Source organism: Plodia interpunctella, chromosome 11 (genome assembly GCF_027563975.2).
Source record: "Plodia interpunctella isolate USDA-ARS_2022_Savannah chromosome 11, ilPloInte3.2, whole genome shotgun sequence".
Taxonomy (NCBI): Eukaryota; Metazoa; Arthropoda; class Insecta; order Lepidoptera; family Pyralidae; genus Plodia; species Plodia interpunctella.
Window position 1 is genome coordinate 6732875 of NC_071304.1, and position 138900 is coordinate 6871774.

General features: G+C 34.4%; 15 protein-coding genes and 1 pseudogene across 17 annotated transcripts; 5 read left to right on the forward strand and 11 right to left on the reverse strand.

Annotated features, from left to right (window-relative positions):
* Window positions 1–380: 380 nt before the first annotated feature.
* LOC128673469 (ankyrin repeat domain-containing protein 27-like) lies at window positions 381–4330 on the forward strand. The gene has a single exon (XM_053751326.1). The coding sequence runs from the start codon at window positions 596–598 to the stop codon at window positions 3326–3328; it is 2733 nt and encodes a 910-aa protein (XP_053607301.1). The 5' UTR covers window positions 381–595; the 3' UTR covers window positions 3329–4330.
* On the reverse strand, window positions 4290–18884 carry Ire1 (Inositol-requiring enzyme-1). 2 transcript variants are annotated; one of them, XM_053751324.1, is made up of 14 exons: window positions 18626–18884; window positions 18412–18529; window positions 16346–16597; window positions 15713–15907; window positions 13659–13899; window positions 12674–13232; window positions 10245–10426; window positions 9643–9792; window positions 9347–9486; window positions 8837–9027; window positions 7790–7923; window positions 7271–7418; window positions 6709–6894; window positions 4290–6105 (listed from the first exon to the last, which is right to left on the reverse strand). In XM_053751324.1, the coding sequence occupies exons 1-14, from the start codon at window positions 18707–18709 to the stop codon at window positions 5626–5628; spliced, it is 3060 nt and encodes a 1019-aa protein (XP_053607299.1). In that variant the 5' UTR covers window positions 18710–18884; the 3' UTR covers window positions 4290–5625. The 2 variants fall into 2 exon arrangements, with proteins under 2 accessions (XP_053607299.1, XP_053607300.1); XM_053751325.1 differs by having other exon boundaries at window positions 18635–18883.
* A 1754-nt stretch (window positions 18885–20638) lies between these two features.
* rtet (tetracycline resistance) lies at window positions 20639–26336 on the reverse strand. The gene is made up of 8 exons (XM_053751204.2): window positions 26047–26336; window positions 25533–25964; window positions 24322–24480; window positions 22895–23074; window positions 22485–22731; window positions 21909–22100; window positions 21412–21549; window positions 20639–21160 (listed from the first exon to the last, which is right to left on the reverse strand). Exons 1-8 carry the CDS (start codon window positions 26047–26049, stop codon window positions 21069–21071), a joined length of 1443 nt encoding a protein of 480 aa, XP_053607179.1. The 5' UTR covers window positions 26050–26336; the 3' UTR covers window positions 20639–21068.
* Window positions 26337–26475: 139 nt separating this feature from the next.
* Window positions 26476–30964, forward strand: U2af50 (U2 small nuclear riboprotein auxiliary factor 50). Of its 2 annotated transcripts, none has more exons than XM_053751205.1 (8): window positions 26476–26634; window positions 26727–27299; window positions 27507–27589; window positions 28747–28869; window positions 29017–29104; window positions 29636–29807; window positions 30342–30426; window positions 30706–30964. In XM_053751205.1, exons 1-8 carry the CDS (start codon window positions 26619–26621, stop codon window positions 30835–30837), a joined length of 1272 nt encoding a protein of 423 aa, XP_053607180.1. In that variant the 5' UTR covers window positions 26476–26618; the 3' UTR covers window positions 30838–30964. The 2 variants fall into 2 exon arrangements, with proteins under 2 accessions (XP_053607180.1, XP_053607182.1); XM_053751207.1 differs by having other exon boundaries at window positions 29654–29807.
* hoka lies at window positions 30955–32416 on the reverse strand. The gene is made up of 3 exons (XM_053751210.1): window positions 32256–32416; window positions 31558–31641; window positions 30955–31286 (listed from the first exon to the last, which is right to left on the reverse strand). The coding sequence occupies exons 1-3, from the start codon at window positions 32299–32301 to the stop codon at window positions 31129–31131; spliced, it is 288 nt and encodes a 95-aa protein (XP_053607185.1). The 5' UTR covers window positions 32302–32416; the 3' UTR covers window positions 30955–31128.
* Window positions 32417–33101: 685 nt separating this feature from the next.
* On the reverse strand, window positions 33102–35774 carry mRpS23 (mitochondrial ribosomal protein S23). The gene is made up of 3 exons (XM_053751209.1): window positions 35600–35774; window positions 33858–34022; window positions 33102–33444 (listed from the first exon to the last, which is right to left on the reverse strand). The coding sequence occupies exons 1-3, from the start codon at window positions 35641–35643 to the stop codon at window positions 33168–33170; spliced, it is 486 nt and encodes a 161-aa protein (XP_053607184.1). The 5' UTR covers window positions 35644–35774; the 3' UTR covers window positions 33102–33167.
* Window positions 34067–35587, reverse strand: LOC128673402 (synaptonemal complex protein 3-like). Its single transcript, XM_053751208.1, has 3 exons — window positions 35069–35587; window positions 34758–34958; window positions 34067–34551 (listed from the first exon to the last, which is right to left on the reverse strand). Exons 1-3 carry the CDS (start codon window positions 35350–35352, stop codon window positions 34386–34388), a joined length of 651 nt encoding a protein of 216 aa, XP_053607183.1. The 5' UTR covers window positions 35353–35587; the 3' UTR covers window positions 34067–34385.
* Window positions 35775–36234: 460 nt separating the features above from the next.
* Sap130 (Sin3A-associated protein 130) lies at window positions 36235–44393 on the reverse strand. Its single transcript, XM_053751203.2, has 12 exons — window positions 43973–44393; window positions 42428–42770; window positions 41843–42001; window positions 41221–41424; window positions 40453–40574; window positions 40114–40246; window positions 39648–39765; window positions 38920–39099; window positions 38624–38700; window positions 37743–37930; window positions 37009–37131; window positions 36235–36576 (listed from the first exon to the last, which is right to left on the reverse strand). The coding sequence occupies exons 1-12, from the start codon at window positions 44204–44206 to the stop codon at window positions 36424–36426; spliced, it is 2034 nt and encodes a 677-aa protein (XP_053607178.1). The 5' UTR covers window positions 44207–44393; the 3' UTR covers window positions 36235–36423.
* A 133-nt stretch (window positions 44394–44526) lies between these two features.
* Window positions 44527–47359, forward strand: inc (insomniac). Its single transcript, XM_053752147.1, has 2 exons — window positions 44527–44761; window positions 44847–47359. The coding sequence occupies exons 1-2, from the start codon at window positions 44561–44563 to the stop codon at window positions 45297–45299; spliced, it is 654 nt and encodes a 217-aa protein (XP_053608122.1). The 5' UTR covers window positions 44527–44560; the 3' UTR covers window positions 45300–47359.
* A 642-nt stretch (window positions 47360–48001) lies between these two features.
* Pkn (Protein kinase N) lies at window positions 48002–53064 on the reverse strand. Its single transcript, XM_053752145.2, has 2 exons — window positions 51391–53064; window positions 48002–50509 (listed from the first exon to the last, which is right to left on the reverse strand). Exons 1-2 carry the CDS (start codon window positions 52695–52697, stop codon window positions 48694–48696), a joined length of 3123 nt encoding a protein of 1040 aa, XP_053608120.1. The 5' UTR covers window positions 52698–53064; the 3' UTR covers window positions 48002–48693.
* Window positions 53065–53253: 189 nt separating this feature from the next.
* LOC128673957 (glucose-induced degradation protein 4 homolog) lies at window positions 53254–55979 on the forward strand. The gene is made up of 4 exons (XM_053752148.2): window positions 53254–53502; window positions 53710–53877; window positions 54141–54373; window positions 55280–55979. Exons 1-4 carry the CDS (start codon window positions 53356–53358, stop codon window positions 55341–55343), a joined length of 612 nt encoding a protein of 203 aa, XP_053608123.1. The 5' UTR covers window positions 53254–53355; the 3' UTR covers window positions 55344–55979.
* Window positions 55980–57772: 1793 nt separating this feature from the next.
* On the reverse strand, window positions 57773–92291 carry LOC128673955 (uncharacterized). The gene is made up of 5 exons (XM_053752146.2): window positions 92056–92291; window positions 66768–66836; window positions 59910–60332; window positions 59507–59695; window positions 57773–59254 (listed from the first exon to the last, which is right to left on the reverse strand). Exons 3-5 carry the CDS (start codon window positions 60321–60323, stop codon window positions 58151–58153), a joined length of 1707 nt encoding a protein of 568 aa, XP_053608121.1. The 5' UTR covers window positions 60324–60332; window positions 66768–66836; window positions 92056–92291; the 3' UTR covers window positions 57773–58150.
* Window positions 92292–111994: 19703 nt separating this feature from the next.
* Window positions 111995–113630, reverse strand: LOC128673588 (uncharacterized). Its single transcript, XM_053751537.1, has 2 exons — window positions 113441–113630; window positions 111995–112917 (listed from the first exon to the last, which is right to left on the reverse strand). The coding sequence occupies exons 1-2, from the start codon at window positions 113580–113582 to the stop codon at window positions 112187–112189; spliced, it is 873 nt and encodes a 290-aa protein (XP_053607512.1). The 5' UTR covers window positions 113583–113630; the 3' UTR covers window positions 111995–112186.
* Window positions 113631–123664: 10034 nt separating this feature from the next.
* Window positions 123665–125643, forward strand: LOC128673594 (pupal cuticle protein 20-like; annotated as a pseudogene).
* Window positions 125644–127833: 2190 nt separating this feature from the next.
* Window positions 127834–129565, reverse strand: LOC128673596 (pupal cuticle protein 20-like). The gene is made up of 4 exons (XM_053751547.2): window positions 129479–129565; window positions 128899–129098; window positions 128562–128807; window positions 127834–128015 (listed from the first exon to the last, which is right to left on the reverse strand). The coding sequence occupies exons 1-4, from the start codon at window positions 129491–129493 to the stop codon at window positions 127967–127969; spliced, it is 510 nt and encodes a 169-aa protein (XP_053607522.1). The 5' UTR covers window positions 129494–129565; the 3' UTR covers window positions 127834–127966.
* A 2764-nt stretch (window positions 129566–132329) lies between these two features.
* Window positions 132330–134486, reverse strand: LOC128673575 (pupal cuticle protein 20-like). The gene is made up of 4 exons (XM_053751524.1): window positions 134412–134486; window positions 133791–134035; window positions 133279–133524; window positions 132330–132955 (listed from the first exon to the last, which is right to left on the reverse strand). Exons 1-4 carry the CDS (start codon window positions 134421–134423, stop codon window positions 132892–132894), a joined length of 567 nt encoding a protein of 188 aa, XP_053607499.1. The 5' UTR covers window positions 134424–134486; the 3' UTR covers window positions 132330–132891.
* Window positions 134487–138900: the final 4414 nt, after the last annotated feature.

Consider the following 138900-nt stretch of genomic DNA (forward strand, 5'->3'; position numbering starts at 1 on the left):
TTATTTTCTGGATAATCCACTAAATCCTTCCTTTTTCCTTTAAACTCGCACCACGATTGAGTAGAAGGTATTTTTAGTCGTAAATCTGCAACAATATTGAAAATTGGCGCTTTTTGCCTCCATTTGAAATATTTGTGTACCTTAGTTGTACCAGTAGCGCCATCTGCGCTGAGCTTTGCGTATAAAGAACCCATAAATATAGAAGTGCCCCGCGCTCTGGAAGTACCTACTAATTCCATGATCAATGAGCAAGTTCTTTTGATGTATATCAATGTCACATAGTCAATATCAAATAGTCAATATATATAGATATTCAATACAAAAGACTTGGCTGTATGGGCTAGTACCCTTTGCCTCCTCAATAAAACGAGGGAATAAACCAAAAAAAAGATCAAATTGTCAAAGACAGAAATTACAAAACAAGACAAAGAAAAAATATCAAGAACAAGCTCGAAACGAATTTGGAACAAGTTTTATTGAATAATTAGTGCATTACATTAGCACTATTAGTAAGCAGCACATAATTTTGATATTGCAATAATAGCTGTTTAAATAACTTGTCTTCATTAAACAACATAATTATCATATCACAGAAATGGACGGGGGTTATGATGAGATAATATCGGAGAATCAGTTTTTTGTTGATTTGAAAAATGAATATTCAGATTTGTTTCAACATTGTATAGCGCAATGTTGGGTAATATGTGTGCCTCGAATTGGAAGTCTAACGACCCGTGTATTCACCGTGGAAGACTTTTGTGCTCACATATTAGTGCCCAGCGATGAACTACCGGAAACTCACTACAGCACCCTCACCGAAAAGCAAGTCACAGTCACCAACAAGGTGATAACTATGGAAGTAACTAAAGGTTTACCATTACAAAGTCACATATTATTTGAAGAGACATTTTACACTGAAGACTTCATTAAATATAAGGTGTGGTGTATAGAAGCTCCACTTGAACCAGCAACTCTCACAGGTAACAATTGCATCAGCTATGAGTATCTTACATCATTAAATGACTGTATTGATCTGCTCTGGACCCAAGCTGCTGGCCGTCAGGTGCTTGATCAAATTGAAAGTAGTGTCCATGTGTTTTTGAAAAAGCATTCTACTATGCCCATGGCCATAACAACATTAAAAGATGCTGTAAGTGAACTGTACACCCAGTGCCTTCAAATTACCTTGCAAAATAGAAGACTTCGAGAAAAATCAAAAGTTTGTAAACAAGTCCTTGAAAATATTAAAGTTGCTGTTGAGTGTTACATGCAGCAACTTCTTTTTAACTCTTTATTTAAGGCTATTTGTACATGTTGTGCATATGAAGACTCCCATCTCAACAAAAAAATAAGAAATATGGGTGATATCCAATTAAGGGACCTGGATATTAAAAAAGAATTGTACCATGCAGTACCAAAAGCAAAACAAATTCTCTCAAAAATCGATACATATAATACAGTTTTAGAAAAAGTACTGTGTTTGAAACAAGCTCTAAATGCAATTAATAAATTAGATGGTGCAAACAATATTGTCCTATTAACTGCAGATGATTTGCTACCAGTTTTTGTGTTCTTAGTGATCAAGTCTGGTTTACCAAACTGGTATAGCCAGCTTACTTATATGAAAGAGTTTCGATTCAGCAGTGTAGAGAAATGTGATGGGGATGAAAGTGCTTTCCTGATCACTACTCTGGAAGCTGTTATTGAGCACATACAGTCAGGAGCTCTTGCTGGCCCGCCAGATCCAGAAGCTTATTATTATGAAAGCAACCTGACAGTTGATAATGTAGATGGCAAACAACGAAAAAGTAGCTTGACAGAGTCAATTTCAACATCAGACACAAACAGTAAAGAAGAAACACTAGATTATATATTCGATCTAATCAAAGCTAATCATTGTGAGCAGGTTCAATCCATTTTACTTAAAAACCAGAAACATTTAGAAAGCATAGAACAGAATGAGAAGAATACTTTTAAAATGCCTGCAAATGATGATTACGATCAGGGGAGTGAGGATGAAATATATCACAAACTTTGTCATCCTCTATGCAGCTGTAAACAATGTTGCTTTAAAATTTCCAAGAATCTCTTGAAAATATCTCCTACAGTTACATCCAGAGATAGCCATGGGTTAACACCATTACATGTGGCCTGCATCCATGGTAAGGCCACCATTGTAGAAGCTCTTATTGAAATGGGTGCTGAAACAAATGCAACAGATCTTAATGAGTGTACACCATTGCACTATTCTGCATCTAGAGGACACCAAAATGCATTACTATTATTATTACATTCAGGAGCAAATATTAATCAAGTAAACATTGATAAGAATACTCCACTGCATTTATCTGTCAATAATGGTCACATGAATTGTGTTAAGGCCCTTATATACTTTGCTGAACATAGCAGAAAAAGAGTAAACATAAATTGCAAAAATGAAAGTGGTAACACTCCTCTGCATTTAGCTTCAAAATGGGGTTATGAAGGGATAGCTAGGCTGCTGATAGAAAATGGTGCGGAACCTTCCCTACAAAACAAGAGTCTCAAAACTGCTTTTGACTATGCTCATAATTTAAAAATATTGAATGTACTAAAATCTTGTACTCCCAATTTATATGAGTATATCCACATAACAAGTACAGATATAAAAATGCTGAAATGCAAGCCAAATAATGAAATGACAATGAAAGTAAATAAAATTAATTTAAAACATGATATAAATCCTTCTAAAGCAGTGGAAAAATTGAAATTGATTGAAAGGATATTAAAGGCTATTTCATATGGTGATATTAAGCTTGCATGCTTTTATATGGGAATCGATTATGAAGCTTATGTAAGTTGTGGTGAACAAGATGGCTCTCTTTGTCATCCTCTTTGTGAATGTCAGCAATGTAAAAAAAAATCTAATATTTGTACAGAATTTGATGTAAACTCTTCAGATTCCCATGGGTTCACACCATTGCATTTTGCTGCTCGCTATGGCTTAGTAGATTTATGCAATATACTTATATTGAACAAAGCTGATGTGAATTATGTTAATAAAAAGGGTCAAACTCCTTTGCATTTAGCTGCTTTAAATAATAAAACCTTAGTAATAAGAACACTATTAGATAATGGTGCCAAAATAAATGTCATAGATTTAACAGGGAATACACCACTGCACGACGCCAGTGAAATGGGAAACATTGGAGCTACAAAAATTTTAATTAATTACAATCCTGATATAACTCTGATGAATAGTTCTGAGAAATCGGCGTTAGCAATTGCTAAAGAAAAAGTGCATTTGACTATTATAGATTTGATAGAAAAATATGCAAGTAAATTGTAGATTGACATAATATGAATTAAGAACCCTGTGTCATTTTTGTTATAGTTCAGATATATATCCAAATAATGGTTGTAATTAAAACTTTACAAAAAAGATTTTTTGTAAAGTTTTAATTACAACCTTATAGTATATTATTTTCCAAAATAGAAGTTCCTATTTCTGTCTTATAGAACAAATTCATTCCAACAGTAATAACTTGGATTTATATTTAAATAGAGAAACATATTTTAGTAATTTACTGAAAGTAACATTCCATTTAGTATCAATAGTCATAAAATAAAACTGCCACAGTAAACACAACATTTCACTATATTACTACCGTTGTGTTTTATGAGATTAAAAGTAGTGCTATACTTAATACTTTGATAGTTGACTCAATATTTTATTTTTTTACAATTTCTATTCTAGTTTACTTCAGTTTTGACATACTTACCTATTTATTTTCCCTAATTAGATTGAAATATGTACATGGTAGGTACATATTTCAATCTACTTGTAGATTAATCTCCTAATAAGTAAAATTGAAAAGCATTGCATATACCTATTATTATGTATAATGTCTAAAATGTTTTGTTTGTGCCATAAGGAATGTAACCCACTGTGTCCTTTTTTATTTTACTATAAGACTGACGTTTTTATGTTGTTTATATCATAGAAAATAACTGTTTGAATCATGTACCTTACGTAGCAGATATTTTTATAATATTTTATAGAGAATAAACCTACATAATATTGTTAATACTTGTGACTGAATATTTTAAATTCTAATTTCAAATTATATAATCATGTAAGATGATAAGACACTAAAATTCTGACACCAAAAAGGAAAGAAACTTATCTTGCAACCTACTCAATAAAAATTATAGTATAAATATTTTAATGTAAAGAGGTATCTGTAGGGAACATTTGTCTTGTTTTCCAACGATTGAGCCCATGTGTCCTATTAACCAAAAATATAATAAATTCAACACAGTATATTTAAAAAACGTATCCCTTTACGAATTCATAGTTTTATTTTCAATAAATAATACATGACCAACATTTGAGCATACTTACATAAATCTGAATTATAAAACTTTTTAATGTTTTATGTTTCCTTTACCAATCAGTGCACTATAATTATATTATGTATATAAATTTAATTACAAATTCCAATTGCATACAATATACAAATCTGACATCATTTACAAGTTAGAAGCAATTATTAATTAATTTCATTAAAACATGAAAAGTGCACAAATAACACACATGTGACAAACATTTAGTTATACTACCTGTAAAATTTTTATCTTACGCAGTAAACATCTTCAAGGATGATCTTGTGTTATTTCTATCTTGCACGTCAATAATAACATACTTAGCACCATTCATACTGCATTAATATATTAAAATTTACTTAAAAATAGGAATGTTAAACACTTAAAACTACTTATTAATAATTTCGGATTTTTTCGTTTGGTTTGTGATTAGAATCTTTAGAATCACACCAAACACTCTATCAATTGAGTGCTACATTGTGCATACCGATTTCCGGAAAATGCTAAACTATTACTCTAGAAAACCACGCAATAAAATTGAAGTTATAAGAAAATAAAAGAAAAACGAGAGAGCTATTAATTTACATACCAATCAAAATGGTGGCATTAATGGTCCCATTTCAAATAAGTACATTAGTGTAGTCACTTCACATTGCAGAGATCTAAATTATATAAAACAATTCTTATACCAAGGTTGAATGTACTATGTATCAGTGATTCTTGCAAATTTCGACTTACATTTTTCTTCTTCGCCTTTTAGAAATTCATTAACTTAAAAATCTAATAATAATTTGAAAAATGAATAAAGATTAATCCGATTTTTGTTCGCTTTTAAAATAATGAATTCACTATACACTGGACCACGCGCTGATGATATAACAAAAAGGTGTAGTTAAAGGCTAGCTGACATATATGTAACCAGTATTGAGTCTTTAGAACTAACATATATTATGAAAACACTTAATAGGTGCACAGGTATTTTACTGTATCACTTCAGTATGCCCCATTATAAAAATTCTCATTATTATAAATATATAAGTCAGATTTTACATGTTAATATAGCATTTTTTTTCAGAATACTGGTTACCAATGGGTATTTTGCAACGTAAGCATTAATTCCGACGAATACAACAAAATAGTGGCCTTAGGCCTAATTGTGGCACGAGCACGATATGCTGACTGATCAAAAAGACCATAAAGAATATACAAAACATCACCAAAAACTATCACATTTTGTCCCATACTTACTAATTTTGTGCTCTATGTTTGGGGCGGTAAATTCCAAATTGGCATTTCTTCGCGCTTCTTCTCTTTCTTCTTATTATGATGCCGGTCTCTCAATCTGACGTCGTCTGTTCTCGTCTGATAGTTTCTCGCTTCGCTTCGCCAATCTTCGCGTTTGTATGGAGATCCTTCTTTTTTGTAATGTTTAGGAGACTCCTGGTTGTTCTCTTCGTAATATACTCTACTTTTGTTAAACAAATCGTTTTTCTCAGGTATATCTGTGGGTAATTCTTCAACATAGCCATTGTCAGCTAGTTCTATTACGTCATCTCTGTTGAATGTGAAGGAGTGGGGGTAGTAAGCTTGAAGGATATCTTCGTTGCGGTATTGTTGCATTTGGAGCCATACGTGTGGTAAGAGCAGTGGGAATCGTTGCAGCCAGTATGAGACGAAACCGTCCGGTAACTTGCCGAGTGTCTCTCTGACTTCGGCCTCTAACTCTCGATAGTGATGTTTCTAAAATGAGATTAAAAAATGTACATAACTGTCTTTGACATAATCTCTCATCTCATAAATGAGCTTGTATAAGCTTCATATAAAAATGTTTTTGACATTAGAGAAAATCATGATTTGAACTAGTTGGAGAATAGCCGTTATGTGTTTGGATCTGCTAAATAATGTTTATTTATATATAGTGAGGTTCACATTTATTTCGACCGGGTTATAATTTATATAATTCCCAAGAGAACAATGGATTTTTATACAAATTTTCAGGCCGGTTTTTGTTCGACTTCAATCACGTATTTTCACTTATAAGTTCAAACATTTAATGTGATTCTTTTAGAGCAGGAGTCGTAGCTGCGGTCTGGGGCTTTGCCCCAGTGTGAGAATTTTGGGATAAAAAGTACCCTATGTGTTATTCCAGATTATATTCTACCCGTGTACCAAATTAACAATCCGTCCAGTAAATTTTGCGTGAAAGAGTAATAGTACACATACATTCTCACGAACATTCGCATTTATAATATGTGTTCCTATTAAGCATCTATGAATGTACGCTATAATTAAGGTTATTTTATAGAAAAATAAATGTGTTTGGTGTGAAGAGTGTCTGCATACCTTGTTCCGTATGGCGCGCAGCAGATGCGCAATGCGGTCGCCGCGGTAGGAGCGGCGCGCGCGCAGGTCGGCGAGCACGACCCCGCACAGGCGCGCACGCCAGTCCGCGCGCAGCACGCGCGCCGCGCCGCGCTCCACCGCGTGCTGCGCGTTGTCGCCGCCGCTCTCCACGTGGTCGCTCACGTCCTGACACAGGCAACGGCACCTCTAGTTATCCTATATGAACCTCTATGGCGCGGTAATAGCGGCAAATTTGCATTTCGTTAATGAGCTATTCACTGTACGTTTGGCTATGTTCTTAACTATTGGAAGTATAGACCTAAACGGGTTCTACAGATTGTTAATTTCGCGCTTCATCATCTCTCCTTCCGTTCTGACGTTCTCGTGACGAGTGTGTGTGTGTGAGATATTTTATATTTTATTCATAAGTCCATCTATGCTATCCTTTCCATGCCAGTAGTATCGTCATAGATCAATTTATTCCCTTTTCCGCACTCCGCCAAATCAGATGAAATAATCATTTCTTTTTGACAGGTAAGTAAAGATATGTGCATTTATTTACCTGCAAGAAGTTGAGTATGCTCTGCTTGCCCCAGAACATGGGGTACTTGAGCACAGTCTCGCACGGCGGCCGCGCGTGCGGCCGATCTGATATCATCGCGCGGATCAGGATTTTAGTCAAAAGTATCTCCTCTACCGGGAGCACTTTGCTGGAAATTTTACGAATAACTTTAGGAGACATGTCGTAGAAAAATAAATAAATCCATATTTTAATATTATTTATTTTTATCTTAAAAATTAGGGCGATAAAAAGTCGTAGAATCTGGCTATAGTGCGTAGAAAATAAATGAGGGCTGTGGGCTGGCAACAATGGGAGCTTATAAACCAATCTTGACCATTCGATTTGATATTGCAATGGCTAAAAATGTGGTTCGTTAAAACTCCGTTTTCTATCATTTAAGATCAAGATAGACTGTAAATATTGGTTTATGGTTGTCCCATTGCTGGGCTAAGGCATCCTTCACAAAAGTATTTACACCTCTTTTTTTTAGATAATAAAATGATATTCTTATATACTTACTCAAGACGATCCAAGTTGTAATCCCCGGTGAGTATATTGGCTTGTCTTCGCAACACGTCGCCGAAGGGATGGTGGCCTTTCGATAGCACGTAGTAGAATACGCAACCCAAAGAGAATATATCTACTGATGTTGTCTGTGACAGAAAGATACTTATTTATATTTTTCAACGTACAATTATAGCAAAGAGAACAATGAGTAGTTAGTAAAAAACAAAAAATATTGAACTAGTTATCGAGTTTCACTAAATAATTTCCAGGAAATGGTTTTTTGATTTCATTAAAATATTACATAATAAAAATTCTTGACAACTGAATACAGGCCCTATGTAAATTGAGGCTATAATGTTGGCATTGTACTACTGATTATCTGAAAATATTTTCTTCGAAGAGTAGGCATCGAGCTACACCATCAAATAGAACATTACGACTGTTAATTTAAAAAGTGTAGATTAATCGTTGCTTAATGGGGTTTTTATCGGCGCCCGCCTATGAGTGCGATCACTGCGATCCAGCCATTGTGTCGCCCGGCCATAACTTTGTCGCGATCAATGATCAGTTTGTATCTGTTTACATTTACGGGATTTTAGCTAAAGTTTTGTCAACAATGTCAAATAATAGGGATGCGGCAACGCAATCGGTTGGAATTAGGGTACAAATACAAATATGTCTAAATAAACAAAAACAAAATATTTCATCCGGTGGTCTAAACTGAAAACATTCAAAAGTCAAATAGAGAATGTAATTTTCTACAAATATGTCTAAATAAACAAAAACAAAATATTTCATCCGGTGGTCTAAACTGAAAACATTCAAAAGTCAAATAGAAAATGTAATTTTCTTGTCAAATTTATTCAACAATAGTGATGCACACACCGGGTCATATTTTATTAAAACATACAAGTTTGGTCATTCCTTGCATGTCAGGTCGGGTAAAACCCGACCTGACATGCAAGGAATTTGTAATTTATTAAGTAGGCAAACAAGCAAATGACAACTGCTGATGGAAAGCGGTCACCGCAGCCTGTGCCACCATTTCTTTATACTCACCGTTCTCTCTCCATTGATCATCTCAGGTGCGATCCACCCGTCGGTACCGGTGACCCCTGACCTTCGAGAGAAGCTGACGCGGCCGATGTTCAGCTTCTTCGACAGACCGAAGTCTGATATCATGGCGCGCACCTCGCCGGTGCTAGTCGGCATCGATAGAAGAACGTTGTGAGGCTTTATGTCTCTGTGTACTGGAAACAAACATGATTTAATTGAATAAAAATATTTCGTTGTCAATTATTATTGTCCTCGACACGCAGAAAAATAATTGTTTTAAAATTAAAGAAAAGTGAACTATGGATAGTTTAGTGCAGTTAGCAATGATTCACTCGGAATTGTCGAAGCATTTTCCCATACTATATAAAAAAAAGTATAAAAGAATATGTATAGATTTTAACAGATAGACGAAAAATGTACTATGTATATCTTTTCTTTTTTGAGAGTCCTAGAGCTATATCCCAATATAAAAAAAAAAGTTTATATAAAAATGACGGAAAAGATAAAAGTTACCTATGTCCATAGAGTGCAAATGTGAAAGCCCCAAAGTGGCCTGCCTCAGCACTTCAACGCCATCTATCCTGCATTCAAAATTCAGCTTCTTCTCCACATAGTCCTGCAGTGTGGCCGAGCATAGCTCTAAAGCTATGTACCTAAAATTTTATTTAAACATGAAATCGAAACACGTGGTAGGTCACAAATTTAAAATAGATAAATAATATAAAACAGAGAAGAGTCCACATGTGTACATAGTATGAATAAAATAAATAAAACGTTTTAAAATATAGAACAAAACAAATTAATGTTACCGAAATTGCCTGTCCCGCTCGGTGCAATAGTACCGCACGACATGCGCATGCGCGTCCGATTCGCGCAAGAGCGCCACTTCGCGATCGGCGAACGTGAAACACTCAGGCAACAGTCGCTTCACGGCCACGGAGCGCTTGTCGAATGTCCCTCTGCAGATTTCAAAATTAAATAAAATTAGTGTGATGTTGTCAATATCTCGATATTGACAACATCACACTAATTTCATTGAAGAATTTATGGATTTTTTGTGTGATTGGTTAAATTAATCAATCACATAAACAATCTGGGACAAATCAATTATGATTTTTTCGACTTGGTGATAATAACTGGAGTCTTAAATCTACTGTACTGAAATAAATAAATCTATTTATGTCTTGTATATGTATTTATGTATTGAATATGTAATTTCACGACTGGAAGACGGAAAGAGAAACCAAATGGGATAGAAGATTTCAATATAACTTCCAGGCCAATCCGGCTAATCTCATAGAAAGTGATAGATGTCAGCGATATCTCATTTCTTCACATCTTGTATGAGCGAAACAGAAGATATGACAAGTATAGCTATCTCTGTTAACGGGTTTTAAAAACAAAAACTCACTTGTAAACAAAAGTCCCCTCACATCCCTTGCCCAGCACTTGGTCGGTATGGAAGCTGATTCTCCCAATTTTGACTTCTCCGTCTCCTATCTCCTCCAGCTGCCCAGTGACCTCCCCGTTGGAGGCTGTGGATGTGGTGGACCCACGGGACCCGCCCTGGGACAGTTGTTGGAACTCCCGAGCCTGAAGTACAATAGTCAATAATTTATCTCACAATTTTTCCTGAATGTTGACTGGTAGAGAATGATTTTGGCAATAAGTCGGCTTAGTGCCATCTTGGTAAATAATGTTTAAATAAATAGACATTATCGATCAAAACAAAATGTAATCTATGATGTAAATAAAATCATTGGCTCTATGTGTTTGCCATTTTACTATATCTCAAAAACAATAATTTATGTAGAACTTGTATGAGTGACGTCGGAGTGACGTCACAATTTCAGAGTCAAAACGCCTAATAAAATTTAATGAGTACTTAAAAATAGTAACATGTAATTGTTAAGTTTATCAATTAAAATGACGTCAGATTTTCGTGTTTTGTTATTTAAATAATTTTGCACATATCATTGTTTATTTTGTGAAATGCCTTGTTACTTTTAAAGTTTCCAATACGTCGATAAAGGGAAACAAAAATGAACTAGGATTGACATGTCTGACCAAGATAGTGGATCTGAGTGATAGGAGGAGAAACAACAATATTGTCACTTCCATTTGATGTCTACCTATCAAGTCTAAGAAATTCGTTGGTAATAGCAGCTTTCAGCGGCTACCACAATTACTTACAAATAAATAAATAAATCAAATATTTGTCCGGATGAGTGTTTATTACTTCTTCACGCAATTAGCTACGCTAGGTACCGGAATTTGATGAAACGAGGTAGTTTCATCAAAATCCGAAAACCTGAAATTGCTATTTGAAATACCTCTTACTTTTGAGAACAAATTGAAATAATAAGAATTATATTTAAATAAATTAATCGTAAATTTCTATTCAAACATAATAGATTTAATATCAAATCTAGGTTACTAATAAATAATTAGTGAAAACGAATTAAAAATTTTCTACTTGCGTAAGTTAATTCTGATTATACGAACGAGTAATTATAGTTTTACGGTGTAGGTATTCGATCGATAACAATTTACTACTTTCCAGAGGTCGTCAGAATTGCATTCTGGTGACTGAATGTGTGCGACAACGTGATTCAAACAACCGAAACATTCCACGCAAATTGTATGGTTTATGTCTAGACAATAAAATTGACTAAACGTGCTTTGCTAGTTTCTGAGTCATTATGTCTGTTAAAGCAATTTTTGTTTCAATATATAGTTTTAATGAATATTTCTATGCTATGATATAACCACACAATGGAAACAATTTATTTAAAATAACTATAAATATTTCTACAATAGGTATGGTACGATTTATATTTTCCTAACGTAACTATACTAATTTATAACGTGCCTAATCATAATCATAGTCTGTACAAGTAATAAAGTCATAAAACTGAAGGTTTTTGTTGTTTCAAATAAAACTAGCAGCCAGATGGGAATAATTGTTTTTGTAGGGCAAAATCTAGTTAAAGATAAATTAATTAGGACTGACAAAAAAAACGGCCTAATCGGGAAATACGACTTCGAAAAAATTAAAACAATTCAAGTTATAAAATTAGTACATTCACACATTTTATACAAATAAAATAATAATTTTCAATAAGCCATTTTGCGGCCATTTTGCGAAACCTACAATTGCGCAAACAATCGAAGGGGAATTAGCGAGAAAGTCAAAAGCGTATCTAAGTATTTCAATTAAAAACAATGCTTAAAAAGTACTTTCGATTTCATTCAAGCGTTAATTCTGACATCCAAATGTTGGAGAGAAACTGAAATTCAATCAACTGAGAATGCCTCTGACAACACATTTTGATAATTCATATCTGTGAAATATTTGTATTGCTATAGTCAAAATTATATGTCCATCGTTTTTCTTCTCCCTCTCTTTCTCTGTCCTGATGATCTTGAACAAATTATAGATTATCACGTTGTTTATAATGTGAAAATAGAAACCCGCACAATCAGGAACGAGTTTAGAAACTGCATACAGCTATCAACAACATGTGGGCCTAAAAATCGCATGATAACATTCAGAATTAATCAAAAGTTTGATAACTGCTGGTCTACTGTTGTAAATAACATCAACCCAAATCATATTTCCCAAACACACCAAATCAATTAGGCAATACATTTCTAATTTAAAGTAAATGATAAGGCATATTTTTCCATGTCGGACACTAAACAATGACCATATGTCTATCATTAATGGATATACAATCTGTAACATGGATCTCGTTACAAATGGGATGTTCCGTTTCATCAATGACAAATACATTAATTCTGAAAAAACCCATTCGATAAATAATTACGTTTATTTACCTGATAACGAAGATACCAGAACATGGTGATGACCAATCCGACCAAAATTATCAGCGCTACTTTCAATACTTTGTTTTCTTGTTGATGAAGCCAGATGTAAGCCTGTTTGTACCACAAGTCGGGCCGAAATCTGAACCCTTCGTATATCTCATCTGTCTGTACAGACACACTCACAGACGACTTGAGATTTGTCTCATTATCAACATCACTCTCTGTATCAGAATGTACTTCTATCAATTTTATAGAGACACTTTTCGGCTGTTGTGTGTTCATATTCATATTCGGTAACTGAGGCATCCAAGATGTCGTAAGCTCTGGCACTTTGTAATGTCCTAGTAATAAATATGGCGCAGATACATGAAGATTTAAGTTATTGAGTTTATAATGGATGTTGGCGAAGGGTTCGTATTTCGAATCGGTGCTGGCGATCTTATCCGAGGTCGGGCCTTCAAGTAGCAAGGGTTGTGAGAACCCTGTCGATATTGTATTAGTGTTTTTGTCGACAAGTGAAGACAGGGCATATAGGCCGTCGTTATGCTCGCCAACATACAAGGTCGGGCTGCAAATACAATAATAATTATACAATCTGAGGGCGCGACGTGGTGCTGATAACATGATAAAATTATATATCAATCTCGAGTATCCGAGAATTAAACGGATTTTGATATTCCGAATCGCTGTTTATCTGTTATTTACTATAACAATAAATAGGCTATCAGAAGTGATGGAAAATACACCAAATTTTATTTACCTAATAACTGATTGAGAGATAAAAGTAAACCAACAAATCAGGCGCAAATAATTTATAAAAGAAACTGTTAAAAAATTTTACGACCAAGTACCGTTTTTTTATTATATTAAAAAATAACACCATATATATTATCACCACCTAAGCCTTTGCATAAAATATTATGAGCATTCTATTAAGAAAACTTAGTTAAATAATTTAATAAGTACTTAATGTTTAAAATCATAAACTACTTACTACAACTCGATGTTAGAATTTTTAATCCCCTGTCCATTGCTCAAAGTTGTCGCATCCTCCATGATATGGTCAAGAGTGTCATCCCCTATAGAGTTGAAAGGGACAGAGATAAGGCCCTCTCTGTCTAGCAAGTAGGCGGCTACTACTGGAGTTTCGAAGTTGTGTGACCACACTAAGTCGCCAGTTTTTCTATCAAAGGACATCACTCGACCGCTCGATGTTGAAGTGAAATGTATGATACCTAAACATAGGTACTTGGTTAATTAATAAATTGAATATACTACAAAGTTTCTAAATAGGAGAATGTAAGAAAAAAGTTCATAAACTCTGGATGGAACGCAAAAGAAAAATGACCAGCCAATGGAATTTAAAAAAAATCTAATATATCTTAAAATATCCTCATTCATACCTCACTTAGATATATTATTCCAATACAATAAAATTAAGAATGCACACAAGTAGGTGAATTATTCTACCGGCCTCATTTAGTTTACGATTTTTGAAACACGGTCTTTTGCGTTCATATATATGTATAGTTACTGAGATGCTAGAATCAAAATATTTTTAAATACAAAAAGATCAATGAACTACGCCAAATTTAAAATCATTGACACGAGAGTGCATGAGTCATCTAACTATTATCACAATATCTCAAATTTTCCGTCACTATTGAAAACCATCTCATAGAAGACAGACGACCATAACGGCCTCACCTACGCATTAATTAAATATTACATTATTCGATATAGGTTTTTGTTTGAGCATAAACTGGTTAAACGATTATGCTCGGCGTAAAACTACCTATCTAGTTTCTTATACGTATACTTATGTAATTATTCTTTATTATAATGTGCTACTAGACAAAACTTGAATCACAAGTTTCTCAATGTAACAATAATCTTTCATTCAATTTCAATGTCGGATCCGTGAAATTTTATTTAAGCGTGACTACCTACTATTTCATCTGCAGCAATACATATTGAAATACTACATAATAAGTAAGTACTATTCATGTTGAACATCTACATAATTATAAAACAACAAGATTTGCGTCTGTCTGTTCGTGATAGGTTAAAGAACTATTGAACGGCTTTTCATACGGTTCTTACCAATAGATAGATGAAGATTAATAGAAATATGGTATCTATAATATAATAATGGAAAAGTTTACTTTAATTAATATTTATATTTAATACAAGTTTACCTTACAGGTGTAAACAGCCAAAATATAACAGTATCACAAAAATCACAGCTTATAGTAACAGATAATATTTTGGTATAAAGATAATATTGACCTAGTGACATACCAAAAGTATGGTTGTTAAATTCCATTTTTAGTGAAAAATAAACCGCATTAGTTTAGCTATGTCACTAACTGTTGTCGAATTTTGCTCAGAAAAAATACAAGACGTTTGAATGTGTGTACTACATGTACATAGGTATTTTGATAGTAAACACGTGATACACGTATCTCTCTTCTGAACATTTATACGAGTTCTTCCTTTTCTTAAAAGGTGCATAATGTTAAGGGGATTATAGCAAGAGACAAATATGAGCGCTTAATAAAAAGGACATTACAGCTCTAATGTTTTCTCCGAAGTTTTACTGTTGACTCAAGTTAACAGCGACAGTAAAACTTCGAAGAACGTGACATTAAAGCTGTAATGTCACGATCAAGTGTTTCAAAAACATTTAGTGACTACTCTTGCTGGCGATGGTGGTCCCGTAAATCTGCTTATTTAACTGACGTAATGGAAGAATTAACGTAATTAATTATGTCAGTAATTCTAAAACAAAGCTACTTAATAAACAATGAGGTGACTAGCGGTATGGCCGAGGTAAATGACTAGTTATTTTGATCTACATCAAAATGACCCTGCCTCATGAGGTAGACTACGAACAAGATGGCGGGACGAAGTTAGACCAATTTCAGCACGATTGGCAAGAAACGGTAGACAGAAACCTGTGGAAGACAATGGAGAAATTGGAGGCCTTTGCCCAACAGTGGGACTTTACTATATACTAAGCTACATATAAAATAAAATCTTGCTTACCGTAATCGTTCAACATTTCTTTGCCCATCGCGTGCGAGGTGTAGTCGAAAAATGTGACATTCCACTTGTGATTGGAGTTCTTTGAATCGTGCATCAGAATGTTATACTCGGTTCGCGCGACGTAAACACCCCTGTTGTTGTCGGAATCGCACGTATTTTCATCGTTGCTCTTAAAGATCTTTGATTTGTCGAAACCTGCGAAATAACAAATGAGTTAAGTTTCGCAATTTACGCGTTACCAGATGAAGGGAAATATGTACATATACTTAGGATACCATGACATTACGGAAACCTACCAATTCACACTAATTTATTCTAGAGAAATAGTACTTATAAGCTTTTGTAATGTTAATGAAGAAATTCTGACGTGAAGACTTGTGTTATGGGACTAACTCAACGATACTATATTTTATAACAAATACATATATAGATAAACATCCAAGACCCGGGTCAATCAGAAAAAGATCATTATCCATCATGACCCGACCGGGGATCGAACCGAAAGAACTTTACCACTGCGCCACCGAGGTCCACATTTGAATTTGTCCACACACATGTATATTCTCTGTTTATCTGCTTCACTGAAGCATATTGGTAAATGACAAAAATCTATATCTGGGACTAATCACATACCTGACACATGCTCCCTAGACCCTGTCAAAGGATCTAGTCTGAACCAAGTGTCGCTTTTCTTTCCAGTATACAAAATCCCCTCAGTGGACCGACAGGGTGCATTGGCTACCAACTCAGGTATTGTGAAGGGTAGTTTTTTTAGCATCTGCTGATCACCTCGCGGGCCGTACATGTAGAGGAAACCGTGCCTTGGATCCGGTAGAAATTGAGGCATCAAGTTTGCATGCTGGTTAGGGACTTTTACAACTGGTTCTAAAAAAGAATAATAAATGTTGGCGGATTTACACAACATTAGTTAGACACCAAATAACATTACGATAGCAAAACGGGATATTGGAATGGTTTTGATTTTACATGAAAGGCCGCATCTGCGCGCTTTTTTTGTGTGGAAATGTGTAATGCACGTGGCTACGCGTCCAGCCACAATACAAAAAGCGCGCTGTCGATGTGCAACTAGCTCAAAAATATGTCATTATTATATTGTCATATATTATGTATTAAAAAATCGTCAGAAATTTTATTCCAACAAACTATGGAGATGTAGAAAAGGTGTTTCTTTCGCAATTCAAAACAATGATTAGAATATGCCGTATCCATTTGCACAAGATGTTAGTTTGAAAATAAGCATAACAAATAATATGCTAAATAGGCAGTTTATGATGTTCAAATTTTCAAAAATGTTGAGGCAATTGACCTCTCACAGCTGAAGTCAACATACTATGTTGACAAGGTATAATCATTGATACAATCATACAACTAAGAACATAAAAAATACCCATGTTCTTCATATATATATGAGAAACTAGCTGCGCCCCGGGGCTTTGCTCCCGTAGGAATTTTGGGATAAAAAGTACCAGTAATATAAACCGGAAGAACATATACCTAGATGTTATTCCAGGTTATATTCTACCTGTGTACCAAATTTCATAACAATCTGTCCAGATTTTGCATGAAAGAGTAACAAACATACACATAAAAATCCTCACAATTTTTAGCATTTAAATATTAGTAGGATGTAATCTTATTGTAATTATATAAATAGTTATATGCATATTACATTTTCTTTGGTTCTGTAACAAAAATAATAATATGAAAAGTTACTTCTTGATTATACATATTTTCAGCAAAACAGACCCAGATGAAGATAGGTACTATACAATTATAGTCTAGATTATTCCCAACAACAGGAGATAAAAAATACAGATAAACAACAATTCAGACAGATAAAGCTACATTGTTAAATTACAAATGGCAACAGTGACATGACATGTAATTTCACTATGCATAATAGATAAGTGAGACCAACTTAGTGATATGGACTTCTCAATATTCTAATTATAATAGAGATTCTTTTTGATTAAAAAAATTATAGAATATTGAATCTGTACATCCATATATAGGTTAAGTATAAAACTTTTGTCTAAAAAAAAATATGGAAATGAGTAGCTTTTTCATTAATTACACAAAGGTAACTCTTTTTTTCTTCCAGTGATATGTACCCCAAATGTTCCCAATTTGAATAAATGATTTTATTATTTATTGATAGTTGGTGAAAAACTAATTTAAAAATTAAAAAAATAGAAATGATGAATTAGAAATTGCATGTTTAAAGTTTTTTTTTCTTTTCCCTCAAGGGCTTTTTAATGAGTTTGATGTTTGTATAGATTGAACCTGGATAACCTTGAATAAACTTTTTCCATCATCCTTTCAATTTATTATACTTCCAAAAAACCTTGACATCAACATTACAACATGATAAATCAAATTGCAACAGAATAGTCACAAATCAATCATACATATAATGTTTGCAAACAAGTTTTATATCATAACTAATTTAGTCTTATATTTTGTTCCTTATTTCTCATAAGTACTTTAACTTACACTTAAATAAACAAAAAAGATATTTAGGTATTCATTACATCCTTCTTTTGTTTATTATAATAACAAAGGCATAATAATTTGCAGTACATTAGTAGTCAGTATTCTTATAATTGATATGCAATAGTGGTCGTGGGTAATTGTAAATGTATTAAATAATAATCAATATTAAGTAAAATTGAATATACCATCTTTCAATTTCCATATAATATTTCCAGCCAAGGGCTCTACCGCGACCATACCGCCTCCAAGTGTGGCGAACAACAACGGCCGATCATCCAAAGCTCTAGACAACTCTGTACTTTCCTGCAATTATTACAGCCATATCATACACCAAACTTTGAAACACCGGTGAAAATGCTAGAACAATTTCGTCAATTGAATGCTAGGTGCAACTCTCACATCGCCTACCTCTCCGCCTTTTCCCAGCAGCGACACAAAGCCGCATGAACCCAAAATAAACAGTGTTATTAGTAACACCCTCATATTGCACTTTTCACTTGTTGTTTAGATAAAACTTAAATAAATAACCGACGTTATAACCATTATTCATAGCTTATTATTTAATGTAATGTTAAAAACACTGTCGAAATAGTACTTTCAAGCGCAAAATCATTTGGAAATGATGTTTTATCTTCTTTCTCGCTCGTCACGAAAGACAAACAAATGACATTTCACGTATTGGTGTCAGTCAAATAAATATGACATTGACAAAATTTTTTTTTTTTTTCATAGGGCATATTACGCAAAGCTCAGCACAGATGGCGCTACTGGTACAACTAGCGTTAACAAACATTGCCAATGGAGGCAAAGCGCTAATTTTCAATATTTTTGAAAATTTACAACTAAAATACCTTCTTCACAATCGTGGTGTGAGTTTAAAAAAAAAGATCTAGTGAAATAATTATTGAATAGGCTTCAAAACACAAAGTATTAAATACAAGACGAATTTGCTAAATGATTCAAGTCCATTGTAAAACACTATACCTTTATTATAATTATTGAACACTATTGATTATACATTGCACTATTTGTGGGATTGGGATATGTACCTGTATTATTTTCTACCACCACTTCTTCAACATATCAATTAACCACTTTCACCCAAAAACTATTCAAATTCAAAATATAAACACAAAAACCGTCTATTATAGGGTTCATTTCATATACGACGATACATATTTGATTTTAGCTTCACGTTTAGCAGCTCTTTGTCGCCTTTGAGTACACTTTGTGAAGACTTCAGTTTTAGACCATGAGAAAACTGAAGGGCGGTTAACTGGTCCTGAAAATAATAACAACATTCTAGGTTATGTTCTGCATTAATTGGTCAACTGTGGTGGTAAACTTAATTTTGACTGAAAGCCTTACCTGTATGAAGGCCATATTTTTATAAGTCGTCAGATGTAAAGTAAAAATTTTGCAGCGTGTGGCGGTTTCCCGTAGTTTTCGAAGTTTTCGGCATCCGAATATGAAACACTGTTGTACATTTTCACAAACGAATACGTACATAAGGAAAATATGAATAAAATACTGTAAAATAAACGCTTTCATCAACTTAGCAAAAGGCGGCAATACTTTTATTTTACGTAGTAACTAATTAGTAATCAATGTGTGAAAATTTACAACAGTGTTTCATATTCGGGTGCCGAAAACTTCGAAAACTATATTAGTAATCTGTGCTTTTGTTTACCAACCATAGAGTACTTCACTCTGGCGGGATAAATGCGCAGTAATACTCCCTATTTAGTAAGTAGGGTTTTAATCCAGAAATTTTGGGAGTATTACTGGGCATTTATCCCACCAGTAGCGCCATCTGCGCTCAGCTTTGCGTATATTCACGAAAAATTAAAACTATTGCTAAAATATCTTTTGACTATTTCTGTCATTAAGTGCTATAGTGACAAATCATTTTAGCTACTAACTCCATGAGCTACTATAAAAACAATGCACAGATATATTATCAATGTAATGTTCTTATATCTGTAGTTCTTAGAAATTTCATCCTTGTAAATTTTTCGAAAATTCTCGGGAATGTTGGACCCGCGCGCGGGGCCCTTTCTAAATCTATGTTTGTAGCATGGATTTAGTAACGGAGTACCTAGTAATTCTATGGTTTGTAGTGGTGTCCCGAACATTCGTGACAATTTTTTTAGGTCTATGCGTACTGAGGAATGATGGTAACCAAGATGGCTATAAAGCGTGAAAAATATCAGATTTTTTTATTATGTATAGCTAGAATGTACAAGATTACATTAGGTACCAGTCATTAACATTAATGGGTAATAATGCAACAGTATTGGTTGGGTATTTGGAAGAAGACAATATAAATCTTAGGAACCATTCATTATTAATTCATATTGTTACCTATTGACTGTCTTTCCTATTGATTGATTTAAATAATAAACAAAAATATATACTGATACAACTTTAATACTGTTATTATTCGAGATACAAAATGTTCGAACGAGTGTATAGGTATACTAAATAACATTAAATAAGTTTTTTGTTCATATAAATAGTAATAAATAATAATAAAATGGAATTATAAAGAACTTATTCATTAATATTATAAAATGTACTTATTGCTTGTGATAACATTATATATGAACTCAGTTAACAAGTGTCAGTTGAAGTTATTTTTAAACCTATTTTAGTTATATAACATGTTATTTCTCTTTCCAATATTTTACATTGATAAAATTAGCCAACACATTTTAACTGAAAATGGCTAAAACTGTTTATTAAATGAATAATGTTTAAAAATATTGTGATAAAATTTACTTGGCTACTGAGTTCGTGTAAAAAAGGAATTAAAGTTAGGGCAGTGTAAAGGCTGCTTGTTTCATATCTTCAATCTATATATCATCACAGCTGGAATTATTAGAATGGCGGATCCGAATGTATATGTGACCGCCGCTCCTGTACACCAGTAAACTGAAAAAAGGTAATATTAAAAAAATATCATTATAAGATTAGTTAGCTTAGTTTCACTGTGAATCAACTCGATGGTGAGATTAGAGTCCATACTACGAAAGAAGTCCCACAGACGTGGCGCTACTGTCCCTGCAAATAATAATCTGGCCTATCTGTTAATAATAGTTTCTCATACCGTCACGGGTCTTCTTTCGTGGTATGGTCTCTAAATAGTAAAGTCGGACTTGGCACACAGGAATTAAAGCAATTACCTGAAGCAGCGAGCAGCGGGCCGAGGGCGCGGGCGAGCGCGCCCAGCGCGCGCAGCACGCCGAGCACGCCGCCGCGCGCGCGCGCGGGCGCGTGTCCGCCCGCCATTGACGTCATGCACGACACCGCGAACGCTGTCGCTGTCCAACGTTCAAAAATATTGTTTTAATTTTATAATTTGAGAACGCTTTTTTTCTCATTTTGTATTAAAAAATTTTCGTGGATGCTGGATTTTTATGGGGATGCTGATGGTACCAATAGATTTAGCTCAAAAATGCCCTTTATATTTATTATAGGTATTTATACTTTTCTATTCTATATTGATATTCATTAAGAAATTTTGAAAAGATTATTTACATAATGTTTTAAAAATTACATTTATGTTATTTGACATTTTTAAAATATGTTTTACTAGCCTTTGGCGTCCCGTAGCTAAGCTCTCCTCTACGTCCCCTTCTTTAATACATTTTCTAAAATACTTTGAATAATTAATACTTACACAATGCAAATAATACTAGGCCTAACCACAGCCAAGTTATAGGCTGTAGTATCGGAGAGTTTTTGACAGCGGCGAGCGCTACACAAAGAAAAGATGTAGGAGTAAGCGCTAGGGCTCCCTTAGCGGCTCTCTGCGCGCCCTTAGGGCTCAAGCGGCGGGCCGCGCCTCCTTGTAACACGGCCATTATCACACCTGAAAAATTATTATTAGCAAATGAAAAATCAAAATGCCAAAAAAGTAACGTAATAACATTTACAACTTTTGAAGTTGGAAGATTTTAGTATTTTAATGTAAAGAAGATGTATTTTTTTAAATGTATTATATTTTCAAGTTTAGTTTAATTTGAAGCTGTCAGTTACGGTTTCATTTAATTTGTTTTCGATTGTTTTTAGTTTGTTAAGTACATCTTAAGTAAATGTAAGTATGATGACATGAGTAGACTCGTAAAAACATATTGTTAACTCGTAAAAAACATATTAAATTTCCCAAATGATCATACTTTACGTGTAGCTTCGCCTATTATTTACAGTGTCTCGTAGATTTTTTACTTATAGGTATTGATTATTAAAAACTTACCCATAACTAAAAACATTTTCCCTTGTTGCATTGTAGTATAGTTGAAGGTGTGATGAGTTAGGAATGTGAGGGTGAACTCCAGACCCGAGTATATAAAGAGGTACAAGAAGTAGATTAGTCCCAATTTCGTAAGCACTTTGTTCTGATGCAGCGACAAATCCTTCACAGCGTTGAATTTTAGTAAGTGCCATGGGGATACGAAGTCCAACGTTTTGGATAGGGTAAATGACAATGGCGCTCTTTTATCCTGAAAATATCGGACAACTCCTTAAATTTTTGAGAAAGACCACCAAACATATATAAACATATATATATATCACACAAGGCCTACTTAGGCCTTGTGTATGAAATAAATAAAATATGTACTCTATAGCAAAAGTTACTATGTACTACCTTAGTCAGCGTCTCACCTTAGACAGCGTCTCCGGCACACAAAATGCGACGAGGAAGATATTGACAAGAGAGAGACAGAGCGCATAGAACGCCGGTCGTTCACCCCACGAGCCCGCCTCGCGATTGGTCGCCGCAAACCACGCGCCAGCCAATGGGCCCACTATGAAACCCACCGAAAATGCTAATCCTATTAAAGCCTGAAATAATACAAAGTTCTTATTTTATTTATATCCATATTACCAGGCATTGGCGTGGCGTTAGAGGACCTCAGATCTCGACCTACACCTATTTTTCGACCCATCTCATATTTTCCCATAGTATTTATATCTTCTTTTAGGTATTAGCACATATATTTCAAGGCTTGTTTGGCTAGTTTGGAAACCAAGAAATAAGCGCGCTCAGCATGCTAACTGTTGATATGTATTATAAAAAACTGACAACTTTTTCTCGCTAAATGTAAACGAATGTTCTTTTACATTCGTTTACATTTAGCGAGAAAAAGTAATAGTTACAGTTAAAAAGTCATATATATGATAAAATGTAAACAGCTTTAACAGGGGCGCCAGCTAACCTGCTTCGTTTGGTACCTGCGCAGACTGCATATTACATGTCCTCAATGCTCACAGGGTACACAAAGCTTCATAATGTTAACTCAAGCCCATAACAGCATTGTAACCGATTGCTTAATTTAGAAACATTTAAATAAAGCAAATTTATCCACTTGGCTTATTAACGATTAAAAAGAAATCGCGATTGTATCCTCAATATAAACCTTGATTTCTATTGCAATGTTTACAAGTGGTGCTAGGAACCGCAACTCAATACGGTTTATAGGAAATAATTACACAATTAACATGAAGGAAAATGTTAGCCTACTTTATTGTTTTCCGTTTCTTTTTCAAGTCAAGTAAGTAGTGGAAATTCATGAGGAAAAACATATCTATACCAGAGTGAACGGAATGATAGGTAATGAAATGCTGAAATAAAAGACGTAAAACACACAACGCCTTTTAGTGCAGTTTGAAAACACACAACAAACTGCACTAAAAGGCGTAAAGATAGCAGTTATTTTTTGTATCAATTTTATAGTTCCGACTTTATCAGTCAATATTCAAGATCGATGTAAAGACATTCCATGTCGTCATAAATGCACATTGTCGCGTTACTACACATAAAATTTTTTTGATAAATGAAATACAAGCCAGCTATATTGAATTTACATTTTATATGATAATACTACAAATGCGAAAGTAAGTTTGTTAGTTACCTCTATACGCTCTACTCGACAAATCTTCTTGAAATTTTGCATATATCTATGTAGTTTGAAGTATAGAAAAGAACAAAGAACCTTTCAACCCAGAAAAATTTCTTTTCCCGTAGGAAAATCACGCGGTCGAAGATAAAATAATAGTCAAAAGCTAGTCAAAGATAAAATAATTGTCACCATTCCCCTGGCTCTAGTTTTCTCGTTGGAGGCGTCAGTGACAACCGCCATGCTGAGACTAACATTAGCCTTACTCAGGCCACCGATGAACCGCGCCAGAACGAAGACGCTGAATGTTCGCGCGTACCCCCATAGAGCATGAGACACTGCTATGCCAATCTGTACACAAAAAAAATTATTGTATCAGAAAATTTTGTGAATTTATATTTCTTTTGTTTAAAATGAATTAGGTAAATATAAAATATTACTGTTTACTAACAAAACAAATAATATTTGTACATGTTGAGATTGGTATAAAATGTTTTCATAATGAACTCTAATATTATAGCTATATTTAAAATTTGTTTTTTGTAATTACAAAAAGACATCCATCCAAGATAGAAATAACTGTCATACTACCAGATAATTTATTTTCATTAATCAGGATATATTTTTAAAGAAAGGTATCGGCTACTGTATCTGTATACATATATTTTACAGTGACATGAAAACCTTAGAAACTTGAAAGCATAATATTAAGCCACTTGAGTAAACAGAAGAGACAAGGTCATGTTATACTGAATGTTACAAAAAACTTTCTGTAATTCAGATTCATCATCATAAATTAGATAGAAAGATTTTGATAAAAGGGTAATGATTTAATTCCACATTATCTTATCACATTCATCCATAGTACTACTACCAATTTATCTATGCTAATTTATTAAGATTTCGAAATAACAACATTTTTTGTTTATTATTTGGCAATATGATATATATGAAAATCTCTTCTGTATATAGGATCATAGTATATAAGTATATAGAACAGAACATAGATGAACAAAAAGGAAATTTGACATTATTTTCCATTAAAATCTTTCTCAAACATGCACATGTTATAAGCATATGCACTATGCCATAGTGCACATATATGTATATGTATTCACCTATTCATAGACCGCCATACAGCTAAATAAATATAAAACATACTTGAACATCTTTCAATGATTTATTCACTATTTGAATTGAATGTGTTTAGTAGGTTATCAATATCAGTGATAAATAGAAAATAGATAAGATACCTAATCATTGATCTCACTGAAGCATACAGGAATTTGATAAATCAATGATGACTGTCAGTTAAACATAGGAATGATATATATATATATATATATATATATATATATATATATATATATATATATATATATATATATATAAATATTACTTACCAGGCAAATTAATAACATAGGCTTTCTTCCATATGCATCAGAAAGGCTACCAACAATAGGGCTTGTTAAAAATTGCAAAAAACTGTACATAGATCCCAGTGCACCTCCAAAAAGAACAGATGCAAAACTGTCTGGGGCTCCTGTGAATTTTTGAAATCTCTGAACTGCTCCTAGTAATGATGCATATAAATTGTTCCCTTTTCCTTCCTCCCGGTTGTAATAATCTAGAAGGGACGGCAGAAGAGGTAGAATCATTGTGAATGCTAAAAGATCCAAAAGTAATGACAGAAAAATTAATCCTATAACTATGGAATTTTGTCGATGCTTGGGGGGATCTTTCTCCACCATGTCATTTTGAAATGGCTCTTCTTTGTATTGCGCATGGTTAGCATTTATCCTCTGTCTTAATTCTCCGTTGCCTGTTTGGTGAGCCTGCAATCAAATCAAAATAGACACATGAACTTATTGAAAGTATTATTCTACGACATATGAATGGAACATTATTGTAACTCACCATTTTTATCTTACTTGATGATTATTCTGTTCGAAAAGTAAACACCGAAGTGCAAAAGATCCATTGAATTGAATAAAATCCAAATAGCAACAGCAGCAAAATACGAATAAACTTTCACTTTTATTCCGAACCACCACATTTAGTTAAAATTCCATTTATATATACTACCAATAATGTTTTACATTAAACAAAAAAAAGATTTGAAAAATTAACATTTTCTATCCTCTACGTCAAACAGTTTATAAAATAATAAAAATTACCAAAAAGTAAATCAGTGGAACAAGACTGGAACAAATTCTACTGTCCACTTGACAGTGACAACCATGGAATTATGAAGACAACCTACTCTTGACATTTAGAGTATGACTACAATGACGCTTTATTTACGGTTTTTACCGAAACAAATATTTTTTTCCTTATATGGCAACATTAGGCTACAACGCCAATCAAACGAAGTCAACAGCAACAGAAAAAAATAAGAAGACGGACGCCATTTTGCGTGTGATATTTTGCTTGTGGTCTGCACATCATCGATTGAATATTCACTCACTTTGCATTTTCAATAATAAACGATGGGTGAAGATAAAGGTAGGTACTTAAATTTAAATTCTTTTTCTTTAACATAAGGTGTAAAGCACTGGAACAGTTAATAACTAACAAAATTCTCTTTCGTATTGTAGATCGCCGACGCAGGTCTCGATCTAGAGAAAGGCGGCGTTCTCGGTCTCGTTCACGAGAACGCAGAGAGAAGAGAAAAAGCAGATCCAGGTCGCCTTCGAAACGCTCTCGCAGGCGCAAGCCTTCTCTATACTGGGATGTTCCTCCACCAGGTTTCGAACATATCACACCACTGCAGTATAAAGCTATGCAGGCAGCAGGACAAATTCCGGCGAATATTGTGGCTGATACCCCTCAAGCTGCAGTACCTGTAGTAGGATCCACAATAACACGCCAAGCTAGAAGGTTGTATGTTGGAAACATACCTTTTGGGGTAACGGAAGAAGAAACTATGGAGTTCTTCAACCAACAGATGCATCTTTCTGGTCTGGCTCAGGCTGCAGGCAATCCTGTCCTGGCTTGCCAAATTAATCTTGACAAAAACTTTGCATTCCTAGAGTTCAGATCCATTGATGAGACAACACAAGCTATGGCTTTTGATGGGATTAACTTCAAAGGTCAGAGTTTGAAAATTCGACGACCGCACGATTATCAGCCTATGCCTGGTACCGAGAATCCATCTATTAATGTGCCAGGTTTGTAATTCAAATTATGTCACTTAAAATTTTATTTCAATTGTACATGCCAAGTTTCAATTGCCAGTGTTTAATTAAACTAATACATAAATCCTATCTCAAATCCTTCTCTGTCTCCTGTACGACATCTGTGTACCAAATATGTAGATGTAATATTATTATCTAAATAACATGCCCTTATTTTTAAACAAAGTTATTTGTTTTTAGCCGGGGTCATAAGCACTGTAGTACCAGATTCGCCACATAAAATATTTATTGGTGGTCTACCTAACTACCTAAATGAGGACCAAGTAAGTCACTTGTTGATCTATATTTTATATTTATTTTTAGTAAAGTATAAATTATATGGTTATATTATTTATGTCAAAATGAGTTATTTGAGTCCACCATAATAATTTATGCCTTTACCCCATTGATATAATTCTTGTTGCCTACAAATAGTTTTAACACAAAAACAATTTTTAAGTTGAAACACAAAATACAAATAAGTTTGACATTTACAAAACATTGTTTAACTTGAAAATTTGTTTTGTAGTAAGACTATATTTTGTGCATATAGATGTTGTATCTTACACATTGAAACCTGATTGATTGGTCACTTGTAAGCATTGAGATGTTGAATGAAATTACTTGCTTAATTTATAGGAATGTGAATATCTGGATGTGATGTTACAAAATTATATTTTACAGGTCATTACCAGACTCCACATTATTGACATATTGAGTAAAAATTTATATCTATTTACTATCACTACATGTACTAATCTTTGGTTGAATTAAGTTCACTTTTGTACTCGAAAGAAAATTATGTAAATACTCTTTATCACATTTTGTATTTATTAAAAGTACAAAGGTGACACTTATAATTAATCGCATATACACAGCCTTTAAGCTCATTTGTTAGGTCGACATTCCAAACAGTAGGACGTTCCCATTAGGTAGCACTAGGTGCCGCGACCATTTCAGGGCGAGATTCAACAGTTGACAGGGCTACGGTGGCGCCAGCAGTGAGCCGCGTTATATTTTGCTCCGTTTCAGGTATTTCAGGTACCCCTAGCAGGGATGAGCGTGGCGCTTCACGCTCTAAACAAACTGAAACAACTCACTGATATCGTTTGCTTTTTGCCCCTCCCTAGCTTAGATTTGGCACATTCGCGGCCCGCGTGTCACTGTTGTCTCTCATTCTCACCTATACGTCTTGTACTTGAACGAGACGTCGGCACTACAAGGCAAGTCTCCTCCATTCACATCTAATTCTAACATGCGGCTAGACACAGGTCAGATAACATTCATATTTTTGCTGCACTTTGCTGAGCAAATATGTCTATGGGAACAATGTAAAAGTGATATATTATTGAGTAATTACATGGACTTATTGTGTACCTAAATTGTTTGTTGGCCGATTTTGCGTCCCCGGCTGAATCTAATTGTCTGCAATATGAAACAGGTTAAAGAATTGCTGATGTCTTTTGGCCAACTGCGGGCTTTCAATTTGGTGAAGGACTCCTCGACTGGGCTCAGCAAAGGTTATGCCTTTGCAGAATATGTCGACATCTCAATGACAGATCAGGTAATTGCTTAAAAATTAAAATTTCTACACTATGGAATGGCATTTTGAATCTAATGACGAGATTTAAAGTAAATTTTTATCAACATTTTTATAAGTTTTTTACTGATTATCCAAAAGTCTATTACATTATCAAGTATCTTTCTTTAGGCTATTGCTGGTCTGAATGGTATGCAGTTGGGAGACAAGAAACTGATTGTACAGAGAGCCAGTATTGGAGCAAAGAATTCTACATTGGGTAAGAATTTTAACCGAAACTAAATCTTGGACATGGATATTTGGGGTTGGGTCTATTTTATTTTCTTTGTATGTACATAACATCATAGACAAAAATTTATAAAGAATTTTTACATATTTTTATCTTGTCATCTCAGCCACAAGAAGTCCACTACTAGACAAGTCTCCCCCATAGACTTCCATATTGTTTTCACCAGATAAATTTTTCCGTTGTAATTTGTATGGTTCAGTTACAACCGAAAAACTGTCTTCTTGTATATTATTATATATGTATTTATGATTTAACTTTACTGGAAATGTACAACAGTTTGTACTACAAATTGTATTTCATGCAATAGAGTTTAACCTGCAGTTTCTACTTAATATAATCACTAGCAAGATTATAATAAAGTTTGAAGAATTATGAAGGTTTCCATTCCACAAAGTCCTTTTAGTCTCGATTGACCCACATTCAGGTTTGCTTCTAGCAGAAGCAGCTATACCATATAAGAAATCAGAAGTTTTGAAACAGATTTAAATGTATTTTAAATAGATTACTATTTACCCTCAGCAATGACGGGCGCTGCGCCAGTACAGCTACAGGTGGCGGGGCTGACGCTGGCGGGTGCGGGCCCGGCCACAGAGGTGCTGTGTCTACTCAACATGGTGACACCGGACGAGCTGCGCGACGAAGAGGAGTATGAAGACATCCTCGAGGACATCAAGTGCGTATGAGTTCATTTTTAAACACAAAAAGGCCAAAGTTTCACAATGCAGTTAATAGCATAACAGGCTAACCAAAATCATTGCAAATTCGCCGCTATTGATTTCTATGTTAAATTTCCTTTAGAGATCCCAACTAATATTCTCCTATATAAATCCAATAGTAAGTTTGTTACCTTTTCACGCTCTATCTAATCAACTAATGCATGTAGTACGGAGAAGGACAAAGGGACAGGGATTTCATCGCGAAAAAAAAATGTTTCCGTGGGAAATTCACGCGGGCGGAGCCGCAGACAAAAGCTAGTATTTTATATATCTTCTCAGTTGAGGAAATTATTCGAGGCAATTTAACTATTGGTCACGACTGTTAGCATAAGCAAAGTTCAATTATTCTGATAAGCAGCTTTGAAATCTGATATCAGAATGATAATTAATTGTCCAAGTTTGCTTAACGAGACATTTTTACGTTACGTGGTCAGATTCAGGATCAGGTTTTGTTATGTGTGGTGCACTCATTATATTGTTTTATTTTGCAGGGAGGAATGCAACAAATATGGTTGTGTGAGGAGTATAGAAATTCCAAGGCCCATTGAAGGTGTGGAAGTACCTGGCTGTGGAAAGGTATCTAATGTTTTATTTATTTTGTAGGTCCCACTTAGTAATATACTGCAGAGTAAATCTGTTCAGAAAATGCCTTGAAAATTCTAGTAGATAACCAAGAGAAATTCTCTTTAGATTTCGCAGGAATGATCTGAAATTTCTTGGGATTTTTTGACTATGACTGCATTCTCGAAAATTCGGAGAATGGCATATCACTTAGTCTCATAGCTAGCAGAAGCACTAGTTAATCAGACCGTATTTTTACCCATAACAAGATCAAATAAATCTTTTTCATGACAGGTCTTCGTAGAGTTCAACAGTATTGCGGATTGTCAGAAGGCCCAACAAACCCTCACTGGACGGAAATTCAGCAACAGAGTCGTGGTTACGTCATACTTTGACCCTGATAAATACCATCGCAGAGAATTCTAAGCTACAAAGCAGTCTTATCCTATTTGTAACTACATTAATACAAAGTGTGACATTTTATAGATGAATTTCTGCTATCTATTCAATCTCGATTAAATTAACTTACTAAAATAAAGAGGATTAATTATTATATTTTAGTTTTATTTAAACAAAATAATTACGAATTAGTTCTTATAAAATTAATTGTGATTGTGTTATTTGTATAATTTTGATGTTTGGTACCTATCAGTATAACGCTAGTAGCCAGCCTTACATTCGGTGGATATTACATTTTTACAAAATATATCTTATATGCTAAACTTCGTTCGTCATAGCTCGTTGATACGTGTTCATAGTTCCAGTCTCTGCTGATATGATGACTTTCCTCATTATTCCATAAAGTATTCCTCCGACCACCAACATTCCAATGCCCGCCATCAAGCTGATCGCCCATGCTGGGACTGCATTTCCTCCTGATAAAATAATAAATATTTGTTTTTATAATTTACGTGCATTCTGATCTGAGAACGAAAAAGAAAAGCATAGAACGTGTGCCAGTTGCTTCTCCAATTAGTCAAGGGAAAAAGCCTATAAACCTTTTTTATAATATTTTTTAACATAATCCGTCTCATTGCTGGGGAGAGGTGACCGCCAACTTTCTTTCCCCTTTTCGATACTCGATACTGTTTACCTCATAGAGGGTAGAGACGTTAAAACATTGCAATGAGTTGCTAGGCTACTTACGGTAGTAAGTACGGGTCATCACACGTCTCCCCCTAAGGATTTTCCTCCTTGCTTCAGCTTCTTGCGCAAGTGTGCTCAAGATCACTGAAATCATTAGAAAACATTGTGATTGTCTTTTTGTTGGTAAACTTGACATTATGAAAAGAAATAAGACATTTAACAGAGAAGGGGTTGAGCTTAAATATAGAATGTACTAAATTCCCGACTCGCCATGTTTTCGGTCGTCTAATGCATGATTGTCACCACCATCACGGAGGATGGAAAAACAGAATTTATAATAAAAGGATATTCTCTCTATAGTCACACAAAGTTTTACAAAGTAACACACGTATGTGAAAGCAGGGCTGTAATAATAAGAGCTTAAAGACAACGTTTCTGGGGCTTTGCTCTTTATGTTGCAATCACGATCAATACGCTAGCTCAGGAATCAGTCGCTCTGTGGGCACTAAGTAGGTACATCGGATTAAGCTGTTATTATTTTTATATTGCTATTCCAGAGTATTTTCATACGACAATATTTATCATCTTTCTTTGCCAAAACTTTGAATACTTAAGTGATTGAAAAACAGTTTATGCGGATATTATCTGAACTAGGTAGGTATTTTGAATATGAAAGATGATTCATCGAATCGATGTAGCTCTAGGTTATATTAAATTAGTGGCCATAATACAAAACATGATGAAAATTTGTTACTTACCCAAAACAACTGCCAAATAAAACCATAACGATCGCTTGTGTGCCATTTTGCAACACTTTGTAGACACTAATTATTCTCCAAAATACGCACTAATCAGTGTGTCACTAAATCCAATGTTTCACAAAGTCGCAGGCCATAGGCGTGTTCTTTAGGACAGGGTACTCTTATCATTTGTTGATAAGATACCACGATTACTAAAGAGATAAGCTCATATAAGTTTGTTTTGCTATGACATACCTGTTCGCAGTATTTAGCACAAAGGACATTTGAGTCAACAGCATTTCGTCGAAACCACGATAAGAAAAGTACCTAGGTGATCATAAAACGTTCTCATCATCATTCTCGCGGGCTGGACATTATTATAAATTCATAAGGTCACATGCCTGTACCCCAGTAGTGCCGCCCACCAGTTGCTATGTTAAGTCCTTCTTAATGCTCGATGATTTCAGCCAGTAGTCAGTTCATTCATACACAGCCCCGGAAAATAGACGCCCATCCCATATGAGAGAATGCTTAGAAAAAATATAGATTAAGGATTACCCACTTTCGTTATTATCGTGTGTGTTTGCTAACAATGGTGTCAGATTTTATTCAAGTCACCTAAAGGCAACTGACACGACTTTTACTACTACTTACCGCCATCTACTGACAAGTAGTCGCACACATGCTTAATAGTTAACTAAACTGTCAACTATTATGCAGTGGTCTATGAAAACAATACATGAGTCAGATTGGTATGATTAGAAGAGGATTCGAACCTTTGCGATCACAAGCGAAGCACCGGATCACCACCACTTCAACAAACTCCACTGTAGATTATCAGAACTTGGAAAATAAAATGCTGAATGACAGAAACATTCTATAATTATTATAATAAATCTAAGTACAATCTAATAATATATTTACGCTAGTTTATTTCTCTTTAAAGATATTTTTTAAATCTGCTTCAGCAAGTACTTTGGAGGTAATCGACTCTGGGTTCTTTGTGACGAGCTTACTCGACTTAGCCGCGATGGCGTCTTGCCTTTCAGTCTCGACGGTTGCCGCGGATTTTTCTATTAGTTCATCTTGAGGTATTCCTTCGGATTTTAGCTTGTCATACTGTTGCAGTAGCCGCTTTGTTTGTGTCTCTCCAGTTGAGCTGAGCATGTTCACTGCTCCTGTACCAAAACCTTTGGAGTGAAACTCCCTAAAAAGATAAATCATAAAATGCAGTGTATATTTAAACCTAAACCCTCCCCTTACTATGCAATGACTCGTACTGCTGAGTCGGTCGGCTTGGTTGATATCAATAAGTTGCGGTGCGAGCAGTCAATGAATACGGTGAAACATCAAAGGTCGGGCTGTGATGTACAGTTACGTGTAAATGAGGGCTTCTTTTACAGCTTATGTGATAGGCTATATGTAAAATATATCGCACAGATAGTGTTAAAAGTCAGGTTTCACAAATCTTGTTTAGGCTAATGGCTAACTAGTTAATCACATAAGGCAGATTTATCTATCAGATTACAGTACGATATTTTTTCAGAAAGTGGTGAAACAGGTCCTAAGTAAACATGTAGAAAATAATAAGAGGCACTATCATCATTAAGTCATACTTACGCTCTAATAACATCTTCTTTATAGAGAATTTGTCTGATGGGTTTGATGTCTGGTTTTGGCCTGGCGAATTTGGGTTCCGCTATGGGTGGGAAAGCCCTGTAAATGTCGAACCACAATGGTCTATCGTCAGGTTTCATTCCTCCATGTTTTAGAAGTCCTTCCACCCTGTAATGATATTTATAAAATACATGGTTATACCAGAAGGCAAGTATGTTTTACAATAACAAGATATTCTCAGGATAAGTCTTTTGTAAATTTATTAGTGTTCACAAGGTTGTTATTAAAAAGTAACTATACCAGTTACTTTTTTACATGGTTTGCAATGAATAGATGCAAGACCAAAACTTTCATTCTTGTCATTTGAAAACCTGTGTTCAAATTACATTGTGATGTAATGAACTAATATCAATTTAAAATGAAAATGCAGATATTTTACATATTTATTATATTTTTATTATTGAAATAACAAACAATTAGAGAGATCTCAAGTTCACAAATGTTACTAGATCAACATCAACAAATAAATATTCAAAATCCATTCTGCATAGCTTGAAAAATTGAACGACGGAGAGCTTCTAGTCCAGTTTGCTTAGTTTCAGCAATAACTTTCTTTTGCAGCTTTATCATATCTTTGTCCAACTCATCTGCCAATTCATTTGTTTCTGCTTTATGTTTCGCCTCAGTTTCTTTACACCTGAAGATAAAAAGAAATTCAATTAGCCATAACATACATCAATATCCATAGTAATATTATAAATTGTGAAATACATATAACACTGTCACAACTAAACCAATGGGCTGATTTAGATTAAATTTGGAATAGATGTAGTTTTTGAGCTGATGGCAATAGCTAGTAATACAACATTCTATTTCAGAATACAAAAATTGAAAAATATTTACTGTTGCTTGAAGGAGGCATGAATTTCTTTTAAGGCATCAAGTTTTTGCTTGTAGGCAGTTGTTGCTTGCTGGAGACATTTCATGTAAGAACCTGTTATGTGTTCTAACTTTTGCTTATTGTCATTCATAGCATTATAATCAACCTCCAATTGTTGTAAAACATCTGCTATGTCATCCAACAGCTTCTCATTTTCTATTTTCCTGTAAATAAAAACAAGTTAGTTATCATTTCTTTCATAATAGTTCCAAGACAGAACTCAGTAATAATTGCAATAATTAACAGTGAAAATAAAATAAATAATAAGACATACCTTGTATGCAACTGTCGGCTCATAACATCTAGCAGTTTTTGTCGAGATTCTTCTGGAGATTCTGTACCAACATGAGTATCAGCTTTCCGTTTTTTAGCACTGACTTGATACTTCCCAATTAATGCAGACATTTCTTCATCATCATTTGTATCTGGTTTGGGATTACCTTTACGTCTAAAAATTTTCTTTTCTTTGGGAGAATCTTTTAAAAACTGAGAATCATTCAACAATTCGCCTATCTCTTCGGTAAATTTGGGAGCCCTTATTGGCTTTTTATGAGCCATCGTAATGTAATTTCAAAGTACACAAATATGATAATTTATAATATAGGTATGCTTTCTTATGTTTTCCAAATTCCTTCCGCGCGCGCAGAAAACACTCGTATTTTTGGCGCCAAATTGTAATTTAGACAAAAAGAAGAAAAAATTATACCTACTTGTTCTTATTTTGAATTTGTGTAATTTTTAAAATTCTTGTTTTTTTATTTTGAATTTGGAACAACAAAAAAATACCAACAAATTTTGTACCAACCTCGTCAGTATAGTTCCAATTCTTTCTAGTCTGCTACTTGCCATTGTAATTGTATTGCTAAACACGCAAAATTAATGGAAGAGGTAAAATTGAAATTTAAACAAAACAAATCGACTACCTATTCAGAACCTTTGAGGTTATAATTTCTATCAAAGACATGTTATGTCAATGTCAAATGTAAAATGAAAAGACAAAATTGTATTTTTTTTCATAGACAAGTTTTTGGGAAGGCGAACGAAGCACGATGCGACACATCACGCAGTGCGGCCGCTATGCCTATGCAGCATGGCATGATAACGGCCCTATGATGACAATGCTGTGTGGCCGATTTCATCACGCACAGTGAATTTTCAAGGTGGTACTCACATACCATAGATTTAGAAGGGCTCCGCGCGAAGCATTTACATGTACACGCTGGACTAACAAACGCGCTTATATTGTAACTGTAGACAGACGGGACTGCCAAAAAAATAGAACTTACACATGGATTTAGTAAGTACGTACACGGAGTACCTGCTATTTCCATGCTTCTACACCAGTACGCAACAATGAGCGAGATAACTCATTCCTTTTATGTAATTCAGCAAACTTATGCTATTTTGTTAAATGGTATTTTGTTTTTTCGTTAAATAAAATTATTCAAAAGCAATTATTGTAAAAAGTTTATTAATAAAATAACTCTAAGTCATAAAACAAAATGCATGTCTTCAAGGCATTTTTCCTTTAACTTAAATATAATTTATTTTTTTAAATGTACACCTTAGCTAATTAATTTATTATGTACAACATTATTATGTTATCTCATTATTAATTTAATGTCGATGCTATGATTGCGATCTGTGTTTTCTGAAACACCGCTTGTCAGCCTGTCGCGTGAGGATGTCGGAGACGAAATTCCTGTGCGTAAACACCTTGAGTAGATCGTCGCGAGCCTCTTCGATGCCTTCGCATACCTTTTTGCTTCTTTGTATATTACTCTAAAAAAAAGCACAATAAACTTATACAAATTTCGATTCTTTGTAAATATATTACATATTACTTTGTATTTTAGAAAATCCTATTTCATAAAAAAATATGTAACCTTTACTACAAAAATAATCAACTGTGCCTAGCCTATATGTGTATATGGCCTATATTGCCTTATTTCGGGATTCTAGATAGCTTATTGAGTTCATTATGAATGCAGATTTTTAGAAGAAATTAATTTTCAAATAAGACCGACATTACAAACAAAAACATCTTCAAATATGTATTTAATATGTTATAAATGTGTAAGTGTATCCCTTTTTGTCTTTCTTTCCGTCAAAACGAAGAGATGAATTAAACTATTCTTTGTTTGAGGACAGAAGAGTGGAAAGTGACATAAGCTACTTCTTACTAGTAAAACTATAAAAAAGACAATTAGGTACCTTGAGTAATTCTAATAACGTGTGCGAATGAGGTTTGAGAGAGGAAAGTGCACGCCCCGACGCCGTCTCTAACGATCGCAATAAACTGCCTTGTTGCTCGCCCACGTCTGCTTCTAGTGTTATCTGACAACAGAATTCGATGTTAATAAAATGTTATTGATAATAAAATACGATGGAAAATAAGGAATAATTGAATTAACTGGCACGATAAATTTGCAGTGACATTCCTATTCGCCAATTCTTTTGTTTTATATATCGATTCAGGCATAAATTTATTCAAACCCCATCGAATTCTTCATCTGAGCGGTAACATGGGGAATGTCGTGTGTCATGCATGTAATGCAAGTCCAATGACTGTGCTGCACTCTAGCGTGATCAAACCCTATCCGCGGATAGGCGTGCGTAAAACATATAAGCTACTGTCACATAAATTAAAATATTCACAGCTGTGGCCGGCACTTCGTTTGCGTGCGGTACGAAATAAATTAAAAATATTTTACATAATAGCTCTAAAGCATGTATTCAATCTATACTTTAATTGTAAAGAGGTAAGCGTTTGTGACTTTGTGTGTTTGTATGTTTGAGGCTACCCGTCTCCGAAACTACCGAACCGATTTCAAAAATTATTTCACTATTAGAAAGGTACATTATCCAAGATTATTATAGGCTATATTTTATCTCAAATTCCCACGGGAGCGAAGCCCTGGGGAATCTAGTTGAATATAAGCACTCACCAAGTCCTCCATCTGAGCGGTGAGATGGTGTACTTTCCACCCATCAGCACTGGCGAGCACGTGTTTCTGGCTGGCGATGGCGAGGATATCCTTAGCTCTCGGCTCCCGCTTGCGCACGTCCGACGGCCGCGTGAAATGTAACGCGGTCGCGCGCCAACCGCACACGTAACTCGACTTCAGCTGGGGACCTGCAAATTCATGTAAAACATACATAAAACTTACATTTAAATTGTTATATTAGGTACTCGTTTTCCAATTTTGTATTATTTTATGAGTAAATCATAACGATCTCAAAACATTCAATATATCCTCCTAACATATTATAAAACAAAATAGCGTCGCTGCCTCGTTTGCGATAAACACGAAAACTACTGCACGGATTTTCATGCGAATTTCACCAATAAATAGTGCGATTCCTGAGGAAGGGTTAGGTGTATGATTTATTAAGATTTTACCCGAGCGCAGTCGGGACGAGCTGCTATGATATAAATTATAGTATCGTTGAGTCAGTAGAAAGATAGTCCCAGTAAGTTCGAGACTAGTCTTATGGCACGAGTCTGATCTTAGTTTAAGAAAGGTAGTAAGTAATCTGTTATTCTTGTAAATTATATTTTGATTCAATCCCGATCCCAACTAATATTATAAATGCGAAAGTAAGTTTGTTTGTTACCTCTTCACGCTCTATCCACTTAACCAATCTTCTTGAAATTTAACTTAGTTTGTCAATATATGTAATATGTATATATATGGATATTATTTTACATATATTTAACAAGGCTGTTAAATAAAATATATCATTTAGTTTCATAGAGACATTAAAATATTTAAAAATCTGTGTCCCTAAAAATTTTTTCATGTGTAAAAAAATATTGAAACCTTACGTTTTGGAGGTACGATTGGAGGTGGTGTTGGAGGTGGCTCTTCCACAGGGAATTCACATTTCACTTCATTTGTAAGCCTGTGAAAAAGTACAATAATTTGTAGACAGGAGAAAAAACTGACTGATAGTAGAAATTCGTGACGACGAGTTGAGTGACTTTATTCATTGATAAATAATTGTTATAATTTATCTAGTACTTATTAATGTAAGTTTAATATTTATTTTAAAAAGCTACAAACTACTAGCCCATTCAGACGCATATGGTACACGGTGTGATGTGATTCAGTGTGTACTCACATCTGTTTCCTGGGCTTCTTCCTGGCGTCCAGGTCGTCGGTGTCGGTGTGGCCGGGCGAGGAGGAGGCGGAGATGGTGGTGGAGCCCGAGCCGCGGCTCTGTCCCGTGGGCACGTCCTCCCAGCCAGTGCTCTGCCGACGGTACGCCGCGCTGCCGAAGCCGCCCACTTTTGTTGGCGAACTACGAACGAGGAAAACAACCGCATCCATCTGATTAGCAGCCAGCTAGTTTCAATAAATATATTTATTCATTTTTGTGCTTATTGATATTATTTATTTCACGAAACAATTTACAATTGTGTTTGAAATATATAAATAATACATTGGCAAAAAATACTGACTGAAAATAATGTAATATTAATTCGAATTCAATCTTTTTTATCTTCGCCACAGAAATAAAGAAAATGACAAATGCCAAGAACATGAGTACAAATATGCAAATTGATGCCAGAATGAATTAAACCTACATGGTTTACCGAATATAGGTATGCAAATGTAAATAAAGAGGAGCATGCTTTCCACTACAAATAACAAAAAAATATATAAGGTACAATCACAACCTATATGGTAATCGATTCACTACCTCATACTTTTCACTTATATGTTTGTACTGAGCAATATGTTACGTCAGTTGTCGTCTTTGGACGTTTGGACTTTTTGGTCCAAAGTATATGTTATACTTTTCAGAGGTCGATCGATGAATGAGATAGTAAAATATAATATAATTACCCATCAACGTCTCGCTTCCTCGTGAGAATGGACGGGCGAGGCAACACTGGGGTGACAGAGGTCAGCGGCCGGTTCTCTGACAATGGCTGGGGCTGCACTGTATTCACCACACTCACCGCTGGAAATATATACGAGTGACATTCACGAACAAAATATAGAGAAACAACTTAGAATCAGAAGTTGATTCTCTATATTTTGTTAGCATTTTGTTGTTGCTGTGCAAATTTACAGAAGTCACATAAAACGGCGGAGCTTACTTCGTATTCCGTTCGTCATATATGTTCGCAATTGCCTCTCTCATACTTGAAATCGGAACACAACAACTTAAAGCATTTTCATTATTTTGATAGGTAGCACCATGAAACCTAAATAAAGGCTGGGAGATGTTAGGGTGTAAACTATTTCGGAAATATAATCGTGAGGTTGTAAATTACGGGGAACTCCTAGATAATTGATTAGAGTTTACCTTGTGCTTGTGGGTGTTGGGACGGCGCAGGCGAGGTCGCGGGCGCGAGGACGTGCGCGCGCGGCACCTCGTAGTAGAGCTGCGCGGGCGCACTGTTGCCCACCACGCCGCGCACGCTCGCTACTCCCACCACCTGGCTCGAAACAATTGATCGTTTAATCTCAAATCGATCCATTATTTTATTTAAACAAACTTTATTGCACAAATTTAAAAGTTAACAATAGATGGAACTCTCAATTTTAATCGAAAATTTAAAAAAACATTCACCCATTTGTACGCATTAAACAATAATAAAACATTCAAGCAGAAACAAGAGTGTTGCCAGGTTAAAAAATGTACCTTAGGAGGGTAGTTTCTCTGCAACAGTGGCAAGGCGCGGGGCGCAGCCGTGGTGGTGGCCGGCGCCGGGGCGGGCGTCCGAGGAGCCGCACTTCTTATTGCACTGGATATCACGCTACTCGCTACAAAACAATTTTATTTAGGCAATGTTTCTCACTACAACTGCGAAACCACCAAATAGTTTATTCCGATACTATATATACTGTAGGTCCCCGGGCGCTCACCAGTCACAACGACTAGTGAGCACCTGGGGACGAATCGGAAACGGACATCTCGCTGTGTCACTGTCAGCGACTTGTAGCGTTCAATAATATTTATTTTTAATTCCTCGTAACTGAGGGTAGCGGCCATTATGTACAATGTAACACACACAAAAACATTGAAGCCAATAAAGAGTGGTTTGGTATTGCCTTTCCTATCTTATAATATCTATAAAATCATCAACTAGAGTGAAGGTTTCTTCACGATGTTTAGCTTCATAGAAAGCAATTTTGATCTTTTAAACTATTATACATACATGAGTGATTTTGATCTTTTAAACTATTATACATGAGTGGACTAGTATACAAACTCATGGCACAAGTAAGATGTGAAACATTCGATTCACAGGCACTGCATTATGATAGCCTCTGAATGTCGGGATATTTAAAAACTAGAAGTGAAGACACTATGTGCATTTTTCTTCTATGGGTGCCTCAATGTCAAAGATGAGTGCTAGGAACCCTAGATATGAATATATAATTATTTTTTTGCTTTGCTTATACTTACAAGTCAACACAGACGTAGCGGGCAGAGTGACTACCGCCGCGTGCTGTGTGGTGACGGGCGTGGGAGCCACCACCGTGGTGCCAAACGCGGGCGAAGTCGCGGTTACGGGGGCGGCGGGGCGTGACACTGCCCGGGGCAGTGGGCCTCGGGCGCCGTACACCAACGCGCTGCGTGGACCGCGGTTGTTATTAGACCATGCTGCGCCTAAAAGACAAATGCAACCTTACAGTGTCTATTAAAGAGTAGAAAATGGAATGTTACTGAACCACATTTTTTGCCATTGCAATACAATATTTCGAATGACGGCGTCGTGTCCTGCTGGCATCACTACCCAGTGTTGCCTGCAGAACACAACGCCGTCATATATTTCCTACTCTTTATACACAGACTGTAGTAGCATTAAGGAGTTAAGATGCTGATTAAAGGCGAGTGTAATCTCTCTCATCCTCGAGTGTAAAATATCACATTCCAACTTGTAACAGAGAGGAATATATCTAATCTGTGCTTAAAACTGTTGAGTGAAGATACAGTAACAACATTCTCATTGACTTTGTTCCAGTCTTGTACTACACAAGTGGATAGAAAAATTGGTTATATTATTTTTCAAATAGTGCGTACAAACCTGAGTTGGGTTGGGAGCCGACACCGGGGAGCACCTGGCGTATGGCCAGCGAGGCACCGGCCGCCAGCCCGCGGGGCACGTGCGGCGTGTGGCTCGACACCGCCACGCTCTTGCCTACAAACACGTTCCCAGACGAGCTCACATTCATGTTTGATAGCACTGTAAATACAACAAGTTTGTTCCATGTTTGTTTGACCACTTTTTGATGAAGTCATATTATTATCGGATAGATAACTAATGCTAGATTAATCTGCCGAATCTGAAAATCTGAAGTTATTTGGCAGTTAGCCCAGTCCAACTCTAAAACACAATTTTTAATGCATCTGGTTTATAGATGTTATACTGTGCTATCAGATCTCTATGCAGATTTAAAGTGCCAAAGAGTCTTATATCAAATGAGTGGTAAAAACCAATTTCAACCTCCCTGATTTACTGGCCATATTGTTCACAAACTATATTTTCAGATATTAAACTTAAGTTTGGCAAGGACAAAGCTACATCATTTATTTGCAAACCAAGTATTACAGAAGTCTTAAAATCACAGTAAAAATGCTCAAAAATAAATTTGATTCTAAAAGTTCTCACCCGGTCTAGTATTATGGTGTGGCAATGGTGGCAACACCCTCACAGGAGGTAGAGTCCTCACAGAGGGGCTGACCACCAGGTTGGCAGGACCACTCACCAGCTGGCCTCCTACATTCACCACCTGTGTTGCACTCACTGTTGATGCCACACTTGTCTGTGCATTACTTGTGCTATTCAAAGGGGCAGATAACTGTGTCCCTTGACTTATGATTTGAGTCCCAGGACTTAATATCTGTCCACTTGGACTTATCAGCTGTGATTGGGACATGATCTGGGTGCCCTGGCCTTGGGACATAATTTGGGTTCCTTGCAGAATTGGTGATCCACTCACAATCATTTGTGGCTGAAAATAATGAAAATACATTTTCCATTTATCAACAAGCAACAACAATATCATGTATCATATCTTGTGACTATTCATCATCATCAAAATACAGTTACAGAGTAATGACTATAAATGATAGAAATTGAAGTGCACCTGATTATCAATTCAACAGATTCTGACAAGTGTTTTTAACTGCATTAGATCATATTAACAAGAGTTTACTTGATTGTAGCATCATTGGAAAGTATTAATGTAAGATCATTGAAGATTTACTAAATGGAATAAAAAGTAAAACAATATATCAGCAAGTGAAAATCTCTCACAAATCATCGATGAAAGAAATATTCCATTGTGAAATTGAATGAATTAGCCTATTATAGTTATTAGATTATTAATTAAATAGCTTTAAAATGGTTTTTTGAAAAAAAATGTAAATTGAAAAGAAATATTCCATTGTGAAATTGAATGAATTAGCTTATTATAATTATTACATTATTAATTAAATAGCTGTAAAATGGTTTTTGAAAAAAAATGTAAATTGAAAATCAGACAGGGATTGCTGATAAAGAAAAAATATTTGTCATATAAAATATAGCTTGGATAATATTTATTACAAAATAGATTTAACAATAAACACACACAAAATTATATTATTTAAACTAAAAACTTAAAAAAATAATTATAGCTTGTATATGTGTCCCAATTAATTATAGGTTATTTTTTTTATTTCACTCAAATGTGTTCCATTCTCAGTTCAGTTGTTTCAATGTTATCAACATTTAATGTCAGAATTGCATGGAATTATTAATTGTAATCCTAACTAATATTGTAATTCCTAACTATTATTATAAATGTGAAAGTTGTTTGTTTATTAACTGTTCGTGTTCTATCTACTCAACCAATCTTCTTGAAATTTCGCATACATGTAGTTGGAAGTAGGGAGAAAAACATACAGGTACCTTATATCCCAGAAAAATAACTGTTCCTGTGGGAATTTCATGTGGGCGAAGCCAAGGGGAAAAGCCATAAAATAACTCATAAAATGCGACGATGGCGTGGCAGAAGACATTTTAAAAACTTAAGTTTATTTTTACATTCAGCAATATAATACTGAATGTAAAATAAAATGTATCTACATTGACTTATTTTAAAGATATTAAATGATAGGAGAAGAGTACAATGGCAAATGTACTGGTGTATAGAAGACGAGGAGATCTTACCTGAGAGGCGACATTGGGAGAGAGCATCTGACCAGCTGGACGCATCAAGCCTACAGCTCCAGCGTGAGTTATGATTTGTCCTGAAGCAGTTGTCTTCGGCTGACAAGGAATAACGTGAGCCATTTTAACTTCATTTGAGACATTCTTTACAATAGTAATCTTCGGCGCCGCCAAATCGATTGGATACATTTTGCCAGTCGTGACCGACCTATCGTTTTCTATATTGCTACCCATAGTAGTCACCGTTTATAAACTGATAAACATTACGCTGAGTTAATCTACCAAAGCTTTAATTGTTGTTGTTTGATTTAGTACTGTATTTCTAACACATTAATTCGAAATATTTTCTTTAATAATGTTTCAAGTTAGACCCCCAAAAAGAATGCAACAATGAACGATGCTAACTCCGTCTGTAATTGTCGGAAACGTCAAACAGTCAAAATAAATACAATTTGTCTATGAACAAGCCAATTTGGATGACCATAGTGTTTGAATCGGTAACGAATCGGTAATATATGTACGGTAGAATAGGAGTTTATGGAATGATTTTATTATTTTAAAAAGAAACTGATTTGTTTATGATACGCGATGGCGGACTTTGTAGGTGACGGAGATTTTTCGAAAGAAAATATACAAAAATTTAACAATGAAAGGCGAAGTAGTAAACAATGGGTCAAACTTAACGTAGGTGGAACATATTTTCTAACAACTAAAACTACTTTGTCTAGGGATCCTAATTCATTTTTATATCGATTAGTTCAAGAGGACAGTGATTTGATTTCAGACAGGGTTTGTATTAATTTATTTATTCTTTTGTATTTGATTAACCTGATAATTTTATATCATACAATTTCCTGGGTGTGTTTTGTTACAGGACGAAACTGGCGCATATTTAATAGACAGAGATCCCACATATTTTTCACCAGTGCTCAACTATCTTCGTCATGGTAAACTGGTTATCAACAATGACATCGCTGAAGAAGGAGTATTAGAAGAAGCGGAGTTTTACAATATTACAGAGCTCATTAGACTAGTCAAAGAACGTATATGCTTGAGAGAAAGAAGACCCTTGAAAGATTCCAAGAAACATGTTTACAGAGTTTTGCAATTTCATGAGGAAGAGTTAACACAAATGGTATCAACCATGTCTGATGGATGGAAGTTTGAACAGTTAATAAATATTGGTTCTCAGTACAACTATGGCAATGATGAACATGCTGAATTTTTGTGTGTTGTAAGCCGTGAATGTGGCAATTCTCTCAACAGCAATGATATTGAACCCACAGACCGTGCCAAGGTGCTGCAACAAAAAGGTTCACGAATGTGAGCTTCCTAGGGACTGTTGTATATTCTACATCTTTTTTGAGACTGTCAGCTCTTGTGTGAATTGTGTATATATAATGTAGAGTATTAACAGTCTTTACCCCTTTTGTTTTAATGAGTTCAAAGTTATCATTGTACTTTGAACTAATGAAAGAGTTGAAATTAGTCAATTCCATTGTAATCCGTTAGTTCAGTTTTTGAGAGTCATGTGAATTAGATGAATACTCAGTTTTGATATCAATTAGGATGAAATGTTGTAGTTTTATTAAGATTCTAGGAGCAATTTTCCTAAGATGATGTCTTCTATACTGTATTGTATTGAGAATGAGAATACTTTAGAAATGTATTGGGTACAATAATGTAAATTTATGTAATTATTTTGCTTCTCTAAAAGACATTTAATTAAAAGCAATTTTTCAGGGTGTGTAGTATCTAATAAAGCTTCATTATTATGTGTATGTACCATTTGCATAGTTAAGATAGAGAAGCAATATAAAAGATTCTTTGAGCAGAATAATATCTATTTCATTACCTTCAGTTGTGTGAAGTCCACTATTTCAAAGTGTATTTAATTTATTTTATACTATGGAAGACACTTTAGCCAATGGATGTGATAGTAGAATTTATAGTTCCATATAATTCAGTAAAAAAACAATCTCCTAGGATATAGTTTGAAGCACTATTTGAGCAAGAAATGATTTTGTAAGCATAGATCCATTGTCTAAAAAGTGTACTTATGAAAGTTCACCTGTTCCACCTCTTTCTAAGATATGTATCATATAGTCTACATTTATCATATGGAACAGTGTTAAAATAGGGTAGATGACAAGTTAAAAAAATTGTATAGATAAAATAGGTATATTTAAGATTATTATGATGATTCATAGATTGTAACAATTCCACTGGATCATTATACAAAGATTTAAAGTTGGTTGGAAAGTCTGTTTAAAAAAACCTTTCATTAAAAAGTCATCACCATAAATGCAATATTTAAGATAACTGTCAAACAGCTTTTTTCGTTAAGATATTACTTTATTTCTATTGTGACGTCATGTTAAAGTATCTTTTAATATTGGGTTTGGATGACTCCAAAAATGTGATTTTATTTTTGTCGTATCTTTAAAAGCTTTCATAGTATCACAGTAATTTTTTCACCGGTGTTTCTAATGATACCTATAAGGGGCTTGGAATAGTTGCCAAAATAAAAAAATGTCATCTACTCTATTATGTTTCACAAGTGATAGATAGGGCTAACTGTCCAATCACATCAAACATATTTATCTACTTAAGTATTATTAGACAGTAGTGGGCTCTAAATCTGCTCTGCCAGTCGAAGCTAGGATTTCAATAATTGAGTTAGAAGTTTTAGTTTTTTTTTACATGTTAATTGTTTTTTAAATAGGTAATCACTTTAGGCATTTCAAACACACAACAACTTTATGATTATATTTAAATGTAATATTACTATGCCCATCACATAATATTTTTATGCTATTTAAGCTGAAAATGATGTTTGATTGATCCGAGAATCATATATACCTTATAATCTGCTTTCTGCCTCACTGTGTATTTATGTTGAAATCAATGAGGGTTATGTTCTGTCATGAGAGAGCTATGTCTAGTGGCCTTCCTATGGTAGATATAATGATGTGATAAGTTCTAAAATAATGAAGCATATTAGTCTGTTGCTTCAAAATTACTTATTCATACCATGTTCTTCTGTAATGGTTGGTATTTGATCCTGAAAAGAATATTAAATGTTTTGTCTCATTTATGCAATTTAAAAAGCAGAGTTGGTATATCATAAATAAACATGAATCATGTTAAATGTGGTTAAAGTATTATGGTTAATTTTTCCTAGCTATACATCCAAAAGCTAGTCATTATCCTGATCAATACTGATTGATGGCATAATTTATTTATACTTTGATATGAGTTTGATAATGTGGTGTTTTGAGACATTATCACTTCTTTACATCTTAAATAATTTTGGTACACATCCTGTAATCAATTCCAGATTATGCTCATTTGCAACTTATAATATTAGATTCTTACAGTCCTGCATTTGTTGTTTTAATTACAGTACAGCTGCATTTTTTTAATGCCGCTGAGAAATTATCTTTTCTCGCAAGTTTACCATCTTAAAAATTCCCACAGATTCACAAGAGAATTTTCATGGGAACGATCTGAAGATTATTCTCGAGGAAACCCGAGAACATTTCCTGACCGTCTCCGATCATTCTCGAAAATCTATTACTAGATATTCACAAATATATTAGGGCAAATCACACACAGATTGTGCTAGTCCCAAAGTAAGTTCGAGACTATGGGTTACTAACTCAACGGTACTATATTTATATGACAAGACCCGGGTCAATCCGAAAAAGATCATTTTCCATCATGACCCGACCGGGGATCGAACCCGGGACCTCTCGGTTCAGAGGCAAGCACTTTACCACTAAGCCACAGAGGTCCTCATATAAGATAGATACCTAACCTAACCGTGGATCCGTCTCAGACAAAAACATCTTGTGATACTTAAACCTTAAAATGTTGAACATTCGGGGAACCCTTTTTAGGGATGCTATTGTTGCATATCAGCGCTACCAAGGCTGTTTTAGCATAGCCACCAATGTTGGTAAATTACGGATATGCAATGTAGGTACCTAATGTGTCAATATAGGAGAGGATCATGAAAAAAACAGGTTAGTGTTTTGATACCTTTATTTCGCTGAATAAGTAAACAATTGACTGAAAACGTAATATGATTTGACACGCCTTCACTTATTATTAGTTATTTATAACATACCTCTACGTTAATCAATTCATAACTACATAATATATAAATCTATAACACGATGTTTTAAAAAAATAAACATTACCACTATTTAAAACTTATTAAATTACACAATTATTAAAAATATTGCATTTAACAGCATTAAATACAAGATAACAAGAGGTCCCTGAAGACACTCTGATGTAGAGAGAACAATGATATTATCAAAATACATATTTCTCAATCATTCGTAAGGCAATAGGGGTTATTGTTTACTACAATACAAGTGCTGGTACAATCTACTGTTTTTAATTTGTTGTGGGTATGGTTTATAGACAGGGTAGGGACTTATATTAGAATTCAATAAATCTTGAACAATCACATTACCCTTTCCATTTTTACAAGACCATTAATCGATATGTGAATTACCATGGTCTAAAATATAAATAATAAAACTGATTTATTTATGTTAAACGTACCTAAATATTATATTGCTTTTTCAATTACATTTTTCTACTTATCCAAGTATGTGATAGTCGAGCGTATGGCGACCCACATAGCCACACATATCTTAGTCAATGGTCATTTGTCAATTTTGTGAAATATTGATCATCCAACATATTTAACACCAGTCTGCCATGTATGTAAAATCTTCAAACATTTTATGGTCTGTGGTAGAAAGAGGCCGCGGCTCCTTAGGCGGAGTCAATACTGCCGCTTCTGAAGTAAATTCGCTATCGAAATTACTAACATCTTCTAGATTATTAATCGTTGGCACAAATGGTGGCTTTACTTTACGAAGCAGAAGTTGCTCCCAATGTACATTTCGGAAGAATGCCTGTTTCTTTACATCTTCGGCATCCCGCTCAGACGATCCTAATCGTCTGTCAGGATTTTTCCTTAATAAACGTCGCATTAATGCTATCGCTTCTAGAGACAAAGTTCTCGGGTAACGAACTTCGTCGTTCACTATAGAATCGAATACTTCACCCTCATCCTCCCCAGGAAAAGGTGATTCACCAACCAACATTTCAAATATCAAAACTCCTAGTCCCCACCAATCTACAGCCCGCGTGTATGAAGTTTCCGTTAATACTTCAGGAGCAAGAAATTCCGGAGTTCCACAGAACGTACCAGTGCGGTCACCCCACCCCATACCTTCTTTACAAAGGCCAAAATCAGCAATTTTAACATAACCCTCAGTATCCAAAAGTAAGTTATCTAACTTTAAATCTCTATATATAATGTTATTTTCATGTAAATACTGTAGGCCTAATACTACACAAGCTGCATAGAATACTGCCCTAGGTTCTGTGAACACGTCGGCATGAATGTGCATCATAAGATCACCGCCTGCTGCATACTCCATCACAAAACAGACATGTTGTTCAGTTTGGAAACATGCAAATAAATTAACCAAAAAGGGATGTCTGATTGCATTAGCTACCTCAAAAATCCTCTTTTCTGATAACAAAGAGTCTACTTCATCTCTTGCTATAATATCACCCTTTTTTAAAGCTTTGATTGCAAAATATTCATTTGTAGGTTTGTACTGAGCTAAAATTACTTTCCCAAAATGACCTCGTCCAAGGACACTTAATAACCGGAAGCTGCCCATAGACATGTCACTTGACTGTCGCCTGGAATCCTGTTCTTTGCCCATTGTTTCTATAACAGATGAGGAGCGCGATGTTGATATCCTCATATTGCTGGTGACATCTACAATTTGATCCTCATTGCTAGGATATTCAAGAACCAGTTTTGGAGATGGTGATGGTGGATACTCTACCAATGGGGCATCACAAGGTGTTTGTGGTTCTTTCACAACATAATTATCCCTGGTATAAGAATCTTCCAAGAAAGCAAATGCTTCTTGCAGCTCTTTTTCCATACGCAAAGTGGAGACATTTGGTGGGGGTTGTAGAGGAAGTGTGGGTTTTGGTGGAGCTGAAGAAGGCTGTGGGGTGGTTGGTGTGGAAGGTAAGCCCAGGGGTCTTACCCCAGCCATTCCTCCAAGTGTGACATTTGGATTTTCAATATCCCTGTTGTCAAGAGATGTAGATTCAAAGCTGCCTTGCTGCTGATGAATATGTGCTTTTTGGATATTTTGTATTGATGGAGAAGAATGCTTGAGTAATCTCCCCAAGACAACAGCTGGAATGTGCATGTCACCATAAGATGGTCGGGGAATATTCTTCCCTTGTTGCTTGAATATTTTCCTCTGCCTTTGAAGTTTTGGTTTTCTGGATATAATGGGATTCAAAAATTTTATTTCTGCAAATAATACACCACGAGGTTCGAGCTCTAAGGCCATGCCGTGTCTTATATCATCAATGAATTCTTCTAATCTCAAAAACTTTATAGCACAGAGACCTCTCCAGTCTTTCCAATGTACTCCAATTTCAAGTTCTCTTGATTTATCCAATTTGATGGTAAAACTGTAAAGTAAAAGGAATACTTATTTCATTGCATGCTAATTAAAATTATCATAAAAATTAACTTTATTTTTCTACTAGCGCCAATTTCGGCTTAACTTGCTCGGGTAAAAAATTAAAATAAATTATACTTCTAAACCTTCCTCAGGAATCACTTTATGGTGAAAACTGCATGAAAATCCGTGCCGTAGTTTTTGAGTTTATTGCGAACAGACCGACAAACGCGGTAGAGGACTTTGTTTTATAATATGTAAGGATAACAATTAACGAGATTAAGATAACAACCCTGTCAAGAAATAAATTATAGGAGGGTGATGCCTCCTGTTGGCTGGCAACACTGGGTGTTTCAACCAATCTCGATCATTCTATTTGGAATTGCAATGGCAAAAAAATGTAGTTCGTCAAAAATCAGTTTTCTTCGATTTCTTGACAGACTGTATGTATGCTCATTTATAATAAATGGTTGAATAATTATTTTTTATAAAAAAATATTGTATTTATCTCAACATATATATTGGAACTTTATATTTTATTTTATAAGTTTAACATATATATCATAATGTTAGTCATGTTAAACACATAAGTAAACTGTACTAGAAGATAAGATAGTGTGAGTAATAGGAAAGGAATCATATCTAGATTAAGGCTCAAGGAAGCACAGATACAGGTGATAAGAGCAATTAGTACAACTTCTGCTGCACATTATTATATAAATTGCAGCTATCAGAAATACATTAAAATATTACTATGTATTGAAGTAGGTAGCTCAGGCACAATCCTTTTGCCAAAACAAATTAAGATAATTTTTATTCCAAAGGGTGGAAGGAAAAGCTCTAGACAGACATAGTTAATAATAAAGCTGTTAAAGTTTAAGAATATCTCACCGTTGGTCCCAGGCTTGTTGGGAACAAGGCCTCCAACTAGTTTGGGCAACTGTGTGGTTGTCTAACTTCATCACTGCCATGATTTCATTGCTTGTATCTTCTTTGATACTATATGTATACTTCATAGAGTTCCGGATCGCGACACCCTTGACAAAGGACTTCAAGTCTGAAGGGCTAGCTAGAGGGTCTCTACGGCTACGTCCAGGCACATCTTCCAGCAAGTCCTGGCACCCCATTAATCTGACTTCTAAAGTACCTGTCACCTGCACACACTGGCTAATCATAGGCGCAGGAGACAAGAACTGAGACCTAGATCCACTGCTACCAGACAAGCTAACATATCCAGGGCTCGACCCAGTACTACGTATCTCATGTCCCAGTTCAATAAATGCAGCACTTTCAGATGGCAGTTCTTGCCTTCTCAAGTCTAGGGAAACACGTAATAGCTCCAATTTCTGAGATGACTCTAATAGGCTCATTTGAGCTTCTTGTAAAGCTTTCTTGTCAGTCACTTTCTTGTCAGTTTGTAACAGTCTGATAGCATTCTTTGATCCCTCTACAACAGCTGCTTCAATTCTCAGCCTGTTTCTCAACTCAGCAATTCGTTCATCCAACAAAGCATCAACACCACTAATGTCAGAACTTTTGCCATCACCATTAGATCCAGCAGTGTCACCTTTTTGCTGTTTAGACATTTTGTTTATACGTAACTTCAAATACTCAATCTTGGCTTTAGAATCGGCAAGCATTTGATGTGCCTCAGCAAGAAGTTTTTTATCACGAGATTGGTTACTGCTAGTGATACTTTGTATCATGTTCTCTGCGCCCTGTTTTACCTTCTGTTCAATATTCAACTGTTTTTGTAGTGATGCTAACTTACGATCAGTTGTAGCCTCTCCAAGCTGGCGTTGCTGTTGGGCCGCCTCTGAAGCCAGGATAATCTCTTCATCATAAGACAGGTCCTCCGGTGAGGTGGGAGTGGATTGACCACGCGAAAGCAGTAATTGTGATTCAAGTTCTTGCAGGTCAGATTTAAGCTCATTCAGTTTTATGTTAGCTTTTTTGACGATGTTGGCGACGTCGGAGAGAGATCTTCTGTCGGTAGCGACTTCGCGCAACTTCTCCGCACCTTCTTTTATTTTAAGTTCCTTACGTATTTCTCTACGTATGACATCCTTGAGCTCCTCCAACTTAGACGGTAAAGCTATTTCTGGAATACACTCAGTTTTGATTCCATACTTGACACCCAGTTCGTGCAATACTGGGTGACGAATATAATCGCTGTGATAATAACCTGAGTCTGCCATAATTGAGGATGCACAGTCTAACGTCAGTTAACCATAATTATGTGGGAAAATATCACTACTATTGCTTGGAAATCACAAAACGTCCGAAGAGTTAAGGCATTCAACAATATTATCACAATTTGATACAATGGAGGATAGCATTATGTTAAAACGTAAAATGCGACTTTTAAATTAAAACTAAATCACAAAACAAAACAATCTATACAAGTTGGTTGGTCGGTCAACGAAACCAACGACGAAACGAAATCCTACCATTAAACCATAGAGTAAAATGACGTCGATCATGAACAATCTATCTTTTTATTTATTACGCCCCAATCGAAAGAAAGATAACAAACTAGCAAAGCCAAATGATTTCAACGCTCAAAGGCAGCGCAGAAACTGGGGAATCGCTCAGATGAGACATCTCTTTCTTGTAATCTGTTATCTAATTACGTATTAGGTACAATACCTACTATTTGCCAAAGGCAGACATAGAAATCAAAACGAACAAAATGGAAACTCTGAAAATGGATCAGAGAATGGAAATGACTAGAATCGAAAATGTCATCTGTCAAATAAACGAACGGCACTAGTTCACTTGCCCAACAGGAGTGAAATTCTTGTCAGTCAAACGTTTTACATACAAAGCTAGGTCACCGTTTTTAATGGAGAAATAATGCCAGTTAAAGTGGATATTACTCCACCGCCACCAGCTAACTCTAAACAGCCTGGTGTGACGGAGTCCCTTTTGTACAACGGATCCAAGTTTCAAGGGCACCAAAAAAGCAAGGGAAATTCGTATGAAGTTGAAGTGGTTTTGCAGGTTAGTATCGCAAAACAAAATACGCAGTTTTACGAAACTTCCTTTTAATTTGTAATAATGATTGATAATATGCATTTGCCTTTTTCAATTGCACTTATTCACGTTGACACTGCGAAGAAATTGACAATTTGCGAATTATTTGAATGTGAACACATGGAGGGAGGCTTCTTTATCTATTGTTTGTTAAAGGATATCTTATTTTCACAGCATGTTGATGAAGAAAACTCTTACCTATGCGGGTATTTAAAAATAAAAGGTTTGACAGAGGAATTTCCAACACTGACCACGTTTTTTGATGGAGAAATTATATCTGCCAAATATCCTTTTCTTACAAGAAAATGGGATGCTGATGAAGATGTTGATAGAAAACATTGGGTAAGTTAATTTGCATTAATGATATGTTGTAGTATTCAATGTAGTCTTTTACATTATATTATAGCATTTGATTAATATTCCATCTATCTTTTTATCAAGCATTAATATATCACTTATTTTGAAAAAAGGTCATTGCCATTCATACTTCATTTTACTATTTGTTATAAGGGCTGTTTCTTACAAAATTTCAAATTTCGAAAGTAATAGTCTATACAATTGATTACACTGCTCTTGATACTGACACTTGAACTTTTTGGTTTCAGAGTAAATTCGATTTGTTTGTGCCGTATTTGAAGACATTCAACTCGGACTCATTTGACTATGACTCTCTCGCCAAGGCTGATTATGTATTTATGAGGTGGAAAGAACATTTTTTAGTTCCTGACCACACAATTAAGGACATAAATGGTGCTTCTTTTGCTGGGTTTTATTACATATGCTTCCATAAGTCAGCGGCTACTATTGAAGGCTATTACTATCATCGAAGTTCTGAGTGGTAAGCATTTTCTGTATTCATTCAATGTTTATCAGTAAGTAACAAATTTGTATGTCTTTAGGTGTATGATATATTACCAAGGTGGCAAGCATATTTTCTTTAAGGTCTTCATTTTAGCTTGACTATTTTATCCAATCCACAACATATTATTTTGTTTTTTCTTTGAAATTCTTGTAATAATGACCTGAACACAGGTATTATGAGGATTCATAAAGATATAACTGGGTGCATATAGTAGTAGTAACTGTATAGTATAGTTTAGTTCATTTGGTTTCTGTGATATATGGATATTCAAGTAATAGGATAGATGACAAGGTCAGAAAATTGTAAAAAAGTATGTCCTCTAGATAAAAGAAATATATTTAAGATCAAGTAATAATTGCCGCTGGATCATTATAGAAGATTTTAAGTGGGTTGACATTCCAACCAACTTAAAATATTCTATAATGATCATCTAAATCAATAAACACAACCATTATAAAAAAAATAGACGCCAAAATAAAAATTAGTCATCTACCCTATTGTTTTAAACAGCATCTACTTATACCAAATAAATCTATTTGCCTTGGTATTAGTGGATAAACTAAATTTAATTTAGGTAAGTATATTATTATGCTGTTTGTGTTTGAGAGTTGCTATTTATTCATTATTACAATTAATATTTTATGAAATTTAAATGTTTGGATAAATTGTTTCTGTAACTGGTTCATCATATTGATGTAAGATAATTTATTTATTATGTTTGAATCAAGTCTGAGAATTGAGTCTCTTGACACAAGAGACTGATTTTAAATGACAACTCTAAAATCTGTAATCTTTAGCCACGGGTCAATGACTTACTTGCCTGAAGATAACTATATACTTTTATGATACATGAGTAGAAAATATTGTTTATGTTATTTCCAGGTATCAATCCTTGACTTTAAGCCATGTTCCAGAACACAGCATCCAAATTTATGAATTCAGATGAAATGACTGTGCGCAAACTGAAATTTGGATCGGTATTTGTGTCTGTTAGTACTTACTCGTTCATTAAGTCTTCAGTCATAAAAAAGACAACAAGATTAAGATGTTTAAGTTTCTGTCTGTAATATAAGTTAAAGATGCTAGGGCTAATAGTAGAGATTTCTCACAGATCAAAACAATCCAAGAATGTGCAGCTATCCTCTGTGAACAATGTTTAGTGATGTCTAACTGTCCTTGCATATACTTTTGTTTCTTTAACATTATTAGTGTTGTAGATATTGTATCATTTAGAAGAACCTATAATACTCCTCTGTCTCGTCTGTCAAATTCTATTGGCCAAGTGTGAGTACCTATGTTACATATAAGTTTCTCAGTACTACATAAGTATTCTTATTATTGTGATATTTTGTACAAATTGCTTGTGTATAAGTATAGTTTTGTTTCTATTATTTTGATCATCATTTAAAATGTTATTATATTAAAGTTACCCATTCCATGAGAGCTAAATAAAGTATGTGCAAGTACAGAATATTTTGTTTTGAACAAGTTAGTTTTTGACGAAACTTCTAGGAATTTTTATTCAAGCAATGTTATTGATAAATTGAATATTTTTTTTCAATAAAATGTCTTTCAGTAATAATTTGTATTTCTTTGTCATACTTACCATCTGCAATACATACGGAGATGAAATAAAAATTGAATTGCGTTCATTTGATTTAAGTTTTAATATAACATTCATATTTACAATAAAATACTGGCATTAATTAATAATCTTGTGATTTGTAAAATTTCTGCTATAAGGAAAAAATTCTCAAGATATATGCTTTGATTAAATCTATTTCAATAAATTCTTAAATATTTGTACAATAGTTTTCGATATCGTTTTTAATTAATTCACTTTAATACATTTTTTATAAAACATAGCGTGGACAGTACAGACAGTAGGTATAAGAGCTATTCATCGCTATGTATTTCTATTACGCATTCTATTTCTATTCAATAACTCCTCCATAATATATTTAATTTAATACATGTGCAAGTTAAGCTGTTGTCTTGTACTGTCATAATCGGCTTAAAATTATTTATAGAAATTTGTTTTTTTTTTTACAGTTAGTATTGTGACAGTTGGTATGATAGTAACATGCATAGTATAAGTCTGTTATTACTGTGTTTTATTATTACACAAAAATAATAAGTTCAGACAGAGATACGAATAAGAAACGCAGGGCGGCGCGCGCGCATTACGCGTGACTCAAGAGAATGACGACAGAAGTATACTACATATCCTGTGGCTTTACTATGCTACAGCAAATGCTGAACTAATTTTTTCACTGACATTGTATAACTTTTCACCAAATTTCATAATTCTTTGCCTTTGAAATGACTTATTTTGTTTATGCTATTTCACTTTTTACGATCTACATAAAGGTATCATAAGACGCAAAATATATATGTTACATTATTTAGAATGCTAAACCGCCCCGTGAAAATTTGGTTTGGATTAAAATAACAGTAGTTTGATACACTGGTTTATTATAAAAATTAAGTTTCGTTCATCAAATTATATGGTATAAAATTTAAAAAATCTTAGTTTACAATAAGATAAATACTTTATACCATGCATTACTGATTTAGGTCTATTTAAATTTTATATTATTGACTCTATTTTTTTCATTTATCTAACAAATAGAAACGAAATTAACGGTTTGTCGCATTTTGCATTGATTCTTGCATTAATATTTTTAAATTCAAAAAATATATAAATTTCTATAGATAAACGAAATGCTTATTTCATTATTTAGCCCTTAACGGAGATATACGTACTTACTTAACAAATAACAAAATTACATTAGTCATCTACACATAATAGTTCAATATTGATAAATAATTTCTAAATCTTATACTAACTTTGGTGGGTTCGTTATTTATGTGTAATACGTTACGAGTTAACTTTGTAAGGGACATAGTTAGTTAACTAGGTATGTTTCAAATATTATAAACTTTGCATCAAATATTTTAACATGTGGCTAAGTAATAATAATGTCACAAATAGCAGTTACACCGGTGTATTTAAAGTACATGTAAGTTGTGCGCCATGCAAGGGATTCGTAGTTTTTTCGTAGACAGTGGTTAATTAGTGACCAAATTGCATAGTCGGGTCACAATAGTTACGATTTAGGTGGGTTTCAAGTGTCCGAAGATTACATTTGGTTAACGTCTGGAATTAATCAAACATTACCTACAAGCTATATCTACATTTATCATTTTTGACAAAGCATTTAGTTTGTTATACATTGATAAATAAATATTCTAAAATTAATGGCAAGCCAGCGCCAAAAATTGTACGAGTAAAAAATTATCTTCTTATGAACATCAAACATATAAAACCATCTAGTAAGTATACATACCACGAAAGTTTAAAATGAGTTCAAATAAACATAAATTAGCCATTTTAATACAACAATTTACATTTAACATAATACAAAACAACGATAATACTATTTAGCAAGATAAAACACTTAACTTAATGCGATAATATGTACAGGAACTTAAAATAAACAAAAAGTTTAACTATGACTCTAATATTTGGCTTTGAAATAAATAGGCTAATATAATGAAAGCTATGGATAGAAATGACTTAAGGAAATACGAGCGAGTAAAGCTTTTATCTAGATGTTTTAAAAGTAATTGCCATTGCATTAGTTGATTATATTACTAGGGATGTATTTACGCTAAGATTCATTTTTCCATAGCTTTCGTTACATGTCGTCGGGTAACATCGATTGGTCTAATGAAAAAGAAGAAACCAAGCTATCTCTTTGAAGTGCCTTCGTTACTGAACCAATGCCGCAATCCGAGGAGATTGTATAACTCTTGATTTTTGTTGTGGAAGCGAGACGGACTGGCATGTCTTTGAGCGACTCTGTGAGTGTACATTTGGTTTTGATGAGAAAAAGGATCTTGTCCAGAGTAGATCTCAGAATTACCAAAATTGTATGCGCGAGGCCTAAAGTAATGAGGATATGAGTGATGATGCCGCCTCGGATTCTCGTGCGTATTGTAGACACCCCCGATTTGTGTGCGACCAGGCCAGTAATCCTGCAGATGACGGAATGGATAGTTAGGTGGTGGCGTTGGCGAATGTTGACCTATCCACGGATAGCGGTAATATTGTTCGTTTTTAGGATAAACTGTGCGCATAGGTATTTTATCTTTAATCGATATATCCGAGGACAAGCCAGATTCTTGAGGTTCCCTTATCATTTCGGGCTTCGGCCTATTTCGCCGATATTGTAGTTTCGTTCGGGTGCCTAGAGTGCTATCTTCTTTTATCGCATATTTCTTCTGGTTTTTAGCATAATCATCATCTGTAGTTACTTCGGCATAACGGCTTATTAATTTTATAGCTTCACCGATGTCAGAATAGTCATTTTCCGGATTCAGCTTAGTTTTATCTGTATCTTTTTTTAAATGTTCAGATGAGGCGTTCGTAGTTCCAGTTTTGTTGTCATTAACCATAGATGGCATATTTTTAATTACCGCTTTCTCAACAACAGCAGATGTTTTCTTTTGTGTTTCAAAATGTGTGTTAGTTCCTTTTTCTTGATTATCATTTTGCGAGCCATACACTACAGGATCAACATTTACATGTCCATAAACGATTTCTTTTTGTCCTTCATCCGTGGTAGTGTTTTGTGACTGTGTACTCGCTGATTTATCAACAGGACTATCACGTTTTGGTTTGTCTGCGGTGGGTAGTAAAGTATTCATTACATTGTGATTCAACACATCGGAACTTTCAGTGTGATTGTGACCTGGATGAAGTTTCAAAAGTTCAAGTTCTGCTTCTATGCTGGCATCGCTCGGGAACTTGCTGTCTTTTTTGTCGACAAAAGTAGGTTGCAGACCTTGAGCCTGAAATTTGAAAATATTTTTTTTAGTTTATTAAACACGCAAGTAATTAGTAGGTACTGTTCGGAGTACCTACTTATTCCATGGAAACATGTTATTTAGTCTTGTGTGTGTGTCATCCTTAATTTCTTGAATTGTCATTGGTTATTTAATTATTGAACTGTGGAGTTATTGTGATGGAGATGATTTGCAAAATTGGATTGTCGATAGCGAAGTAATGTAGAATTTTGCATTTATAGTAAGAAAGACAATTACCTGTGTAGACGGCTCCTGGCCTTGAAGCGGTGCCGCTTGGGGGTCTAAGCCTATGGGCAGGGTCAGTTGGAGAGGCCCTGGCTCGTCGTCCCCGTAATCATAGTCTCCTCCACTTGACGCAGTCGGGAATAGCGCGTTTAATTGCTCCAGTAGAATGCGTTCGTGTTCATCCTTGTTTACAGTCACCACCTGAAAACCAATCATTGAGATATTTTTAAAATTATGTTTATTGAGTTTATTTTATTAGAATTATTTTAAAATTTTCAGGACATCAATTGATTGTGCTAAATTTATAATAATTAATTGACCTTTAATTTAACAAAATCTAATGTTATTTCTTTTAAGAGAACAAGCATTTTTTTTCATTCGTATGAGTGCAAGTATAAATAGTATTGTAAATTACCTGTACGCAACCATTTCGATCTAGACGTTGTCCTTTAGGACACACGAGCGGAGTGATGAACAGTGACTTTGTTATGATCCTTCTTGGCGGTGCATTCTGATTCCCGCTCTCTGGGCTCTGCAGCCATGACCTCCAAGCAAGCTCGCTCGCTTTGCGATCTAGAGTGAGACTTGGAGCACGGGAGGTGGCTTGCACGGGTTGCAACCTCGTATCTTGCGCAGGAACTGTTTGGTCTCCTAATGTAGTCGGAGTGGCAAAAGAAGCGGTTGTAGTAAATAGTCCAGCTTGATGCTGGTGAGTCTGAGGCGGAGCGCCGGTGGTGGTCCGCCACAGCAGTGCCTCCGCTCCAGTCCCCTCGTCAGCCCACACCAGTGCACACGACACCAGCAATAACGTCGTCCACATGTACCACATCGCAAACACCTGAAAACAAACAAAATTATTAAAATATATTCTTTGCCATTTAATTATGTTGACGGTGTTGCGTGGGAAAACATTTGAAAGATAAAAAAATCATCACACCAAGACTTTGTCAACCAGAGGAATCAATATCTCATATTACAAATTCAATTGGCAACAAACAAATACTGTTACAACTTGTATTGACAATTCCATTCACATTTAACATCAATGTCGTAAGATTGTTTTTGTTTATGAACAAAACAAAAGACGTTACACATCATAAGTAAAGTGCTTGTGATTAATTGAAAATTCCTTTGGAGGCTGAATGTAGTTTGTGTATTTGTATTTATCCTGAACTGGTGTGATGTCAACTGGATCAAGGACTGGCCTTATACATTAGTTCAATAGCTCGAACATGAGCGCATTTCAATGAGAAGCCACTTCAATAGACGCTGCCCATCCGATCAGACCGGACCGGGTGGCATTCAATTTCTGTGAGCACATAATAACTTCTTGTACCTACATATTTGTACAAGATTGACTTTCGAGAAGTGGTTACTGAAATTGCAAATAAAATAGCCTTATCTACTAGATAGGATACACGAAATGCGGGCAAGAATATGAATTGATGAGATGACAGAGAGAGTATGACGATGTCGTGTTACGATCGAAAAATAAAAAGCTTAATCAACTTAATTAATGGACCTGATCTAAATACCAGAAACGTTCGACCTTGAAGCCCTTTATCATTTGGAAAGTGAAAGCCTGGTAATAATGGAGTAGCTATCCGAATTCTGCCTTCACTTTTAAAGCGCATTAAATTAAACTTAAGTAGGTACATATTCTGATCATAAGTATCATCGAGCTGTCGTAATGGATGTCAAATTAAGAGTTTCGTAAATGACAGCAATTGTATCTCTTTAATTCTATATGCGTTGAAATGAAACAATCGAGGCAGAAAAGCTAAAAGTTGAAATTTGTATTAGTGCTGGAATTTTAATGAATTCCTAATGTGTAAATGATAATTAAGTGTACGGTATTTTTGAATGAAAAATTATAATTTTGTTCTTCGTTCATACTAAACTATGAGTAGTCATACTCTGGAAATGGATATAATGCTAGGTAATAAGTATATGTATACATACAATACCTACTTATTTGGAACAAAAAAGTGGTGCTATAGAAATCTCAAATGCATGGCGCATGGCGTTCTGTCGTTGTCATGTATGTCGCAAAAATCCCTTTCGTAATAACAGTTAGGACTATATTACATTGGAATGGATATAATAGCTATCTAATATCAGATCCATTTCAGGGTTCCATTCCATTAGTCGAATAAACAAACAGAAGTACCTATATCAGCCATACAACAACAAATTGTCACTTAAGTGTTGCTGTGTTATTTGTTCGTGGCTTTCATATCACTGTATTGTAACATACTGCCTAAAATTTAGACTAGTATAAAATAAGCCCTAAATAATAATAGGTACTTATTACGACAGGTCGACTTACTCGCAGCTCTGACTATAGGAACCAACTTAGACTTTTTAGTGCGTCGGTCTGTGGTTTTTAAAAATGTGTCTTGGATTTTTTTTCTGTTTCTGAATTTTCAGAAACATTCAAGGAAAATTCAATTTCGATTTGAATTAAAGTGTTTTTATTACTAAGTACCTAACAATTTCTCTAATTACTTTCTAATATTATTCTATACCAAACTAGTTATATCTATCTGAACTTACCAAGGGGAAAAAACATCAAAATATGGTAGGAGAGAGAACCAGTTTATGTTACTGAAGGTTAATCTAATAAATTAATATCAACAGGAAAACACCTAACCTTAGGTATATGACAGGAAATTTTTCCAGACGCAGAATAATGTGCATAATAAATATTGCATCACACGTGCAAGTGTCTAATGACCCGAAGTAGGTACATGTGTATTGTAATGACATTGTAGTTGTACACAAATCATTCGTTGAATAAGGTCGTCAGTTCTGAATAGTGCTTTTATCAGGAGCTGTGCCTGGTTACAGATATTTGCATGTAAGGGCGTTGTAGGTAGATGATATGATTTATTTATTTCATTTATGATGTATGTAGGTATATGGTGAAATAAATTAGTGCGCAAAACAAGGGCAGTGGCTGTTGACCCCGTCGCGAACTATCGCCGGCATCTGGCAATGATCTCGCATCAGGCGCCGCGCCATCGCCGTACGCGCACGCGGAAGCACCGCGCGGGAATTGACCGTGTTTCAATAGATACTTGATTGGGCTTGATATAAACCACTCAGTGAAAAGGATTAGAAAGTGGGATTATGGCATGTCGTAATCGTAATCGGAATTTACACTGTAAAGACCATTGGGAATTAACAAGGGTTTACTAATGAAAATTAAGATGAACGTCTGGAGACTGCATTCCTTCGTCTGACCTAATGAGATCATTCTGTTTACATAAAACAGATTCATGTCGGGGTGTTTCGTCTGTATTTATTATCGGTGCATGCGTACGGAATTCTCGAATGTTGAACCCTACCTTGACATGTATGTGAGAGCGAGCCGATTCGTTGCGGAACTGAGTTGCATTCGGTGCAGGCGCAGGGCTGCTGTACACAAATAGCCGTGTCGAGTGCTTTTTAGAAGACGCATTGGTATGGACTTAACTATACGAATTGCTAGATATTATGCACCGTTAATTACCTGATGTACTCGTGTATCGTGTGCTTCCAAGTCGGTCGAGTTGATGGTCTTGTGTTCTTGGTATTAACATTTCCGAGAATCATTCATTAGCCAATCGGAGTACTTACAACTGAATAAGTATACATATCGATTTGTCCAAAGAGTGTGGTACATATGGTACATGCATAATAGAAGCTGTAACTAGGTGGGAACCTATTTTGCAGAACTGCCGCTGCGCATTGTGAACAAAACATATTTACATAGGCCACTTCGGTTCCTTGCCACGGTCTACTTGCCCCCACAGTTACGGTCCTGACTAACCGTCACGAAGTCGTGTCGTCCTCTATCTAAACAGCACTCGTAGTAGGCTCCTTTAATTAACGCGTGCGTGAATCAACAACATTGAAATACCGGGACTTTAAATTTCTATAGGTAGTTACGCTTGGCTACATCAGTGCACTTCCTCCTTATGGACGCAGGTGCACGATCAAATAACCCATACTAAAAAGAGGGTAAATATAAGAAGAAAGGAGGCCAATGTTGAATTTAAAACAGGCAGTAAAACATTTTTTTGCTTATACGAGTATAATGCTAGCAATTTTTTTTTAATATATTGCGGTGCTATCTGTTATGAGGACCTATGAGTTTGTTTTTCGTTTTTGTTTGGTGATTTTATTTTGACTGGATAGAAGTTCTTTTGTACTTTAATTATGTGAATTGATATTGGTATTACAATTATGAACTACCTATATTAATTTTTATTATGGGAAATATTCGATTGTAGTTTAGAGTAGGTAAAAATACGTCTAGTTAGTTAATGTGATTAGTTCTTTGTATGGAAATGTCGATGAGTCTCCTAGAAAGTGCTTACTAGTTGGTCAGGCACGACTTCAAGCAAATTTGCATTATTAAATAACTGTCCCAAAGTATCGAGAATCGAGAATCGGTTATAGGATAATCTGCCGTGATACAATTCGCTAACGAAAATTGGTTAGCAAACAAATCGCTTGACACAATATAATCAAAGTTTCAATCGACTTATAAATTTTCTTTACATTTACCTAACGATTGGGTCAAATGAAGTGAACACATATATCTTAAATTTACCCTTAATTTTTCTTTACCATAGCCTATAATATTGTAAAATCCTACCTTTTTCTAAACCTGGCAGCGTTTCGATGTAACTTTTCTCTGTGCTAGGTATATAATGATAACAATTTCCGTAAGTGTTAGCGGTCGCAGTTGTCCAAACAAAGACATTCAGATTGTTACGTGACTGATTATGCGTTCTGAGGTTCCGCGAAATGCGTCTAGGGACCTAACAAAATGCTTTTCATATTCCTTACCGCATATAACTATATTCAGTATGGGCGAGAAAATTTAATGGTATAAGAAAACATTTTGGGTACCTATCTAATCTACGTAGATACCTAACCCTGCTTATATGAGATGACTCCAGCTGTACCTTATGCATACCTACAAACAAAAACAAGCTAAAGCACAAGGTACAGCTGGAGTCAGTGCTACATAAATATAATTGCGTTAGAAAATATATTATCGTCAAATATCTGTCGAATGACATTTTCAATAATTTTCTACAATAATATATGTTGTGACGTCTAGTGAGTCATGATAAATGTAATCAGATAAAATGCTTAGGTATAAGTACTTTTTATTGAATCTAAACATGTGCATGTATAAACGACAATATCTTAATTAATTGCTTCTAATCGCCGGTAACGTCAAAAGTACTGGTTTATTTCTATACAAAGTAGGGAAGATGGCTGTCGCCGGTGATGTTTGCGCGATATAGGGGCAATTATTTTCTTTGCACTTGAAGCATCTCATGCGCAAGTATGTCGGGTCGACTGCTGAGATTCACCTACTGACTGACTATTTGCGTCGATATTGCACGTACTCGACATATTTTCTAGAGTCTTAAGCTGTTAAAGTCAAAACATTTATTCAGAATTTAGACCTTCATTAGCTTTCACATTAAAGTTTAAATTATATGTATAGTATTTCTCAAAATGCTACTTAGGAAACTACTGGCTAATATTTTATTAGTGCACCTTAGTAGTTTTGTAATTCATAACACGACTTAGGTATATACATAAAAGTATATGCATTTAGATTCTCTTAAAAAAACTCGTTATGTTACTTTATAGGCACTTATTTTCGGTTTGAAACTGAATATACAATTTATCGGGTCAACGCATCTTTTCGATATTATAACAGTGTCTAATCTAAATGCAAAATAAACTTTTTAAGCGCCGAGTTTTTTTGTGATATTGATTAGAGATTATCCGGTTTAGGTAGAGCTTTGAGGTGTTTTACATTATATTGAATTTCTAAGATTTCCTTCTTCAAATCTTTAATACCAAATTAAATGATCAGCTAATAGTATAAAAACAGTAAAATAAAATAATTTGAAATTGACTTTGTCGATTATTGAAATCTATGATTTTGAAATTTGATTTATGAAATTATGAAATCATAGATTTCAATAATAGAGAAAGTCAATGAGTTATATTTATCCAAGCCCCATTCAAAAGCTGGAACGAATGCGGCACATCAATGTCTAAAAACAATAAGAATAAAGCGCGACTAATCGCTCAGGACGTAGTACTGGCGGCCTCCACGCTTGCAGACACCCGGCGACGACCAACATGTTTATTTATAAAAAGAGCCCATTCATCTCCCTTTAATTTCCTACATTTAATTTAACTGCACATAAACAATCGTGATCAAATTCGCGATATTATCAATTAGAACCTTTAAAATTACAAAAACCGGTGTGCACACCGGTTTGTGGTCGTAAGTGTTGATGACCAAATGCAACTAAGTACTTAAATCAAATTTGAATTTTTAATCATAGTCATGCAAAGTTGAATCAGAACTATAGTCGCCATTTCCTTGTTATAATGGCTAGTATTTTATCGGTTTTATCTCGTTTCTGTGTGATCGCAGTGGTGAAAAGTCAAACAGGAAATGATGTCCAGGATATCAAGAGTTTATAAGTACGATTTCTCGCTCCAATTATAAAAGTTTCCCAACAGACGGACGTTAGAAATAAGCGTGCAAATACGAAATCGTATGCATCGTTCCGCAACGGATGCGCCGTATCGTCTTTATATTTTTGGAAATGAAACAGACTTTGACGGAAGCGGTTGGCGACAGATTTTGTTTGTGAATAACAATACATCACGCTCGTTTTCACGGTCGGTTCGCGAGACGCGAACTCTGTGCAGTGTGCAAGGAATACGCAAGCGGCCTTTCCAGAATTTAAAGGTTATCTGAGGATTTTGTCGTAAGCCTACGTTAGTTGTAGGTCTTGTTTTAAGAGGCACGTGCAAAAATGTTACTCACCCGTATCACCTTGAGACTTTTTCTCTTTTGCTAGGATGCATTGGTGACTTTACGATGAAGGAGGAATGCACTATTATAGGATATGTAGTTTTATTATCCTATATGAAAGTCACAGATGAAAGTGCATTCAGGCAATTATAAGAAAGATTTTAAATTTAGATTTCATTCATTTGAACAGTTAAGTATATAATTATTGCTTTATAGAGACGAACAGACAGATATCTTCCCAGATTAGGGGAATGCGATTTGTCAGTATAAGGGCTATATTTAAAATAGTTCTTCTAATGAACACCATACCCCTCAAGGAAAGAGCCATGACGTTTATCACAACAGGAATAACAAGAATAACCAAGTGAGTAAGTCGTTACTGTTCCTTTTTTAAGAACAGATCTGTAAAAAAGAATTACTTACCTTGAAGAGAGACGCGTGGTCTTGCGCCGGTCACATTATAACGGGCGCTTGGTCTCGCCCAGTAGAGTCCTGAAACCAGGAAAAAATATTGGTTAATTCACTGAAGACAAAATTTCAATGTTCATCTTTCAACAGACTTTGATGATATCGTCTTAATTGAATCCTGGTGTGAATTAGGAGAAATATTAGGCACAGCGCATTACTGTCAGTAAATCTTATTTAAATTGGAGCTTGATTTTAATTGAAAGCTTTTTTGTAAACTAAAACTAAGTGATATGGATCTACAATCAAGTCTCAAAACGAAAAAGGAAGACGCAAATGAGCCAACGCGTAAGGAAAATTTAAGTGCGTATTCATGTAGTGGAGTGAACATCGACCTTCAGCAGTCCGGATCTGAACACAATCGAGCAGAACAAGAACTGGCCCAATTGAATAAAAAGACCATGTTCTGCTGGTGTTGACATTCTTTATTGGGCAATTTATTGTTCATTATAATGTACCAATTGATGCAATAATAGCTATTGCTGTTAATTCACACGCTTATACTATAACTTGGGGTCCGGTGAGAATCACATAAAAGTAGCCTACACAATAATCTACATTGTTAGCATATCATTTCAACAATTTTCGATCAAATTTAAATACAAATTACATGAAGTAGAAAACTTTGCCCATGTCAGTCAGTTTCTGAATAGTTAAAGAAAGCAAGAAAATCTCTGATAGTAATATTCTCTTCTATAGCAACATGCAATGAAGCTTGCTACCCATAACACAAGCATACCGTGGGTGAAAGAGCATCATTGCTTCGTGTAAATACATATATATATTATAATAAACAAATTTCAAAAGTTCAAAAAAATCGAATCACAATGTACCCTTAAATTATTTATATATTTCAATAGCTAGTTATAACTTATTTTTTGTTATTGTTGAAAAATGTCTTGATCGACACAACAAATATTGTAATACACATAGATGGGATTATGGATTACGCCCTGTGTTTTCCAAGTTTATTCCCAAAAGGTCGGGCGCATCAAGTTGGGTTTGCGCTTTTAGGGGATTTTTTTGGAGACCTTGGGAAATTACTGGGTGTAACATATTTTCAAACTTTGTATAGACATGGCCTTTCAGGTTGATATCGAAGACATTGTAAGTTTCAGGTTATGTTAAGGCATTATTTATGATACTTTCTAGTAAATTCCGTGATTGAAACTCTTCACAGAAATCCAGAGTTGGCATACTAAATGCAGGAAAGTGGACCAACCAGACCAACACGCATTCATAAATCGAGAACCATAATCATAAATTACTTGGAAATCAACATTGAATGTGTTTACTTAATGCCCTTAAGCAAAGCCTAGGTTATATTCTAGTGAATATTCGTCTTTGTGCTTTCGTTATTTACTTTTCATAAGATAGGATATATTAAATTTAATATTATGAATATCTGTGAAATCTGAGCATGCGCAAACATTTCAAAGAAAAGAAGATCTCGTACAAAGAGATTAGCCGTTAGTATACAAAGCGAATGTCAATATTGGTTTGTATGGCGGTAAACATCGACGTCTCGAGCGACTCCCGAGAATACGGCCGTTCCATTCTACACACTTATTGTAGGCTCTCGATTGTTTCAGGAACAAAGACTGGTATTTTTAAAGCTTCTATCGAGCTTCTATCATCTCATCCTGCTTCTTTCTATAAAAAATTGTTAGAATATGTATATTTGACATCTAAAATATGATTAGTTGAGTAAACTCTATTTGCCAAAAAATTACTTAACAAATTACCAAAAATAATCATGCTCGATAGAATCCTGTCATGAAACTTGGGAAGGTTTGTAATTTAATCTATCACAGTTTCCTTGCACAATCTTCGGCTGTGTAATAACCAGGTAACGATATTAGTTGCTTGTTTGCGATTGAATTAACCTGCAGGGAATCTAGGCATTAGGTGTTGTGTACTCAAACAACTATTTGATTTCTATGCGCACGTGGTTTGGTCCTGTGATGGAAAGAAAGAAAGAAAACATTTATTTGCCAAAAACATGAGTACAAATAGACAAATTGATGGCAAAATGAATTAGACCTACACGTTTTACCGAATGTAGGTATGCAGATATAAATAAATAAAGAGGAGCATGCTATCCACTACAAATCCAAAACAAAAATAGTCCTAAATTCTATCCGAGTCTATCATTAAAGAAATCATTTAAAGTATAATGACATTTATCAGTTAATAAAGACTTGAGGTGCTTTTTAAAAAGATTTAAATTTAACCTTTTATATTGATTTGGAATTTTGTTGTAAATTTTTGGTGCCATACATACTATGCTATTACCGAGTAAAGCAGTTTTTGATGGGTGCATGCATAATCGATAGATATCTCGATGATTCCTCAATACAACATCAGCTAGACGAGGGAATAAATAAGCATTGGTTTTCACAAATGTTGCTACCTCAAGTATGTAAAGTGACGGAAGTGTAAGAATTTTGTGTTCTTTAAAAAACGGCTGAAATGGATGGAATGGGAAGAATCGGACGATTAAAAAGCTGTAATAATTTGAGACTTAGCATTAAAAAACTAAAATGAAAATATATGCTTGAGTTGAAATAACTCATTTTAAACAATAAAATATGTTGAGAGCTGTACTATTAATGTAAGCAAAAGTTTTTTTTAGTAAAGCGTTATAAGTTTCAAGTTTCCGAGTAGTTTTCCAAATCCAGAAGTTTTCCAACATGTCTGTTCCCTACATACGTCATTATTTACACAATGTAATTCAACGTCACGAGGTTCGGTATGGGTGGATATTGGTTGGTAATCATTAAAAGATAAATTAATTGAATGATAAACAACCCGAGCGAAAGGTCACTGATAATACATAACAGATGACATTAATTAGAGTAATCGATGAAAACACAACAGAATTGTACGGGGAATCAAAACAAAATAAGGTCCGTAATCTTAGACCCATTCAGGACATAGTCCTAGTTTGCATATTAACACATGATTCTGCGTCCTCAATCATAAATAATATTGATCTTATTAGGACTTCAATACAGTTGCCTTTTCAAATGAGGCTGATACTTCTGATTATGTTCGGGTTCTTTCTTGATACAAAATTTTATCACTGACCTCACACATCCACTGACCCGTATTGTTGTTTTGCACGATATTGTTACCAAATATTTCATTCATTATTACAATACAAATTTTCCATAACCATTATTTTCCATTTTATTAATGTCGTATTTCTTTTTGCACTCCGTGTGTATCGACAATTACTTTAATTATGTCTAGAAAGTTGTTTTACATAATATGTAGCATTTTATGACATAAACCATAAAACGTGTTTCATAAAGTTTTATGTTATTGTTTAAAACGATGAGGGTGTAAAGCTGGCCGCCACTTTACGGGAGATGTAGAGACTCGTAAAATTTTTCACGTGGAATTACTGTCGCATCCTACAAAGTCGAGGTGAATTATTGAAGACAGCAACAATTTGGTCAGTAGCTCACCTGCCGTCCTAAGTGAGTGACTGAACGCTGCACGGTCGACGTCACCCAAACATGCGCAGCGTCGAGCGCGACTATTATGGCGACAATCTAACATAGTAATACATCCAATTTCATATAATTTATTTTGACGTCGCGTCTTGCTGCCGCGCCGCGTTTGTTGTTCATCTAGGACGCCGGGTAAACCTTTGGAATGCGTAACAGCTCTGTGGGAAACTGTCACTTTGGGAAACTTTTATGGCTCTAACAAAATGAGTGAATAACTAACTAAATGAGTAACTCATAATTCTTTATATTTAATAGGTGTATTTATATATTTTAGAAGGATAATGTATATTAATATGGGCGCAGTTAAATTAAGTAATCATAGTTTTCCCTTCATTACGTATTATCATAACGTAAATCACATAAAATTCGGTAGATTCCAATCACGTTTAGGAATTAATGGACTTTTCTAAAAGGTAAAACTTTGGTAAAATTTTACTGTTGTTTTAAAAAAACAGCCTGTGTACTACTATGTATCAAGTATCAAAGGAGAATCATCTAATTCGCTGTAAACTCTAGCGCTGTTAGTGCGAGTTAATCTGAACAGTTGATCGAACCCAGTGTTTACTTAGTCGGGCTGGTGGCTAGCACTAGCCAGAACAAGTCAGTTGGCTATTCATGAAAGTTGCTCCAGCGCCAGACAAGAATGCTAGCTGGCGCCATACGCTCGCGGTAAGTACTTATACACACTTAGATTAGCGACACACTAAATAACTATTATGTACAGATGTATTGCTTCGAACCAGCAAGAAACCAAAATCTTCGCTTAGTTTCGTGTTTCAGCTTGCTTTATACTTGATAGCTCTGGAAGCAGTCAAATTGTTGCAGCAGGTTTGAATTAAGATGACGAAGTAACTAGGCAGTTATCTATAAAAATCTATAGCAAAATATGACAAAGTTGTATATTGTCGAATAGCAATCCCATACAAATTGACCAATTTGCTGATGGGATTTAGTAAAGTCTATACTCTCGAAAAGTCGTATTTTTTTTACATGAATGATTTTTGAAGTTGTTATATTTCATCTACTGAGCCAATCTTGAAAAAAAAAATGAAAATCCATCACAACAATCATCAGTCGCTGTTGTAATTTCATATGTTTGAACTTCAGCTAAAATTAATTACTTATTAAAAAACATACTAGCACCGACGACAGAAATTTGCAAATTATGGAGCAAGAGTTATTATATATGAAGCTCCTTCTGTGCATTCACGGTCTGTATAATTTGTAGTCTAGCCTTTAGTTCTTGTTGAATGTTACGTCAGATATTTAAATTCTCTGTCATCGGAAGGTACCTATACTCATAGAATAGTTACTTAAACAGGTAATATTCACTTGACTAGAGCTTATTAAGAAAATGCTTAGATATTTCCTTATTTCACTATCTATATCTAAATTATTTTCAGAATAACACAGCATTTCGATATTTGATACCTACAAGACTAAATGTAGAGAACTTACTCCTCTTCCTTTTAATAAGATCAATTATTGTCTAGAAATGTAAATTGATATAAGACGTTGATAAGTTTATTCGGGTTAAATTTCGTCAGCGCTAACCTAGAGTTCTAGGGAACTAAAAGTCGTAGCAGTCAAGTTAGTGTCGTTCCTGTACTTAACTGGGGTACCTACATGTAAATCGATAGGAACAATAAAGATATTAACATATGATAGACAGCTAACCGGTTGTCCATACGATGCTGGTCACATCGCGACCGTGAAAGTCTGCTGGCCGTGGCAAAATATACACTTACTTGTAATAAAAAGAAACTGTTCAGGCCCTTATATAAGGAATTTATGGGATTTTAATCTGAAATATAGGCAATTTAAAAAATTATATTTATTTTCATACAAGTGTTTTTTTATACCTCGGAATGTAACTCTAAAGCCGATGAACCACTACCAAGGTTGATTATTTTATGCCGTCATTATATTCAGAAAAACAAAAAATCCGAAACATATTATTGTGGTTATTATTGCAGTTTGATTATTTATACTACCTACCTATGTAATTTAATCGAGTTGGATTTTACGCTTGTGAGCGCGAAATGGAGAAGAATCCACATGTTACCGACACAATAAAAATAACTGTTGTTTGCAAGTAGGTACCTGCTCGTCTTATTGTCGATTCCGCAGTGATACGTGATGATCTGGAAGTTCATTTGTTTCATCTAGTACAGTACGCTATTTGTTTACATAATTGTAAATTAAAAACAATTAAACCTAGAATGATCACGAAAATACATTAGTAAGTAAAAACGAAAGAATTGAAATAATTTCTAAACCACCAACATAACCACATGTTTTGTGAAAATACCGTTAGCCGCATTTTTACATTCGGAAAATAGCCTAACAAAATTAGTTTCATTTAATGCATTCCAAATTGCACCTAATCGTGGCATACCATTAGTAAACGTTGCAATTAGGACACTGCAGTTAGTTTTAATCGATATCATAGTGTTGCCCAAGCCAGTTATAATTTTCCAAGGACGATAGATAGGTGTTTAGGAAAATTGCAAGTTCTAATCGCTTATGTTATGTAAACGCAACTCCCGCAAAAGGTGAATGACCAAGAATTTCCAATATTTAGAACACAAAACCTCTTTGTTTCTCAAGTCCAATCCAACATCGATGTCATCGCATTGACATTCTAGTTGCAGATAATGACATCATATCCCAGGCAAGAATACAAAACGCGGATTTATAAAGCGTGTCAAAGTAAACGGAGTGCCTTCGGTATTATGCTTACGAGTTATTTGAATATGAAAATAGTTGTAAGTGGCATTGTAAGAACATAAATGTACTGAAGTGTGAAGGTAAACGGCTCTTCAACCTTTCTCTTTGACTGAAAGGAACTTGGAATCATCACGATTTAAATACTATTTCCGAGGAACGATTGGTATAATACCAAAAATAATTTCATCTTGTTTAACTTCTTCTATCGACATTGGCTCTTATGTTTTACCAGTATGAGCATTTAGCTGTATGGCTGTGAGCATGACAGACAACAGTGGGTAATGAAAGGTAACACATTACTCAGTCTACAATAATGGTATTGCAAGGTGAAAGACAATGACTACTTTTCTAGTCATCTTCTTTTCATAGGAATGCCATTTGGGGACTATTTGAATTTCTTTCGAATAAATAGGACTATAATGAGATACTAGAACTATCTATATAAACAAATTAGTAAAAACATTATCTTGACGACCTTTGTGATACCGGATTGCTACACTGCAGGTCCCGGGTTCGATCCCCGATCAGGTCGAGATTTACATTGGTATTTTTGAGAATGACCTGGGTCTTTGACCTTTATTACTATCTCATAACACAAGTCTTGAACCTTTAAGGGATCTCAATCAGTAATAAAAAAATGAAATTGGTGTTCTTCAATCAATTGTCTGTTATTTAATATCAGATTGGTGTGCGAAATTGAGTCACGTTGCCTATCTACGACACCTTCTAGAGGCGTGGTTAGACGCTTCACTTTTACTTGAGCAGTATTGCGACACAATAATACCATTATGACATAATTAAATCCTATTATATGACCTCATATTGCAAGCAATATCGGCAAAGGGTGTAGGTGTTGCGAATCATGAAATTCTTATTGAGAGAGGATGTTGATACACCTACATTGAGAGTTGTATTTAATATAAGGTGATTGAGTTATGAAAAGCTAAATTTTACTTGTTAGGTACCTAGTTAATACGTCCACGTGAATGATATCGCTATTTCCATTTTATAACCAGATGACGGTGAAGGTAGACAATAAGTAAGTTAGAAGTACATAAATATACATACACACTTCAGGTACTCAATAATGTCCAAAACATTTGGATTATACTATAACGTCCACTAGCGTCTATAGCAGTTTTCACTTTCCTCAGCAATGAGAAATGAGGTGATTATCAATTCCGCCCGCGGGCAGGACGTCACGTGACAGCTTCCGTATTACCGCCTGCGCCTGCGACGTGCCCGTCCCTTGACGGAAACAATACGCTATTGTAAACAACATTTTACTTTCTTTCTATTCTTCCTTCTAAATGACCATAATATTTTCTGCTAATTAAAATTTTAAATTTTTTAAACTTGATTAAGTACATGACATGTGATTACCATATGGTCTGAAATAATAGTTCGAAATAAATACGTATATACCGAGTTTCATAATATTATTTTTATTGTGAATTGTAATATAGACCGATGTTACGAGACGTTGCGAGTTAAATGATATAAATGGAGAGATTACTGACATAGAAACACAGAAAGCATGAGTGAGCAGATATTATCGTCCGCAATTAAACACCTCGCGACAAATTCCGACAAATCGCTTTGCACAACAATGTAGGCCTCGGGCAGGTTGCGCCGGAACTCGAGAATTAACCACTACAAGCTCAGGTACAAGACCAAATCTCTTCTAAGAATTCCTCGATTTTCCTAATTAAAAGTTTGTGATTTTATTTGTACCCAAAGTATTTTACTTATTAACAAATATGGCAGGAAGTGAAAATATTGAAAGAAATGTATTTGAAGACTGCATCAATCAAGAAATCTGGTAGTAGGTATAACCCAGAGCCATTGTCTAAAGACAAAATAGAAACAGTACTTATACAAAGGATTATAAAATAAACTGATAAAGAAGACACCATATCTAGAAATATTTTGAATTGAGTTCCGACTAAAATAATAATGCGGTACTTCGCACGATCACAGGTTATATTTTAAAAAGCAATTAACTCATTGAGAAGATAATTGTAGCTTCAACGTTTTCTCATCGTCACTTTTTTCACGTTCTCGGGCAGAGGTCATGGCTGTCTTCCGTAAGATACGTAATAAATACAAGAAAACTGAGCAACTGTGACATAATCTTCGTGGCTTAGCTAATTACTTAGCTAACGCCAGTGCCTTGGCTTAGTGTAGTAAAAACTTCGAGTCAAGCAAGTCTCTATGGATTCTATGCAACGGTAATAACAGTCAATTTGCAATGAATTTTGGTGGTACAAATGATGTTGACTCTATTGGAATTATAACTCTAGAAACTTTTGAAACCGACAGCGTCGATGCATTGCATTTTTCACAGTTAAAAATGTTAATTAATAAATTTTGCAAATATGACTTATACTTATGAAAATAATTTCAAAGCACATTGTAAAAAAGCTAAAAATAATGATCTTTTAGATAATATTCGAGAGAAAATACTTGAACTTACAAATCAAATCTTTCAGTCAAATCAGAGTATTTAGCAGGTTGTATTTGGGAGTAAGCGTAAGTATATATATATAATTTTTTTAAAATATATTTGCTTGCTGCACGGCTGGTAGTCCTACTAATACAATAGAAACTGCTTGAGGCGTGAAGCAAGACACACTAATGTCATTTGGCTTTAATTATATTTCTCATAACGACGAACGAGTGTGATAAACACATTTTTTCCGTTACTAATTACTTTAATGATTATGTAGATAAGTATTAAAATCACTTGCCTACTTAAAATATTTTTTGACACCAAAGTGAGAGCATAAAGTAGTATTTCTAATAATTTAGTTTTGAAGTAGTATCTGCAAGATGCAAGTTAAATAGTTGAATAATTTAGTAAATATCTAAGTAAATAAACAGTAAGTACTTATGATGTAAAGTTAAGTGACCAAATGTACGAAATATATTTTAAATTAAATCCGTTTATGCATATGTAATTAAATAATATTGGACTAATTACTACCTATGTTAATATTACTGAGTTAATATTATTGACCCATGTTTGTCAGAAGCAATGACCTGTGAAAATATGACTTTTAATATTTACGTTAATTTAAAATGGAAAATGTGTTCGTTGGTTACTAGAAATTTTATAATATAATTAATTTTAAAAAATCAACTGAATGTGTTTTAAACAGAAGAATATTCGTATAACGGGGTTCTGTTTCTTGTGTTGCTCTAAGCTTTCAGTTTGGTTAATTGCTAACTAAGCTTTTAGTTTAGGCTCTATATTTTACTCTTGATTGGTATATGTGAACTAAACATTTTTTGAAGTGGTTGTCATTGTGTTTGTCACTTATATTTGATGTATAATCGATTAGGGACTTTTTTGGTCATTGTGATCCACCGAAGATAGCACGATCGTGATCTATATCTAAGCAACGATTTCATACAATAATTTTTGAATTGAATGGATATATGATAGATTTCATTAATCAAACAAGTCATAAAGAACTTATTTTGACTCAAACTTTATAATAACGCTCATTATTATGGACGTCGTGATCGATGTGTCATCCGTTGTCCTCTGATTGTCAAGGAGATCGTCCAGTAAAAAGGGAAAGCAGAGAATGAAGTAGGCACAATTCCATTGTTGGGCTGTGCTCTTGCCGCATGAAGCACGTCTTTATTATCTGAGGTCCGTTCAAACAGACAATGGTCTGGATTGTTTGGATTCGCACTTTTCGATCGACAATTAGTAAGAAGCATGTCACGAGATATTGGATAACGCGGGGTAATATTGATGGCTTCGTGCCTTTAGGCCTTTTGTTCGCTGTTTCCGTGAAACGGCTGGAATTCGAGTATATTATTTAGATCAGCTTAATAAAAGACTGTCTGGGACTGCTGTTGGCACGAATCCTTACATATTATAAAACTAAGTCCTCTACATCGTCTGTCTATCTGTCTGTTCGCGATAAACTCAAAAACTACTACACGGATTTTCATGCGGTTTTCACCTATAGATAGTGTGATTCCTGAGAAAGGTTTAGGGGTATAATTTATTAATGTTTTTACCCGAGCGAAGCCGGGACGGGCCGCTAGTACAAAATAAATAAACATAATAATATTTAGGCAGAGCGACAGCGGAGAGATAGCGGGTGCGATGTAAGGATCTATATCTGTGGTGACAAGGCAAAACCGCCCCTTTCTATCCTCGCCACTCCTCCATCACAATGCAAATTCATGCATCCAGCGTTACTATAACAGTCATATCGATAGAAGAAATAAAATAATTACTTGACCCCATATTACGGGAATTCATCCACGCGTAGAGATGACCATTACTTCTTATTGACCCGAAGCTTTCTAAGCTTTGGTGACTAACAACAAAGTATTGTGTGACGAAGGTTGCAGGTTAATATATAAATAACCATATCACGGTAATATTCTTTTGGCCATATTAATATTAAAGTTATTTTTGATTTACGTATTCCTTTCTTAGCAAAAGACAGATAAACATATTAAACACAGGTGTTTATAGGTAATTTTTATAAATGTTTAAAACGCTATATGCCTAAGTAGCGCGTCAATCAGTGTAATTAGGTAGTCGGTAGTACCGACTACCTAATTACACTGATTGTCAGTACACAAAAGAAAACAAAATTAACAGATTTGGAAGCTTTCAACAAGTGAACAACAGTGAACAGACCTCATTTTAAGTAACACCCTCACGTTCGTATTGGAAATCGCGACATTTTGGTGTGAATCGTTTACCAAACACAAAAGACTTCCAAGGCATACATATTGACAATTGACCATTGCTAATATTCAAGATCAAATTTTGCCTTTGCATGTGGCACTTCATTATTTCGTTTCAATTGCTTGGTAAGAATGGTTATTGATGGCCCATGTCTATGGTCGTCTTCCTCAGTGTGCGAGTTAACATGTGAATTGACTGTTAATTGGTTTATTGATTTTTGCAACATACATTGCAACTTATTACCAATTATATTTATGTTTCTTTCTTAGCTACAAATACATAACCACTCGTCTATCGACTCGACCAATGTAGTCCGTGCTCGAAAATCGAGTGGAATATTCATACGCGACGTGACTGACAAGGGTTCTGCCGGTATCGGTGATTGAATTCTGATTTTGACTCGAGTCTACAATTACATGCGATAGCTGCTTTGAAAGATCGCTTCCTTTTGTCGATAAAATAGACGTACGATCTAAAAGGAAGACATTATGTCTGTGCTTGTGCTTGTCAAGGAAATCTCCGTGCAAAATTTCTTCTTTGCTTTTTTTAATTTTTCATGCTATAAATATTAGTCTGTCGTAAACTCGTAAAATACGTGAGGAACAATTGCCTGCTATGCCCCTTAAACTTGCTCCTGGGAAAGAGAAGTGCTGGCTTGATGTCATCAAGGATAATATGCCTTGTGTGTAAGGTATTCGGTAACTTAGTACTGTTTTCTTGTTCTTTGATACACAGTGTTGTGTGAATTTGATCCATTGTTGAATAGATAGCTTGTTTATATACAATACATTCACCGTCAAAACATTATTCGTATTCATTATACATAGCTTGGTGCATACAAATGGTTTAGTCACTTTCTTCCCGTTTATCTTCTCGCACTTTTATGCGGAACATGTCATTTCCTTCCAGTTCTTTCTATCTTTTATCTTTTGCTATATTCATATTTTCTTTATCCCAATGCATTTATACCTTTTCAAGAGTGGAGGTATACACCTTCAGTCTTATTCCAGTATGTCCCAAAATTGAGCTATTATCAACGAAAATTGCTAAATCATAGAAATAGTTGCCACTGGACGAATAGTCAAATTTGTTATCAATCCAATCATGGAACATACGTCTAAAGTCAAAAACTAAACGCAACAACGCAAGTTAGGGAGTTCGAGGCTTTGAAATCTATATTTAATGAGCGTCATAATCACTTTTATTATATCAGCCTTTTTAAGTCCTTCTATCGCCACATAATGAAATATTAAATCAAATATTTCATTGAAACTGAACGCAAACATAACATGATTACAATACTGTCAGGAATTAGGTCAGCTCTATTTCCAGGTATCGAATTCCAGTGCCCAAATGAATGAATTCCTTCCCGTATGCATGTAAAATAGCGAGGCTAGTGCTCGGAGGCCGTTGGTTGTATTTGATTGGCTATCATATCAACTTTGTTATAGTATTTACTTTTGGTTATTGTTTTTAACAATTGAAAACGTTCGTATTTAGTTTGATTTATATACAAATATAAGTATCTAGAGTTAAGTTAGTTTTTAGTTTAGTTTACGGAACATCAGTATATGTTCCGTTTCGTTATTCAACATTTATGAATAAATTCTAATGTATGTAAGTATTCATGAAGTAACGCAAAAAGTTATTTAACGTATTGTAATGTAATCATCATAATTATTTATTGCAGTCACAGATTGCAGACACGCGTATAATGTATTGTACAATAATTATGTTTGCATCATATGCAAATCTAACGGAGATAAATTGCCTAATTAACATAGTCCAATGGTCAAACGAAATTACAGGTAAGTTTCACTGCAATGCTGTCTTTGTCAGATATTGAGAACTAATCCTAGTGAGTCAACAACAATACAAACAATTGGAATAAATAAAGTACAGAGGTGTGAACGAGACTTACCCAAGTATTCTTAACTTTACTATGAATTTATGTACCCTTTTTTCCCTCACTCTCCGTCAATTATTTTAAACTCTAAAAACGGCATGTAGTAGTGGTTTATACCAGAGTCATAAAAGAATAAAGCCAACATTATTATAACTACCTATAGTTGTTCGCCGAGAACTTAGACCTGGCGAACACAATAAATTTGTACAAAATTGTGAATATTTTAAAAACTACTAAATCCATTTTGATGCCCCACGAACTTAATAATTCTATTGGCATATCCTACATACCTTTTAAATTTTATCAAAATCGAACCAACGGTTCGAAAGTCATCGCGTTACAAACATACGGATCACTTAGGCTATTATATTATGTATTTATATTTGTATGTAAGTATTAATATGTATTTATAATTGTATGTTATTTCTAATATGTATTTATATCTATTTTATGTATTTTTTGTTATTGTTATATATTCATGTATTTATTTATTTACATTTTACTTTTCCTAAGTATATTTATTTATTTTCTTACAATTTATAGTCTTCTATGTTCATGTTGTACGTAATTACTTCTGACTAGCCTGCTACTGTATACACGTCCTCTCAACCTATCGCCGGTTGACTGTAAGAGATCCCTACATGGGATAAGTCCGCCGTTGTACAATGTATCTTTCTTGTATTAATTTTGATTAATGTGCTTATTTTCGTGCAATAAAGTTATTACAAACGATCAAACAATATATATTACGGATTTTTTGTGACTTTACAGCGCAAAACTAAATCCGTAATGAAGTATAATTTAGTCTTTGAACTTCGTATAAAAATTGACCCACTCGCGGTATGTACTTATATGTAAAGTTCCTGCACCAATTAACGTAACAATTACAATCAGTGTTAATTAATGTATGATATGACACAGGCGGTTCTTCGCGTTTCAAACTGTAATTACAGTTTATTCACCTCGACTAGCAAGCACTGATGCTTTCCGTCTGGTCCGCTCATTAACCGCAGGACAGGTAAACAAAAACAAATAGGGGAAAACTGCAATGTTATGCCCAAGGGAGCGTTTACACGGAAACTCCATATCTTATTAGAACTCACCCTTCTTTTGCCCAGAAGCGGTTCTCTTAAATTTATAGCTTCTCGTAGCTACGCTTCTCCCTGTTTCGCTTTTACTCGAGGTATTAAAAGGGGCTAGGCGTAAATGAAAGGTAAGGCGACAGGTGAAGCCAATAAAAATATATCTTTATAAACACAGAATAAGATAAATTCTAATTATAGCGCAAACGATCTATTCACTATTAGTTATTTATATTGAAAATTAAATTTTGCATAAAATAGGAAATCCTACTGTTATCAAACGATTTCGTCGAAAGGAAGGCGGGAAATAAATACCGCAAGTTATAGTTCCATGAACCGAAGTTTCTAAGATCGTGTTACGCTTGCTATGTAACTGAAAATGTAGAATAATCTTTTATTATAGGATCATTCTCCATTAATGCGAACCCTAGCATTATTTTGGATTAGTATTATTTACGTGCAATTACGTTATAAGGAAGGTATTCGTTACAGAGTCACAGGGAAAAAGCGCAAGTATACTCATATGAAACCATCCCAAAGGTAAATAAATGCGCAGTTTAATGTTACCGTCTAGCTAGAAGTTAAAATGACACGAGCCACAGAAACGTAGGAGAACGTAACATCCTACCTACTATGGAATTCAGTTGAATGAATTTTTAAATTCGAATGCTAATAAAACTTTATTGCAACACGTTTTTTCGGCATTTGCATACGTTTGATATGCGTTTCACAAAGGACTTTACGAATACGTGGTAAAAGCTACCTATGCTCAAATCGACAACTTTAACTCTATTAGTTTTACGTTTTCTGTACTGGTGATCATTTGTGTATTTTGACGATTTTTCGGTGGAATAAAAAAGAGTGAAGACAGTCAAATTATACCTACAAATCTCTCTGTCATCATGTGTTAATACACATTGAGACTGTTCGATTAATTTCAAAGAAGTAGTAGTCTGTAAATTCTCAGTAAATAATAAAATACCTTAGTTTATAATTTATGTAAACGATTTTTCTTAATTTGAAGGTTGCACTTCGCGATTAGTAATTTATCATTATTTTATTATTGATAGCGTGTGAAGTAGCGAAGGCGAAGAAGTATAAATTAGGTTTAACTAATAATATCATAAATCACATGAGGCGGGATGTGCAGTAGTGAAGAAACTGGTTCCCGAGTAACGCAGTATTCGCCGGGCACACGCACTGTCCACCTATCGATATAATCTTACTTTCTATAAAAGGAAATCGAAATTATCTCACTACATGGGGCATTCCATTTCTCTCTCGGTAGTTTTGATAATTGGCCCCACTCGATTTTACTTTTATTCGATAGGTTTGTATGTACTTATGAGTAGGAATGTTGTCGGAAGTATGTTGTAATCGAAATTCTTTTACATTTTCCTTATAAATGTGTGGAATGTGGATGTAGGCATTAAACATTAATGTGCATTTAAGTCCCACGGTCTATAATTAGGTAATTAGTTATTATTAAAACTTAACAAACTCTACAAAATACCAATATGATTGATTATATGATTAGATTTTTATTCGTACAGTCAATAGGAATTACGATGTTGTGAAGTAACTTGAAATGCAGGTAACAAACAAAGTAACTGTACAAAATTTGCAATCGTTTTAACAGAAATGTAAATATTGCGGTACACTCACCCAGACTGCGCATCAGTGAATTATGTCACATCATACCTCGTTGAGTGTGATACGACAGCGTATTATATTTATCAGAATTATTATTCAATTGGGACGGGTGACCCATAACGATCATTGGACTGTTTACAAACTGATCTATTTACGAGGATGGTGTGTTGAGGCTGACCTAATGCCAAACATCCTCCATTGAGTTGCCTCTGTGACAAGGCTCCGACAAAATACGATTTCCTGTCCCTAATAGCCTTGCCGGTGCATTTGCTCTCCAAGAAAGAAAATATCACTCAATTTATAAGTTTCTACTTATTTTACATACGAGTTTCATAATATTCGTATTGTCAAATTTTAATTCTAATGAATTATTCAAGATAACAATTTGACTGATCTGGTAAGAACGAAGCGGGAAGAAATATTTTAGGAAGAGGATGCAGGACAAGAATTTTCCTCGACAACCACTTAAAGTGTCAAATCTCACATTGTTTACAAACAAAGGGCTATTAAAGGGGCGTAGTTCAACGAACTCTAGCCAACTGAGAAACAATGTGTCTCAGATTGAAAAAAAGTCATGCAGGAACAAGCGGTTGTAATGCTAAGTAATTCTTTCGAACAAAGAAAGCGAATAAAAATGTCTCAATGTACTGAACATGCGGTTAATTGCTACGGTTGTAGTGTAGGAGCATATTCTAGTTGCCATACATGGCATCTAATCCTCGCCAGAGATATAAATAGCGAGTCAGCGCCGTGAAGTGGACACTGGTTTAAGAAGCGCTCGAGTTATTTCGAACATTTCGAACTAGTCTAAATCAATCTAAAATTACTTTCGTCGGCGGTTGTCACTTTCATAGCTCGCCGCGCCTTGTCCTGTCTCTAAAAGCATGTCTCACTTGTGTAATTATGTATGATTCGGCAATTTATTGAAACTTTTTGCGAATGAACAGGTTTTGATTAATGGTTACGACGATGGCTGCACGATATCACTGTTCGCCATTTATATGTGTAATTTATTATAAAAGCAAAAATGGTCTGAGCACAAAAAGAGCTGTCAAGGAACTATATATTTACTATGAATTAAAAGAGAACGGTTTACCTTCTGTGAAATATCTTAAACATCGAAAAACACTGTCGTTGCGGTTACCATGAACTACTGAGAGTAGAACACAAGGCGAGCGGGACCTTACCGATTGTAAGTATTCATATTAAGGCTTGAAGTAATAGGTCTCCGAGGCAGCGGTTGACATATCTAGTTGACATATAGTTAGTTAGTAAGTATATCTAGTTCCACATATGCTTATTGTATTATGTAACAATGCATGTTTATAAACACGCAATATTAAATTACTTGTCTACTTAATATGAAAATCATCGTAAAATGCAGATAATCTTTTAAGATTCGAGATAACCAAACTAAGGTACTTTTACGACACATGTTGTATACCTGCAGATCGACAGCATACTGCCTAAGAAACTGCTTCAACATTAAGTGAACGTATAACGTTCGAAGTTTGTGTCTTTAATTACATATTAAAATGTCAAGGAAACTAGAACGTACTTTATCAGACATTTTTGTCACAGTTCTAATATTTTATTTCCCCGTGTCACGATATAAAACATTGTATAATGGGAGTTGTCTGCTTCTGTTAATAATTTTGTCTCATAAAAATGTGTTTTGATTTGGGCCAATGCGACAATTATAGTTGTATATTGTAAATGTTGATCAATGTGTGTTAAGACTAGGTTCTCACTGATTTGTATTTATTTTTTCGAATAAGTATATATAATGGTACATAGGTAAGCTTTTACATGTTTGATATATTTAATTTTGATTTAACTAATAATGAAAATTGCACAATCCTTCCGGATTTAATAGAATTTCAATGTGTGTAATTTTCTAGGCTCATATATCAAATAGATAAGCAGATTCTCCACGCATTAGTCTAATTAGTTCCCACGATATTTGATGTTGCAATTAATGAAAATACTGATGAAATAATATTTATTTTGATCACATATATACCTAGTGTTATTAATTTGTGAATTCAGGATGAAAGCAAAGGGTAAACGCTACTAAAAGTATTGCGAAGTTTGAATTAAAAGAGATATTTACTAAGAAAGCGAAATGGTGAATTGTTTTTGTAACTACAAGGAAAGTGCATTTAAAGCATACGAAAATACGTGGTCAGCCCGAGTAATAAAATAAAAACAGGAGTAAAAGAACGTGACATTTCGGTTCTATTTGTAAGATTCACAAAGGCCTTTCGAGACCGTGTGCTCGAAGCCTCCATTTGATGAGCTGTAAAAGCTGCAGACTGTTTAAATTTGAATAACAAAAGAATATAGTGTAAGGTGGAGTTATATAATCTGCGCGTACGCAGTGAGATTTTCTGCGATGCAACAACCTTCGCGGCGGTCGGTGGTCGGTGGCGGTCCAAAACAAATGGATGCCCGCGACACCGTTACGGCACTTCGCGGAATTAAATAAAGAAAAAAATGACAGCAAGCAACGGTAATATTTGTCGGCGTAAGGTCGAAACCCTGTCTTCGGTATACCACCAACGAATTAACCAGATGGAAATGCTGATTACCAGATAGTAATTAAAATTAAGCAAAGCGGTATACCTATAAGATTAAAATCCTGAGTGAGGCAGGTCTAATTTTGTAGAATAATGTATGTATCAAACTGTTTTACTAAATTAATATTATCACATACATCTACACACATTTTTTGTTTTTGGGTCATTATTTCTCACTCCAAGCCGAAAATGTTTTAAACCGGTAGTCATTAAGAAAAAAAGCTGCAGATTTTACACGCTAGCATGTAGTACTAGCTTAAACGATGCCATGTAGTGCCGCATTAAAAGGGCCAATAAATAATGGAAATCGGTAGGTTGTCACTTTACTGCACTCGGATGGCACAGTTCCCAGTGAAAACAGTTTCGGCTGAGTACACAAACGATCACGTCGAGGCAGCCGGCCGACATCAGCAGTTTGTTTTGGCGTTGATTAATTCATTAATCAGAGACATTACAATTAAAGTGACTGCTATGTAAATTAAGAGACAACAGAATCATGGGAATATTGCAATGCCGAAATTGTTCATTTAAACGCACGATTGCGCTCATCATTCAACAAATCGGCCCAGATCTGAATCAGATCAGGTCGGCGCCTGTTTCGAAGGACTGGTATCGATGGCATTATTGGCAAAAAATCAATACGCGGAAGCAGACTCGATTCTATAAACCATCGAGAAAAAGACAAGTTTCTCTTCCAGGAATTCTTGATGAACGCTAACTATTAATGTAAACAAAGATTGAGAAAAAATAAGCAGTAACGTAGCTATTGTATGTCCATGAGATGGAAGTCTCCCACGCGTGGGAGCGACCCACGGGGAACAATCTCGCCCGTGCTTGTTCTCATCGAATGCCGACTCGGAAAAACGACAAATGTTTAAGGGGAATGCTTCGGCACTATCGCCATCAACTTATGTGAAATCCGGACCATTACTAATTCATGGATACGGAACGCCAGCTGTCGGAACAGACTGTTTTATTTCATGTATTTTTATACCAAGAGTTGGTGCTAAACTAACAAAGAACAGTTTAAAAGCATCACCAATGTTTAGACACGTCGTTTTAATTGCTATTGGAAGCCAATTGCAGAGGAATTAATTAAAGGGAAATGTGTGAATTGAGGCAATCTGGAGCTAAGTCTCGCTGCCGGGGGAGTGCTTTGAAGTTATATCTGTTTACGAGGCTTTCCAAACGTTAATAATCGTTGGGATGAAGAAATAATTAATTGCATTGGAGACGCTCCAAAATATGTAGAGGTTTGAAGCAGCTGATGCAATTCCACAAGGCTCGCTATTTATAATATACCGGAACATGTTTTTGTTATAAGTGTATGTAATTCAAAATGTTAAATGTCTAGTTATAATATAAACTATGGTTGCTTATCTGTATTTTAAAATGATAATATCCGATCATATATTTCATTCATAAATATTGCATTCGAACTTTAAGAGCTGTTAGTTCTTTTAGCTTAGTGTCCACAAAGTTTTCATGACAATCCATTATTATCATAAGAATGATCTGATGGTGCAATCAGGATCGGCGATTGACTTATTGTCACTCATTGAATGCAACATCTGACGGTGGCGGTCATCTCTTTGACGACAATAAAAGCTTGTAGCAAAATTTTTTTATTTTGTAAAAACTTGTTTAATTTATAGGAGTATTAAATTGTTATTTAATATTTGATTTTATTTTTCCCCGGCCATGTTAGGCTATGTTTAGCCTAACATGGCCGGGGAAAAATAAAATCCATGTCCAACAAGGACGGTAACTCTACTCCATACGGTGAAAGTAACATGTAAATTGATGTTAAATCAAACACGTATTCTTAACTTTTACTTAATTAAAAGGCCACACCACAAATATTCAAACAAATGTTCAAAACAAAAACTATTAATTACTTAAACCACGTAACACGATATATTAGTCATTACTAACCCACTTCACCAAGGGCTTTTAAATTAAGTTATTAAAAAGCATTTCGTAATTTCATTTTTGTGGTAGCAAAACCAGTTTCGATTGCAAATGTGTTAAGTGTTATTTTTAGTAGACAAACGAGATCTAAAATCATAGTTTGGTGTTTATATAAAATTTCACTTGCACTACTGGCAATAAAGATGTTCTAATTGGTCGAGTTAAAGTGCGAATCGCCTGGAGGCATTAACAGGAAGTTGTTATTAATGACGAATAACGTAGATAAATCAGGAGAAAGGAGCCTAGTACTGTTAAAAGTTTGAAATAGGTACCTGAAGTTTAGATATATTTTTTACGATATGTGTGAAGTTAGACACAGAATGGGGACGCTTTGTTCAGTTCTGTGGTTTGTTAGCACTGCTAGCACTTAGGGAGGCAAAACCATAAATTAATGTAATAAGAACAGCCGGTACCTCACCGGTGCCAGTCAACTGGCTCAGTATAAACTTAGCCAGTGATAATAGTTAAGGTTTCTCGGTCGCCAGGTGCGACGTTCACGACGAGTTCCGTCGCCTCCGGCTATAGTGCCAATGTCAATAGTATTCTGTTGCCACGCGGTGCTACTTTTACCAGAAACTGATTAAACTTCCACTAGGTACGAACTATAATCGATTCTTGCGATACATTTACTTTTCGCCGATTTATGCGGAATCTTCAGTTTATCGATTTTCAGTAAGAGGTGTATCACAGATTTTCAAAGAAATAGTGGTTCATGGTGGATAAGTTAAAATTTCTGCTATTCAATAAAATTTTGTAGATCTGCACTTATGTGCAGATCGCTATTTCCAATATTAAAACGGATTTATAAATTAACGACAAATAGAATTTAAGTACAAAAGTCTTAGTTTTAACTAAGACGATTTCAGCTGATTGCGATTGTATATCACGCTCATCCTAGTTTAGGACTGCTGAATAGCGTATAATAATAGCAGATCACATTGCATACACCCCGATTCTGTGTGTCTGTCTGTAACCGAACCTGCGGTGTGCGGCGCGCATTAGTTTACATTACTGTTCGCATTGCGTCGCGATCGAGGTAAACAATGTGAGATCCCGATGCTGGACGATCATAGGTAACGTTATTGGATCTTATATTACTTACTCAAGCTGTACTTTTCTTCTTTACAAATATATTTGCGATTGAATTTTATTCTCTAAAATAATGATTCTAGAGGTTTTCATTGACCATCCATGGTCTGTGTATTTTTTAAAATAAATTACTAAAAATTATGTAGATCATGGATTAAAAGATTTTCATTTCAAATTAGTTTATAAATCTAGATAGATTTGGTATAGATATACCACACACTATTTTTACTACTAAAAGACGATTTTTAGAAAACTTTTTTATTTGATTACATTATATATCTACATATCTATTTCAAAATATTATTTATAATTTTATATACATTATACAATGCCCAAGAATTCAGGTATTACATAAATTGTTACAAATACGACCACAAAGTGCTAATACCAAAACAATATTATCAGTGCTTTCTAAAATAACAGTTATTTTTGGCTCCAATCACAAACAAATTTTGGTTTTGTTTATTGCATTTAGCTGCATCCCACAAAAAAGTACTAATGATCCCGTCGTGCATGTCTTATTATACCACCATTACGATAACTAGAATCATATAGTTACATAGCTAGAAACATTTTGAAATTTCTTGTTTCAATATGCCATTACCCGAGAGTCTTTAAATCGATTTATCAGATAAAGAATTTGAATTAACAATTATACCTTTGTTATATATGGTATGAATATGGTAGGTAGTGAACAATAAAAGTAGGTACTCATGATCGCGATTGTAGATACGAGATCAAGATAAAAAACTGGCATGCGCGTGAGAACAAAGAATAAAATTTACAATTTTCGATAGATATTTACAGTAATTACACTGCCTATCTAATCTATAATTGCCTAATTGTAATTTACGTACCCTATCATTAAAAACAGTAAATAATAATCCTAATGTACTAAGATGTTAAAGTGTTTAGGAGGTGAATGCACCTGCTTCCTTGTATGAAAGTTACGATGGCATTTTGTTTACTTAACAAATTCATAAGCAAGTAGGTACATTAATCGATATTGGGATAAATTCTCTTAAAGAAGAGAGAAGAAAAATGAGAAAGAAAATCTGGCTAACTTGAATTCATATTCATACACGTGATTTGCTATCATGTCACTTTAAATCCTACCCCCCATTATATTTAATAAGCTTAGAATAAATATAATAATTTGTATTTGATAATAATTAGTATGGAAATAAACAATACACTGTATCGAAATATTAAGGTCAAAGAAGTCAAGAAGTCATAAATATTTGTTTAACTTTGTTACTATTTACTTATGCAGTTACTTAGCCTCAACACATCACACGGATATGAGTTGATACCTATTGTTATCTTATTTAATTAATGAACTAAGCTTGCATAGTATTTTATAGGTACTGTACTAATATTGTTTAGTGTTGTGGCCTCATTGGTCTATTTATTTTTCATTGTGTCAATGAAATCTGTCACTTTTCAGAAATGAACAGTTTGTTTCAACATCAGAATTTGAACCCGCGACCTGTGAATGATAGCAACAATAGTCTTACATAAAATTAAGAAAAATGCAAACGAGCAAAGAATCTTTGTATTGTAGGATGAATGACACTTTACATATCGACGACATATAGTTACTTTTCGATATTGATTTAGGATACAGGTATTATCGTATGATTTATTTAGGATAATACCTGGATACAACACGAATAATAGAAACATTGAATACTATTTACATATGTATGGCGTCGCCTAATGGTGAGTGAATTCTTTTTTGTTTTCGCATTTTCTTATACGATACTATACCATTTAAAAAAAAAAGAAAAAAATATTGAATTCCAACAATTCCTACCTAACGTGCTCAAAAGATTAGATAGTCAATAATATTTATTACACTGTGTAAAGAAAGTTAAATGAAAAGAAAGCAACAATTACAAAGATTAATGAAATACCACGTTACTCATACTTGTTGAACGGAAAGTACGTCTTCGGAAAAATCTTTCGGATCTTCAGGATGACGTTCGAGGTTGACAAATCATGTGACATAACCTAACCATATCCGAATGGATGTTTATAAATATAGAAATAGTTAGGCCGATGGTGCTAGAAACGAATTTCAGATATTTTGAGACTGAAGACAAGGAATGTGACCGCATAGCCACGCCAGTAAATGTATTGATATAATCAAATTCAAATGATTTATTCAGAAATTAGACCGTCATAGGCACTTTTTCACGTCAATTTTTATATTCTCACAAGCTACAAACTACTGTTGGAAGAGGTATATTGTTGGAAGAGGATAGCAACATTATCTACGGAGCTGTAGAGCTAATTGGAAGCACCACAATACAAAATTATATTCATCATTTGTACTGCCGGCTGTCCTCACTATTTTAGAAAAACAAACAGTTTTTGAGATAAACTGGGGAAAGTATCACATACTGCGGCTGTGTTATCAAGGAAATAATTGAACATGACAATACCGAAGATAAAACGTAAAGATTTTGATGGCTCCTAAATATTCAATAAGTATGATGTGCAATCTTAGCATGAACATAAATTGCAATCCATAGGTTGAAAAGGTTGCTGGTTTTTCCAGTTTCTACAAATAACTTAAAGATACTTATGAACTAAATGACTAGTGATAAAGTATACTTTTTATACACACATAAAGAAAAATCTAATGATATATGAATTTTAACGCTTCATTTCAGAACAAAGTATTTTGCTAAATATTTTTGTTGCGTTTTGTAATAATTAGGACAAGATTTGCAAGAACGCTTATTAAACCTTTTATTAATATTAGAATTGATAGAATGAGGCAAAACTTGGGTGCCGATTCTCTGTTAGATTGTTATTTTTAAACGCTCGTATTTTTTATATATAAGATGATTGATAACCTAAATGACGTATTGTGTTGGAATTAGATTGAGATCGACTATCTTTTGATCAACGATGATCTGCCTTGTTTACATGTGTTGTTGTTGTCCGTTTATTGTATCTATATCAATAAACAATGTAACAACAGATAAACTAACAGTTTATACTAGTACAGATTTATAAAGTAAAGAATAAACAGCGTAAGTAATTTACGGATGGATTGTTGTGGGTGGAATAGATAACCCTTACATAATATCGTGACGATGAAATAGTATATTATATATAGGTATATACACGATGAAACGAGAGTTTTTGTCGTGCAAAAGAAAATGTATAAAACACAATGAATCCTGAAAGAAAAGAATCATTTTAGTTTTTTGATTGACAAAAACAATTTATCTTGATAAGTGTCCACATTAAATAGGAATAAAAAACCAACTTATTGAGGTAAGTTGATCGTATATTTGTATTTGAGTTGGACTCTTATCAAGACAAATTGTTTCGAAATATCACCAATAAAAGACTTCAACGCACAGAAATATTCGCAAATATTGTAATGCTCTTTTATAAATATGGTAGTTTTCATTTCTAAAATAAAAAATAAGTATTATATGTAGCTATCTAAATACTTATAGTCACAGATTATAATACTTAATTTGACTTAGTGTTCTTTATAATTCTAGCATATGCAAATAAATGACATATACAATTTGTAAGAGGTGATTAGTAATTGCTATCTAATTATGGTTAATTTTTTATACTTATATTTAATTGTCCATGGTAAAAGCACTATGGTAATTTTAATTCGTGATATTGTATTGCTTCGAATTTAAATTGAAAACAAATAATGAGTGTCTATATAAAAATAATTAAAACATATAATGACAGTAACAAAGCCAGTTAGCGACTGTAATGGGTTAACCAGAAAATTAATTATCTGGTTGTAATTACTGATGCACCAGCTCAGTGACACACAATAACTAGACCTCTGACCCTATAAAAGATGAATGACATAGAAAATGATGGATTGCAACAAAACGCACGGTCGACCTTCGAAGCGTTCACAAAATGCAGTTCATGGCGCGATCTCTTCTTGTCCGCATAAATCAGCTGGCTTGAACAGTGTAAATAAATTAAAATTGAACACTTACCGAAGTCTGCCTTTAGTGAAAATAAATCAGAACTCCAATATGAATGCACTGAACCAAAATAAATAAATTATAAACAACACAAATCAAAATAGTCTATAAATGAAAGTATATTCAAATAAAAACTAATCGTTCAAAACACCACTTCATTCACAGTTCGTTGATAAAAACGTGTAAAGTTTAGTAGTGAGGGCGTTTCTCGGCCGACGTGCTTTCCGCGCGGGAGTCCAACTCGGAATGATTCGAATTCGATTCGAGCGAGCATCGCGAGTATCGAGAACAGCGTCGTCTGGAGTTGAGTCCTAGTACGTGGTATGATGTTCACTGGATGCATGGCACCTAAGGAAAATTGACAGGGATCAGCTAATATGCATAATGCATTTAATATCCGTGATTATCCTGCATCCGGCGAGGAAGCAAGCCTTCAACAGTTCGGTAAATCCTGACAGCTAAAGTTGTTATATCCTGATTAGATGTAAATCATGATGATTTAATATTATATTCTACTTTTTATGATTAAATAAGTGGGCTTCTATTGATTGCTTTTGCCACTGTTAGGTACCTGCACCTACCTGCACTCATTAGTAATATTCATAAAATACGATATACGTAAATACACTATGACATTAGTTGTGAAATGTGTAAAATCAACACAACAGTCCTGTTTTGGAGTCTCAATATCAGCACCTTTAGTGGCTTTGATTGATTACTTCGATTGCGCATTAGACAAGATGCAATGATTATACCTATGTGTAGATAGTCACTAATTTAACAGAAATGTCACTGAATTTGGTCTTGGTCTGTGCATGTGTCTCCCAACAGATAAAAAATATTTCTTTTTACGTCTTTAAATTTTGAATTGTATTTTTATTTTTAAATGGCAATGGCAATTGTATTTTTATTTTTAATAGATTCATCACTTCTAAAGTTTATATGTATTTCAGTATTGTCCATAAAAATTAAGCTTCCCTTTGAGAACAGGAATTTGTATTTGTGCCCACGAGACACGTCAATGTTGCCTTCATTTCGAGGCCAGGAGGCCTACATTTAAATGGGACACCATGCAGACCTTGGTTCATTCGGTACAGTAAACAGGATCAAGGAAGCGTAACCTATCGATTTCTTATTAGCGTTTTGGCATGGTTGTAGCTTTGGTAAATAATATTTCATTTAGAATATGACATGAAGAAGTGCAAGTGAATATCTAATTTCTGAATTAATTATTTGATATAATATTACTTGTTACAATTAAAATCTTGTTAAAAAAGAATAATTGAATTTTATAATTACAATCAAAATTAGTGCTGTGTGGGTTACAGTGCGTTTGACCTTATTAAATCACAACATCATTAAAATCACATATTATATGGAATTTGCAATTTAGCACAATGAAAATATTGTTAAAGCTCGGGAAATAAAACATGCTGTGTTTACGTTACTCGATACGATAACAGAGTAATGGTAAACAGTCTTTAAACAGTATACACTGAATCAGCTGCTAACCGTCAAGGTTTAAAATTGAGATAACCCGAGACTGCGGCGTTTCTCCAGAGAGCTGGAAACTTATTCCTGAAATCACTATCGTGTCAAGGTGGTGACGGGTCCCGAAGGTACTGCAGTGTTTACGGAAGGGAGATCGAATATTGAAAGATATACATTGTGATATGAACGAACATTTTAAAGTTACTCGAAAGTTTGGAAACTCCAATAAGTGAATAGATAAATATTGATTCATCAGATCGATGACATCAACTCCAATCAAATGTATAAATGAAATACAAACGTAGTGTTCATCATGTGGAAGGTTAAAAATCATTAAAACAGGAAATTGAAATGAAACCCTTGTTGAATCTAATGAGTGTTCTTTTGTAAATTGATGAATTAACGGATTTTTGTGTATCTTTTATTAGATTTTAGAAACAGATAACATGAATGTGGTAATTTTTAGCAGTATGAGCGGTAGATTGATGCCATGCCATATAATTACGCACTATTTTTAAGTAATATTATGGAATCTATTGAGTTTCAGAAGTAAATAAACGAAGAAGATATTACTCTACTAATAAGCGTAGTAATACTACTTAATACTACTACTTAATAACAAAACTAATCTCTCACAAACAGCACATACTGGCCTAACGCTAATGCATTATTACTTTATTTACTTCTAAATCGAGATGATTGAAATGGCAGGTAGAATAAAACAGGTGGGCCAAGAATTGTAAGACTGCTAACTGTTACATTGTAATGCTGGAAAGACTACCTGTGAGAACGAATGCTTTTTGTCCTAAGACCTTTTATGTTTTCTTGTGGCGAACCGTTTACTTACCGTGGTGCAGCAAAAACTGTTCTGGATGCAACGATCTTATTATTGTCTGAGCTTGTGCGATTGTTGACAAACATTCGTTTTTTAATTTATCAGACTTAAACATATAAAGAAATGGGTATGTTTTTAATAATGACGCAATATTGCACCGCATGAACTTTCAGAGGTTACTTAAACTAAACCCTTAAGACGAAGAGAACAAAAGTGATGATCATTTCGATTCAACTGAATAGATTTTCATGAATGGATGTGTTGAAACAAATCACATACGTCATCTATGGTCCATTGAATCGTGAAGATTTGTATATAAACCATTTTTATGGTGGTTTTTGAAACGGATCGACTATTAAACGCATTTTGCTGGTACAGTTTAATTTGTTTTAGCTATACCCAATTGAACTATTTAATGACGATTATTATACTTACGTAATGGATGCTAACAACATTGTTCTAAAGCTTAAACCCACGTAATATATTGTTATAGCATTTTCAGTGAAATAACTGAGTAAAAACATGCGTAATCTCCTTTCATCTCCTTCGGTGCCTAGAATCGTTAGGGTCATGTTTTAATTGGGATCAGCTGGCAAGTCGTAACGAGCTGGATTAGTCCAGTTCTGCCTGATTTCGACCATTATAGCTCTAATAGCTATCGTGAATGGGACAAATCTGTCTAACCCTCAGTGTATTCAGATGATTCCACAAGTCTATATTCTTGTGGCATTATAAACGATGAAAAAGGAGATTTTTTTTATACCGCCTATGATAGTAACAAATTTTTACCCGGCAAAAAGGAAACTACCCAGGCCAGAGTAGAAGAAGGTCGGTGGGTCAACAGGATTTAAAATAATATAACTTCAATAGAAATGTCTCAACTCAAGGAATCTTGATGACAAGGAGATAATCAAAAATATCGTGATGTAGGTACATCAGTTTTCGTGTTTTGGGAAACCTAAGTACCACAATGAATCCTGCATACAAAACAGTCATTAACTATTTTACGACCACCGTGCATGACAAACAAATATATTTACACGTCACGGTTTTTATGTTTTTTTATAAACACCGCATAAACATTTTTACTTTATTACTTATTCTTCAATTGATCGTTACATCAGCTTAAGTAGTGTTACGTTACATACAAATAAATACTTATAATCTACATATCCATCCATATTATCTGACACATATTATACACCGATTTTGATGAAATTTTGCATAGATATAGAATATTTTTATTATGGTTTTACCCGAGCGAAGCCAGGACGTGCCTCTGGTCTGTCATACATCTACACACAGTCTTTCTCAGAAAATATTTAAATGTTCGTTTACTTAATTGTCAAATTCAAAGATCGATCGCTAAAAATATGCATTGCAGTTTCAATAACGTAATAACAGCAATACAATAATTAGGTTCAGTAGAAAGCAACGTTTCTCCGGCAATCCGACGAGAGTGGAGACAGATGTCACGATTCCACTTTCTTCCATCACGCATAATATTCAGATGTTTGTAAAGTAACTAAGTGTATGAGAGTGCAATCGGTTTGGGAGTCGTCAAAAATCGATTTATGCTTGCGACATAAAGAGTGAATGAAAATAGTAATCGTTTATGTAATTACTTCGTCTTATGTATGTGGTGTCTGATGTGGAAGTACACAATGCTGGCAAAGATAAAATTTTTTGATGAACAAAAATTTTTTGCGTTTTTGATCAACCATATCTGGAACATCGTGAGGAAATCCGCTCACTGGTTGAAAGTTTAGTAATTATGTACTCGACTACTAAATAGAGATTGATAAATTGGTAAAAGTCTTGTCAGATGCCTTTAGCTGACTTGCATATATCATCTGATCCAGTGTTAGCAATAACACACTCGATAAGGAAAAAGGCGTTTTTGATCTGCTATAATATCGAGTCAGGTATATTCTTATATGGTGACTTCTCCAATATGTTTTATACATGTAACGATTTTCATATAAAAATGAAAATTATAAAATTGCGTGCGTAGATTAGAACTTGCGTCCATATCTAAATATTTGTTCTCAATATTTTATCTGAAGCCATGTCCACAGTGCAATATTAAATGATACCTAGTAAGTAGGTTACTAATCTGCATCTCGTTTACATTTTCGATGTAAACACACACAAGGTGTTATGCAATTCCTTTTAAGTAAATACTGTGAAATCGTTATGCTGTATTGTTAAGGCACGTAAGACAGTTAAACATCCTTTGAATGACAATATATTATCATTATAATAAAACCGGGCAAGTAAGAGTCGGGCTAGCGTTGGAAGGGTTCCATATAATTTATAAAGACCAATGTATAAAAACAGCAAAAAAATTACGTCTGTCCTATGGGAGCACCCTTAAATATTTATTATATTTTGTTTTTAAGTAATTTTTGTTATAGCGGCAATTGCGGCAACATACATCATCTGTGAGAATTTCAATTGTCATGGTTCTTGACAATACGTGTTGACAGACAGAAGGACTTAGTAATAGTGTCCTATTTTCCCTTTGGGTACGGAACCACAACTAGTGTAGGTTTATCCGGCACATAGATAATTTTGTTCCGTGCCATGAGTCTGATAGGATAGATATATAATTTTTCGCGATATGTGTAGATATCTTATCTGATTACTGTATGGGAATTAATTTCGGCTTTCCGTATCGTGTATCTTTATAATTTATGTGTTAGCTAAAACAGGGGCTTATTTAAACACTTTTTCGCTCTTTATCAGTAAGTACTATCGATGTATATTCACCAACAATTGATGGATGATTTGATATTGGTTAAATTGTCATTTTATTAATGACATTGATATTGCTGGCATTATCTTACTGGGAAGAAAGTCATCAGAGCGGGAAAAGTGAAAGAAACTGCCCTTTTGTGATGATCGATCTCACAATAGTGATATGGGATCATGATGATTAACATTTTTTCAAGTCAAACTGGTGCTGGCGTGGGCTGGGTCGTGAGGTTCTCTCTATTACACTTTAGCTTAGCGATATCTACGTCAACCTGTGAACGGTGCTGCCAAAGGGAACTGATTAAACGTGTTTTATATATTTATTTTTCAATTAATCACATTGTAGTGGGGTTGTCGTTGAGTCACAATGGCGCAATGTGATTGGTTCGCTGCGTCTCACTTCGAATCGATTCGATGGTGAGACGTGGAATGCAAATAGGCATTTCGCCCCCTGAAGAAAAGCAATGTCGAAAGCAACTCATTTAAATAGAGTTACCAGACGGACTGATCATTATTGTCTTTAATATATTATTTGTACTACCTATAATTTAACTGAGTAGATAAAGTACATGGTCAAAAAGTTCACAAAATAAGTAAACAAGAAAGCTGATAAAAAATATAGGTTTGGCGTGAAAGAGTGTCTGCGAAGTGAAGAGTATAAAGACGTATATTTCTGAATAAATTATTTAACTTTGTGCAATTCTATCGGCAAATTCATTAGTGTTGCCGCTTTACGCTTGCACGTAGACAGGTTAAGTGAAAAAGCTTTTTATCATTCAATGTCATTTTATCAAACGTTTCAACCATGTTTAAATGAGGATTACATGTTATGTTACTCTTATTTTTTGATGGACGGTGCATTAAGATAAGGAATTGCTAGTTCTATGACTAAGATATATAAACTTTTAGGTGTTGTTTTTAACTTTGTAAAGACATCATTGAGTATAACGTTATACCTGATTTTGATTTTATGACGTTTGATTTTATGCTGAACCTAACCATATTGTGCCTCGGTACATATTAAAAGAAAAGCAACGTGGTGGAACATCTCCTTAACGTAAATAAATATGTTTTGGTATTAACAGAGACAAAATCAAATATTTGTTCAAGCGCAAAGCGCAACTTTTAATTTTCCGCAGCACAAACTCTGGAAATAACTTAATCTTTACACAGGAAGCGTATTTTGCTGCACAGTTATGTTATAATTTGTACATTTTAATTTTATTTGTGTTTAATTTATACAGCGTTCAATGAAGAGCCTTTGAAAGTTAAAGAGCCGCTTATTTTGGTTTAGTACTTTGATTTTTACTTAATTACTAGCTTTGGCCCGCGGCTTCATCCTCGTAAATTTCCTACGGGAACAGCAATTTTTCCGAGATATGTCCTTCTCCATACTTCAAATTACATGTATGCAAAATTTCAAGAAGATTTGTTGAGTAGAAAGAGCGTGAAGAGGTAACAAACAAACTTACTTTCGCATTAATAATATTAATTAGGATAAGGATATTAGAAATTAATTATTTTATATATATATTCTTACTTAATTAAATATAGGATCAAAGTATATAATATCTACGAATTCATACACCAGTCTGTTTTGAGAACGAAGCATATTAGTTAAGGTTAACACGACCGCGCTTGATTTTCAACCTACATTAACTTGCCGACTCATTTTTACTAACTAGAGAGTATCAGTTAACTTTAACAGTACTTCATTATGTGTGAAACAATATGCGAACAAATCGGTCGATATGAAATAAGCTCGAGTGTTTATTGGGACTTCCTCAATTGCTAAATTGACTTGTCACCCATTTGAGATGTTCATACTAGTGATTCATGCCCAGCATTTTAGAATCTAGAACGCTGATATGTCTACCTTATTAAGATTTAGTATCCACCTCGCACTTCCAGAATATTCAGCATTGAAAGGAATATGAGTACACATAAAAGCATGTAACTTTTTCTGGTTTGTCGTATAACAAGCAGCTTTATATATACATTCTTCTTCAGTCGTATTCCTCATGGCTGAGGGTCGTGGTCATTATGCGGAATGAAGCACACACAACAACTTTCTTGGCACTACAAATGAAGTGGTTTGCCATCACCTTCTCCATTTCACAGACAAGTTTATATATTTTTTTTAAAACAGTTTTCCTCACAATGTTTCCTTCACCGGAAGTAAGTGGTGGTCGATGAAAACTACAATAGTACATGAATCAGATTGGTATACAAACTCATGTGATACGAGTAGGATTCGAACCGGGGACCTTCCCATCCACAGGTTAACCATTTATATAACCATTATACCACCACCGCTTCTTCTTTTATATTGTACCTACATGGAAAACCAGAAATTAACTCGTAAAAAGACTGAATTGAAAATTTCCTCAGTTATCCACAAAAGGAAAGAAAAGGTACTCGTATTTTCACTTTTTGCAAAACGTCATGAAGACTTTAGCAGATGGTCTCTTTCTGTTTAAGAAATATATGTAGTTAAGTAGTACGAAAAATATATTATGCGTTCAAAACATATTTTACGAAATCTCACTTCCATGGATTATAAAATTATAACGACAATAAGAAAAAGACATAACAGTTAAGCTTTGCACGTATGAACTTATTAGTTTCAAGTCAAGATGATTACATACGTGTTTATGGTGCTGGGATTGTTCTTAGCTAGGAAAAGTGTGCTATGCAGTAACTTTGTGTTTGCCCGGTAAAGCTAAATAGTAATTTATGAATATATACGTAAGAAAGCGACAGAAGAGAGATGAGCACGAGAACTTTTGTATTAAGTTGCCATGTTATTTTTTATTATTATAAATTTATGAGGCTTTTGCCCAGCAGTGGGACTCAAACAGCTAATAAAAAAAATATATGTGCGTTTGACCTCTATCTGGCCTGATGGGAAACAGAGATATGAGGTCGCAAGCTCAAATAATTACTATATACATTCTTGCCTTAAAGATCCCTAAATGGTTATAGTTATCCCTAATCTTAGTGATTTTTTGATGTACCCGATCTTATTAGATCTGATTTATCGCTACGTCTTAGATTCTTAAAAATATTAATATGTAATGCTAACTTACTGTTCTTTTCTATTAGGTATAATATATACAGTCAGTTTAAATTGGAATTATCGATTCGATTGCTAAATCGTAGTGAGTTCAAACTTTTAATGGCCCGTGCCGGATGCACCACTCACACCAGTCTGCATGATGCGCCCTTAAGCAACGAGTTTGCATTCAGTTCTTAAAAAGTAAAAGTTTAGTCAGGCTTTTGGAATAGTTAGTAATGAAATTTATTTGCAATATGCGATAGGTATGCGATTTTTATTGAAGGATCGTAAATAGATCATTTGTAGTATTAAATAATTATAATTGTTAGATGAAGGTTTATTAATATGTGTATGTATATTTTATTCAAGAATCTATCTATTTTTATAATTATTACAGCGGATGTTAGAAGCGACCCACATAAAAAGTATAAGTCCGAAAATCTGAAATAAAAGGTTTTCGTCACGTGTGTGGAAGCAGTTCTTATCACGTGCTATAGTGCGCTGCAATACCATGCGCTTACGCACGCGTAATACCACTTACCGCGTTACCTCGTAAAGCTGTCTTTAAAGAAACCTATTCACAGCAGTCCTGCTCGCTGTCTGCTGCATTCACGCAGGAGTGTGAGTAGTCCTGCATAATGCATATGAATCCTGTAGTATAAGTTCCGGCTATGCCGGACAGTGTGTAAGCCATATTCTGTTTTACGTAGGCAACTGTTTGAATGAATTCCTTTTTTTTTTGGATTCTATACGACCTACGTATGAGGAAATCTATATGGGTCTAACTAAGGTGACAATATCCTTGTTTCATATAAATGTAAGTCTCAGATAAAAGAATAAATTGTAAGTCGGAAGACTTTCATAACAGGCGCTAAGTTTAAATAAAGTCAAGTGGCATCAAATACCTATGTTCAAAGAGTTTCTGAGTTTATTTTATAAAAACAAATAGTCAACCCTTGAACCCTTTTACACAAAATTTTTGCCCACAATTGTATTGAATGGAACTTGTATTTTATGACAACTTAACCTATAGACTTGCACTTTATCCCATACGGAACACTAATGCGTATGGAATCCAAGCTATCGGGTGGAAGCCTCGATGATCACGTGAGCAATGTTTGCTAAACACCAGCTCGTGCCCACGTGACACGGGCGTGAGCGAGACGACACGATTCTCTATTTTTTCATCTTTTACGCTCGTTTTTCCTGAAGCCATCATAATAACAATTTTATCGCCTTCCCTGTTTTCTTTAGTCAGATTGCTCTATTACTCGCATTGTTAAAATTGTAAACATGTTTCCTAAGCTATTTGCGGCTCGTCATAACACGCCTTTATGCGGTGTTTCTGACAACTAATTTCTGCATGTTTTCCCCACAACTATTACCATAGCATGGGAATAGTCTCCAAGAAAATACAACTAATGACATAATGTCAGGCACTTAATTAAAATTTCATTTCGCCCCTAACCAACCCTGATTATGGCCGAAAGGTAACTTGGATAAGAATATTATCCAAGTATCAGTAAGTAAAAAAATCAATATATCTCGCTTTAAGCCTAACCTATCCTAGCTTAGCCTAATTCGTAACCTATTATTTCGTAAAACGTAAAAATTCTTTGCTGTAAGGTATGATAAATCTACAGGAGTAGGTAAAACTGTTCACCACAAACAAAAAAATAATATTGCCAATTTTTTAACCATGTTTATTTCGCGGACCTAAAGGAAGAATTTTTTATAGAAGTAAGTAGTACCATTTTACTAGTTTCTTGTAAGTTTTATATTTACAGAAGTGTGATACTAATGTTGTGATCTTCAAAAAAAACATAACTACAAAAAAATTGTGAGGATCAACCACGCAAAAAATCACGTAATAGAAAAGTTTTATTTGTAAATCGACATATAACACAATTCATATGATAGATTGCATTTTTTTCAATAATTATTTTTAAGTTGATCGGTTATTCAGCTTTGTGTAATTATTGTGTGGAGCAAAATTATTATGAAATTGCTAGGTATAGATTTATTTTGCCAGCAGTGAGCTAGCAAGAAAATTTATCCGTGTGTTCAAAAACCAACTTTGTATAAGGTTTCCTGTAAGCCAAGTAAGATCCAGAAATAGCAAGCAGTCTAAATGCTAAGGACAGGAGAGCAACTTAGGGGCCCTAAGCCACGTGACGTGTCACGTGCCACTTTCAGATGCAGCCTCTCGTTGCACTAATCCCTTCCTATCGATTACTTATAATCACGTGGTTTATTATGCTTCACTTGGTATTGATTGACTAAGAACTGGGACGGTGCAGTATAACGTAATAAATAAATATGTTCCGGTTAGTAGGAAAGTGGACCTTGGGCTCTTACGCTCATCGGCTGAGGAATGAACCGAAAACGTTGAGATGAGACAGATAAATATTTTCCGGTTAGTGCATAGACGAGTGTGCAAAAATTATTATTGTATACATAAAGTGACAAATATACAAACGTAAGTAAAATTTAAATGGTAACAAATTAGCAAGATTTGTAAACATTTAAAATGAATTAATTGTAAACATTAATCTATTCACTCCAAAAAATTACAAACAATATTTTGGTTGGTCAATAAAATGAAATGAAAATTGCTCTATGATTTGACACATCTAATTTTGTTTACGATTTCTAAAACAAAATGAATCAAATGATTCATTAGAATTAGGGTTACCATTTACTAATTTAACTACTAAATGGCGTATTTTGCGTATTTCTGTGCAGGATGCACAGAAATACGCAAAATACGCCATTTTGTTTAAACGTCAGTCAGGTCAAAGTGACTAGTGCAATCCACTAACAAATAAGTTATCAGAAATATAGGAGGATTATTTTAATTTATGCAAATCTTCAAGACAAAAAAAACACAGCCAGAAAACTCTTGAAAAACCTTGAGTAAAAGTCCGGAGTGATCGATAGTTGTGGTAACCCTAACGCATGAGAACTTGGTATTTCAAATATTCATTAGTTATCCTATGAACTTTACTGATATGATTAATAGCTGTTTATTTAAATTTAGTTATCTTATCATGATAACAGCTAAATTAAAATTGAAAATGTATACAATTTATATACCCATTGAAAGTGTAAAGAAATTGAATTAGTAAAAAGTATATAAAACTAAAATTCGAACTAAGTTAAAATTCAAAATACAGCAATGTTGAACAGTATATCTGTTACACTTCATTAAAAAAATATCAAGCGAAAATTACGAAATTTTGCTAGTTTTATAAAAGCAAGAGGGGGAAAATATTATGTAATAAATAGATATCGAAGAATTTTCCTACAGTGACCAAAATCTTGTTATGTTGTTGAAATCCCTATGGGGACAACATTCCAGGTAGAGGTTAACTAGTAGTTCGAAACATTTTCGTTTTTTACATTTCACATTTTTAATATGAAAAGGGTTAACTACCCTTCTCTTATTAAAAATGTGAAAAGTGAATGCTTAACAAAATAAAGACGAGGGTATTAGACCCTAGTCGGTAATTGGATTAGTGATGTGATGTGGTACCGATAAATCAACAAGTGGAGCTGTGGGTCGGGCTACCTGTTGCTGATACGGATCTCGGTTCCGATATTATAATGAATGAATGTTCCGATATTAAACTTCACGTGCCTGCGACTGCTACGATGAAAAAAACGTAGTATACTGGCTAGCGGGGCGTGGCATGACTGTAGTCAAAGCCGTGCGTTTCTGATCGAAATGGTTGAGAGATTTGCTTTGATGTTACGATTTTTTCCTGACTTAATATTTGGCAAAAATAGGTTATTATTTATTCGGAATTCATTGTGTGATCTATGATAGCAATATCTCTCTGTCTTTTTCATCTTAGCATTATCTCGGTCTTCCGCTACGAGAAGCCCGGGGTCCGCTTTCTTACTTTTTCTTCTAGACTTCACACGGTCTTCGGCGTCCTTATTTGTAAGACCATTCGCATGCATTATCTTCCCTGACAACATCGAAGCAGTGTTATTGGATTTGTCCTGGGCCACGCAGAAGAGGCATAGCCATAGGCATTGCTCGTTACATAATTTGCTTGTTAGTGGGTTTATGACAGCAATCGATAGAACAAAATGAAGAAGACATACATTATTTACCATGTTGAGGAAGTGTAATTTTCTATATCCAGTTAAGGTTTTTTTCCTACGAATTATGTCAACAATGTCAAAGATTACTTACTATCACAAAGCTTTCCAATTTCATCATGGGTAACGTAACGATTAAATGACGTGTCTGGTTTCCAGCGTAATTGCGTAGGTCCTTGCCATTATGACGCAGAAATGTGAATCGCAATTACCTCCAATTGATTAGAGTGGAGCACAGACGCAGTAGGTAAGAAATAAAAAATATACAGTTTTCTGGACCAAAGCTTTATGAATCTCGTTCATCTTTGCAAACCAACCCTTTATGAGTGACCACTTGTATAATACGGGCCATAAGACGGCATGTGTCTGCGGCTGTCTTAATTTGTGTTGGTAACAGTAAAGCTAATAGTTATGTTTAAGTTGTTGATTGAAATCATGAACCAAAATGTTGGTTTTGGCTTATCCTTTACATAATCTATTTCCAAAATTTTATCTGAGTTACATTATTCGTCCTTATCCTTCTTTACCTATATCTTTAGATATTATGAAACTGGTAATGTTTGATTTAAAATATGTAACGTAAGTAATAGCTGGAATATTTCAAATGACCGGTTTTTCTGAAATCATCACTCAGTACCAGTTCAAATACGATATGATGCATCATTATCAGGGCCAACGCCATTTATAGGTTTCACTTCAGACGATGTGGGGCCGTCCGGGTGAGTATCTGATCTTACAAGAGTTCTGTTTACAATCTTCTGCATCTACTCATACAAGTGCTTCAGCAAAAAAGTGGCCAAGTGCGAGTCGGAATCGCACCTTGTTTATATGTAATATAATTACAAAATTGATATGAAAGCCTCAAAAACTACTGTCCGCATTTTCGTACAGTTTTCGCTCATAGATATTCCTGAGGAAGGTTTAGGCGTATATGTTTAATTTATTATGTTTTTACCCAAGTGAAGCCGGGCCGCTAGTTTTATATATCTTCTTTTTTCTACGCCACTTATTGTAACTAATGTAAGTTATTCAATAAATATTTATTTTATTTCAAAGGTTTCGAATACGAGCTGAGAAAACAGGACTTTATAACAGTATGGAACCCTAATATGACGTATGTACACAAAGTCAAGTTTATGGCCTCTATTGACCTAAATTGTTTTAATACAGACTAATGGGACCATTCATTATAAGTACTACAGGCGGGGTGGTAGGTTTAATATGTTAATCGAAATATGGATGACTAAATTGTTTACCAAAATGATACTTGTGTGAAGTATAGTTATGTAGTCATAATTAGATAAGTTAGTTTTTCCCATCTTTTGTGTAGGTATATGGTGGTTTTAAAAATGACAAATCTATACGATAAAACGCGTACTTACAGAAGCTAGACCTAGTGCTTGGTCATCTCCGATCGGATATTGGTTACCAATGATTGTTGCAGAGCAAAAGATTCTACAAGCATTTTACTCACAATCCTCTTTATATTAAAAATATAAATATAAATAGAGGAATAGAATAAAAACCCTAATATTAATTAGGATAATATTATTAGGATTTATTTGTTCAAAGATTTTGCATAACCGGTAATGTCAACAAAAATTCGTACTAAAAATATGTATATCGAGCATTAGCTCGATATACATATTTTTGTGGACATGCTCGACGGATGTGGGTTAATGCTAACACAGTGCTACTAAATAGGCACAGTAAAATTTACAGCCCTTGTAAGAAAAGTATTCTATAAACCAAATACATAATGCGGTCACATCGATCATCGTGAGATTGTGTGTTGGATTTTTAATGAATAAACAAACCTTTGCCTATAGTATGAAATAGTATGTAAATGATTACATTTATTTTCTACAGCACACTGTTAGCATTTTTTTAAATTTAATGTTAGCAATGTTATACTGTAAGACTCTGTGTAAAACTAACTTCCAAATCCGCGCGGATGTAGTGAAACGAATGACAGAATTCAAATAAGCAGAAATAAGTTTTTTTAAGAAAAATATCAGTGTTAACAAACCAAAAAATGTATTAAAAATGTGAGAGTATAGCCGCTTAAAAAACTTTTTCATTTTACTCTATTTGGGCATGCTCAAGCTTAGCTGTCAAAGCTCTCTATCCCTAAAGTAGCTTCGTACGATAGTCACCAGAGGATTACGGATTACGTATTCTAGGGCGGGAAACTGCCTCGTTGGTTTTGACAGTCTTATCTAATGAGCTGTTAATCACAAGACTGGTCAAAGTCTATTCACCTATAGTTGGCGCCACAGGTGATAACAAATATCTATCTCAGCTTATTAGGGCTACTGGGTAATGTAGTTTTAAATGGCATCCAATGTGTTAACTCTAAAGTTGACTCACGCAGGTGTTATTATATTTTTTAATTTATTTTTAATACCATCTCTTTCCTTCTCAGCGATTCTTATAAATAGGGGTTCTTTTTTAAATCTGAGTCATGATGGTCAAACTAACCGCAGTTTGGTAATGAACTTGTTTCTCCCAAGCAGATATTTATTAAAGGATTATAGATCTGACTCATGAATTTGGTGATTCTGTGAGGCCATGATCACAGTGAATCAACGCTGTTAAATGTGAGAGCGTTTGTTCATGAGGGACCACGGTTTAGAAAGTAATATGATTGGTTAATAAGTGCCCGCAAAATTATGCAAGTGGTTGCGGTTATGATCACAATAGTTATTGTTCTTTCTTCATTTGGTTAAACTTCAGATCACGACATAATGTAACATTTATTTTATCATAAAACTCAAATATTTTTTAAAGCTCGGTTAGCCAAATTTATAAAATATCTAGTACTTAGCTTCATTTGAGTGATGATGGATTGAGGTCACAAGGATACACTTCCTGGTACTTCCATTTTATAATATCCAAGTCATCTACATCTTAATTAATTTAATTCATAGCGTATCCACTGTCTGTTAATGTGTAACAGTAAGGTGAGTCACGTCACGTGTAGTTCATTAGTCAGGTAGTTCGTTAGTTGATTATTGTGCATGTGTTTCCGTTCTTAAGCGCGAGCCTAATGACCATAGGTCCTTAAATGGGTCATTTATAAAATACTCAGGGCTGGATCTAGCCTATCATGGGCAGGGCCCGATCGCTATTCATTTCTATAAAAAAGGCAAACAAGACAACAACAACAGCAAGGTCCGAAAGTTAATTCAAATAATTATTCTCCTCCTTTATTTATTATATACTAAAATAAGTACTTATCGTGTAATAGGCGAAAAATATATTCAAGAAAAGACTTATAGTCTGGAAAGCACATCGTCATTTTGCCGTAATTTCAAAAATGTAAGCAATTTCAATGGGGTACATTTTTTTCACCAAATATCAATAGTCCCGAGAAAAAGTTATTTGTCGATATTCTTGTCGATATTTTCCCCCAAAACGAAGTAAGGCCAGGGCCCGTTGTATTAGGCCAACACTGAATCTGGGCCAGAGAATACGTCTAACGTGTTTGTATGTGAACAAGGGTTATCTATTTCAGTAAATAAATCACGAATTGACCAGTGTCAATTCGTGATTTATGAGTAATCTTATTGTTGAGAAAAAATAAAAAGTGTCCAAAAGACATGTACGAACTATGATCTCACAGTACCTTTGCACCGTATATTGCATTCAGCTCTGCATTTGCGGCTCCATCGCTGGCAAAGTGTACTCCAGTTAATTTATTGGGTTACTCTGTTACAGGAATGTCATTGGCTTACCGTGAGTTTGTCTTGTTTACTCGAAGCTTCTGACTTATTCTCTAGTCTTAATACCGTTCTAAATTAACTTACTGACAAAAAGGAGCCTACGTAAGCAAAAAGGTTGATATCTTATAGTACGTTTAAATATTTTACGATCGCTTTATTATTAGGCTAATTAGGTACAGTGCAATACTTTTTCAAAATCAGTCAGCGGTGAAATCGATAAACATTTATATTAAAAGATCAAACAATAAGTCTATAGGTACATAAAAGCGTTTGAGAATATAATGTATGTATTTGGGTTAATACATTATTAATGTTACTATCTATTTATTTAAACATTGACCCTTTATATTATCCGTCAATGTGATGGAGTGGGTAACACGACAACTTAAATTCATTAGACTTGTTTAACTGGACGTCCATCGCCAGTTAAACCTCATTACACACGGGCAAAGTTGGATACCATGGGAAGAGCTTGTTAAATTACCAATTTGCGAAGTATTATATCCGTATGGTTAAAATATACAAAAGTACTGTAATGGAGTACTTACTTATATTATTTATGAAATGGCATTAGATAAGTTTGAATATTATAATTTTCGTGGGGTGCAGTTACATACGTTATAGTGCTGTCACATAAAAATAATGTCGGGTATACATTAACGCAATACAGTTTGTCGAACTTTACATTGCTGGTATTTCATTGCGGTAAATAAATAATGCGCTAGCAAGGCGAAGTGACGACCGGTGGAGTAGGGTTTTGACAGAGTGGAGGATTAGAAACTGTAAGTGGAAGCAGGTCATCCGAAAGCAAGATGGGTCGACGACATAAGAAAGGTTGTGGGTCGAAACTGGTTTCGTAAGGCACAAAACCGAGAAGGACGAGAAGACGATGATATTGAAATAAAAACTGTCATACAAACGTGGTTCGTGCACTCGAGTCGGCATTTGTCAGAGTTCGGCGATTCTAGAATTCGATAGGAGTCTGTTTGATAATACAGCTATCAAGATTAAGATATTAATTCTAAAAAGTTTTTTTCAAACAAATTTTTATGCAATTGAAGCGTATTTGATTTCAAATCTTAGATTTCCTAGAAATTGACTATCAAGTTAGGTCAATTTATTTATTCCATTTTAAAGGTTAGGTAACTGTAAAAAACAATATCTACTCGTGCGTGTGCAACTAGCTTAAATGTATTTTAGAGGCGCCCAGCAGTCAATGCGACGGCATTCCAGAACACTGGAAACGTACGAGACTTCCGGTGATACGCCGGAACGTACAAACACATACATGCTACTAACTCACGGTAATTAGTAATCACTAATTACCGTGAGTCATTAAAGTCTACTCTAAAAAGCTGCTCTAAATTGATTAATTTGGGGCAGCTTTTCAGTATAGGCATTGTTTAGTTGGATTCATTATAACCATTTCAGGGAAGAAGCGCGAAGAGAGGCTCAGAGAAGTCACTCTCTTCATTCATCAACATCATTGCCTTCGTTCCCTGTCCCGTGCCTCACTCATCCATGTGCCACCTGCGACTAGATTAAAGTAAAACAAAATAATTGTATTTACACCTCAAATTATCTATGGCTGTAAAAAGTACTTACTATCTGGGCTCGGTAATCTAAAATGGCCTCCAACACAGAGCACGCGAACAACAACCGTCCACCGTCTCCGGTCCCGCGCCATTTCCCGTCAGTCGTCACCAGCTTGCAACTAAAATGAAAAATTTCTTGTTTCGTTCTTGATATGGCGTGTTGTTCATTGATCCTGTTGTGATCTCAATTTAAAACATACTTATTCTGAACCACAAAGCATAATTAGTGCTTCATTTTCACAAATAAAATAACCATTTTATTTGTTGTTGTTGTTTGTTGTATGAAATACTGCCCCCGTTCTAACATTATCTTTTTGTACCATTTCAGATTCAAATTGGCAGGACGTGAATGTTTAGCGAGGCTGCGTGATCAATGAACATTCAATATATAAATAAATATTCTGATTTGTTAAAATGACGAGAATATCCGCCGTTTAAATCGTATCCAATTAAAAATTTCGGTGGCAGATAGAATATTGTTTGTTAACGGTTTGGTATATTGGATATTTTTGGATTGGATTCTGGATGGATACATAACACTTCCTAGGCATTACGTTACAAGTTATACTAATATATTGTGTTTAGGAGGTAATCTTCGGAGCCGAGAGCTACTCAACCGATTTTCCAAATTCTTATATCAGTGGGAAGCTACATAATTCCTGAAGTAGACTAGGAGGCAGCTAGTCTTAATGCTATAAAGAGTAGAAATCCTGTTATAGATCTAAGAAAAAGTGCGCATTTTATAATGTTATGGGCAGTAATTTTTGAATGAAAGATTGTGAGATACTCGTATCTTAGTTTAGGAAATACCCATGTAATTAATCTCTTTCAAAGATCATTAGCACCGCTTTTTGCAATAAGTATGGTACTAATTAACGGAATGCCGCGCTTCTTTTTATGTCTATGTGTAACACAAAAGATGGAAAACCAAATAGCTGTTTGTCTCACTTGATATATATCGCAAGTTAAAGGAAAGAAAGATATGTACAATACTTAATTTTTGCCATTTTTCTTGTGATTAACAATAGGGTCTCTCTGTCAGGAGATAGGTTTATCTGGGTGCTCCAATTTCCCACGATCTTCTGGTGTTCAACACGAAACTTTGCATGGTGCCATTCAATTATTGTAGAAAACACTAGATAATGCAGAAGCAGTGTTAGTTGAATCACAGTAATCGTAGTAACTAATACTTCTTGATCTCATGTTAGGAAATACTAAACCAATAAGTAATAGTAAAGTGATCTACTGTGATGAATTTGATCTGATTAATTCTATAGGTCAACGATGCGACAGTCCATCAACCATTCAATTCCAATTTTATTAAGTTAAAAAAAAAGGCCCATACAAACTATATGTTGATTTGCAACATTATAAGTAGAATCGTTTTTGCGGTATAACATTGACCAAACTATACTGAACTAGCTAAATATGATCAGTCAGATCGTAGCGAATTGAAATACGTTGCTGGTTTTTCTTTGCGTTGCATGGCATATCATATCATGCCACATGCAGTAATTAGCGTGACCCGGGACAAAGGAAAATGCTGAAATGTTATTATCACAATAAACCCTGTAGATTTTCTTATTTACAACTCAATTTTAAGTTTAAAAAATATCCTATCCTATCAACATTACAAATGCGAAAGTTTGTGAGGATGTCTATATATGTGTGTATGATTGTTACTTTTTCACGCAAAATCTACTAGACAGATTGTTATGAAATTTGATTCACGGGTATAATATGACCTGGAATAACACATACGGTACTTTTTATCCCGAAATTCCCACGGGAGCTGCGCCACGGTTCTATGGCGCAGCAGCGTACCTCATATAAAATCATGATACTGGTGATACGATCTATTTATAAATATTCCCTCAAATAATCTAAATGATTTAGAAATCAAAATACTGTTGAAATCTATTATGGAAATGCATTGCAAGCAGTGTTGTCGATTATTTTAGATAACAGTACGTTGTTACCATGACGAATGATGACTAATATGAATATTATGTCGGTTTAAGAATCTATTAACGGTACTCCATTCGACCGATCTCATAAATTCAACGAAATTTATTATGGTACAGTCTGCAGCAGCGGATATATTTAACTTTCTTGTTATGTCTGTGACATATAGAAAATAGATGTTTTCGTTGGTAAGAGCCGGTAACAAAATTTCCCTAACGATTGGTAGCCCCATGACTTACGAGCACTTTTATGTACTGATGTCGCCACTGTAATGAAGCTATAGGGATAATAATGCTTCTATTAAAATTTCTTATTTATACAACCTAAAGAGTTTTTTAACTTTCTCAAAAAGCTTTCGTATTATAAGGGAGCTGATCAGAACATTTTGTATTTGTTAGGAAATTAAAAAACCATGAACCGTAAATTGTTTATTAACAACATCTATAACAAACAAAAACTTATGACTTTTCCAGTACAGAATTAGAGAATTCACTAGTGAAACGAAGAGGATAGAAGTATCCTGCGATGTCATGTCATGACCATAACTTCGATGTCATGTCATGACACGCACATGCATGTGGAAGGCCAAGAAAACATGGTTTTGAACTTATGGTTCAACTTCAGTTTTAATGTCATCATCTGTTGCAACGAAGAAGAGAGTAGGTGAAGAACAATTTGAATTGTTTTCTGGTGACATGTCACCTACATCCATACAATTACTTTCAGATACAGATATATTTTTGGAATTATTTGGAATATTTTCTACATGTTCATTATTATCAATAATATTATTATCAGTAGCTGTTGGAGTATTACCACAAGGACCCATTATGTCATCAATGAGTGCTAAAACTTTCCTCTTAAAAATCTTTAACTGCTGTAGATTCATTTCTTTTAATTCCGGTTCCAGGCTATTCAAGAATGATATAACAGGGTCATTCAAAATACGATACTCGTTTAAGGTAGAAGGTCTATTTGTGGTAGTTATGTATTGTTTATCAGCTTCTTGAATAGTCAGTCTGTTCCTCTTTGTTTTAGGAGAACGTGGCTCATTATATTCTTCAGTATTTTCGGAAGCAGACTCGTCCTCATGGATATTAGATAGCTCTTGAGCGTGAATTATATCATCTATATTATTTATCCCTTCATTTGAACTAGTAGAGGGAAAATTTACTCCTTTGTTCGGAGTCGTCTGTTTTAAATGTGGAGTTAAAAATTGCATCACATCAAGCAAATAGTATGGTTTTTTTTTCTTGTGACCAGAACCATTTCTTGAAATTTTCATGTGTCTCATAAACACAACGCGTAGATTTCTCCATTTTTCTTTGCAAGCTATACCTAGAAAATAATAAACAAGTATTTTAAGAGATGTGATTTTTATTATTATTAAATATAAATAAATATAATATAATAAATATACATATATAAAAATTGTAACCATAGTATTTACTAAAAACAAAAATGGTTGCAATTTTTATGCACCCAAAAACCATGTAACGTTGTCCGGAGAGCACTTAATCCCTATTCAATCTTATGTACCTATATACTTATAATGCATATACGTGTTTACTTAATAAAAATTATTGTAATCTATAACATAACATTTTCATTGTTTAGTTTCAGTCAGATTGGATACAAACCCATGTAACACGAGTAGGATTTAAATCCTTTCGATTACGGGCACTTGATATAGTAATATCCGATTATAACCTTTATTATTACTGCTACGCAGGGCATTTAGACGAAGTATTTTTATCACTACCTACTATGCTTACTTTGCAGCAAAAAATATTACACTATTTTGTAATCTAACCATTATAATCAAGTACCTAAATGATATAAGAAAAATACGAAAAAATACCTGTCATATTCATTAGTTTTCCGATGACTTCCCATGCTTTATCTGTTTCTGTCCTTCGATAGTAGCTGCTTAGACTGCTGTTGTAGAGACAAGGATATTTCTTAACTTCTAATACGAAATTAATGGTTTGTTGCTCATTCATAATGTAAAATAACCTCAAACGCACGAAACTCGAAATACGGGGATACTGTCCGACGGTTTCAACGCAACTAGGTCAACCGGTCTGCGACTAGCCGCAAACCAGTTTAAAGTAGCTAACTTCACGGCAGTAATTTATGTTCAGAAATAAAGGTATTTGCAAATAAATTGGCTACAATATGAATTTTTACGTGAATGATGCCCAATTTTTAGAGGTGTGTATGTAATTTATTTAGAAATTGGTCTCGGAAGGGTCAGAAGATTTACACCTATGGTCAGGAAAGATCGGCTTCAAACGCGAGTTGGAGGGCTTTTAACATCTATTTCTCTAAAAAATATATATAAACTAGCTGTTTACCCGCAGTATCGCTCACTTAAATGCCCTTAATGGAACAAATTTTTCTTCGTATTAAAATGGCATTGCGATAGTTAAAATATCCATAGCGCATTTAAAATACACACATTGCCATCTATAGTGTTTTTATTGCAAAGTTTATTTATTACCATTTAGCTCCTATAATTAGCGCTACAAAAATGGAATACAGGTTTTTCGCAAATACCACAGGAATAATAGTTTCCGGGATGGAAGGTAACCTATGTCCTTCTGCATACTCATAATGATATATATTTTCGGGAAGGAATTAGCAAAATACTGGGCGTAAACTTCTCTTATTCTTCTATTCTGTTAATCCTACATTGCCTATTTGCCAGCAAAGCCATTAGATTAGATAGAATAAATAGATTTTTCTAACACGCAGTTTGTTTACAAATTCAACGCGCTGAATAAAGACACAATTCCATTACTTCTTCGGCAATGTGATGCGATGCTTTGTCACAATAAATAGAATGAGATGTCTTTTTTTGTTTTCTTTTTGAAGTTTTCATTAAACATAATTATGAAAGGTTCCACAGACATTATTGTTAGAGTTTTGTGAAATGTGTATTTAAATGTACTATTATTTACTTCTGCACTATACAGTCAATACACAGCTTCTGAGTGTATATTTTGTGGAATGACGGCCTAATATTGAGCTCGGAGTCATTAGCGAAAGTGGTCACCGTGACGCGAAGTATCGACGTAGGTGGACGGTGACGCGTCTGATACCACGGTAATTGAACAGAAAACTGTACCGTGAATGCAGCTGTCATCCCGACATGGGTTTGTGCCCAGTTTCTTCTTAAACAATCTGGCGCAAAGTTTGTGAGATTAAACCCATCGATGGCTGCTTCGGCTATCGATATCGATAGGGGCCGAATGCCGAAACTTTTACTTTACTCTTAAAAATATGTTACCACAGATATCCTAATATTTAATTTATTAAAACCTTTAAAGAAATATATCCTGTATATGTAGGTATCATTAGTTGTGTAAAACTAACAAGAAATGGTTAAAAGTCCGCTAAAGTATAGTCTTAACCTACGTCCAGAGCACAGAGCCTAGAGGAGCTACCTACAGAGCGTGGGCCAAACATGTATTTGGCCAGTTTGTAAAACTGACTTAAATAAAAACAAGGACACAAGTGTCAACAAAAAAACACAAAGTAGTTAGGTACGTATATATAGGTACAATCAAAACATATAATATGGCTCTGTGGAGCAGACACTCATAATTTAGAGATGAATGATTGTAATACTCACGACAGGTGAAAAAATTTGGTTGAACATTATCAAAAAGTGTTCAAAATTTTTTCTTTCTGGATACTTTCCTAATTTAAAACTTAAATTATTTTACAAAAGACGAACGGAAATAATTATCTTAATTCGTCAACTTTTTTAACTATTGCTGACAGCAGTAACGAAAACTTTATGCAGAAATAAATCAACCTCAAGCGATAGAGACTTACTTCGAGTATTAACTTAAATTATACTTATTAATTGCCGAAATACATAAAACAAACAGTCGTATCAATATAAATGATAGACTCCTTGACACCACAATCCATCCATCATGCTAATAATAGTAAACATAGCGGCTTTCACACGGACCTTTCCCGCGGCGCTTCACTTACGACATTAATTACGTCCAAAATGCAACGTTACAACGACCTTCAGATAATAACAAATGTGATGTGGCAACACTAGCAACTGGCGCAGAACACAGGTGGTCCAGAAATAAAGCTTGTAATTGATAGTAAACGAAGATGGACAGAAGTCTGAATAAAAAAGTTTTATTATTATAAAGTTCTAGCACAAGAGGACACATAATGGTTTTTCACAGATATAATCAGCGAAAACGCTAGACGTTAATCGTAAATCTCCTTGCAGACTTTGGAATAAATATTTTGTAATTAAAACAAATAAAGCTAGTTCATATTAAACAACTTATTTAAGAACTTATTTTTAAACATCCATAACACAATAATTACAATTTTCAAACAATTCACGTAAAACTATTCTGTGCGGATCTCTATCTAGACTTTTTTACGTTAAAGAATGTTACAAGTAACAAGAGATTAGTTTTTTTTGTTGTCAGTACTCGAGCTTTATATCTGTAGTATTTGTGTGTTGCAGCCGGCGCCGCATCAAATCGCCGGCATTCCGGATTCCCGCGGACCGTTACGATACCCGGACACGCGGCGCTTGCGCAACAGAACGCATCGCATTCGCCTCTTATGTAACTTCTTGCAACAGTTGCAGCCTCCCACACTATGTGCATTGGTTGACTAGGAATGAAGATCCGGAGGAAATCTTTTGCTCGCTTCTTCGATCCGATTTTTTATTAGTGCATTTGGCCAGTGGAAAATCGTCCTTATAGATTTGGATGATCATTCCGCATTTGGCGCGTCTGTAGTGGTCATGACCTGTGCTTGTTATCCATCTACATGTTATCATCATCAGACACTAAAAATTATGATGACTAAATGTCGCTATAAGACTGGAGAAATTTTAAATTCCGATATTATTTTATTGGAGTATTTTATTCACCTCTAAAATGTCTGGAAATTGAAATAGATTTTCGGTGAGTGGGTTCAAAACAACTATGTCTTAAATAAACTTTGAGGTAGGTAATGGTTGCAAAAGATCTATGGATAGAACATAACTAATATGCTCCTAATTAAGATTGTAGTATCAGATTCTCAAAATTTAAACTATTTACTAATTTAAATATTTAAATATACTTTATTTAAATATTTTAACTACGGGTTTCCTCAAAGAAAACGCATAGTGTGCACCAAGCAAAGCCGCGAGCCTCAGTCGGCCTTGACAATGTCGCGGCGCATAGACTATTAGACAGACACCCACATTTCTTATTTCCAATAAAGATTTAACATTTTCATAGTCGACTGCACAAATTAAATCATCTCAGTAGCCTTAAAAATGTAGTTTTGTTATGGTCAAAGAAATCATGTTACAAGAATATTATATAAATAAATATTGATATTACGATCGTACCTAAATTACAAATATTTGATTGATCTTCTATCATTCAAAATTCACTACGATAGTTAAAACATCTGCTAACATTTTATAATATAGAATGAAATTAAATAATTGAATAAATAATGGGCGATAACAAATAATTTATGAATTCTGCTTTAATTTACTTGACCCTTTCAACAGTCCCTTCTAACACTGAATTGGTATAAATATCTGTATTGCTGTATTGAGTGGAGCGACCTGAAGAATAGAACCTGAAGATGAAGTAAAATTTTTTTGAGATATTTAATTTCCACGGATGACGTTATCATAGAACACCTCGAAATCTCAATAGTCGTCATGTGTAACAAACAAATAAATGCTTCATATACAATGTTTAAGGTATAATAAGATTTATTAATTAGGATAACATATTTAGATATCAAAACTGCGGAAGAATAACTTCTTCCGGTGGTGGTTTGATACAAATAAACCGTTTGTTTTGCGTGATAAAATATATATAAACTTTACCAATTAACAATCGAGGCGAATGCATCAAATCAAAACAGCGAATAACAATGCAGTGAACAGCCATTGGTGCAATCGTAGATTGCGATAGATGTAAATATAAAACATTTGTATTGGGAACCAAAAGTATAATTTTATAACTTCTTAGGCGGAAGTTTTAGCTTAGGTACCTACTTTGCTTTCAAAATTATGTATAAAATAGTTACGTATGGTTACAATGATAAAATAGTTACGTATGGTTACAATGATAAAATAGTTACGTATGGTTACAATGATAAAATAGTTACGTATGGTTACAATGATAAATTTGTAGACACTGTAATAGTCAATTATTTCAAGAAAGAAAATTGGGTCATTTTAGGATACACATTAAAGACCTTAACCGACTTCGTACACCAATTTATAAAAAGCTGTTACACGTTTATCTGCTACGTGACACAAAAATAAATAATTTATGTTCAGAAAATCATCAATTCTGATTGATAACGGTAAGAGTAATCGATTAGTGGAGAAATAAACATATATATTGCGGTGTTATATCATTGGTGGCGCCAAATGTAAAGTGGAAATGTCAAGGTGGACCACCAATATGCTGCATTGTTCTCCGAAACAAACTTACTTTGCGGTATTGCGTAAAAGATTTTTAATACAATTTATCCCATAATTTTTCTACTTATGTATGTTTTGGGAGGTAAATACAGCGGTGCGTGTGCAGCACTTAATAAAAGTTTCAAGTTAAAAGTTTCTTAGGCCTTACCTTATCCTTCTATAGGCTTCTTAACATGGTATTTAATGGCAAAGATTTTTTAATCTTTGCATTTTACTATTATTCATATTTCATCAAACGCAATATAGCTGTAATGTTTTTTAAGAAATAACTATGTGCTTTGTAAATTTTTCTGTTGTAAAATTATATCCGACGATGGTGTTGTACATTATTCTATCACACTTATTTACTAATCATCAAAGATTTAGCGGATACCTTGGTTTTTGGGACAGATTTGTGTCACCAAGGACTCTGGATCGCTTGACCTAACATTCCTTAGATATGTGAAAGAGAGATACGTAGAAATGATGTTGCAGCTCGTTGGCCCAAAAACAAACTAACAGTAAATAAACTGAAAACGAGCTAAACACTGACAGACGATGAGATTCATGGATAATTTCTCCTATATTCATTTATATATATTTATATATATATATATATATACATATATAAATTTCAATTTTATATGTTGGGTTTACATCTAGTAGGTATATTAGCAAAATATGTTCTAGTCAGTGAACTTAGCACCAGAGACTATTGACAATGTCAACCTAAAGATCTACCTCGTTTAACTTTTGTGCTATGTTCTGTGGACATCTGATAAATTAGTTTCTCTCATTTGATGACACAAGAATATTAATTATCTCAAAGTGGATTCTTGAAGTATTTATGTTCGTTCTGAACGATAATAACTAGCTGTGCCCCGTAGGTGAAGCTACGGGGCATCTTCAAATTTTGAATCCTTCCTCATTACAATATGTCTATTTTACACATATTTATGGTTTCAGTTCGGACTGAAGTTCTAGAAATTATCAAATAAATTATTTAACATTATAAAATCAAAAGTAAGATTATTTATTTGTGGTCTTCGCGTTTTAACTAGTCTACTAATCTTCTTGAAGAGACACCATTCATCATGGAAGAAATAACCATTACTCATCGTGAAAATAATAACTGATGCGGGGAGGTATAGGTAAATGCTATTATTATATTATTAGTAATATAATAATAATATGTTCGCTTGACAGACTTTCAGTACTGCACAGTTGGCTCAGTGCGCTAGCACTCGGGAACTAAATACTTAAACAATCGAGTAGTTTACATAAAGATAAATACGAGTTGATTGTAAAAAAGCTAGTCTGGTTCAATTTCAATAAATTTTGCATGTGTTTCAGTATAGTAACGCATTGGATTGTTTAATTGGCCAGATGCCAGAAACCCAATATACATAAACACAAGGAACTCTCCAGTACATCATCCAACCATCAGTAATGTGGGCCTTTGAAGTTGAAGTTATGATTTCATTTAAGTATTCACGTGACTCATGTGTAAGTATATGCCTGTTGTTATGTGCCTGTAATGATGAATTACTAGCTTTTGCTTATTACTTCAGTCAGAAAAAAATTATACTTACTATATATTTCATTAGTAATTCCACTTTTCGTCGATTTTAATTGTCAAACACACTAGATGTTAGTACGCGAAACCTTAAATATATTTCGGAAATTCGCATCATATTTCATGAAGAGAGTTTGTAATTATAATACATTTTTATTCAAAAACATCAAACTAAATTCTCTTGCCCATAAAAGACAGTACCTAATTGAAAAAAATATTGAAAGTATAAATAGCTTCATTAAAGAGTAAGCGACGTAGTCGTATACGAGTAAATCTAACACACATTTTAACAGCAATAAGTTAGTATTATCAATTGAGTTCAATTCCTTTAAATAATTCAAAATGTTATTGCGCTGCAATCATTCTGTCCAATTCCAGGAATCGATTCGGGTCGATGGTACGGATTCGAGATCTATCGGCACTATCGGTTATCGATAGTGGATCGAAGGTCGTCGATCGCCGCGTCTGGACAGCGTGTCTGCAGTTGTTTATCTCCCGGACTAGGGCTCCTTCACACTAATATTTATTTTATCTAGCTACCCGACTATACGCAATTATTAAACTACTATTTTAATAATTACTATTTAATTATTATAACAACTATTTGAAAATTAACATACATGTAGTACCGTAATATAAATATTTTTTAGTTAGCAAATTTACTTCAAGCATTTCTAAATTATGTGTACAATTTACACCTCCTAAATTCAACCACAAGCCAGTTTCTGTCACATTACAGCACTATTGCTTGCTCGCATTAATAGGAGTTATGAGGTGAAAAGAAAATCTTCAAGCTATTAATTTTAATGGCAGTTAAATATTATACAAGAAATATTATCGAAGAAAAATGCGTAGTTAGATAAATTTAACAGGGAATACGCAAAAAAGTTCATAGATATTGAAATAAACAATAACAACGTCATCATTAGATTAGATGTAGTACCTACACATGGTCTTGTGCGTCATTGCGCAAGGTGTAAGGAAAACTTCCATCTAGTATTGCCATTTAGATTATTTTATTCGCTAGTGGACTTGGCAAAATGCCGGACAACAATCTTTAACTTTTGTTACTAGCATACACTGAACTGTATCATAAAGTTGTAGCCAAAGTAAGCATATTCTTTTCATTAAAAGGTCTTAAATGTAAAGTTAGAGTTCTTTAAAAAATATCCGCAAAGAAATCTAAATGTTTAAAGAAATCGAAGAAAGTATTCTAATTAAAGCCAATAAAGAAATGACTAGACCTATGAAGACACGAAATTTAAAAACAATAAACATGTGAATGTATGAGCGCTAATACATACTATCTACCTTATGTTAACCTAATTACCTAAGTAGCTGCTTAAGTATGTATTTTTCTTGCATAGACATACAATAATGTCTTGATATCACAATGTTCGACTACATTGCTTACTATGTAGGTACTTTACCTTAGTTTTAAAATTTGAAACGATATATCGTTTCAAAGAAAATATAAAAATATATCCGCCAACACACTTCTGGGCTTTCATATTCCATTTACAATGAGAAACAATTGTGAACAATTTCTGTTCTTATCACTTTTCAAGGGAAACGTTCTACTGTCATTCATGAGTGGGGACAAAAGGTGTCAAATAAAGGTACAAGATATGTTAACGTATTCAAAGAAAAAGGAAATACGAAATACTTTGCTAAAGCGATACTTTGTTAATTCAAGCGTGTTGTCCATCATTTTAGAATTTCCTTTCGTCGATCGCTTAAAATTTAGACGCAACGCAATAGATGACAATTGTTTGCCCGGCGCAATTGCACCGGTTTGTAAGGTACCTACACGTTAAATTTAACTACTTTATGATAAATAGTAACATCAATCCAACTTTCCCGGCCCAAAATTTTTTTTGGACCTGCATAATAATAAGTTTCCAAATGTTCAATGTGTGTTTTAGAAAAATCTATAAATTTCACAAAACATTAGATTAATTTTGGTTCTAAGATTTGTGTTTATTTTCCACACTACTTTCCGGCATGTGGGACTGGAACTCTATCAGCAGGTCATGTCTTATCTCAAGCTATACGTGTCAATGGTTATTGTCTTACTACGGACACGAGATTGTCGACACTGTTGCATACGATGCATTGTAGCGGCTAGAATGCAGCATATTTGACTCCAGTCGTAGCTATCCACAGTGCACTTTGGAATGCACTGCAAGATTTCCAAGAATATATCTACAGTGTTCATAGACATAGTGTTCTATGTATATACATTGAGTTTAATAAGCCAACATTCGATAATTTCGTGTGAATTGTGAAAAAAGAAAGAAATTTTTATGACTATCACTCGAACAATAGTCTCTCATAAATACCAAACAAGATTTAGAAAAAATGCGATATTCAATAAAAAATAGATCAGCTAAAACCAAACAAAGCAATGCGCCAACCAAAAAAATATAAGTTCAAACACATCTATCACACACAATCGCAGTTGGCACAGGGTCTGGCGTTGCTTATATTATATCGCTTTTGGATTCACCTCTCGACTCCGCCAGATATTTATTCAGGTGGAGGTAAACGATCTTTGTTTTACTCACAAATATACCAAAATACATTTTCTGTATCTTTTATCAATTTGTGTAATATACCGGTCTAGCGGTCCACGGGACAACTAGCACAGGAGCACGGATGCGATGCGCATATATTTTCCTTCAAATATTTCTTAGTTCCGATTTGCAGACTTAGAACAGTTATATTATGTAAGTAGGTATGAGATTTCACTGTGGCGCCTGTAATAGAAGCCCTTGTTAAGTAAATGAGTCTGGCATTTGGATTTGAGGCGTGTTGTAAATGTTTCTTGTTATCTTAAATCTTACTATCAATAATAATGCAGGTTGGAATAGACTGATAAGCCTGTGAAATTGACGCTATTAGTGCTGAAAACTTACCTTAACTGCACTTAGATAATGTTTTTTGTATAACAAATATCTACTTAAAATAATGCATCACATTCGCGGACACACCATGCTACAGCAGATATAACATTATAATAATTAAACTTTCATTTTGTCTCTTATTGCTTTATGTGCAAAAAACGGAAAAGATAAGTTTTTTTTGCAATTAATCAATCTTGTAAAGATTTATCCATGTGTACGTGGTAACTTCGAGCTAGTATTTGCCCAATAGTTAATCCGGTCCTGGCAACAACTATAAACTTCCACAAGTAACCAAGGGTTGTCTATTGTAAATCATCAACTCTACTTTGAAACATTGAAACAATAAACGTGCCTCACATTTGTATTGTGGTACTGATGTTATTATTACAGATTTTCACCTTCATCGACAAATCATATCGTGTAAGTGGGCTATGCTATAGGTATTATAAACTTAATTATATTGATTACTGTTAAATTACTTATGAAAAGTAATTTTACACAAGTAATTTAACAATAATCAATGTAATTAAGTACGGTAATAGAAGCTTTAGTATTAGAAATAGCGACCGGCAAAAGTACACATTAATACACTCGTGTCCTGTGGAGAATATATAGAGATTTCCACTAGTTATGAATTTATAATCCTCACATATCTCTCTCGTTGCCATGAACTAAAAGATATGTTCAAAATATTTAACTCTTTTAGTTTGGTTTCCATCCTCACCTTGTGTGAAGAGTCAGGGGGCGGAGCGCTGCGGGGCGTCTTGGTACCCTGCGAAATATGGCCGCCTGAGGTAGAAGAAGTAGCGTTTTACAAAATCTTTGAATACTGAGATAAAAAAATAATAATAAAAAAATTGCGATAATAAAGATAAAAATAAAAGTTTTATGAACTTGATGAGTTTACAATCACATTGGATTAAAATATTGTAAAAAGTGTCTAAAGTAATCGTTGCATTAGTAATAAAGAATGAAGAACAAAACCGTATAATGTATCCTCGTGTCGCTCTTTCGACCTACACGATAGAGAAGGTAGATAATACTAGTCGATAAAAATCATCATATATTTTTGGATGACTGCATTCGCTTAAGTCAATGACTTGGCCCACATGACATCTAAACAGATCAACAATACGAGCAAGGTGAAGCAACCGCCGAAAGGGCAGCCTAGGCCGATATAAAACGACTACATCCCTGCATTCTGTACCTATTCCGTCGCCGGCGCCGCGCACCTATCACACGATCGGAAGACCTGTTGTTCTCCATTATGTCGAAACTGGTAAGGAACTGAATAAACACCCATTGTTTCACGTAGATATTAGTTCCGAGACAGATATAGTTACAAACAATTTACATCTTGATATACAGGTTGGTCTTTTGTCGAAAAGACAACAATATTGTGAATATAATGGTAAGTTATTCATAATACAAACTTTTAGCTTTTACGAAGTTAGGATGCGAATACATGGTAAAGTAGAAGCAAAATAATAAAATACGTAATTAGGGGAAATGTTAGAACCTCATTAATATTCTCAACATCCTGCCTACTTATTATGAAATTAGTACGTGTCTTAAAATTTGGAAATTTCATAATATTTTTTTTGTACATTATGGAAAATTAAATCACATTTACTGTAAAAGGTTGTGAATATCTAAAATATTGAGTGTTTTGAGACTGATATTGAAATATATTTTGGTCTTCTGAATGTAAATTCAGAACATCATAAATTATTGGTTTCGTATTCTAAAATAATCACAGTTCCATGGAAGCTCTTATTCTATCATTCAATCAATAATTTTTATTGATAAAATGATACAGATGATACCTAGGAGGATTGCCTGGATGTAACAAAATCGACATATGACAATGTCTGTCTCTATTTGTCCACATGATTTATTATCTTTATAAATCATGTGGACAAATAGGAAATAACGGAAGGAGGCCCAGTCTTAAAGCTCTCCAGTTATTACTTCCTGTCCGAGTTATATCGCCATCTGATACATTTATTTATTTCAGACGTTTGTTTGTCTGACCGCCATGCTATCCTTGGCGTCCGCTGGTCGTCTAGACCACCTCTCGCAGGGTTACAGCGGCGCAAGCGCAGGCGCCTTCAGCGGACCTCCCTCCAACTACGAAAACGTCAACAATGGCGACGGCACATATCGTTTCAGGTAATCTTTTTTTTCACCTTATCAAATGCTTCAATTAATATTTCTAACTGCATATTTATTATGTTGAGGATGTCATAAAAAAGATATTTAGACCGTTTGTCTTTCAAATAACTACTGCCGTTTTCTACCTCTCAAAGTGAAATGTAGATCCAAGTACCATTTGATCCAGGAATTTTTGAGACTGATAATATGTGACAAATGTCTAATTGTAGCAATTAATTTTATTCCAGTTATGATACACCAACTGGCATCTCAGCGCATGAGAGTGGAGCCCCTCGAGCGCAGGGCCCCGAAGGGCCCGCAGTGACAGCGGAGGGTGGATTCTCTTACCGTGCCCCTGATGGCCAGCAGATCTCTCTCTCCTACACCGCTGATGAGAACGGGTTCCACCCCGTCGGCTCACATATCCCCACTCCACCCCCATCCCGGAAGCTATCCTAAGGTCTTTGGAGTATAACAGACAGCATCCTTCCTCGTGAGTAATTTTTAATTGTTATTTTTTTTCATTTCTTACTTCGTACAAAATGTTGTACATTTTTGCTAAACATTGTCTTGATTTCATGTAATTTGAAATCACCATCCTACTAATATTTCGAGTATAAATGCGAAAGTTTGACGGATTGATCTGAAATTTGGTACAAGGGTTATTATTGGTACAACAATTTACCCTGGACATATAGGATAACACTTTTTATCCCGAAATTCCCACCTCGTGGCGCAGCTAGTCATACATAAAAGTTGAATGTCCACTAAAAACCTGTGAAATATTTATTACAGAGACAACGGAGCGTACGAGGGACGCAACAACGCTTACCGCTTCTGAAGTCATTAATATACGCACAAGTCTTACCTCAGAACATGGACTGTGATATCGATGGATCGTTGACTATTTAATATTATTTATCTTCGTAACTTATTAATAAATGTGATGAATTTTACATCTTCTTGTTTGTTTGTTCATGTCATTTTTGCTACATGTAAATGTTTGGTCACTTTTATATCACACACAAGTTCAATTTGTGTTTTTTGTAGATCAAATATTTCAGAAGCTTTGTAGTATATAAATGTAAAGTTATTAGCTCCACTTAACCCTCAAAATTCATATAATATTATTATGATGAGCCTGAGAATGACCTCAATTATTTTTTCTTTTATCTATGGCTTACTAAAGAGGAAGTGGACAACGTCAAATTTGACAGTGCACTCACCACTCACTGCCAAGAGGTATCTTGGCTTAGTCAAACAAACTTTTAAAATCGCTCAATGCAAGTTTTGCCTTGTCATTCTGCTATTTCAAGAATACACTAAAGTTTAAACCATTACAATTTAGTAGTAGGCGTGGGGTAGTTAACTTATGTAACGTGGGTTCTCGAATACGTATAGTTCTACATGAATCCAAAGAAATAAACCTAAGTTACAAACTCACACCAAACTTAGTTTAACAAGTTATAAGGGAAATCTGAAGTGATTAACAAAGTTAATCTCTACACAGTGTAACATTAAATTAATTTTCCCATGATATTAGACGTCAATCATTTTGACGCCATTTTGCTTCTTTGCTTAAACTTAATTTCAATGAAGTAGGGTAATTTGTAGTTTATAATTTCCGCAAGATTAAGTAGACATGATTTATGTAATCCATCTAGCTCTGGATCGCAGTTTCTCGTGTTTCACACGATAATATCTTGTCTTTCTAATATTCAATCTGGTGGGTGTTATGAGTTTGACGAGTCCGTGCATATGCTATATGTATGTTTACAGATTCATACAGATGCAGAAAAATCTAAATCTAAATTTAGATTTTTGTTTGTTTAATTAGTGATAATACTCATACGGCCCAAGATATCTTGGAAGTACGAAAGACTTTCACTCAACACTTGGCAAAAAAAAATTTATGAGTGGTGAGATACATATAAAGCCCTGCCATGATTCAATATTGTTTCATTTTATTTTTCAAGTCAACTCGTTTAGTACATATTAAACTTATCATTCGGTTTTTCTTAATAGTACCTTTTGAAATTTTAATTAAAGCCAAAACTAGCTCTACTTATTTAAATAATTGGTCTAGTCTCACTGCTTTCATAAATCTTGAATACTTTTAACATGCAATCAAAAGAAATGTTTATTTTTCTCTTGTGAACTGTAAAAGTTAAAATAATGCTAATGCTGTAAAAATAACGTGTAACTTAGCCCGTAGGCTCCTCTTGAGATTTTGGGTCTGGTACGAGCAAATTACTTACTGAATTATTAGTCCCAAGGGGTAGTGTGCCTTCATTACTTATAATATTAAATACTGTTTCACTGACCGCATCCAGATCTATGTAACCAAACCACCTAATTAATTATGTGTTAACATAGGTTCACATATAAGAAATTATGTAAGTAATCTTTAAATCTTTTGATATCTCCTTTGGTGTATTATAATTATCATCCCGCGTCTCGATAATGTTACAAATGTCACTGGCATTGTTTCAAAGGATTGAGGACAAATTTTTCTTTTGTTATCGCTTTGTAGTGAAAAAATCAATATACGTAGCAATAAAAAAGCCGAAATAATCAAAGACAAATCAAAGTTTTGCTTAGATACCTACAATGACTGTTTTATGAGTGACAATGTCTTTTTAACCCCCGACGCAAAAAAAGGGGTTATAAGTTTGACCGCTAAGTGTGTCTGTTTGTCTGTCTGTTTAGGTGGCACCGTAGCTCATCGACGGGTGAACCGATTTGGTTTTTTTTATTTGATAGCTATTTTTTATGCGGTGGTTTTTAGACATATTTGATCAAAATCGGTTCAGTCGTTCAAAAGTTGTAGCCAAATGAATATTGAAAGTCGAGGGTTTCTTAATTTGTCTAACAAATAAACTTGTTAGTATAAACACCTCAATTAATTACCGATGGCTGCGATAATACATGCTAAAAGCATTCGTTATTGTCGGTAATTTTTAAATTCCAGATTTTAAAAAATACAAAAGTAAACAATTAACTAGGATAGTAATATTGCAAATTATGTATTCTTCTTTATTTATAATTCACATTGTACAATATTATTTATTGAGTATTGAGAATGATGTCATTCAAATCTTAACGCGTTTATTTCCTTTTGTCTTGGGCTTTGGAATAGGAATCAAATTGAATCAAACCAACTTTATAATTGTCATACTAAGTATATTAAAGCTTGCATAAATATACGTCGATTAGACATTGCTATAGAATAAATAATATGTTTATCACAGTCCGTATCGTTGATGGGGGCTGGTGTCGTCAATAGTGGTATCCATTGTATCGTCCGGCATTGTAGTGCCCGTCTCCGCTGAAACAAACGTTATCGATATTGATTTCGATAATATTGTTCCTAAGATATAATTTTAGAACTCGAGACGATGGACTACCTTGAAAGTTGTTGTTTTAACATATAAGTAGTATGAAGATTTATAGGCTTGTAGCTGAAATTAATATTCGATGTCATGTGGAAGTGTCTTCGTTGGTATATTAGAAATACTAACAGTATTTTACTATTTGTTTCATACAATTTTCAATACGGTATAACAGAAGTTTATTGCATTAGTTACATAGTATACATAGTACAAAACCTATCAGAACTACATAGTTTAAAAATAATTATTTAAATGTCTACGTTGCGAACCGGTGCAAATGCCGTCAAACAATTGTTTATCTATTGTGGTTCAATTCTGCGCGATCGACGGGTTAAATAAATTGCGCAAAAGGCAGATTTATTACTGTTTATTATACATGATGTATATTTATTATACATTTTCATCCAGGCAATATTTTGAAAATTTGGTAGAGGATTGCAATTTTCTTTTACATTTTAAAGCTTTAAATAAGTGTTACTTACGATGAAGGGTTCTGTCTGTTGAACTGAATGGACCTGAGGATAGCCTCCGGGATGGGGGGTGGGGTGGGGATGTGTGAGCCGACAGGGTGGAAGCCGTTCTCATCAGCGGTGTAGGACAGTGAGATCTGCTGGCCATCAGGGGCACGGTAAGAGAATCCACCCTCCGCCGTCACTGCGGGCCCTTCGGGGCCCTGCGCTCGGGGGGCCCCGCTCTCGTGCGCTGAGATGCCGTTGCCGGTTTCGTAGCTGATAGAAAATACATTTTAGTTATAAGTATTAACTAAAACTTTACATCGGCACAAAAATAAAATCTCTTCAACAATATTTAAGAACTGACTTGTATCTGTAGGTGCCGTCGCCGTTGTTAACGTTTTCATATCGCAGTATTGGGATGTGGGCCCCTCCGCTGTATCCGAACCCTGCTCCCGCGCCGAAACCTGCCCCGAATCCTGCGCCGGCACCGGCGCCGAAGCCATTGTACTGCGAGTAGTACTGCCCGGCTGATACAACAGCCAACAAGGCTAGGATTGACACAAGCTGTAACAACAAAATTAAAACTAAATGTTTCTCTTAGTATCCCACTAAACAGTTTAGCCGTAAAATTTGTGTATGGAGGCAATATTTTGTCAAGACCTTATTAAAATTATTGAGAAATCATAATCAGCACTAAATATACGATTAAGAAATCTTGATTACGAAACTTTAAAATTCAAATTCAAAATTACTTATCCAATTTAGGATAAGAATCATCCTAAATTGAACACACATCACTTATTGACGTCAAAACAGCCTTAAATGAAATTATAAGTAAAACACGTATTTTGATTTTGACATATAAATTATAAATAATAATGAATGTGCTTCAATACCAAAACAAATCTTTTTTTATATAAAAAATATATATCTAAAAAATATACCGTTAAAGAACTCATGTTGGAAGATGCTGGTCTATTGAACAATGGAGTTGAAAGAATGATGTCTGTAACACGAGCAATCTTTTTATATCGAGCTGCCCTCCCTTCGCAACATATCATTCAGGGTTTTCTGTTAGACGCAGAGTAAGGTGTTTAGCGCATACCAGTGCGGCCACCCCCTATTGAGCGATGATTGCTGGCGTGCGCCGGCACATAGATCACCTTTGAAACCATGATGTAGGAACAAAGAGTTTGATCTTGGCATTTGATGATATCTTTATCCATATTTGGATGATAGACAAATTGAATATTGACAAGCAGAGTCAAAGGATAAATCAGACTTGATTTAGGTTGCCTATACTGAATTTGTTTGTTGTTGCTTTTTATTTGATGGTAATAATTATATTAGATGATATAGATGACAATGTGAAAATTATTAACTTGATTGTATTCTCGTGTGATTCGGAGAACACAGATGCTTTACAGAACTTAGCTTTTGATTCTAACCATTGCAATTAATGATCATCGGCTATTAAATCTAGTTGATATTGTCCTTTTAAATGTGTGTGTGTTTCCTTTTAAATATGTTTAATTTATATATACTTAAAGAGAAACATACAAAATTTTTGCGTGTGTTAATTTTTACGATAAGAATTTACAAATAAACATCAATTCTTGATGAACATCAATTCTTGACCTAAAATTTTGTATGTTTCTTTTTAAGTAAGTATGTATAAATTAACCCTAAATGGTTCAAAACTGAACTGATGCAATAATCAGAATCATGGAGATTCAATTTTGCCTAAGATTCACGGTAAATACAGACCGTGGGTTAGAAATATGCGATTTGTGCAAAATGCATTTGTATGCACTCTAATGACTCACGTCGCACACGCCTACTGAAACCTAACTGCACAGATTTCTGCAGGCAACTGATTGCATATGAACGTAATTGCATCTAGAATTCTGTTCACCTGCCAAAGTTAGTTAACGCTTTATTTGGAATAGCAGAACACGTACACACGGTGCCGGTATCGACCAAAATATTGCTTTTCAACAATTTTACAGTATATTCAAAAAAATCATTAGACATTTAAGAAAGAAAACCAGGGTTCTCACAAACATTTTGCCACAAGCTTTTATTGTCGCCAGAGAGATGTCCTTGCGTTCAACGAGTGGCAAAATGTCCGCGGAATAAATTGTTGAAGAGTTCCCTCGTCGGGAGCCGTTCGTGGCTGCATCGTCATGCATATCAGAATAATACTTAATAATTGATTAATTTTATGTACTTCATGACATTATTTGTTAACCCTGCTATTGACTACTATTGTAATGTAATAAGTTACTAGTGTACGGATGTTTGAGGTGTATACATAGTCTGTAAATTTGTATGCGTTTTTATGAATAAATAAATACACTAATAATGGAAATTCCAGCTCTGTAGGACAAGCGGCAATAGGTGAAATTGAACTTGCAAGATTTTATTACAGACAAACATCGAGATAGGTATATATAAAATCTAGATATTTATAACTAAAATAAAATGATATAAAATCAAATATCAAAAGTTATATCATCGCAATTATCTGCGATCTTTGTTTAAATGACAATGTCGCTATTTACATTGGGAGTTTCGGTATAATTTCCAATAACAGGACAAAATTGGATGCGACGTGTGATATCTGCCCGTTCCACTGCGATAATTAAATTTATGTCATAATTTATCAGAGTCTGTCAAATAGATTTGAGTAGAAAGGTCACAAAAAATGTAAAAACTTGAATATGTATAGTACTACAGATAAAACTGATATATTTATGATCATTATCGTAATTCATAAACTTTAAAGTTGTTTGGAAAATCCCACAAAAAAGTAATAAAATAAAATTAAATGTAGTAATTTACATATGTCACATAATACATATACGCTATACATTTACGCTGGAAGGCTAGGGTTGCTTTTTCGGAGGAATAGTTAAAACAATGTCATTTTGACAGTAAATCTTTCACTGGCATTTCCATAGATTTAGAAAAGGCCCCGCGCACGGCGTATTTCAATCAATATAAGTATAGTCATCAAAACAAAAAAAAATGTCTTCTCATCCACCCTATTGCTTGAAACGACACAATGGTGCTTGTTAAAATAAAACTAAACAATACCGCTTAAAATAACCTTTGTACCCGAGTTAAGAAAGGAAGAGATTTGTCATCACCATTATCATAGAGTTTAGGGCATTTGAATCGAGTGCAATATTTTCATAACATTTTTTTTCATCAACCACACTAAGCTAGCATTCAAAATTCTGTGCCAGCATAGAAATTTATGCAAAGGCATAAATTTCTATGGTAGCATTTATTTTTGGATAGCTCGATGTAACAATGAAAGAAAATCTGATAACAATATTTCTGTGTAAAATTTGTTCTTATGTAGGTACAGCTTTCCAAGATTTGAAAATGGAGAGAGAAGATTTTCCAAGAGAAAAATTGTAAAACTAACATATGGAAAATTTAAAAAATCTATTTTATGTTTGTCGTGCGAGTATGCGTTCAAAGGACGCAAGAGGGTTTCTATTGTTGCATGTATAAATGAACATGCAATACTAGCTTTAGCTACTACCTTTAGCTTTACAAACATTTCTTTCTAATTACTGGGGTATTATTCTTTCTTATTCCATACCTTTTAATCGCTAGGGATTTTTGTTTACATGCTCAGTTCATAATACTTAACAACTTCGTATGAGCAAACCTGAATTTCAAAAATCAGAAAATAAAAATTCAACCTTCTTATCGTGTATGTACTCGTACTTTTAGCATATGTTTTTTGTACAATAAAGATATTACAAACAAACGACTGTAAGTAATATATAGTATTTATTTATTCATCAAGCATTATATGTACATTGCTTATAAAATATATTTAATAAATTAGTGCGTGTGTGCATATCGTGGTATCACAGTGCTTATTTTCGATACTCATAGCTCAGATATTAGAATCAAATAAATCATTAGAAATAAATAAAATATTGGACCAACTGTTTCTAAATATAAAAAATAATTTGGAGGCTTGATACATAAGAGATTAATTGTGATAAAATTTGGACGTGACATTTTTCTATTACAGAAATAAGTCATTGAGTTTGACCTAAAAATATTCTCGCGGAATTGAATAGGCTTACAATTTCGTATTGGAGAGAGGCAACATAATATTAAGTAAATAGTTAACAAAATTGCTTCGCAACCAGGCTAATGGAAAACTGTTTTGTCGGGCTTTAAAAGGTCCTTAAAAGGACAAGTTATTATGGATTCTATGTCAATTTTGTAGAGTGTAATATTAATTACTTATTGATTGAAGAAGTCCAAATGGGATTATTTCTTATGATTTTAATGAAGTGAGCTATAAGTGAGTGAGATCATTAGATTAGTAGCGGTAACCACCGGCGCCACCGGAACCGGATCCGGATCCGCCGTTGTAGGCACCCTCACTGGAAAAGAGAAAAATATCACTGTATAAAGAATAAATACATACGTATATAGAATAAATATGTATAAAGAATAAATATTTTCGCATTCATAATATATTTACGTTCATAATATAGTTACTTTCGCCCAATGGTAGACATCTAAACAATATTGTGTTTAGATATTTAATCTTAGAACTATAAGGCAATTGTGTAGAAGAAAACCAAATTTAAAGATAATACCAAGTTTTCTGTTTTTTAAATTTACCCTTGTTTCAAAGGGTAACATTAATATTAGGTATTCAAAGGGTAAAAAACTACATATTTAAAAATTAATTGTCACATACGATGACGGGTTGCGTTTGTTGAACTCGATAGAGCGGAGAATCTCCTCTGGGATGGGGGGCGGAGTGGGGAGGTGTGGTCCGACGGGGTGGAAGCCGTTCTCATCAGCGGTGTAGGAGAGTGAGATCTGCTGGCCGTCGGGCGCACTGTAAGAGAACCCGCCTTCCGCCGTCACTGCGGGCCCTTCGGGGCCCTGCGCTCGGGGCGCCCCGCTCTCGTGCGCTGAGATGCCATTGCCGGTCTCGTAACTGGGAAGGTTTATTAATAGATTATTAATTCAATATATCTGATGAATTCAAAAAGTCATCACAATATTTTATTTTGATTTATTTTGAAGATACTAATTTTATTCTCTCGACTCGTGTACCTAACGTACATCATTTTGATACACTAAATAGTACACCGAGTAATTTCATTGTATACCATGTCGTGAAAGCTATATTTTTACGCGATTTGTAGTATTTTCAGAGTCAAAAGTAGATATAAGCTGCTGGAGATAATCGAAGTATCTCACCTAAATTTGTATGTGCCATCGCCGTTGTTAACATTTTCAAACTTCGTGATGGGAATGTTGGCTCCACCAGAGCCGCCGCTGAAACCACCTCCACTGCCCGCGCTAAATCCACCCGCAAACGCCCCGCTTGACGCTCCGCTGCTCGCTCCAGAGCCACCAAAGCCGCCGCCTTGTCGAGGTGGCAGGTATTGGGGCTCCAAACGACCGCATGAGCCAATGGCCATAAGAGCCGAGATCACAGTTACCTGAACAAGATAAGGTAATTAATTATATTTATTTACTTAGTAAAAGGTTATTCATAAGAAATTTAAACCTGTAAAGCTTTTAAAGTAGGTATTTGTTTCGTTCTGTTTAGATAAAATATTTTAAAGTACTACTTATAGTGACAAAACATTACATGCTTTAAATTTAGTTTAGGTTTAGGGTCAAATTTTAAAGTTAAGTAATTTTTTCTACAACATTTATGAAAGTGAAACTAAAAATTGTGGAAAAATGGTTAGTTATTCTGAAAAGTCATTAACGTTTAAGGGATCAATCAAAAAGTTTTTGATTAAAAATTCCAAATTGTAATATACATAACTGACCATGTACTTTTAGCTAGAGTTTGTAATCTTAACTTACCAAGCCGAGCATAATTCTATATTATTTGTATTAATTGAACAAGTGCGGTTATTCCGTCCGTTTGCTGAAGAGTATAGTGATCTCGAGGATGTACCCCGTTTTATATTGGTCCGGATTGGCCTTTCTCGGTTGCCTCACCTTGTGCGTGTTCTGCGGATATCGCCAGGCGAATTCGTCCACGCCTTGAGGGTTTTGTTATAGGAATTCCTTTAGACTATTACAGTAGTCATTTAGACTCAATTATTTTATTAAATGTAACAATTTTTGAGATGTTAAATTGAAGCACTGAGAGAATCGGATCGATTTTTAAGCAATATAATAATAATATTGTTACTTCTCCACACGATATTTTTGATTTGATCACTAGAACTTGATGCAGTGTTTAACTTAGTTAACTCTAGTAAATTATTTATCAACCACTGTTGCACTTGGCAAAACATCTTCGTTATCATTGCCAAAAATGATACCTATGCTATATAGTGTAGTGAGGAAAATAAGTAATTCGGAGTAAAACTAATCTAACACGCATATTGCCGATGTAATATATTAAATTCATATGTAATCGAAAATATCTATCTCGATAATTACTACGTGGCTGTAACTATTGGCAGGTGATGTATGTACTGGGTGTTTTCATTTGCATGTTTGCATATTGGTAACCTAATAGATTTGTAACATTGCGTAGTATCAAGAGAAGTTCACCTGTCGGGACCTAAGTTTCGGTTACGACATGAACGATCACTTAATAAATTTATTACATATTAGTATCGGCGGAAATGCGAACACAAGTGTCAGTATACTTATTGATGTACTTATAACAAATTTTTACTCTCGCTTTACTGCAATATGTGTGACTAATATCTTTAAAAGAGACGGAGTTATCTCAAATTTATGAAATACTCGTTTTTGTATCTATTATGAAGACTCATCGCTTTGATCAGAAATTAGATTATTGTGTTACATTAGAGCCTATTTAACTAAGATAGTATTTGTCGATTCAATGAGGCTCTCTTTGCCACCCTTTTTTAACGCCTGACGATAGAAGGAGGTGTTATATGTTTAATGTCTCTATGTATCTGTATCCGTGGCATCGTAGCAGCCTAACGGCTGAACAGATTTTGATCTAGTATTATTTTTATGAATAAGGATTTAATCGCGAGTGTTCTTAGTTATGTTTGTAAAATGTGTGTTCAACTGTTGGAAACCGTTAGTTCTTTTCTAGCAAAGGAAACTATGCCGAGAACTTCGGAATTTCTTAAATATAATTTAAGGGATTTTTTAAAATATAATATAATTTCTTAAATTTTTAAATCAATTGTTTTTCATATTAGTTAATTTTTATTGGTCTTAAAATTCAGTGAAGGAAGATATATGCTCTTCTCTTAATTTTAACCATATTAGAGCTGAGACTATAACATAGACATATCCTAACAATTACTATATTGACTGTAACTAATCACATGAATTTAATCATGTTTATCGTTACATTACATAGCACTTTGGAATTAATGAAATAGTTATTATGGAAATTATATATAATTTGTATACCTATACAAATTTATCCTTATATTATTAACCTAAAAAATCGTTAACGATTAATAATTTAACGAGAATCATTTTCTTTTATCACCTTATAGGAAATCAATGTAGTCAAATGTATTTTCTTTGAAATTGACATGTATATATGTATAATGTTAACATAGGTTTTCGTTGGCTTCGTTAGTTAGAATGCATCATGTATTTTTCAGGATAAAAAATGCATTGGATGAAAAATACTCAATGAATCATCTTTATTAAGTAAATAAAGTTATACAGATAAACTATATGCAAAGATCATGAAAACAAGCAAAATAAATACACACACATGTGTTCCGTAAATTGCGTTCATTATTTATATACTTATTTAGTAGGTATGTAAAAATATGAAATATTTTAATGTACTGAACAAATGGTGTTTTTATAACGCGACCGACTTTTTAATTAGCGAACGAGACAAAGGTCCAGGCAACAGGGAGGCATAAAAATAGCGACACTGTTTTTTTACTTTTCGAATGTATTAAAAGCTATATCTGCTTTGCAGCTATTGTTTACTATTGTTTCTTGGGGTAAGTTATAAAATGACTTTTTATTTTTGTAGGAATAAATATTTAGCTAAGCGTAGTACGAAACTCAAATGAATCATGAAAATATATAGGTACCTACCTAACCACTTGTTCTTTCAGGTAGTATTGTAAAAAGCAATATTCTTTTATGCCTACCTAGTAGTAGGTATATATTTGTAAACCTAATTAAACGGGCTTAAAAATCGATTTGTTAAAATTCCACTTTATTATTGTAATAACATTTAAACTCGCGTGGAATGATTCGTGTAGCGAACTCTACGAGCTCTCGTAAAAGAGACATTATTAAATACATTAACGCATTAGGTGCGAGGGCTTGTTCAGAAAGGACACGTTTTATGTTTTAACTAGCGACCTTCCCCGGATTTTCTTATATTATACCTACATGAAAGATTTAATCCATTCTGTACTCCTCGGCGATAGCACCAGTTAAAATCACAAAATTGCTTTAAATATGGTTTACAAAATAGTAATATTTCATATATAATGGTGTTGTTGAATGGATGCCAGCGAGAGTGGAATTTCATTGAGTATTTTTGATTTTGCCAACTTTATGATAGACAAACACACTGTCAGCCATTACGCAAGCGTCCGATTATTCGTCGCATAAGATCTTTCGTTATAATGGGTATAAGCAATTAATAAGTAAACAAAGAGGTTAAAGTTGAATACTCAAAATCGGATGTATCTACTGCCATTCGTTGAACCGACTGCTGCGGTAAATGTCGTGGGTTCGAGTCCGTGACTACGCTCTGGAATTTGATCTTCCTCGTCCGACGATTACTGCTAAAATCGACTTGATCCGATATCGATACTTTCCAATCAACAAGGACGATATCCTTACACATTATAAAACAAAGCCTCGCCTGTAATCTGCCTGTTCGCGATAAACTCCAAACTACTGCACGGATTTTTATGCGGTTTCCACCAATGGATAGTGTGATTCCTGAGGAAGGTTTAGGTGTATAATTTAAAAACGGCCCTCCCCGGTTTTGCACTGGTGCAATATTATGCACATATCAATATTCCTCTTGAATCACTCTATCAATTTAAAAAAAAACGGGACGGCTCGCTAGTCTATTATAATTTAAAATATAACAAAACTGATTATATTTATCTTGTGAAAGTTTAATTATTTCCCTGTGAGCGAGAGTCGTGACGGGACCTGGAGATTTTGAACTTTTGACCATAAAGGTACGAGATACCTAATTGTGCGGACTAAAGCGGGAAAACCTGGATAATTTCGTAATCTTATGTCGATATTGTCCTATGTATGTGTTATTTTGTAACCAACATTTTGTAACTCCAACTGATGAAGCTGATTGCACTTCAAAGAATTGATGCAATTTTTTTTTTAGTTGTAAAAATGTGAGGCTGTTTGTAATACTTATCTCCAGAAATCAATTGATTACGCCTAGACCACTGCAATATAGAGTAGAGGCAGTAAATAATATTAAGTTTCAATTTGAAAAATATGTAAATTACCACTTTATACAATTAGTATCAAGATGCGTGTCAAAAAATGAGTAGGTATATGAGTGACAAAGGAGGTTTCTTCTCTAACCTTTTGCATACTTCATAATGATAGAATAAGTTGTTCTTATTTCTTGAGATGATGTTAATATTCGGTTGCACCACTGCCCCGCCCTAAACGCTGGCAATACCAATTTCGGCCCTGAACCCAGCACAAGATACCAGATCCGTGTTACACGAAAATTACGATCACTATTGTCATGAATCTGCAGGAGATCACAAGGGGCTGAGAGTCTGTGACCTTACTCTTCACTTAATATTTCACTTTCTATAATAAATTTTGCACGCTTCGTGGTGTAGGAAGGTGAAATGCATAGATAGTACGTTCCATAGGTATTAACGCGTACGCAGAGGTGACGAAATTTTTTAGTGGGAATCAAGAAATTAGAAAAGAAAATAAAATAAAAATAAAACCTAAATGTAATACGTATTGGACTCGCGCTAATTAGATACTATACCTAGTTGGATGCTCGTCGTTTACTTAACTTATTATAATAATTTATATGATCTTCGTGAAAAATGTTTTCACTTCGGCAAGTAAATTAAAAATGTTATTTAACTATTCGCTAATTAAAAGGGGATTATAAAAGCAAAGCAAGTAAGTAAAAGAATTTATATCGTAAAAGTTGGAGAACGAAATTGGATCAATACAAAAAATATTGGATAATTTTATTCATTCTTTCGGGAAGCTCGCATGGAATTTCCCGTAAATTTGATTGTTTCGGAATGTTCCATGCGGGTCGGAAAAATAGGTTATGCCGTTACTTTCAGATTTCTTATTTGCATGATCTGTGGGTTTTGTATTGGAGCCGGCTTAAATGTGGTCTTATCGTTAT

Excerpts from the sequence above, each read along its gene's own strand:
- Pkn (XM_053752145.2), bottom strand. The coding sequence starts at position 52,697 with ATGGCAGACTCAGGTTATTATCACAGCGATTATATTCGTCACCCAGTA. Across the intron at positions 50,510-51,390 it reads CAACAAGCCTGGGACCAACG|TTTTACCATCAAATTGGATA; the intron begins GTGAGATATTCT and ends TTTACTTTACAG.
- LOC128673596 (XM_053751547.2), bottom strand. Across the intron at positions 128,808-128,898 it reads GACGGCACCTACAGATACAA|CTACGAAACCGGCAACGGCA; the intron begins GTCAGTTCTTAA and ends ATTTTCTATCAG. Across the intron at positions 128,016-128,561 it reads AACAGACAGAACCCTTCATC|CGGAGACGGGCACTACAATG; the intron begins GTAAGTAACACT and ends CGTTTGTTTCAG.
- LOC128673575 (XM_053751524.1), bottom strand. Across the intron at positions 133,525-133,790 it reads GATGGCACATACAAATTTAG|TTACGAGACCGGCAATGGCA; the intron begins GTGAGATACTTC and ends AAACCTTCCCAG. Across the intron at positions 132,956-133,278 it reads AACAAACGCAACCCGTCATC|TGAGGGTGCCTACAACGGCG; the intron begins GTATGTGACAAT and ends TCTCTTTTCCAG.
- LOC128673588 (XM_053751537.1), bottom strand. The coding sequence starts at position 113,582 with ATGAATGAGCAACAAACCATTAATTTCGTATTAGAAGTTAAGAAATAT. Across the intron at positions 112,918-113,440 it reads AAAACTAATGAATATGACAG|GTATAGCTTGCAAAGAAAAA; the intron begins GTATTTTTTCGT and ends ATTATTTTCTAG.
- Sap130 (XM_053751203.2), bottom strand. The coding sequence starts at position 44,206 with ATGGGTAGCAATATAGAAAACGATAGGTCGGTCACGACTGGCAAAATG. Across the intron at positions 40,247-40,452 it reads AGAGAAACTACCCTCCTAAG|GTGGTGGGAGTAGCGAGCGT; the intron begins GTACATTTTTTA and ends GTTTCGAGCCAG. Across the intron at positions 37,931-38,623 it reads TCCAATCGTACCTCCAAAAC|GTCCCCAGCTGAAGTCGAGT; the intron begins GTAAGGTTTCAA and ends ATGAATTTGCAG.
- rtet (XM_053751204.2), bottom strand. Across the intron at positions 23,075-24,321 it reads AAACTAGAGCCAGGGGAATG|GCTTTAATAGGATTAGCATT; the intron begins GTGACAATTATT and ends GTATTATTTCAG. Across the intron at positions 22,732-22,894 it reads TGCCGGAGACGCTGTCTAAG|GATAAAAGAGCGCCATTGTC; the intron begins GTGAGACGCTGA and ends CGATATTTTCAG.
- Ire1 (XM_053751324.1), bottom strand. The coding sequence starts at position 18,709 with ATGAGGGTGTTACTAATAACACTGTTTATTTTGGGTTCATGCGGCTTT. Across the intron at positions 9,487-9,642 it reads GAGCGGGACAGGCAATTTCG|GTACATAGCTTTAGAGCTAT; the intron begins GTAACATTAATT and ends ATAAAATTTTAG. Across the intron at positions 7,419-7,789 it reads TACAACTTGGATCGTCTTGA|CAAAGTGCTCCCGGTAGAGG; the intron begins GTAAGTATATAA and ends TAAAATTTCCAG.
- mRpS23 (XM_053751209.1), bottom strand. The coding sequence starts at position 35,643 with ATGGCAAGTAGCAGACTAGAAAGAATTGGAACTATACTGACGAG. Across the intron at positions 34,023-35,599 it reads ATTGGAACTATACTGACGAG|GGTGGAAGGACTTCTAAAAC; the intron begins GTTGGTACAAAA and ends ATATCATTACAG. Across the intron at positions 33,445-33,857 it reads AAAGAAGATGTTATTAGAGC|GGAGTTTCACTCCAAAGGTT; the intron begins GTAAGTATGACT and ends TTATCTTTTTAG.
- LOC128673955 (XM_053752146.2), bottom strand. The coding sequence starts at position 60,323 with ATGTGGTACATGTGGACGACGTTATTGCTGGTGTCGTGTGCACTGGTG. Across the intron at positions 59,696-59,909 it reads ATCGAAATGGTTGCGTACAG|GTGGTGACTGTAAACAAGGA; the intron begins GTAATTTACAAT and ends ATTGGTTTTCAG. Across the intron at positions 59,255-59,506 it reads GCCAGGAGCCGTCTACACAG|GCTCAAGGTCTGCAACCTAC; the intron begins GTAATTGTCTTT and ends TTCAAATTTCAG.
- hoka (XM_053751210.1), bottom strand. The coding sequence starts at position 32,301 with ATGGCACACAAGCGATCGTTATGGTTTTATTTGGCAGTTGTTTTGG. Across the intron at positions 31,642-32,255 it reads TTATTTGGCAGTTGTTTTGG|TGATCTTGAGCACACTTGCG; the intron begins GTAAGTAACAAA and ends TAATGATTTCAG. Across the intron at positions 31,287-31,557 it reads GATGACCCGTACTTACTACC|GAGGAAATGCAGTCCCAGCA; the intron begins GTAAGTAGCCTA and ends TTATTTTATCAG.
- inc (XM_053752147.1), top strand. The coding sequence starts at position 44,561 with ATGGCGGACTTTGTAGGTGACGGAGATTTTTCGAAAGAAAATATACAA. Across the intron at positions 44,762-44,846 it reads GTGATTTGATTTCAGACAGG|GACGAAACTGGCGCATATTT; the intron begins GTTTGTATTAAT and ends GTTTTGTTACAG.
- U2af50 (XM_053751205.1), top strand. Across the intron at positions 27,300-27,506 it reads TCCATCTATTAATGTGCCAG|CCGGGGTCATAAGCACTGTA; the intron begins GTTTGTAATTCA and ends ATTTGTTTTTAG. Across the intron at positions 29,808-30,341 it reads GACATCCTCGAGGACATCAA|GGAGGAATGCAACAAATATG; the intron begins GTGCGTATGAGT and ends TTTATTTTGCAG.
- LOC128673469 (XM_053751326.1), top strand. The coding sequence starts at position 596 with ATGGACGGGGGTTATGATGAGATAATATCGGAGAATCAGTTTTTTGTT.
- LOC128673957 (XM_053752148.2), top strand. The coding sequence starts at position 53,356 with ATGCCAGTTAAAGTGGATATTACTCCACCGCCACCAGCTAACTCTAAA. Across the intron at positions 53,503-53,709 it reads AAGTTGAAGTGGTTTTGCAG|CATGTTGATGAAGAAAACTC; the intron begins GTTAGTATCGCA and ends TTATTTTCACAG. Across the intron at positions 54,374-55,279 it reads TATCATCGAAGTTCTGAGTG|GTATCAATCCTTGACTTTAA; the intron begins GTAAGCATTTTC and ends TGTTATTTCCAG.
- LOC128673402 (XM_053751208.1), bottom strand. The coding sequence starts at position 35,352 with ATGGCTCATAAAAAGCCAATAAGGGCTCCCAAATTTACCGAAGAGATA. Across the intron at positions 34,959-35,068 it reads AGCCGACAGTTGCATACAAG|GAAAATAGAAAATGAGAAGC; the intron begins GTATGTCTTATT and ends TTTTATTTACAG. Across the intron at positions 34,552-34,757 it reads CATGCCTCCTTCAAGCAACA|GTGTAAAGAAACTGAGGCGA; the intron begins GTAAATATTTTT and ends TTTTATCTTCAG.